Genomic DNA, 144,179 nt, shown 5'->3' on the forward strand with positions numbered 1-144,179 from the left:
CTCTTCCCTCCCTAGTCTCTAATAACTACAATTCTGCTTTCCTTGCAAGCAACCTTGATTGGCTAATTTCGCTGTGAACTCTTCTTCCAATATTTTGTGCCATTCTTATTATATTTAGTCTTAAATTATATTGCTTTGTACTCTTTTCTTATCTCCTGTATCTCATAGAGATGTATGTTGTTATTATGGTAAGCCCTTAGAGGGCAATGGCTCCTTTATACCCATGGTGACATCATTTGATCAGTCTAATATAGCCCTCTTCCTAAGTAGATGCTCAATAATTATTGTAAAATTAAAGATTACAATTTCTTCGAGTTTGATGTTTTTAAGATTATTTGAATCTTGACAGACTGCCGGGTCCAGTAAAGAATATAGAGTTGAACAAAGGGTTAGAGTAGCAACTTTTTTTGAATTCTGAGGGCTTTGATATTCAAAGAGTTTCATTGAATGAATGAATTCTGTTCTGTCTTTGTAGGTCAGAGTTTTCTATATCTAACTCACTTGAAGCAAAACATGCCTAAGCAAGTGACAAACAGCCTACAAACGTATTGCAAGAGAAAAATAATCTAGAGTAAAAGTGGTGGCCATTCGCTAAAATGGCAATTCAAAACCTTGACTGGTCATAAGAATCACCTGAAGAGTATTGTAAATATATTTAGAGAGAGGAAGATGCCTGAGCTTCATCCCAGACATACTAATTATAACCTCTGGAAGTAGAACCCATCATCTGCATAATTTAATATTTCAGATGAAGCAATTTTAGAAACCCCTCTTGTAGGAGACATGGTTGAGAACTGGTTCCATTTCTTACTGGTAGATAAAATCTCTATACTCCATCTTCAGTGAGAGCTATACTTCTATATCTGATTGTTTGTGATCTTCTCACTGAATGAGCATTTAGAAAATATGCTTCAGGCAGTACAATCTGATAAGTCTGAAAATCAGTAACAATTATAGATGAATATTTTTAAAATATATCATTTGATGTGGAATTATTTTACTTAAAATAAGTATATGTAGCACAGAATACAATTTTGGTATATGAAAGATTTTCCAATCTATTATTTTTGCCAAGATTGTTGAATACAAAAAGACTAGGAAATGTTAGTATGCATTTGATATTGTTTGTTCTTGGCTTGTCGTGTATAATTGTGTCATATGAATAGGTCCAAGCCAAGTAGAGATAACTTAGCAGTGTAAAAGTAGCATGACAGCTAAGAAAGATTATTTAAGGTCACATAAGATGGCCAATTAAAATTTTTTGTTTGTCAATCTTGGGGTTAATCATGGTGGAATAATACTGATTTTACTCAGCTAATCCACATCTCTTCTATTTTCAGAGAAAACTAAGCAGCCACACCTTGTTCTCATAAAATATTTAATAACTGAGAACTAATGTGAAATTGAAATGTCAAATAACATTTCTTATAATAAAAATAAAGCATTGGGGCCAGTTCATGCCTGTAATCCCATCACTTAGGGAGGCAGAGGTGGGTGAATCACTTGAGGCCAGGAGTATGAGACCAGTGTAGCCAGCATGGTGAAACCCCGCCTCTACTAAAAATACAAAAATGAGTCAGGCTTGTCAGTGCATGTCTGTAATTCCCACTATTTGGGAGGCTGAGACATGAGAATTGCATGAACCTGGGAGGTGGAGTTCGTAAGGTTTCAGTGAGCGGAGATCACACCACTGAACTCCAGCCTGAGTGACAGAGTAATAAGACTCTGTCTCAAAAAAACCTAAAATCAAAAAAGCACTGGACAAAAGGCCAAAACAACACTTGATAATTTTTAGTCAACTTATTTAAGTTATTATATGAATTCTACCATTAAAATGCTGTAAGAAAAGTAAAAGCTGTCCTTTTAAATTTGACTGTTTTGAATTCTAATGATATTTTAAATCTAAATAGTAATTTAAAATAATAATAACTGAAGATAAGAATAAATCTTTTATTTGAATATGTTAGGCGTAGGAAACTCTGACCTATATAGACAAAACAGAATTCACTCATTCAACCAAAATAATTTGAGTATCAAAACACCACAGTAAGCACTCAGAACTACTCCATCCCTGCCTACGCCAAAATGACACCCTAGTTCTTTAGATTCATGGTCAGAATATTAAGACATAGAAGTGAATGTATTTATTAAAAATCTATTGTGTAGCTATCTAATGTTAGATGAGATCTCTGTGGGCTTTTGGAGCCATAAGACCATTTAAGGAAGAGAAATAATTTAATTAATAAATAGAAAGCTAATGAGGCCTGGAGAAGTATTCTAAGAAGTCTTCTGCTGTGGTAAATACAGTTTTTTCAAAATCATTGGGTGCACTGAGGTCATATGATTTTTGCAAGCCTGTTAACCTTTCTGAACTTTCTCATGTGACTAATAGGGAAAAATAATCCTGCCTATCTCTTAAGATTACAAGGAGGATCAAACAAAGTAGTGCCTGCAGAAGTGCTTTGGGAACTACAAAGTGCCACGAATGTGCTCCAGCTGTTTTTGGTGGGAGAAATGATGTGAATCAAGACCAAGAGGCCCTCATGAGCCTGCTATAGGGAAGGGGATAAGGCGGACAGTAAGAAAGCTAACTGCGTTGGAATTGAAGTCTTTTTGGGAGTGATGTAAAATCCAGTTAGATAGATTTAATTAGGGTCAAATTATTTCGTTTTCAATCTTAAAAAGATGTTCAAAGTACCTTTAGTAAGCAACATAGAAGCACCCCCAAGCTCATGCAGTTGGGAAAAGGGGTCATATCAAGCCACAGTATTGTTCAGACCAAACCATGTAGATGAATTGAAGAGGAAAAACAGATCAAATAGTAAATACCTATGACATTTCAGAAATTATTTGATAACAGTCTATGCTAGAATATTGTCTAAACGTTAGGTCTGAAAAGCCTTGGGAAGACTGAATAAAGTTGGCAAGTAGCTGAATTGCTAAAGTTCGATATTCCTACAGTTCCATCCATGTTACTGCAAACGACAGGATTTCCTTTTTGTGGCCAAATAGTATTTCATTGTGTATATATGCAATATTTATTATCCATTCATTCACTGATGGGCCCTTATATTGATTCTACATCATGGCTATTGTGAATAGTGCTGCCATATACATGAGAGTGCAGCTATCTCTTCAATATACTGATTTTTTCTTTGAATGTCTACCCAGCAGTGTAATTTCTGGATTTTCAGGTTTTTAAGGATGAAGAGGGATTGGTAAATGAGTACAAAAATACAATTAGCTAGAAGGTATAAGTTCCAATGTTAGATACCACAATAGGGTGACTATAGTTAAAAATAATTTATTGTATTTTTCAAAATAGCTAGAAGATTTGAAATGTTTCCAACACAGAGAAATAATAAATGTTTGAGTTGATAAATATACCAGTAGATTGTTTCACACTGTATGCTTGCATGAAAATATCACATGCACCCTATATATATATACGGAGCCGATGGCTAACCTATTTCATGGAGGTCAAGTCCAATGGCAGTGTCTTCCTCCAGGACTCCTCTCAGGTGCACCCGCTAGCTGTGCTGCTCCTGACCAACGAGGACCGGCACATCCGTGATGACGGGCGCCGGGCCACCATCTCACTGAGTGATAGTGGCCTGCTGCTGCTGAAGGGTGACTCACGCACTGTGAGGCGGCTGAGGGAGCTGCAGCGGGCCCTGGGCTGCATGGCGGAGCGGAGCCTGCGCAGCGAGCTGGCTGCACTTCCCCCGTGCAGGAGGAGCACTGGCAGCTGCTTGCGCTACTGGCAGAGCTGCTGCGAGGACCCTGTGGCAGCTTTGACGTACGCAAGACAGCTGAGCCCTCCTTCTGCTGGGGCTGTGTACAGAGTGCAAATGTTTATTTAAAATAAAGTTGTATTTATGTATCTATTATGTATCAATGCATAAATAAAGTCAGATGTTCCAAGAGAATACTTAAGATGACATATTGTTTTTATGCAGATGAACAGCAATGGACTACAAGAAAATAAAATTATTTGAAGTGCTTAAGAAACTGGAGAATCCAAGAGATAGGGAACAAGAACTGGTGAGATAGTAAGATTTGTTTTATCACATTGAGATATTTGGAGGAATAAATATAAAGTTTAGATAAAATAGAAATATTGACTTCATGAGTATAGAGTTGATAATGGGAATGTTAAGAAAGTTTGACTCATTTGTATGAGACAGAGAGACATAGGATATGCCTATGCATGTTTTAGGGAGTTTCTTAATGCTTAAGAAATAAATGTAAGGTGTGAAAGAGAAGACAGTAAGTAAAATTACTACCACTATTTTTTCAGTTATTTTAGTAAGTTTGAATATTATAAAGTATTAAAATAGCTTAAATATTTTATGGTATTAAAATATTTAATAATAATTACTAATTAAATAAAGGCTTTGAATGATTCTTTAAAGATATCGAAACAAATTATAATATCATTGTATCGTGTGATATTACAAGTTGTAATATCATTACATTACATTTAATATCACTGTTTAGTGTGTTTGTAGGCAAACAGAAGGAATCGGAGAAACCAACAAATTGAAGAAAAAAGTTCCCAAGAGGAGCTGACTGAAAGAATAAGATCAAAGAATTTTTTTTTAGAATACAATTTTTTAGATTAAAAGTTTTCTATTTCTTTCTCTTTTTCCTACTAAATAATGCTAATGCCTTTTTTTTTTTTCCACGACAGCAGCTTGAGGTGGAAGGAAAAGCAAGCACTGCAATCCTTAGCAGAGTGATACGAATCACCATCAGGACCACTGCTGATGGTGGGTACCTTGGTGAGGTTGACTTTGGGACTCTTTCACAAAGGATAAGATATTTAAGTGAAAGGAGGACTAATTTGTGTTGAATGTTTATTAGACACCCAGAATTATCCTAGCTGCTTTACATACATACATTTGAGCGAGACAGTTAGCACTATTATTCTTCGAAGAGCCTCACAGAAATCAACAATTGGCCAAAGGTAGAATAGCAACCAGCAATACAGGAATTTAAATGTGGCTGTGGGTAAATTCAAAGTCTGTGATCTTTCCCTACTACACTCTTTTGCTATCTGTAAAATGAACACCCAGGACTAAACGTTCCCTAAGATTCCTTCCAACTCTCATGTTCTCTCCATCTCCACTGTGTTAGTACCCGATCAGGCAAGACATCCTACTCTTTCATTGCCAATGAAGCAGGTTTCTAAAATGAGCCCTTTGACTAATACTAACAATGCCGGCTCTTCCCCAACTTTCTCTCTTCTTGAACTCCTAAATTCACCCATTCTTATGCTTCTCTAATTTAAAAAGCATTCTTAATTTAGTAAATATGTCATATTTAGTTTTGGGGAAAAAAAATCTGTGTCTGAATCTCTGCCTATTCTCTGAAAAGTATTAGCAGAGTTTAGATGTTAAACAAGAAATAAATCAGACAGCAGTGAAAATGTGTTGGGAAATTCAGGTGATACTATTTCCTCTTCTACTTCAGAGGTATAGAACACCTAAAGAACAGCTTTAGAAATGCTGTATTGCTCAACAGAGTTTTTTAAATGATTCATACCTACAAAATGATAGCAGGTTTGAAAAGCCCTATATGAGAATCTATGCTAACCTTTGCATTTTACAGATGAAATAACCGAGGCACAGAAACAATAAGGCAATCAAGTATTTAGTAAATGCTTGGGTTTGGAAATGAGATTGTTGGAACTAAATCTTGGATCTTAGTAGCAATGATTTCTAGGTCTAATTCTCAATCACCTCATCTGTAACATGTGGATAATTATGGCACAGAGTTGTTGAGAGGATTCAATAATTTAATATCTATAAAGCATTTGGCATAGTGCCTAGCTCAAAGTATTACTCAATAAAAGTTGCTGTTATTATGATTATAACTGCTTTATCTTCTTTATCATCAGCATTATTCACATCATCATTTGCTTCCTTGTTATTCAGTGCTAGTCAAAGGCAACACTGGAACTCAGGCCTCATGAGTCCTATCCCATTATTCTTTCACTTTAGTTTCAAGGCACGCTGCAGAATTTCAAATTAATTATTCTGAACAGGATCACAGCTTGAAAAATGCTTTCTTCTTGGGGACCTCTTTCAACACCAGAATTCCATTTCAGCAAACACTGCCATGTACGTACTTTCCACAACCCCACCCTTAGCACAGTCGATTAGGATAAATGCCCTGATAAAAATGCACTCATAACCCTTCATCACAGATAGTGATTTTACAAAGCTGAGACAATTAAATACACAATCATTTGGAGGCAGATTGAAGTTGATATTTTTCATCTTAGGAAACGTTTAGTCCTGTGTGTTAATTTTACAGTTAGGAAAAGAGTGTAGTAGGGAAAGATCACAGACTTTGGATTTACCCACAGCCACATTTAAATTCCTGTATTGCTGGTTGCTATTCCTTTCACATTTCTCAGATAGTAATAATGATAACCTCCATTTGCACAACACTCTGTCGTTTATAGAAAAGCCTTCACTTGTATTTTTCCATTTGATTCCCACACATTACTATCCAGTAGGCAGAGTAGGTGTTATTACTCTCATTTTATAGGTGAGCACATTGAAGGTAAGATGTGATTTTCTTAGAGCCACTAGGCCACTAGTAAGTAGCTGGGCCTGCTCTCAAACCCCTAAATTCTGATTCTCAGTATGTATGCGCTCTTTGTACTACAGAAAGCACATTCCCTTGAGCTTGATGTCTGACATATATAAACAATTATTTTCAAGGTAGTCAAAAAGTGATTCTTATTTTTATCAAGTTCATTTAGGAAAGAATTGCTAAGTGCATCCTAAGGTGATTGAAATGCACTAGCATCTTGTGAAACAAGTAACAAACCTAGAGAAATAATCAGTCTGGCCTTCAGGAGGGTCAGTAGTTGCTCTGTGGCCAGGGAGAATTTGAGATCTGTGAAGATAGAGCTAAAAAAATCTTCCTTTCAATTTTGGAAGTACCCATTATAAACTTTCTAGTAAAAAAAGAAAAAAGAAAGAAAACCTGACAGAACAAGCAAGCAAGGAACGATCATCTTTCTAAGTTGTTATCAAGACTTCTGTGCAACATCTGATTCTGCAATATGTCATTACCCAAAGCCAAGAAATGAAGAGACAGTGGGAGTCAAATCCCTTGAAGAAAGCAACGGAGTTGTTGGGGGCTTTGTTCCCTTCTTTGTGCCAAATGGGATGGGACTCTGGCAGCAACACTGAATTAATCGTGAAAACAGTTCTAAGGGCCAAGAAATTACTTCATAAGGGAAAGGGAGGGAGAAAGAAAAGGAGGTGCTGGGTCCTTGGGGCAATCAATTTCTGTGCTGTGGTTTGAGATTTGATTATCTTTATCTGATTTGTATAACTTCAAATGCTCTTAGTCACAAAATTCTCTGAGTTTTTAAGATCTTCGACTCACATTCTAACCTGGGGACCTGTCTCTACATACTGGTTGTGGGTTCAATTTCCTCAAGTAATTCACTATGAATTAGCTACACATTCCCTAAGAGTATTATCTTGTCTTTTAAGTAGCATTCATTTTCATTTTTGAATTGTGCAATTCTAATTCATTTCTCAATATCAAGCTAAAATAATAACGCAGGTTATAGTAAGAACAAATGTTGAATTTGATATAGTGAGATTTGCACTGAGGCCCTGGTTTTGCCATTAACTAATTGTATGACATTGATCATGTTATTTTCACTCCCAAGGAGCTCAGTTTTCTCCTTTGTTCAGAAAAAAAAAAAAGCTATTTTTTTTCTTTCTAAGGCTTTAATACATTCTAAAATTTTATGAATTTCTGACTTCCAAACAATCTGCAGGAATTCCTGTGGTGCCAAACATTGAGGTAGTATTTCTATGTAGAGCACATTCTCCTTGCACTCTGATAGGATGTGAAAAAGTCAAGAATCTACAGGAAATTTAGCTAAAGTCATGTTTATTCTGACCTTTTCCAAGAATTAAACAAAACAAAACCAGTGAAGATTTTATGTATTTGTTCAAACCTTGCTTTAATTTGTGACATATAAGACTATATAAAATATAAAAAATTAAAATAAGGAAACGTTGAGTAGAAAGCATCATTAAGATCATAAAGGAAGACAGAACAAAGACATTGTATAGGTTAAAAGGTCTTATGCAATTGTTAACATCATTTTCATATGAGTACTCAGACTATCTTTTCTACATGCTTAAATATCACAAACTGTTGTATGGAGTAGTGAAGTTACTATTTTCAAGGTCATCTGTTTTCAAATATTTGTGACCTTTTCCTGCAAAATATCTATTTCATCTAGAAAAGTCCTGTCACACATCTTCAAGTTTCCTAGGACTCAGATAACATTTGAAGCATTGAAACTTCTTTTTTAACTGTTTACATTTTAATGGGTAATTTTCAATCTGTTTTCACGTTATATATTGCTTCATAAGAAACAACCCAGAAACCAGTGGTTTAAAGTAATAACCATTTTAGTGATATCTAACAAGTTTATGAGAACTGGGAGTTCTACACATATGAAAAGAATATATCCCATATACTTTTAAATGCATATGTCTGACTCATACTGAAATAGGTTCCAAATCCAAGGTCTGAATCTTTATTGAAATAGTTTTCAAAATGTACCTCCCAAGTGTATATTACTTTTTGATTGTTGCGACTCTACTGCCAACCCAAAAGATACAAATCAGGTAAAAGCTTGATGGTTATCTGGTGGGGATTTTAAAGAGCACATTCATGCTTTGGGTAGTCTTGCCTCTTTCATAAAAGTTAGAGAAAACTGGGTGGGACCTCAACTCTGTGGACCAGCTTTTAGACAAGAAATAGAATCCAGCAGCCTGGATGGATCAGATTTGTATTGCAGAGCGCTGAACAGCAAATGTAAGCCAAAGAGCCTGCATTATTATAATCCCAGGGATTACCAGTGACTATCAGAGGAATATTATTGAACAGAAGATGTAAGAAGCAAATGTTAAGATATAGACAGGAAATGAGGCAAAAGGTCAGGAGCTAAAGAGATTATGACACAACTGGATCTGAAATCAGAGTGAGAGGTGGCATGCAGTGAAATGTTTACGATAGTGCTGTACTGGCTGTGAATGAATGAAGTAAGGCTGCCAGAATCTTTATCTTTTTGAATGGTGGGTAGACTGGTCAGATTATAGGAATATTAGGCTGGATATTTCCCACCATAGCTACCCAGTAGAGGAGGAATGTAGATAGAATCTTGCACCAAGAGAAAAATGCCAAACCCTCTTCAAATGTCCCAGGCCTTTTTGAGGCCATCTTAGCCCCATTCCTCTGGAGGAATATGTAATAGCCTTCTGAGATCACTCACTAAATCAAGGGTAAGCTATCTAAAGGAGAAGAATTTTTGTACATGTTATTTTAATTTTTTTCTCATATTAAACTCATGGACTCAGTGGTGTGCTAGAGCCGGGTTACACTGGCTCATGACAATCCATTGTGTACACCTCTTCCAACTTCACCGTCAATGATACCACATTATCTGCTTGAAAGTGACTATGTTGAGAGTATTAGCAAAAAAAATTACCAAATGCTAAAAATCAGGGCTTTTTATTTTTGGACTCAGAGGGTTTTTTTTTTTAATGTTTCAGATTTGGTGAAGCAATTGTTAAATACTTCTTAGAAAAACACTACTGAAAGTTAAGTCATTTCTTTATGGCCTTTTATTGGTATTTTAGACCATTAATATGGTCTAAAAATGGAAGAAATATGGCTTCCAGCTATATATGGTGGAAATACATGAATTTATCTTTCCTCCTTTCTGAAGTCTCTCTCTGTGTCTCTCTCTCTCTCTCTCGTTCTCTCTCTCTCTCTCTCACACACACACACACACACACACACACACGCACACACACATTTTCTAAAAACACACAGCAAATAAATGGTAGCAACTTCCCTAACTGAGTAGAGATGGCAAACCCAGCCATACTCAACCTACAGATTGGCCTCATTCTGCTGCCTGGAATCCTACTGATAATACATTTAATTAAATACTTTATGAGTCAAATAAACAGATTTGATCCTAGATTCTGTTGGTCATATTAATCAGAGTGGCTGGTCAAATTGTCTACTCATGGGAAAATTCAACAGAAACTAAAATGGTGCAGAAAAGGTGGATATTACTGGAGACAGTTCTCCATGGGTCTCTTCAATTTTTCCATCATCTCTCAGCAGTGACACTTTCTGTCACTTTTCCAGACTATCTTTTGAAGGATGCCTGTAACACAAAAAGCCTTGGAAGATAGAGATGATGTTTCCAACCAAAGGAAAGGGAAGGTTTGCTTACTGTCTTATATGATAGAAATTATGTCTATCTTTAGAGTAAAGGACATAAATGGTTATTTCCTGTGATAAAAGTTTCAGGTTCTCTAATTTCAGGACCCATTGCCTTTAGTAGGTATGTGCAGGCATTACCTAAATCTTGGTACTGCTTTTGGAAACTGGGGCATAGGAAACCAGCACAAAAAGTGCAGAGATTTTGCCTATTGCTATTGCTAATAATAAGGTCCTTTTTCTCTGAAACAGGAGGCTTATGCTTTTCACCAGCATCCATGAAACTCAGCAAACTAACTTGTTAGCTTGCAAGCACTGTAAAATATCAAATGAGATTTTAAAAATAATTAAGAATATCTTGCTTGTATAAACTATCTTAACAGACTCATCTCTGTTAGTTGTCTTCAAATGATAAATGATACTTAGATTTATCATAGGCTTGGAACTTAAAAGGATGGACTAATCAATATATGCCCTTCATGTGTTAGTTTTCTATTATATTTTAGATACCAAAAATATTAACTTCATATAACTTCACTTTAAAAACCCTATACATACTTACTAAAAGTAAACTCATTTACACCTAAAAATATATAGAATGCATTATTTCTCCTAAACCAGATATCCTCTTAGTTGATAAAATTTAGGTTTAGAAATCCTATGATTTTGACTCTAAGTTTCACTTAAGTTATCCTTGATTTCTGCTTCAATGCATATCTAAGTTTTATTTACATCTTCAGGATGCTGCAAACCTCAAATACTACGAAAATTTTAAAATTAAATTATATTGGTGTATTGTTTTTTAGTTACCTCGTCTACAACATTTAATTTATTTGTCCAGGTCAGTACTGCAAGTCTTTCATTAAAAGTGCCAGGGAACATGAATTATGTCTACATGATATTCTTTATAGAAATTCCTTGTAATTTTTAGAGAAATCTTCTTTTAAAACACTATCCGAATTATGTGTAAATTGGGGTAGTCATGCTGGAATATGGTTTTGGAGGCAGAGGCAATGAAGGATCAAAATACATAAGTATTAGAGAAGAAACAAAATGTAGAAACTCAAATATCAGGCAAAGAGGAAAAGAGGTCAGTAAATTCCAGAGAAGTCCATGATAGGAAGAGACAAAAGTGGCAAAGGTAGAGGTGACACTGCAGGTGAGGGCCTGAGGGAAACATGCTTGCACACACCAGGCTTAGATTGTTCTGTCTTATTGCTTTAACATTCTGAACAACTCAGTCAATGCAAATACAGCATCCTAGTTCCTTCAGCAAATCTTTGCAAATGCTCAGTAAGTTTCCATTTAAATATATCACATAGATGTTTACATTCAGTAGAGAAATTTGAGAATTTTCATCCGGATATACAAAAATTGAGTTTGGAAGTCTGCGGTCTAACAAGTCCTCCTACTCAAAAGCAAAGGCTTCATCATGAGAAATGCTGTTCAAGAAGGGACAAAGGGACAGAGAGGTTTCAGAGACAATGGGAAATAGCGGGCCCACCCAAACTTATCTATGCTAGTTTTCTGGCCACACCTAATTGAACAAGACCAGAGTTATGTGCTTATTCAACTTGGTATCACACAAAAGAGGAATTGTTTATTTCAATAACAACACATTAGAATTCATGGTTTTGCTGTTTTTCAGGACTTTGAGATAGGCCCCTGGGTAAGCAGGGTTCTTATTTCTGTCAATGGAATTTTTCCTTAGAGTTTATGATGTTTTAAACCATAATTTTCCTTTCAGTTTATAGTTTTTCACTCTCTGCTATTTATGCAATAAAAGTCATTGATCATATACTATATTTAAAGCATTGTGCTCAGCATGGGTAGAAAGGGATGAATAAAATAAAATCCCTGCCCTAAAGGAACTTAAAGTGGGCAGTTATCTTGGGAAACAGACCATCACAGAAGCAAACACATATTGCCACTCCAACAAAAATATTTAGGCTGTTAGCTGTTTCAGCTTGCCACATTTATTAAGTGATTTGCCCTATCAGAATAAATTTTAAAGACATTTTATAAATATCATATAGAGAAATATACATGAACAGTATATACAATAGTTACTATACTTTTGCAAAGTTAAAATTGAAGCAAAATTACAAGTGGCTAGGCTCATTCTTGTCATTCATTTTTATTAAATTTTAAGGTACTAGAAATATAAAAACCAGCCTGGGATTAAAAATTAACAATAATAATAACTTGTGGTTTTTCTATAACCACTATAACTCCCATTCTCCAGTCATGCATCAAGGAGCTGCTAAGTCTATCTAATTTCCTTGTGAAATTCACTACCATCATGACGTTTATATATATATATATTCATTCATTTTTACTCAAGTTCTGGGATACATGTGCAGAATGTGCACATTTGTTATATCGGTATACACGTGCCATAGTGGTTTGCTACACCTATCAATCCATCATCTAGGTTTTAAGCCCTGCATGCACTAGGTATTTGTCCTAATGCTCTCCCTCTCCTGTACCCCAACCCCCGGCAGGCCCCAGTGTGTGATGTTCCCCTCCCTGTGTCCATGTGTTCTCATTGTTCAACTCCCACTTATGAGTGAGAATATGCTGTGTTGTTTTTTTTAAGTGAATCCAAAGAAATCTTCAAACAGCATGGCCAGGATAAAAGATACAATAGATGTTAAAGATTCATCCTGCTATCTTCAAACAATATCTGACAGTCATCTTATCTATGTATTTTTGGGGTCCCTCCCAATGGTATCCACTTCCATTGTCACACACAGGATAATTATTACATTGAGATATCAGGCCATAGACAAGTGGCAACTAACAAATCTGCCTCAGATCTATGTAGGTAATCTTAGACCATATAGACAAAAATGGAAAGCTCATGTTCTAGAGTGTATTGTCTTCTGCTTCAGATAGTAAAGCCAATTTATATTCATTCCTGTGTGATATGTGCTTAATACCTAGAGCAGCCTGAGATGGGAAGAGGATAAGTAAATGAAAGCTAAATACAAGCACCTAATTTTAACCATTTGCTGCCATTCAAACCTCTTCCAAACTTATTTTACAAAAGCTAAGATACCCAATCTTCAACCAAATTAAAGTGTCTGGTCCCTTTACCCAGCTTTTCTCTCCTAGAATATTAACTATCCCACATCACATGCATTGTTTTAGTTGCTTCTGTGCACAGCCTATACCCCCATAACACTTTTATTATGTTTTTACCAGTTCGCAGTCCATGGTCCTTTTGCAGTGCCCATTTGGAAAGCCTCCAAATTTGTTTCAGTGCAAGAAATCTAGCTTTTTGCTTTGTACACTCAGGAAATAAGGAAAAGAGCATTCATTGTGAAAACTGTTGCTTCTACAAATTTATGGTTTCTGGCCTCAGCTGGACCTGTGATGTTTCACTTCACCCTGGTGTCTTCCCATCATTCTTTGCTCATGTTAACGCTTCCAAATTTTCACAACTTTTCTCAGGCTCTATGTTCTATTCCACTTGCCACAGCCCAGCAGATGATTTCTTCCTACCTCCCTACCTTTTTCTTTTCTTGACTGTGGATTTACAGTAAGCTTTCTGAAACGTGACCGATCTTTCCCTCCATTTGCTTTGTTACTGTTTTGGAAGAGTCAGTTATCATTTCTTTCCTGGATTGCCGCAATTTTCTAATTGACCTCCCTCCCTACAGTCTTGCCTTTTCCTGGCATCTCTTCCTTCCTCTGCAGCATATTCATTCACTCTAATCCTCCTTCCATATGCTGGTAACCCTCAAAACCATATCTCCTGCCCTGACTGATCTCCCGAAGTACAGATCCATAGTTACAACCACCTCCTGAATATCTCCAAATGGACATTCTGCAGACTTCAAGTGCCCAATTTATCAAAAACTAAATTTTAAAAATTCCTGCCCTGTAGCCTACTCCCCCTTTGCACTAAGCTATTGAATTAATAGTGCAAGTTAGAATCTGTTAGTCACCGTGAGCTCATTCCTATTACTCAACAGTCTCCCCCAGACATCACGTATAATTACTAAGCATTGCTACTGCACTTCCCGAATCTCTCTTGAACATCATATTCTCTTCTCTGTAATCTTCTCTTACCAATGTTCAAGACTTCATCATTTTTGGTTAGGAGCATGAATATAGCCAACGAACAATTTATGCTTCAAAGTCACTCCCCGTTGGTGCATCTTCCCTAGGGACATAATAACAAAATTGTTTTAAATGCAGAAATAATTCATTATGAAATGGCTGGAAGTCTCTGATAAATCTTCCTACTATTTACCATCTATAAAAATATGAAAAGATGATTTAAAAAAACTGATAATTAAGACAGACAGTAAACTATGCTGGAATTCAGAAAGCATTTAGAAATAATAAGTCAAGGGCACTGCCAGAGTCTAAGTATGCCTGCCCACCAGAAAGGAGAAAGGAATATACATTTATTGAGTAACTACTGTGTGTCAAGGAATCTAGTAGATACTTTAGATAGGAAATTAATTCATCACAACTCATTAGATTAAAAATATACTCTAGAGGGGAGCACACGATATCCCTAGTGGTAGGTATAGGTTTGGGAAGTCAGTAGAGGCTCTTTCCCACCTCCATCTCCTAACCTCACCATTAAGACTTCCCTGTTCACCTCTGGTCTAAGCCTCCAAGCTTAGGACTGTGTAGGCAATATAGTGTGGGTGTAATATTAATGGCACATTTAATTATAGAAGGTGTAAATTTCTTCTTTAATTCTAAAAAGCATGCAAGTAAATCTTTACAGGTATAGGTAGAGAGAAGGTTCAAGTGATTCTCCTGCCTCAGCCTCCCCAGTGGCTGGGACAGGCACATGCCACCATGCCCAGCTAATTTTTGTATTTTTAGTGCAGATGGGGTTTCACCATGTCGACCAGGCTGATCTCAAACTCCTAACCTCAAGTGATCCGCCCACCTGGGTCTACCAAAATGCAGGGATTACCAGGCATGAGCTGGCCTTAAACTGTATATATTTGATATCTTAATTAGAACACCAGAAGTCACAACATTTATGAAATGGAAAAGAGAGCCATAAGGGTGAGATTAAAAACCAGCAGAAACATATAAGATAATGAAATGGGGAATGATTGCCTTCTTAAGTTAAAATGCAGTAACTTATAAAATCCACATTGGAAGGCAAAAATGACACTCACCACTGTGGGAACTCAAACTGGTGATGAAGTAAACATGTTAAAATATTCTCCTGAAATATTGTAGAAAAAGACGAAACCTAAAAGATAGGTACGTAGAAGCAGATGAATATCTAAATAAGCAACAACGGTTCACATCTTTCATAGCATCAGAACATCTTTCAAAGTATTTCACACACACAATACATGTGGCACATTTAATTTGCCAACAACTCATTCCTGTATTTATAGATATAAAAACTGACTTAAAAAGGGGTAAAATGACTACCCAAGGTCACAAAGTTTGTATGAAGAGGATTTATAACCAAGGTCATTTGACCCCAAAGTCTGCTGTTGGTTACTATGATATAATGACCCTCAATAAGAAAATCTAGGGGGAAAAAGTCAAAGGAAAAAAGAGATTTTAGCACATAGACAACTTGAAAAATTACATCGAACATCAGAATAAATCCATAAAAATAAATACAAATGACACAAAAAATTTACATGATGAAAATAAAAACACAAAACAGCCTACATAGCTTTTTTTCTGCAATAAAAATTGGCAAAAGCAGTTGAGAGATAACTTTTTGAGTCTATAATTTAATACTCAGCCAAGTTATTATTCATCTATGAAGGCAACTGAAGAACGTTCTTAGATATTCAAAGGTTCAGAAATATACCACCCTTATAACATTTATTTTTTAAAAACGCATACTCAAAAAATGTTTGCATTACATGTGTAAGTAGAAAAAAGGTTATAAAACAATAGCTATTAAAATATTATATTGTACCCCATAAATACATGTAATTATTATTTGTCAATTAGAAATTTTATTAAAAAATAAAATAATACATATAATTTAAGCAGTTTAAAATAAATTTACATATCTTTACAAATATGTAATATGCACAAAAAAATCTTAAAAGTTACACAGCCAAAGGTCAATATATTTTTTAAGTTTCAGGTTTTGTTTATTTGTTTTGGGTTGATTTTGTTTTCTTGGCGTTTTGGTTTGGGTTTTTTGGGTAATCAATGAATTAATTAAAATTAGAAACTTAAGAATAAATAATTATGATATTTAAAATGATGGTAAGTGCTGAGCTGTATTAAACATAGAATCAAGTTGAAATATTCACTTGATGGTAAAACTAAATAGGAAAACACAAGAAAAAATAATTATGTGCTAATAACAAAGTATAAAATCCATATTTTTAAAAAAGTACCCCAGTATCAAAAGGCCAAAGAGAATAAAATAATCCCATATATTTTATCATATGTGTGGCATACATGCTACCAAAAGAAAATAATAAAAATAGAATCTTTTAGAAGAAGAAATGCTAGTGTTCAGTAAAAAAACAGAAAGTGATTGTTCTCCTGAATTAAGAGCACACAAATTTAAAAAACAATGAAATGTTATTTTTCACATGTGAACTTGACATAAAGTATAAATTTATAACATCCAGTGCTGTTGGAAGTATAGGTAAAATGAATCACAGTAAAAATTTGTGCATGATGAGAGATGTAGGACTCAGGAATATCTAATACAATTTGCAATGTGCATAACATTCACCCCCAGTTATCTCACTCATTGTACTTCATTATCCCAAAGAAATATTTGAACATGAGCATACAGAAGCACTTGTAAAAATATATGGGGGGAGCATTATTTGTAACAGCAAAAAAGGTAAAGCTTGGTTCTTACTGTTTCACTGGGGAGAATGGGCAGGCTGGGCAGAGGGTATACAATCTCAGGGCAGCAAGAGTGAAAGAAATAGGAAACTGAGGCAGGGAAGCCAGAAAGGCGAAGAGTGTGCGTCAATATGAAGCTGACATAGCCTCACGGGATACATAGCAGGCCATATGGAGCACCTCCATTTTGGAACAGTGGGGAGCTGGATGGGAAGTGGATGGAAGAACCAGCCCTCACATCAGCTATTCTTCATTGGTTAACTCTTCCTCACAAGTCCCTGAACTTCTGGCTTGTATTAGTCACTCTCTTTGACTAGTCGGATCTCATGCCCAATGCTCAGTGCTCATGTGAATGCAGAACCAGTGGACAGAGACAGAATTGTCAGGCATTTAGTGAAGCTGAGCCCAGTTTAGATGCTGCTGCAGGTCCCCCTTCTTCAGGTGGAACAAAGCTTGACTTCTTACCAGGGCAACCTGAGACAGCAAATGATATTTGGAGTGAGGTGACTCCTCAGTGACATAGCCAAAGATCTCTACTGAGAAAGTGGCTAAGATGCTGGGAAGCAAGTGGGGCCAAGTGAATCTGGGAAGGTACATAAATATTTAATTCTCTTATGTGCTTATTAAATTATGTAAATACACTAAGTTTAGAATTAAAACTGAATAACAAACCAAAGTTACTAATTAATTTTCACCTGCAATAGTAAGGGAAACAATAAAACTAAAATGTTTTTTAAATTAATGTTTATCATTACTAGAATTTAAAAATGGGATACTTACTTTCCAAATTTCTAAACAAGTGAAAACTAAAATATAGTTTATAACAGAAATAAAAAGGGACTGCAAGGAAGCATAAAATTAGGAAGCATTAAACAAATACCTATAGTTTATAACAGAAATAAAAAGAGACTGCAAGAAAGCATAAAATTAAGAAGCATTAAACAAACATCAAAAAGAAAGATCACACAGTTCAATTACACTAAATGATTAACACCCCATTAGGAGACAAGGTGACATATAATAATATTAAAGCAAACAAACAAACAATATCCAAGTATTTATTGGCAAAACACTCCTCAACAGTTCTTAGACCTTTCAATGCACAAACTAATATATTGCTTTCATCTAATAATGCAAAGCATTGCTAGCTGTCAATGGAAAGAGAGCCCAAAATGCATAGATAAATATAAGTAAACATTATTAGAGTTTACGCAGAAAATCTGATGGCCAGGGCTAAGCAATCTGGAAACCTGACTCTAAATGCGTCATTAAATTATTTGTCACAGCATCCAAGCTATCGATAGCAGTAAAAATACTAGTCTACTTCATTGGGTTTTAGTATTGGGGAAAACAAAAGTATCACTTTCTAAATCACAGAAACCAGGTAACATCGGGATTTTTCAGTGGTGTGGAGAAAGGAAGAATGGAAGAAGAGTGTGACTCCTTGTGCTGATGAAGAAGATCCATTGGGAGCTTTGCTTTTCTGTATTTTTTATTTTTAAATGTCTTGACACAGCACTCAACACTAGTATAAAGACAACAGGAGATATTCACCAGTAATAATTCAAATAAGACTTAGAAGAGAGTTTACTATAATTAAGTTTTTTATTTAGTTTTTTAATGTTTGTGGGTACACAGTAGTTGTATATATAAGTTCCTTATTTCTCTGTCTCTGCATCTGCAGCAGCGTAGCCTTTTTCTCCAAATCTTTTTTTATTTGCCCTAGATTATTGTAAATAAAACTTACCTTGTTCTTCCCTATTTCAAGAATCTTTAGTAAATTTTCCAAAGTCACTATCTACATGTTTGAGATAATTATTGCGGTTTGGAAATGTACATCCTCCTTCAAAGTTCATATGATTCATCTTTAGAAAAATGTTCACTTACAATGAAAGATACTTATTTAATATTTTTCTGTTTCTTTATTTCTCTCTTTGGTATGAACTTCACCCAGAAACATATAAAATATGAGGAACAAAAACATACACCCAGAATAAAAGCAGCAAAGACTACCAGAAACATTTTCATGGCTGTAAGTATTCCACAGATTATATGGAGAATATTCTTATGGCACTATTTTTTTTTCCCCAGAGAATGATCTTGACCCCAGCCTTATATGTCTTTGTTGATAAACATAATAGCTATGGTATGTTCAGTTTTAGGTTGTGAAAATAACCTTAGGCATTAGTGTCTCTTTATTTTAGGATACCAATCATGAAATACCAACTAGTCAGTTCCAGCCTTTAAAAGGAAAAGAAAAGGAGGGAAGAAAAGGAAGGAAAAAAAGGATGTGATGATGCACAAGGCCCTCCTTTCCAAAAGTTTCCACCACACCACTTGACATTTATCATCAGAGATTTAAGCTTTTGCAATTACCAAGCAAGGGGATTCCACAGTATAAGCTAATACTCAAAAGAAATGAAATGGTAGCTGCTTGAAGAAAGAAATACAGAAAAGCTAAAATAGAAGATGAAGAGGATAAACTCCACACATTACTCTTTTCCCTGGATAAAATTCCATGTGTTGATTAAGGAAAAAGAGCAGTGAGGCTTAAACCAAATAAATTATGCATTGTGCATCTACTATATAATCCCTTGTATGACTGTGGGCTGAAAAAAAGAAAAAGTAGAAATGAAAGTAGAAAGATAGGAAGAAGGCATAATAAAAATAAAAGATACACAATAATTAAGAGACTATTAAGGAAAATCTTATACATACTTGTACTAAATGTGAAAAATTCTGATTGCATTTCCAACTCTATTTGGAGATTTGGTTCTTTTGTAATAAAGAAAGAAATTGGTACCTGATGAGAAAAATGCTGGCTGCTTCTCATCATGAAAGGCTATGGAAGATTGACTGTGTAAAAATTGCATGCAAATATTTAAAAAGCATTCATTCAAGCTCTGTTTTGGATAGATACCAATGTTATCGCCAGAGGAATATAACTGAAGCTGCATGAGTTCTTAAAATTACTATGTACGTACAAGTTAGAAAGAAATATTATTTTTCCTCCCTCCCTTCCTAAAAAGAAAATTTCCTGAAAGTGTCTCCTCACAAACCTAAGAGCTATAAAGTCTGAGGGACTGCAATTGACGATCTCACTAAAACAGACTCCATGTCTATTTAAATAATTTTTCAAAAACTAGATGGTTATTTTAAGCAGCATTCTTTTGTTGATTTTGTCAGCAGATTTGGGTTGAATATTTACTATTAGCAAATCCCGTTGCTTAAAATGAAGAATGTAAAGTTTAGATCCCTTGATCTACACCTACTTAAGTTGTTTGAAGTTTCATTGACGAGTAAGACATGTTCCAAAAACAACTATAAGGCAAGGCAGAAAGTGATAGTGCCAAAAGAAAAGTAACAGCAAAATTTCTGTGAAGTTCAGAGAAAGTAGAAACCATTCCTATAGCGTTAAGAAGGGACAAGGGGTTTTTCACGGAGTTCATATCAGCTGAGATGGGTCTAAAGAACATGTAAGATTTCTATAACTGAATAAATTGTTATAAATAATTTATAAGATGAATAAATTTCAAGTGAAAGAAAGTGCAATAAAAGAAACAAATGTTTTAAAAAACACAGGAGATATATGGCAGAAGTACATGTAATCCAGCTGTGCATGATACAAGGCTATGTAGAACAAAAGTATATTAAGAGCAAAATACTAGACTTCCAAGATTTTTCTTTGTTTTTCTTTTTCTTTCTTTCTTTTTTTTTTTTTTTTTTTTTTGAGACAGAGTTTTGCTCTTGTTGCCCAGGCTGGAGTGCAATGGCGCCATTTCGGCTCACTGCAACTTCTGCCTCCTGGATTAAAGCAATTCTCCGGCCTGAGCCTCCCGAGTAGCTGGGATTATAGGCATGCGCCACCACGCCCGGCTAATTTTGTATTTTTAGTTAGAGATGGGGTTTCTTCATGTTGATCAGGCTGCTCTTGAACTCCCAACCTCGGGTGATCCGCCTGCCTCGGCCTCCCAAAGTGCTGGGATGTAAGTCACTCCACCTGGCCCTGACTTCCAAGCTTTTTCTAAGGCACTACTGGCTCATACCCAGATCTTCAAGATACACTTTTATACAAACCATAAACTTCCTTCTATAGAAATAATATCATAAAACTTAGACCTGGGACCTTCTAGCTCAAACTTCCCTTTTAGCAGTATTGAAAAACTAAATTTCAAAGAGGTTAAGAGGTGTTTCCAAGTTCACAAAGCTAATTAATGGCATCCTTGAGACCCATATTTGTAGTTTATTATTCCAGTCTGGAAGGAGTAATTTTTCCTGGCCCATAAATAGTCTTTACTCCACACCCTACCTTTCACTCTCTCCCTATTCCTGCCTAAGTGTGCATTGGTTCACATGCTGACCCAAGCAGTCTGTGATGAAGGGAAGGAGTATTTTCTCTGTAAGATGCTACGTGGTTCACATGTGGAGTCAGTCTCTATCTTGGCCTCATTAGATCCCAGTTCTAACCAATTCCTGGATTGTGTCTTTATTAACTGAAAGGGCCAAAACAGACAGATTGTCACCAAGAAAAGGAATTTATTTAAAAAAAAAAAAAAAAACCAACAGCACTTGAAATGTTTTAAACATAACTTTCTTAGATTTGACTCCCTCTAGAGTATGTTGAAGGGAAAGACTTGATCCAATAAATTCTTTCTCAATACACATTTTAAAATATGGAACATTCATGCTACAAAACTATCTATCCCAACCTCCAAAAGAAAAAAAGAAAAAAAAATCTACAAGTTTTCTTAAAAAGAAAAACAATGTTCAGTCTTTTTTAATGGACACAGCCAAAATGTTTCTGTTGAGTAAACCTACTGATTTGTAACTCCAGCTCATTCATCTACTGGTGCTAGGACCAGAGACCTCTAAAAAAAAGTAATTAAATACTGGTTCTGTGACGTAAAGTATAAAAATTCCAAATTTGCAGTAAGAGTTTTCATAGAATAAGTCAGATGATGTTTCTAATAAGTTAGACTTTAATACATGTCATCAAATCAAATAAACATGCCATGAAACATTTATGTCTATAATTTAAAGTTTAGCAACCAAATTCAATGAGATTTGGCTTCTCATGTCTCTGATGAACACATATTCACTTGTAAATGTGCAAGTTACTATTTTTATGGCAAGACATACATGCATTAATTTCATATTGCAAAAAAAAAGTGCAAAATCAGAGGTTGCTTAATTCTTCTAAACTCTTAAAACTTGAATACATTTAAGAGTTGTTTTATGTGGTTTGCATTTTCAACCTCCGGCAGACTTACTCAGCATAACATAAGTGTTCTCAATGTCACACTGAAGCATTCTGTACCATATATCAATTATAATAAAAGTGTTTACGAAATCCCTCATAGGAATAATATGCTAGGATAATCAAGTTACATCACATCTTTTTTGTTCTTTCCCATTCTTGCAGGGAACCTACATTTTTAAAAAGCACACACATACACAAACACACACACATAACATTTACCTATAGATCTATTTGTGAGCTCTGATGATTTTCCACTATCTTATATTGATAGACCCTATTACGGCGCCTAGTACCTACCACTCCAAAATTTAAATAGTTACATAACGAAACTTGGAAATGATATAGGAAAGAAACAATAAAATATTAAGTTGAATAATATGTTAACACTTATCTGTATTTATGCAGGAATTCTTCTACTCCATAGGAAAAACACATTTCATTCACATTTCATTTTAGACAAAATGACCATTTATACCATTTCTGTCTGTAATGCTCCTCTCAGTAAAGAAAGCTCTTTCTTGGCCTTGGGTTCCCAGCTATTAGTTGATTAGTAAAGTACTTTGGCTTTGTCTACTAATATTAATAATTAACTTGATTGATTAATATACATTAAAGGGGTAGAGGAAAGTCATGCTGATGGGAACCTGTGACGGATGGGTTATTTATTTGAACACTATGGTGCATTAAGAGTTCATTTTGATTTTCATGAATTCTGCAAGGCAGATAATTGTTCACCTTCTACAGAACTGAGAAAAAAACTTCTAGTCATTCAAAGTTGCAAAATATGGTGACTAATCCTTATAATATTGTATTACACAGTTGTGTGGTGACTCCTGATGTCAGTTGACCATTTCCCATTCCACAGACTGGACTCACTTGACTTTCTGTTTATTTAAGTGACACTTGTTTGAAATGGTGGGTGCTCCTTATCCCTTTGAGTCACACACTACGTCTGGGAGCCTCTGGCACTTTTATCACCTAATTAATTACTAACTCTAGCAAAGTCCTGCTGTTTTGCAACTCCCTGCCTTTGTTGGGAAATCACAACGCCTTGCTAGAATGAGAAGGCAAGAAAATAGTTATCAACCAAATATCCACATTGGGTGTATATTACAATCTTAGGATCTCATAATTCCTCTATATATTCAAACTAGATAAGATAACTCATTGTGTTGCTAAATCTCCTTTAAGTTAAGCACCAAGGAAATCCAGAAAATGTTTTTAATTGCATTTGCATTCAGCTATTTCTCAGAGAAGTTAAATAATCATTAAAGTTTTACAGTAAGAATTAGTAGTAAAATTAAAAAATCGTCTTAGTTCACATTGGCAAATTTTCTAGGGAGAGCACAAAACACAATGCCTATAGGCATGACAGAGCTCTTAGCGCCTTTAACGTTTACCGTCCAAATCTCCCATTTGTCTGTCAACATATACACAGCTCCATTATTACTTAGTTTTTGTGCCTAGAAGTTCTGACACCTCTGACTCCAAATAAATTTCAAGCCCTTCAGAAGCAGAGGCTCTATCCTCTAATATTTTCTATCTGCAGCACCTAGTGGAGTACTGCACATATTTTTGTAAGTAGATGTTTAAAATACATAGTATTTTTCCTACTGCCAAATAGAAATACAACTATAAATAATTCTATAAATCAATGCATGGTCTCAAAAAATTCTTGAAAGACAATTTCCATAATTTTATGAAAAGTAATTTCTCAAACCAACCTCGTACTCTATGTCGAGACAGCAGATACACTGAACAGAAGCAACGAATATGTATTATAACATAATATAATATAATCAATATCAGTATTAGAAATGTGTTATTGCCCTTTGTATTACATTTACAAGTAGAGAGATTACACATTCTCGAAATTGATATTCCTCAAACTGAGAATCACATAAGCAAAAAAAGAATCCGAAGGACAGCTTCCCACAGTCCTACAAAATATTGACTCCTTCCCTTTGTAATGAACCAGAAGACTCAGTCAAGTTAACCATTCTGATTTGATCTCTCTTTTCCCCCAAACCGTGGTTACCTTCTCTGAAACATGCCCTTTCAACACCAGTCCTTTCACAAACAAAGAGATTTAGAGTTGTTGAGAATCATTCACTGATCTAAGTGCAGCAGTGGCTTTGATTGTGACAAAGGGAGTAGAATCAGGCTGATTTGAGTCCTACCTCTTCCCCCACCCTATTGGATATTTTGGAATCTCTTTCTCTTCCCACATTCTTTCCTTCCCATGTTTGTCTCTCTACTTTGTGAGTTCACTGCCTTGTCCCTTGGCGAAGGATGTAAGGACACAGAAAAAAGAAATGAGTTCCCACAAGGTCACCAGATGAAAGAAATAGAGCCTGAGTTGCTTTTTAAATATACAGATGAACAGCTTTCTCTTCTGGAAATTATGATTTCTGATTCTGTAGGTCCTGAATCTAAACTCTGAAATCTACTTTGTTTACACGGGATTTGTGGAATTTTTATCTATAGGTCATTTTGGGAAAGAGCAGAGCAGTGTGTCCCAACCTTGGGTACAGACTATAATCTCCCGGAGAGTGTTTAAACCACACACCTACCCCAGTCACCAGAGTTTCTGACTTACCTGGGTTGAAATTGAGCCTATTTAGTAGTCCTGTTAAAAGCTCCTTCAGATAATTATATCATGAAGGGTTCTCAAACTTTAATGTGCATTCAGTCACCTGGAAACATGGTTAAAATGATCGAGTAGATTGTGATTAGCAGGTCTGAGGTGGGGTCTGATGTTCTGCATTTCTAACAAGCTCCCAGTTGATCTCTGTGTTCCTGCTCTCTGGGCTACCTATAGGCATCAAGGCCTATTAAGCTGAATATTTTGGGGGAATTGAGACAGAGCTGAAGCTACTGATCACTCACCCTCTCTCCCCACCACCACCACCACACACACACACACACACACACACACACACACACACACACATTATTTACATATTTTAGATTCCGGGGTGAATAAGGTGCACATGGAAGAAAAGGCTGAGAATAACCTGCCAACCTATCTAGAGGAACGAACTACTAGTTAAATGTAATGACACACCACAGTGCCTTGCACAGGGCCTAGAACATGAGGTCTCAGGAAATGTGGCTGAATGTGAAGCTGAACCTTATGAAGGAACCCATACAGAGAGTGGGTCATTCAATTGAGAGAGGTCACTCAAAAGAGAAAGGAAGACTTCTTATCCAAGCCTTCTCTTAAATAGTAATGTCTTTATATATTAATTGCCCTTTCCCTATATCTCCATCAGATTTAGACTTGCTTCAAAACCTGGCTTACCACTCAAGTCTTCAAAGACCGGTATTTTAACTAAACTGACCTAGTTCTTCTCTTTTCTCGGTAGTGTAAGAGTGATTCTTTTTTGGTAAGAAAGGCATAAATAAAAGAGCATTTTTATTAACATATTTCTTTAGGTTTTCTTCATGACTTAGTTATGCACTCCTGGAAACCTGTGTCCTTCATTTCTTTAGTGTCATTCTCACTACATTTAACATATTTATGTTTATTGCCCACATAGTAGGTACTCAGCCTGCTCACTGATGGCAGTGTTGGAGTAGAATCTAAGGGATTTTTATGCATTGCATCAATCTGGAAATAAATAAATAAATTTCATCAGTGCCAATATAGGATAATATATAAATGCATTGCCTTATTACTTTACGAAGACTATTTTTTCCTTAAGTACAACTGAAAAAAAAAAAACTAACTAAGGTCAGTTTGTATAACAAATCCAAAAAAGGTTCTCTAATTATAATAACAAATATTGGTGTTTTAATCAAAATAAATGCAGAAATATTAGGTCTTCTTTCTATTATATTCAGAACTTACTTGGCCCTAAACTTTGCAATAAGAAGTACATGGAAGTCAATGAAGAATTATTAAAAGAACTAGAATTAAATTATTTAATTCTAGGAAATGATTAAATTCATAATTGTTTTAAACTTTATAAAGTGGTCTTAGTCTGAAATGATAATGAGGATTGAAGATAATGCTCAAAGAAAGTAGACACTAAGAAAATGTTAAATTAATGTGAGTAAATGAATGAAATGAATGAACTGGTGAATAAATGAGTTGTTCTTAGATTCCATCGATATGAAACATGATGTGGATTTCTAAAGTAGAAGAAGTGATTAAACACTGAATGCTGAATGAAACAGCGTTCAGAATCACAGTGCAACAAAATGTATTCTAGTAATGAGGAAGAGTGCATTTTAGTCTCAGCACTGCCAATAGGGCCTTGGGCATGTCATTTAATCTTTCAGGTCTCAGTCAAAATAAAATAATGTGTAGCAATGATTTCTGAGAGTAATTCCAGTTCTAGAATTCTATGAATTTCATAAGTCAAATTCAACTAGATTTTTTTCCTAAGAATCTGAAGTCCTTCCAGTTCCTAGGCAAAGATTCCAGTTTGCTTTTGAAATTTTACTTCAGTACAGAAAACTTATGCTGGCATAACCTGCCAACAGAAGGAAATCAAATATTTTTTTAAATAAAATTTTTTCCTCATTTTTGAAAGCTTCTAAAAAAAAAAAGAGGGGAAATTCCTTCCCTAAAAAGTTTTTATAAACAGTATACATCTTTGTCTCTCAAAGTTGCCTTAAATGTTCTCCTACCTCAGGTTCAGATGGCAAACAGGTTTCTCTTCTGTATTCCAACTCCCATCCATTGCCAATGACTGCATGCTGCCCTTTACATAAAAAATTCTGAAACCCCTTAAAGCCAGTGGTGCAGAGTGCCAAGATCACATCAATAAATTGCAATTCGGAGAGAAGGATTTGAGACCTCAGACTGAAATATTTGCCAAGTGTGAAAGATTAGATTAACCGATCTGTCAAGGACCCTTCCAGTTCTATAAAATACGTGTTTCTCAACTTGGTATTAAAGATTATAATTCTTCAACAATGGGCATAAAAATAATTCATTTTGTATTTAAGTTTTAAATATCTATGAATTCAGCAACAGAAAATATATCTTATTCCAGTGGACTCAGCTGCTCCATTTTTCAGTTGTTCTTGCCCACCATCAATAAAGATCTGTTGAATTTACTCTGTAAATTATCCATTATTTCCTGCTTTGGTATTTTGGTGGAAATTGTTTATTTGTCTCTTCTTTATTCCCCATCTGCACACATGTCCTGATTTATACAGACAAGGAACTATTCTGACTGAATATATGGAAGCTGACTTAAGGGAAATCTCAGTGGCCCGATATAACTACAAAGTTGTGTTTCTCATTCATGCTGTGTCCAACATAGGTCAGCAATGGGCAGTGAGCGAGGGGGCTGTTCATAGTCACTCAAGGTCCTTGTCTGACAGAGGGTTCACTCTGTCTTATGCTTCCATGATCACGATAGCACTAGAAAGAGAATGTGGCAAGCTCAACCCTGGCTCTTCAAACCTTTATCTTGAAGTGACTAATGCCATTTCTGTCTCATTTCTTTCCATTTATACATCCCATGCCTAACATTAAAAGTGACAGGGAGAGGCAAGGAAATGCAACCTCTATAAGTGTCCTAAAAACAGAGTGAGGAGAGATAGAACTATTTGCTGAACAGTCCCATTGCTACCACACAATTCCATGCCAGGGCCAGCACTGCAGGGAAAACATTTTGCGTATTTTTCACCTGTGTTTCAGGGTAGCACAAGGCATCTCTGGCCCCAAGATCTGCCTTTGAACAATTATATTAGCTTCTGCCAGTACGGGGATGATTTCAGTTCATCTTCTACCTTTGATTATTAGTTCTCTATGAACATTTTACACAAGGTCCCAAAGGTGCATAGTAATTCTATTCCTATATAAAAAGACATTTGAATGATCAACTGCAAAGAGGAGACTAGAGTCTGATTTCTTTGCCCGATGCGCCCACTCTTTCCTCCAGTTCCAGAAAGGTTCTTCACTTCCTCTCCCTTCTGACAAGAACACTTTTCAAAGTCCTGATTCCTCACTATACTGTGGCTTTCAGTAAAACTTCATATTTGGAACCAAAACTTTGCTGGTATCTATAAAAGAAACTTGGAGTTTAGAAATCTCTTCTTCTCAACAAATCCATGGCAAGACTAACTACTAGGGATTCAGGGAGAGCAGCTCTGAGACACAAAGTGCACTAATGAAATTGTGGTCTAGGGGTTATCTCCCCTTACCCCCAACCAATGAATGACCTTGATTTAATGGATAGAGAATAACTGTAAGGCAAAATGATTTTCAGTGAATGAAAAATATGCCCCCTTAACATTTTAAAAACTAATGCCTGTGAGTTAATCTTGAATATTAAACTTCAGGGCTATATATTAAACAGAACATTTTTATTAGGTGTGGCATTCTTCTAAAAAGATACAAGTACTAGTATCCAAACATGTCTATGTTGTCACTGAAGTTTTTCTCAAAGAAGCATTTATAAGTGGGTCATGCAGAGAAAATACTTTCATACAGTCCTCAATCACAGGTATGAATAATAGCAGCAGTTTTGAAAACAGTTGATTTTAAAAAGAAAGGGAGTAAAAATAAACTATATGCATTTTGCCCCACGTCCTTGCTTTCAATAATCTATACTCACCCACCTTCCATCTTTAGTGCATGTTCTGGGTAATTTTCTTCTTTCCTATCTCATGCCAAACATCAGGTGAATTTATGTCACTGTTTTGAGAGCAATTTATGTATAATATTTTATGTGATCTCCTCTTATGTTTAGGAGATTGCCATAAGGTGTCAAATTTAGATTTTTCTTAATGCTTCATAAAACTATCTCTAGAAAACTAAGTTCATCCTTTTACTAAGTTCATTCTTAGCACACTCACACGACTCCTTTTGCTGCTGCTTTTTCTTGCAGCTTCTGCTTCTGCGCTCACTTTTCTACCTCCCTTAGTTACTCAGTGTCCTCATCAGACCCAGGTCTCCCTCATATTCACATTTCGTAATACCCCTAAACAGGTCAGACCCTCTCTCCTTGCCAAATTTCAGAGATATGTTCAGAAGGAAACAATCTAATAAAAGTAATTCACCCATTCTTAACTTTCTTGGGAATGTTTGCATTTAAAATAAATTTCTAATTGTGATTATTTCAAGTAGTATACATAAAGATGTGAATAATTTTTACAATGCTAACAAATAAATAGAGGGAAAATACAAATATACAAGAACAGTGAGAATGCAAGCTATACATACAAATACAATTACTTGGAGAAGAAATCCTCAAGGTATTAGTTGTCTATTAGAAACCAGGCTGTTCTTGAATATCTATTATACCATGTGCCTTAGTTCATTTGGGTGCCACAACAAAATACTTTAGTCTGAGTACTTTATAGAACTACATAAATGTAACTGTTACAGTTCTGGAACTGGGAAGTCCAAGATCAAGGTATCAGTAGGGCCATTGTCTACTGAGAGCTTGCTCTCTCTTCGAAGATGGCACCTTCTTGCTGTGTTTTCAGATGGGGTAATGGGCAAAGGGAGATCCCTGGAGCCACTTTAATAAGGATATGAATCCAATTTATAAGAGTAGAGCCTTCATGACTTCCCCAAATACCCTACCTCTGAATACAGTTACATTAGAGATTAAGTTTCAATATACAAATTTGGGGGAGTGCACATTCAAACCATAGTAACACATTATCTTAAAAAAAGACAAAAGATGCCATATTGTCTATAATTTACAATGTTACTTTAATAAAGTATTGATTCTTATGGTCACAAATGGTGAAAATTCACCAAAAACTCATGAAAACCCAATAGATCCTTCCTAACTAAATCAGAGAATCGAGTCACAGTGAGGAAGTAAATCCATTAGTTAAATTGCCTCCTTTCCTAAGCACTTGAGGTAAATCTATGTTGTAGGGCAAAATGATTGTACCTCATGTCATTAAATCTTAGAATTGTGGAATTTAATGAGATAGTGCTTCATGATTTTGTGCACTAAAATGATAAGTTCTGCTGCCAATTTTAATAGACAAAAGGAAGGCCTCTTGGCAAGGAGGCATTTTCACAGGGAATTCTTTTCAACGAGAAGCTGTCTATATTATATTCATAAACCTTAAGTAATACTATCCTAGCTCTTAAGACAAGAGAAAAAGGAAAGAAATAGCAGGCTGAAGAAAAACACTTGTGACTTTTCCCAAGATGAGAACATTGCAAAGATTTTTCTCTATGAGTTCCAAACCATAATTGCTTCTTATTTATGTACCCAAAGCTGAAAATTTGTCCCAGCAATGGCCTGGAACTTTGTACTGCTTTGATATTGTGAGGCTTCAAGTCTAGAATTAAAACTCAATCCAGAGAAAGAACTAATCTAGAACCGGACACTCTGTATAGGTGGTCAGATAGGGTGTATGGTAAACCTCAATTTTGCTTTCTTATTTTAATTAGGTATCAACTTTCCGACTGGTCAAAGAGTGCCAGACTTGGCTTTATACAGAGGTTAATAACCTGCTCATTAGCTCTGGGGTGTATTTAAAATAGCCTACAATTCTTTGCAGTTCCTTCTATCAAAATATAAAATCTATTGGGTAAATTCTGGAATCTAGACTGGTCTTTTGACTTGCTTTGGCCAAGAAAATGCAATAGAAGTGACACTTATAGGACTTCCAAGGGGCCTTCCTCTATCACACTTTGGGAACCCAGAGAACCCCATGCTCTGGGGATGAAATACCTGGGAAGATAGACCTGCTATCTCTACCATGTCAGCTGACCTGACAGCTGGCTGTGGTCCATGAGAGAGGGGAGACCAGCAGGAGAACCAGTCAACCTACAAAATTGTGAGCAGCCACAAATAGTTATAGTTTAAGCCACTAAGTTTAGAAGTGGTTTGTTATACAACAATACAGAACTGATACAGGTTCCCTGGGAAAAAAGTCCTTTGTTCTCCTCTATCTTCTTGCAGAATACTTCTCAGTGAGTCAATCTTATCTACAAATATAGAATACCACCTGACAAATTGGAAAAATGTCAGGATCACCAGTCACCAGAGGTTTTTCATAGTGGCTTGAAATCCCCCACACCTGTGACATACCCTACAGGCCAAAGTGAAATCGAAATATGTTTCTGGGAAGAAAAGATTATATGGAGAGAAGAGAAGGAGAGAAGGGTGGAGCTAAACCAGCCCTTTATCACTAGTAAGCAAGGATTAGATTTTAGAATAAGGAACTTCTAGGGTGGGGAGAGCTGGAAAGCAGAAGAGATGAGCCTCAGCAGGGAACTTTTGATAAGGGTGGGTGCACAAAAACACTGTCTAGGGAGAACATGTTCCAAAGGAATACTAGAAAGTATGGAGAGTGCTTGGACTTGGAGCTGGGGCAAGAGAATGGGAACAGCCAGACATTTACAAAGGCCAACCCTCATTTCTTTCATAGTTACTCTAAACATTCTCAAACATTTGTGGAAATAGGAGAAATGAAATGTCATCTTTCTCACACGAGAGGAATCTGCCCACATTCTCACTACAGTAAACTGGTCAAATCATTAACCCACACAAACCCCCACACAAGTGTCAGCCATGAACAACACTCCCACAGGATCAGCACTGAGCCACAAGGAATTACTGGAGGAGGAGAAGGTCTGATGCCGCCCTTGGAGTCTGGCTGCCTCCCTAGCAAGCATGTAGCCAACCATGACCACTGACCTCCTCAAAGCAATGCAGAAAAGGAGCTTTCTCCACCCAGAATCAGGGCCAGTCTAATGCAAAAGAAGGAATCCTTCCTATCCCCGTTAAGATTCACCATCCGCCTGGAGCGGTGGCTCACACCTGTATTCTCAGCACTTTGGGAGGCCAAGGTGGGCGGATCACAAGGTCAGGAGATCGCAACCGTCCTGGCCAACGTGGTAAAACCCCGTCTCTACTAAAATACAAAAAAATTAGCCAGGTGTGGTGGCACACACCTGTAGTCCCAGCTACTCGGGAGGCTGAGGCAGGGGAATCGCTTAAACCTGGGAGGTGGAGGTCGCAGTGAGCCAAGATTAAGCCACTGTACTCCAGCCTGGTGACAGAGTAAGACCCTGTCTCAAAAAAAAAAAAAAGATTCGCCATCAGTCCTTTAAAAGTTGCATATAGGCCGGGCGCAGTGGCTCAAGCCTGTAATCCCAGCACTTTGAAAGACCGAGGCGGGTGGATCACAAGGTCAAGATATCGAGACCATCCTGGTCAACATGGTGAAACCCCATCTCTACTAGATATACAAAAAAATTAGCTGGGCATGGTGGCGCGTGCCTGTAATCCCAGCTACTCAGGAGGCTGAGGCAGGAAAATTGTCTGAACCCAGAAGGCAGAGGTTGCGGTGAGCCGAGATCACGCCATTGCACTCCAGCCTGGGTAACCTGAGCGAAACTCAGTCTCAAAAAAAAAAAGTTGCATATCTTAGACAGGGAATGTGTCTCTTTCCTCACCACCATCACCCCCCACTCCAAGTATTGTTCCTCTTCCCATCCCCACAACACCACAACACGTGCAGAGCCCTTAAGGCATAGCACTTACCACATGGACGGAGGCCTTAGTGGTTTATGCGCCTGCCTCCCTCACTGAGGGTATTCACCTTAAGGGCAGGGCACTAGTGTCCCTGGTTTTGTATCTCTTGGGCCTAGCATGGTGCTTGCCACATGCTCAGTGAGTGCTGAAATAAAAGTAGCCAGATGGCCAAAAGTAGCAGCAGCACCAGCAGTAACAAATATAAACTATAAATGATAGTATGTATACAAGTGGAGAGAGATTTTCCTTCTGCTTTGTTTATGAAGATGGCAGCTTTGAAGATGTGTTTTCTCAAGCTTGCTGCTGGGTATGTCCTTAGGTGACATTATATGCCAGTTTATTTCTGTCATAAACCATAGCATTGCTTTTCAACTGAGCACCAATACAACACCTAATGTAATTCCTTCACTATTCTTGCCTTAAAGGCCATGCACAAAACCCTGCTTCAGTGTCTAGAGTTACCCATGGTAGGCACCATCAACAGATATTCATGGGATGAGTGGATGGCACATTGACGTTAGCTGCCATCTTCCACTGTGCTTTCCAATAAAGTACCCCTACTCACTGTGGATTGTGCAAGACTCATTTTGGACCTAGCAGGAAAAAATAAGTAAAAAGCGATTTCGTCAAACCATCCTTTAAAATCAGTGTCAGTTTTTGCTGCTGCTGTTTCTTGACTGTCTTGCTCTTTCTTTTCCTGTGACTTCTTGTTTCTGATTGCCCGGGTATAATTTTGAACATGAACTCTTGTCTTGCTCTTTGCCATCCTGATTCTAGTTAATCCTGCTGATTTAGCCCATGACCTTGCTCTGATGTTTGTTGTGTGCCCACTTCCTTACTTTATAAGCGTTCCTGGCTTATAACATACCTTGATCCTCTCCCTTCATCCAACTTAGTTTTAATCAGAGTACATTCCTCTGGAAAGCCAGGACGACATAGTAAGAAGGGCACTAGCATTAAATCAGACAACCTGGTTACAAGTCCAAGCGCTGACACTTCTGTGTCACTTAGGGACCCAACAAGAATTTTTGAAAGACACTTTTAAAAAATGGCTATTTTCTATACTGCAAGACAGGGTTGAAGAAACCAAGAAGAGATGTTGAGGCACCAAGGAACTAAGAAGAGAAGGGAGCCATTTTACCCCTAAGCCTGAGGAGTCAGGGAGGGTAAGTGGTGATACTGAAACCTACCTGAGTGCCAGAGCCATGGAAGAAGGACTGCATGACAGGGCTGTAGGCTCCTGAAGGATGTGGCAAATGAGGCCAAAGCAGGGAAAGAGTAGCATCACTTTTCCTCCCCACGATCTGATCACCCACAGGTCCCCCCACCGAGGCCTGAACTCAACCAGAAAACAGGGCAAATGAGCTCTGGTGATTTAGTTTATGGAAGTCAACTTCTTGAGGAACAGGGAGGGCAGAGAAAATAGATTTTAGGGTAATATGAAATATCCAGAATATGATCTTATAAGCTTAAGCAAATGACCTTATCTTTCTGGATTCAGTTGTCTCATCTATGAGACAATGTTTTGAGGCACTTTTGAGATAATACATGTAAAAGTAACTGCAAAAATTACTCATTGGTATTATTCCTCATCTAGCACTCTACATATTATACTTTTATGTCTGTGATAGTCACCCTTCAGCCTAAATCTGTGACCACAACCACTCAACCTTCACTGTTGACCTTCAGAAGGGGTTCCTGGGATGAAGGGTACATGGATATAAATCCTCATCCAAAGATGTGAATAGGAAAAATAAAATGTGACTTTTATTTCCAACATTTTATTCCAAAAAAGAAAGTAATAACACAAAATTTTAAAATGGCATTTAGTGAGATCCACATTCCTCACTCATCTGTGATTCCAGCAAACAGGTCTAAATGAGCGCTATCTCTATGAGACGCAGAATCCTTTTCCCTACTCTCTGTAGGACTTTGCCCAGAATCTCAGGTTTGTAATTTGTTCTTTCTTGTTGTCCCAAAGTCTACAGACATCTAGACAGATTGAACTCGGCCTGAATTTATCTTTGCTGGGCCAGAGTCATCTAGGATTCTTGTAATGGGTTAGGCATTTCCAGAAAATCAACAAGTTTGAAAGCAGATTTCTAAATCTGGGCCTATTCAATTAAACACAATTCTGTAAGTAAATGCTGTGATGTCACACAACTAGAAATAGCTTTGACATTTGCAATTACAAGTCTGTCTTTCTTTCTTAGAAATAGTTCCATTATTATCAGAGCTGAAAGGGACTTTGGAAATGGTTTAATTTCTTCATTTTTCAGATGAAGAAACCTGATACACAACAATATAAGTACACAACAAGAACTCACCTTGATCCCCAAACTCCCAATCTAGTGCCGTCTTACTACAACATACAGCCTCTTTGCATTAAAGCTCCATGATCATGCAAAATTTTTTAAGTTGTTAACTTCTTTATATTGAGTTCTATTGGATATTCACATTTTAAGTGAGCCCAGCAATCAACTGATTTGTGAAAGAAGTTTTAAGCATAGGCATACCAGATCATGCCTGCCACAATTACATAAATGTCCCATAACTTCATCTGGGAGGAAGAACATTCTTTCTTGTTGACAGAAAGTAATCCATCGTGGGTCTTGATTTTCTCATTTTCTTAATGCTGTATAACCATAAACCGCTTTTTAAATTGCTACAATAATTCTGTCTCCTTTCTTTCTCTCTCTAAAAATAGTAGTTTTCCTTCATCTACTAATTTCAATGGTGCTTAAATGCTGCTACCCGCTCTGTATTTCAGGGATGACTTCTAGCTGCATCAGTTACACACACCCCGCCAGCAGTACCCTGTTTGACTTACTGACTCAGATGCCTCCAGATCTGAGCAACTGGAGAGTTGCGCATTTTCAGAATCTGCATATTCGCTCTGTGGTATAATGACTGATGTCAGCCCCAACTTTGCCAAACATCTCTCATCACTACTAGTTATATCCCTTTCCAAACTATTGGGCTTGCTCTCTCTTTCTGGAGCACACCCCCTTTCACATATTTGCAGTATGGATTCAACAATATGACAATCATTTTCTTTCCTTAAAGTGCCACTGCTGCAATGGATAAAAATAACTTGTTACTGTTGTCACTGCCTGGTTGGAATAAGTGGAAGGAGAGATGAGAAGCTGCAGTAACTAGTCTGGATATGGTTAGCCTCCTATCTTTGTTTAGAACTATTCTGTTCTTCAGGACCAAGTCTCCCAGTTTCCTGGTTATCCAAAACTCCCTAGAACTGATGTGTTTTGGAGAAAAATAAGCAAATGTTGACCTCTATGCTGAGCCTATGCTTTTTAACTTTCTTTAGGCTTGAGCTCTGAAATTCACTGGCAGCCACAGGCTTCTGTGAGCGTTGTTTTCTTGCCTGAAGGGAAAAAAAAGGTACTATGTTGCAGAAAATGTGCCATGGCATGCTTTCCATAAGCTAAGACAGTTGAGGGAATGTAAAACTCAGCCAGGCAAGTAAACACACATTTAATACTACGGTAATATGGATCAGGAAAAAGTTATTCTAAAGCACAGCATCAAGAGAGAAAGAATACTCTCCCCATATATTTAATGTTTTCCTTATGTTTCCTCTGGGCAGAGCTTATTCCTTAACAAGCTTTTCCTTCCCACTGCATCTAGCACTTCTTTCCTGGGATGACTCAAGAACTGTAGCTTCTCATTGGGTTTGTTTATTTACTTACATCGCCATTCCTGTTCTCATCCAAACTAACATATGTCTGCACAACGCACAGTGAAAAGTAAATGTCTTTCTTCATGTTTATTTCCCCGAAGTTGTTCATCAAATTGCTTTTTCATATCCCTTTTGCAATCTCATCTCATCCAGCTCAAGTATCCCGGATTAGAAAGGCTGTCTCTGGAGTCCTTTTCAAAGGGAGCCTCCCATAGTCTTTAAATCCCCCATGTTTTATGGTGCAGATATTCAGGATTTGAGGTATTAAGCAAGAAGGAAAGCAAAGCAGATGGGGACAGGCACAGTAAAATAGAGTGGCTTCTTCTGTGGATAATCATTATTGGAATTGTCCTGTTATCCGTAACTCTGCTGGTTCAAAGTGATAAACTCAGTCATTTATAACTAGAGATTTTGCAACATATAAAGAGTGGAAAGGCTGTGTGGGAGGGGCCGTGGGGGCGGGCGCACACATGTGCATACAATGTACAGAAAAAGTTCCACCACTGAAAGAGAGATGTTGTAAGTGAACTCCTAAAAAGAAGACAAAAATTGTCATCTTGTTGGGGGTGTTGCCTTCCTCATAATATCAAACCTGAAGAAAACTGCCTACTTTCAAAATTCCAACACGAGACTGCAAAATAATAAAAGGTATTTAATTAAAGAATTAGCATCAAAAGGCCATCTCTCAGATTCTAATTTTTAGCATCTTGAAAATAATGCATATTTCAAGTTCCCTTCCTTTTGCATCCAAGCCACTTTACCTCCTCTATCCTACTTTTGGGATGTATAACAAATACACCACTGAAGTACTCCAGAGACACAATTCGTAGCATTGCAAACTTAGAAAATTCTGTACATTTTTCGGCAATCCAATACTAGGGATTACAAATGGAGGAGAGAGAAGTACAAGTGTCACTTGTTTCCCTGCAAGGCTTTAGCAATTTACTTAGACTGAATTATTTGAGCACAAAAACTAGCAAGGCACCTATGAATCAAGGACTCTTTCAAAGTGACCTCCCAGAAGAAGTTTGCTGCTGTGTTAACCTGTAGTGCTAGTGTAGTTCTTCAGATATTTTGTTAAATATAATACATAGGGCAGGCTTATGTTAAAATCACTTGAGGCTTGTGACTTTCAACTAAATCCTTCTTCAGTTAACTACTGAAAGTTCGTCAGCTACTGCTACCAGAGAGAAGAGGTGTAAAGCTCACCGTTTACTAACAACAGCCAGGGTGTACACCACTCAGGGATGCCAGAATTGTTCTCCCACCCCTGAGTGGGCCAGGGAATCTTACTCTCTGCCGCCTTGGGCCTCCACTTGCTCTGGGAAGATAAGAAAGAGGTGGACCTTCCTCCTCCTTCCCCAAGACTGGGAAAAATCTTTCCACATCTTATTCTCACTCTTCCAGATGAGAGCTCAAAATGTACAACAGATCCTTTCAAGAACACTGGGAGACCAAGGGTGTGAGAGAAAGCTCCAAGCGAGGTCGAGCTGACTACCGAGGGAATTGCCTGAGGGGGAAAGGAATCTTCCAGAGCCACAGAAAGGCTTGGTTTGGAAGAAAGCCGTAGCACAACTGCATTTCCAATGGGAAGGTCCTAAGCGCACACACTTCTGGGTCCTCCCCGCTCAGAGCAGGTAAACCTCAGAGTAGCAGATCGTCAGCACCCACAGGGTTTCCTCCCGACCACCCGCCTGGCGACCAACTGCAACCACTTTTATTAAAAGAAAGAAAGGGAGAAAGGCAACAGAGGAGAAGATCAGGAAAGCCGGGAAGAAGTCAGCAGCCAGAAACTCTCCGGCGAGCTGCCGGGGAGGAGAGGGGAGAGCTGCCCTGGGACCAGTAGTTGCGAGCCGGAGCTGGGGATGGGGTGGGGGCACAGGGGCGCACGGCCACCGACAGCCGGGTGCACCTAGCTTGAGGCCGCGGAGAGGAGCCAAACTTGGATGGGTGGGGGTCTTCGCTCTCAACACTGCCTGCCAGCCCCAGGGCTCCCAAGTCTCCCCGCCGGAGCTGCCCTTCTGAGGGGCTCTTCGCACGCACTGCCTTCCCCATTCTCCCGGCTCGGGTTCTCCCGCAGTCACTGCAGTGTCCAGAGATGCTCCGCAGTAGACCCGGGACCCCTTAGGCGCCTCTTCCCGTCCCTCTGCCAAATAGCAACGCCTGTACTTTTCCAGCTCCCTCTTTCCCTCTTGAAATTGAAAGTTATTGAGGTCGCTCAGGGTTGTTGCTCCAGCAGTTTCCTTCCCCGCCCCCGAACTCCCCCCGCCCCCCACAGCCATTCCCCCTCCCCCTCTCTGCCCTCCTCCCCCTCCCCCCTCCCTGCCCTCCTCCTCCTCCCCTATGGGGTGCTCCCGGGAGCCCAGCCCGACACTGGAGCGTCTCCTGCTCGCGCACGCCAGAAGCAGCTCGGGGTCTCTCAGCCGCCCCTTGGCCATGGCCGCAGTGCCGACGGCGCCCGCTCCCTTGCTCTCCCGGGGCCCCCGCCGCTGCAGCCGCAGCCGCCGCAGTTTCTGAGCCCAAGGGGCCGCCGCTGCCGCCGCCGCCGCTCGCCCGCCCGGATCCCGCCTGCGGCAGCTGCCGCACAACATGCTACCTGCGGCCGCCCGGGCGGCTCCTGGAACTCCGGTTCGCGGCAATGCCAGCCACCCCAGCGAAGCCGCCGCAGTTCAGTGCTTGGATAATTTGAAAGTACAATAGTTGGTTTCCCTGTCCACCCTCCCCGCTTCGCTTGCCATCACAGCACGCCTATCGGATGTGAGAGGAGAAGTCCCGCTGCTCGGGCACTCTCCATATACGCCTAACACCTACATATACTTTTAAAAACATTAAATATAATTAACAATCAAAAGAAAAAGGAGAAAAGGAAGGGAAGCATTACTGGGTTACTATGCACTTGCGACTGATTTCTTGGTTTTTTATCATTTTGAACTTTATGGAATACATCGGCAGCCAAAACGCCTCCCGAGGAAGGCGCCAGCGAAGAAGTAAGTGCAGGGTTTTTTATGCGTTTGCTCCCTCCCGCCGCGTTCACCTGTCGGGTCTCTCTGCCTGTCCGGAACCGGCTTCCAACGGCGGCTGTCCTCCCGCCCTGCGCCCTGCGCCTCGCAGAGGAGGTGCCGGTTCGGGCTCTAGGGGTTTGGACGGCGTCTTTCACGCCTGCCGGTCCGCGCCCCTGCCTTCCGCAGCATCCCAGCCGGTGCGGGGGACCGGCGGACGCGGCGCTAAGGTGGCTCCGGCCCCCTGGTAAGTTCAGGTTCGCTGGAAAGTTCGGTCCTGGGTTAGACTTGCACCCGGGATTTGTGCTTTCCTTTTGAAGATGGGACGGAGCACCCAGCCATAGGCAGTTGGGACACCCAGACGCAGGATGCCCCTGAAACTGAGTAAATGCCGGGGGAGGCGCGGCCGCGGCACCCTCTCACCTCGCGCCTCCGCCTCGCGCTAGGAGACCTCGGCTGGGCACTTAGGCTGCACTCCTATAGCCGCGCGCCCGCTACCCGGCCGGGACGCCAGGGAGCCAGCGCCTGCGCGGCCGCATCCCCGACACGCACCAGCGGAGCCAAAGCGCGAGCGAGGCGCTGGGGATTCGCGTGTCTGCGCGTTTGCAGAGCTGCCCGACGTCCCACTCCCGAGGGGTGAAGACGGCAGCACCCCAACTGTGGGAGCTGTAGGTGCAGAGTTTCCAGGTTTTCTCTTGGCTGTCACACGTGAGTGTCTGAACCATCTCGGGCCCTTTCAAGTGTGTCCCCTGAGACACACAGGTACGGAAGGTGGGGTTTCCCCTAAAGATTCGCCTCCTCGCTGCCCTTAATGCTGTTATTTGGAAGGTTGGATTGCGATGGCTTCTTAAGGCAGTGCCCTAGCAGGGGGTTAAGCGGACACTACCAGGGCAGCCTCAACCCGGGCTTCTCTGTCTGAAAGGTGGAATCTTCCCGAGATGAAGGGACAGCTGCGAAGGTGTCACCTCTCCTCGGTCCAGGATAGCCTGGCGCGCTCGCTGCTCTAGTGTCTGTTTTTCCCCTCGGGAGTCCCTTCGCACACAGCAGAGAAGGGGCGACCCTGGCTCTCGTTGGGGGCGCTTGTGGGGAGAGGGAGGAGGAAACCTCTCCTGGAGCTCGCGAGGGCGGGGAGCGATGCTGCTACTCTGGCCCCTCGCACTTCCGCGGCGTGCAGCCCGCGGCCAGCGGCCCCACCTAGTTCTCCTAGCGGATCCGTCTCCCAGCGTCCCGCCCGGGAAGCCTTTCGGGGCAGTCGTCGGAGCAGCGAGGAGGACACAACACGGGCTTGTGTGAGATGGAAATTTAATAATCGCTTCTCGGCTGCTGTTTGTCCCTGCCCTGCCCCTGGGCATGAGGGTCCCCTGAAAGCTCCCTTTGTGTTGCTGGCCTCCACCAGACAAGGTTTGATTCACCTGAAAATTGCCTTTAAAAAAGGTGGCAGGGCCAGAGCTACAGGGGCCCTGGCCGCGTTTCACCGCCTTTAGGATCGCCTAGCAGGGGGCAGGAGAACCCAAACTAAATATCTCAGGGCATCCGATTTATTATTCTTGGCCTCCGAATGGTGTGTACTCTGGTAACTCCCCACCCACTCTTTCGTTCAGGCCTGGACGCGGAAGGGGCGGCCTGGGGTTCAGCGGTGTCCCCGCGCCTGGAGGTCCCCGCCTTCTCTTCTCCCAGGGTCTGGCCTGGCGAATTGATTCTCGGGCTCTGTGGGCACAGGGAGGCCGGGTTGAAGCGAACCCCACTCTGCTTTCCATCCGCTCTTCCAGCCGGTGCCCAGAGCCCGCTCCTTCCTTTACCCCCACCGAGGACCCCCGGGCTGGGAGCCACACACTTGTCAAGGCGGGACAGGGTACCGAGTGTCAGAGGCGTCTCGCTTTGTAGCGTTGGGACCCCTGGTTATGAAGGAAGACACAGAAAAGAAAGCTCGCGGTCCATTTGCTCCCACCTCCCCCAGCGAGGACCACGGCACAGGAAGCCGTCCCCGGGCGCTGCCTCAAGGCTTGGGGGAGCTGTGGGTTGGTGCACCTCTAGGTTAGGCCAGAGAGGAGTCAAAACGCAAACTGCTTTTCCACTTGCCTTAATCGTCTCAAGGCCAAGTCAAAGGCGACCTCTGTTTGGGTTCCTGGGATGAAAGGGGATGGGTGGAATTGGGTTGCAATTCCAATTATTTTGTGGAAGTAGGACTGGGAGGCAGCTCCCGCAGCGATGCTCTTGCTCCGCACTTTTGAGTCTGCGTTTGCAGCTTGATTCGCTGGTGCAATCCTGGGAGAGGGGCGACCCCTTGCGTTCTCGGAGGAGACAGACTAGACTTTTGGCAGGTGCAGTATGGCTTAATGAGGAAGGCGTGGAGGGTAGAGAGGTCCTCTTTCAATGCCCAGAAACTCAAGGTCAAACTGCATGTGCACAAACTCATATATAGCATTTGTTTGGAAATCTCTGGGGGGAAAAAGGAATAAAAAGACTCAATTTCACAGTTCCTGTTTCTCTAGTAAGGATTAGGAAAAGTTTTTAAAATGAAAACATGTAGGCCGGGCGCGGTGGCTCAAGCCTGTAATCCCAGCACTTTGGGAGGCCGAGGCGGGTTGATCACGAGGTCAGCAGATCGAGACCATCCTGGTCAACATGGTGAAACCCCGTCTCTACTAAAAATTACAAAAAATTAGCTGGGCACGGTGGCGCGTGCCTGTAGTCCCAGCTACTCGGGAGGCTGAGGCAGGAGAATTGCCTGAACCCAGGGGGCGGAGGTTGCGGTGAGCCGAGATTGCGCCATTGCACTCCAGCCTGGGTAACAAGAGCGAAACTCCGTCTCAAAAAAAAAAAAAAAAAAAAAAATGAAAACATGTAGTGGTCAAACGTGTTTTCAAAAAAAGCCTGTCTTTCCTAATTTTTTTCTTCGAGAGACAATTAAGTGAATATTTAAGGAATTTTCTAGCCTGTAGGTAAATAGTTTCAATTTCCTAAACTTAAAATCATCAGTGAAGACACGACAGGTAGAACATTAAGGCGTTAAAAATTGTTTTAGAAAAATTTTAATGGTCTCTCTTGGATTGTTTTGATAGGAAAGTTTTTTGTAAACAAGAACATTCACTTGCAGTGTTAAATATTGTCATGTCTAAAGAAACATGCCTTATCCTCAGAAATAGCAAATAAATCCACAACAGTATTATCCTGTTTCCCTAAAACAACTGTAATCCCATTTGTCTCTACTCTGATGTAAACTAGTGCTCCTAGTTATTACACACTACTCTTTCTTCTCATAAAAGAAACAATGTTTTAAAACAAGAGTCTTGCACTTTAAAATATCTATTTAGTTATGAGTGAATAAATACACGATACATTTTTATCTATTTGAATTGCTATACAGCTCCTAAAAATGACTCAACCTGTGAATTCCAGATTGTGTGCTGATAACATTAAGAAGCAATTTTTCCATAATGGTAGCCACAATATCTTAGTGGGGCTTCACATTTTTGCTTCCATTAGTCACTTGGGCCCTGAAATAACCACTGAAATGTAGAGGCAGGTACTTTCCATCTTAGAAAGAAAAGACCTGAGAAAAAGAGGCTTAGTAACCTACATAATGCCATACATCTAGAAAGTGGAACTTGTCTCCTGCCATGAATCTCACAGTTTTGTACACATTTATTCTATATTCTGGTCATAGAGAACATATCAGGTTTATTAAGTAATAAATTAAATGGTATCCAGACCATCATTTATTCAATAGGTTTAGGGAATAAACCGTTCTCCTTGACTGGAAATGTTTGAACTGATATTATTACTTACTATACAATGGTGATCGATGTCAAAGAATGAAATACCTAATAATAAAGCTTCCTAAATCGAATATAATATTATTTGATTATCTAGAAAATGCTGTAGGATTATATTATGCCAGAAGGTTATTGTTAGAAACATCAGATGGCATTTAGTATCCTTTTTATTAGATGCCATCTAGTAACTGAGTTTTACTTGTTCAGATTCAAGATAAATACAAGTTTTTAAAAGTCATTATATGCATAATAATTTAAAAGCACCCATTGTACAATCTATAAAACCTTGCAAGTCTTTCACAAAGAAGTCTAAAGAAAGAGAGAAAAGATACAAAGGAAATAATGTTAACAGTAGTAAAATATAAACAGACTATTGGAATGTACTGGTCATTGCTCATGATATTGTTTCAGATGTTGAACCATGCTTTGAAATTATGATACACTCTTTGTGATTATATTGTGTATCCTTGAAAATAACAAGTTAACTGATAAAATAGAAAAAAATCTTTAATTCTATTATACATTTTGTAGTATTAATTTCATACGAAAGTTTTGTTTGGATATTGACTACAATACATCTTCCTCGCTTGCCTACCTTTGTCACCAATCTTACCTTATTTTGAGAGTAACAGTGTTTTAAAGATAGAGACATGAATAGAATTTGCTGAAGAAAGTATATTCTTTGACATGTCATGTAATAGCTGTATAAATCAAGGCAAATGCAAATTTATATCCAGTGGTGGTAACATGTAAATGCAAGGAAAAACATCTTTGTGAATTCAAATTTAATTATTACATTATCAGGGTTGTTTCTCAAAATATCCCATGGTGGTACTATTTTAATTCTCTATTTATTCCTTTAATAGAAGGATTTAACAAGAACATTAGAAATGGTAATTTAAAAATACTGTCTTTTTAGTCTGAAGTTACTCAAGTAATGAGAATATAAGAATGAGTATGAAACTGATTTAATGTTGTTATTTCAATATTCCTTTAAGCATGAAATATGAAGAGTGTTTGAACTTGTAAGTAGATAAGCTTTACTAAATCATTTCTCCATTAAATAATTCCCTGGTATTTAATATTGTACAAATTATGTCCCCAGAAAGCAATGAATGGAAATTACAATGTGCAGTAAAATTTTATTTTCAAGTTATGGGAAAACCCTTGCTACATTGCTACAAAATGAATTTATTAGTCATCTGATAATTTTAGATGATTTGAATCTGGACAGAGATATCCAGATTGCTATTATATGTCTAAAATATTTTCTAGTTAAATGGTTAATCTTTTTTTAGTTGCAATAATTCCTTTGAATCCTGTGCAATGTTGACAAACTACTATGTAGAGTTGTCAGAGCCCTACGTAGAGTTAAGACCAAAAAACACCTCTGCAACTATAAAAATGAACTAACAAAAAATAAAACTATTCTTGATATACTGATTTACCAAACTGTATTTCCCCATTATCTCCATCCAAATGTTTTATATTGAACATTGTCTTGATCTCTCTCTTCCTACTTCTTCACTATTCATCCACACATCCCATCCCCACCCCAAAAAATTCTTTTCCAAGTAATGAATTCTTGAAATGCCATCAGAGTGGATATTGTGTTTCGTGAAATGTAAGAAAGAACTTTGGTTACCATTAGGAAAACATCATTAAGTTTTGAGAGCACGGTAAGGACCATGCAAGACAGTGTGTTGAAATTATGTGTTTGACTTGGTTAGGACTATTTCTTGTAACAGTGCATTCTGTGATGGGATTTTTTTTTGGGGGGGGAATGAGAATTTGAAAAAATGTTGCATCGTAAATTGCATAGATTTTTTTGGCTTGGCCTTTGATCTTAAGAGAAAATGTAAACTGCTTTCTTAATTAGATATTTTTCTCAGGGCTTCACATGATTGAGTTATCTTAAATTTATATCTGTCTGGATCTAGCAAATTTGAAATGCTTTGCAACTATACCTTAACAAAATACATGAGGGATAGTATATGCATCTGTAAAAGGTGCTAGCCATCTTTTCTGTTTATCCCATTCTGCCCATCAGGTCTTTCCATTTAGGAATATTATTGGCATTCTGATTAAAGTAGTCATCCACCAATACTGAAAAGAATGGAGTGTTCCATTCTCAAAGATTGTGGGGGTGCTGAGAATGCTAAATATCTAAATGTGATCGATTGCTATGAATCCCATTTTCTGCTCTAAAGAATCAACAACATGGCACTTTTAAGCAAAATACCTGAATTCTTTTCACATTTAAACCGTTAGAATAATTTTTAGATTTTATTTTTAAAAAACAGGGGCCAGGCGCAGTGGCTTATGCCTGTAATCCCAGCACTTGGGGAGGCCGAGGCAGGTGGATCAGGAGGTCAAGAGATCAAGACCATCCTGGTCAACATGGTGAAACCCCGTCTCTACTAAAAATACAAAAAATTAGCTGGGCACGGTGGCACGTGCCTGTAGTCCCAGCTACTCAAGAGGCTGAGGCAGGAGAATTGCCTGAACCCAGGCGGCGGGGGTTGTGGTGAGCCAAGATCGCGCCATTGCACTCCAGCCTGGGTAACAAGAGCGAAACTCCGTCTCAAAAAAAAAAAAAGAAAAGAAAAGAAAACAGGGTTGCAGGTGCCTCTTATCTGATAAGAGCATTTCTGCTTTATTTGCAATCTCGTCAAGGGACCTAGTTGCTATGTGCTGTAGCTAAAATGTTTTTTAAAATTTTTTAGAGAAAATGTATTGGTACTAAAGAATATGATTGTTCAATTAAATAAATATTTAATGACTTTTAACTGTCCTTACGTTTTATGCAAGCATCTAATCTATTCTTTAAAACACCACCTTATTAATGTTTCATCTGACCCTTAGAATTTAATGAATTGCAAGTATCATAAGCTTGTGGTAGAGTCTGAGACCTGAGAAGGAAGGCTCCTCAGTGTATAAGGAGAAAAGGTAGACTGAGAAGTTGAAGACCTGGGTTCTAGATCCAGCGTTGCTGCTAATGCCTGAGTAACCCAAGAAAGTCCTTTTTCTACACCAGGCTGAAGTTCTTCATCTGCAAAATGAGGAGGTTGATCAAAAACTTAGATCTCAGTGACCCCTATAGTCTCTTCAACATTTAATCTCTTGGTACACAAATATAAGTCAGAGCTAGGGAGTTAAATAATAACTTACTTGTCTTCTTTCAACTAAATTTAGCAGCTAAAGCTTAAGAGTACACACAAACATAAACATTCATTTATTATAAGCAAATTCATCACATACAGGTTAATTGATTAGTAGTAACTGATCAAAGTGGAGAATGAATTAATTATTATATATCCCATCATTCACATCTTTTATTGTTTAAAAACCATAGTCACAGCAACAATCGGCATACTCAGTCTATAGCAGGGTCCAAGGTCTTGTCCTTAGGCTCAGGTTTAAGGAGCTGGATCGGAATACTGACTCAAGGGTCACTTCAGAGCTTCCCTAGCATGGCGGGTTTTCAGAGGTGGCCGGTAACGATGAGGAAGAGATGATTTACAGTAGTCCAGGTTTAAGAAGATAAGGCCCTATGCTACAACAGTGAATGATTGCACAAGAGAGTATCTACAGCAGATAATTTCTTTTGATCAAATCAGTAGTTCTTGGCAGTTAATTGGATATGAAAGGGAAAGAGATGGGGACGCATATTTGGCAATGAGCTTTGGAGTATAAGGACTCGGGTCTGGGTGAATGGAAAAATGATGGAGACAAAAAGAAAAAAAAAGAAAAGTAAGAGAAGCAGTTCTTATTGGAAATCTGTTTCTCTTTTGGGAGGCAGTAGGAAATTTAGAAACTCAAAACTTGAAACACCTGGGATTAGAGTATCAGGGCTGAACACAAGTACTTTAGAGTCACATAAAATGATGTTTATTATTATAAAAGTGTGTGCTCTCCTACTGATATGGGGGTGTAAAAAGATGTGTGCTGTGCTGACATTGAGACTCACTCTTCTTGGTAATATCAACATAAGATTAATTACATTAAGGTACCTTGTCTGTTTTAAGTAGTTTAATATATCATTTTCAACTGTGTTTTTTTATGGTTTTTATAATACTCTCTGTGTTACATAAGAGGATGGTCACTGGTATCATGAGCTATAGTTGTTGGCTGCCAAATCTTGCAGCTGAAAATCATACTTAGAAGTCTTATTACCTGTGGAACTTTGCCACAGAGCATAAGGAGACCTGAAAAACTATGATAAGGAAAGGCAAGTTTCCATAAGGTGTAAAAATAAAATTTTGAACCATTGAATTTGGGTCCGGTATCTGTTCATAACAGTAAAGTGTTCTACTTTGAAGTAGATTTCTCTACAAAGTGTGCTCTCTTCATATAAGAGAATCTCAGGAAGGGATACAACTTGAAAGAATCCAGTCCTTGAAAGACACACAGTGTGGGGATCACTTCTACAACATCCTCACTGAGTAACTGTGGAGCCTCAGTAACAGCCAGCCTCCTAAGCTCTCTCCCTTTTTTCTCCTATTTTTAGGACTTCTGCATCAGAAGCAGTTTATTCTCCTAGTCCTCTTCTGAGCACTTGGCATGGGCATGGGATCAGCTCTAGTTACCTTTAAACACCTTTCTAAAATGAACACACAGTAATGCAATGTGCTATATTCACTCGCAAAAATTGTCCTTAGAAAACTAGCTGGTAAGCATATTTATAATTATACCCCAATACAAAGCACATTCCTGAGAGTAAGTGGTAAAGCAGCCCCCATTTTATAACCACATAATACAAACCACTACCGCACAATATAAAATAACAGAATTTGTGAGCTGCTTATTTTAGAACACTGTTTTCTTAACATATGCTCAATAAGTTGGTAAGAAAATGAGCAGTCCTTTCTCATTGTTTTGTTTCTCTGTTCTACAAAGAGACTTTAAAGGTAGGAACACTGTCATCTCAACAAAGGCTGTCATATAAGCAAAGGAAATATCAATCACATTTTGCCAACAAGAAACAATATGCCAAAGTATGTGTAAATGCCACATGGCAAACAACAGCTTTTTAGCTCTCAAAGCCAATATATATATATATATATATATATATATATATATATATATATATATATCTTATATATATATATATCTTAATATGCACACGTACTTATTGACGTATTATGATAATAATTATTACTCAATAGATCCCATGTTGTAATCACTAGTGAATGCCAGATTCCTTGCTTGATGCTTTTGCAAAAATCATCTCACTTGATTTTCATACATACCTATAAGGAATGTGCCAATAGTTTCGTTTTGGTTGATCACTCAAGGAAGTGGGGTGAACCTCAGATTCCAGTCTAGGCTTGACTCCAAAGTCATGATTCTTCTTTGATTCATCACCCCACCTTAACTATTAGGATTGGAGGCAATCATGGGTGCATTTTCTAAATTCTGCCTCACTTTTTCTTTCTCTTACTCTCTCTTCTTTCTTCCTTCTCTCCTCCTCCTCATTTAACAAACCATAAGTCTTTTTTTCAAACATTTACTCTAAACTTTGCTTCTGGTATTCAAATACCCTCCTCTACAATGCTTTCTTTTCTTTATCCTTTGTCCTCTCTTTTCTTAAACCTGTCTTATTGATGGCTTTTAAACATCAAAATTTGCTGATTTTTCTTCATTAAAAGCAATAGGATTGCACGGTTTATATGAAAGACTCTATGATTATTATTTGCATCTACAGTTTGCATAACCAAGAAAAGATTAATGTATGCATGAGGATGTGGACAAAGTCTATACTTTTGCAGTTAAAAATCAGAATCCGGCTGGGTGCAGTGGCTCATGCCTGTAATCCCAGGACTTTGGGAGGCTGAGGGGGTAGATCACAAGGTCAAGAGATCAAGATCAGCCTGGTCAACATGGTGAAACCCTGTCTCTACTAAAAATACAATATTTAGCTAGGCGTGGTCACCCGTGCCTTTATCCTAGCTGCTGGGGGTGCTGAGGCAGGAGAATCGCTTGAACCTGCGAGTCTGAGGTTGCCGTGAACCAAGATGGCACCACTGCACTCCACCCAGGCAACAGATTAAGATTCTGTCTCAAAAAAAAAATCGGAATCCTTCTATGTAATTTACGACCACAATAGATATTTTACTGGCTAGTTTTCGTTATCCAGAAAAAGTTATCTTTATGGCACTTCATAAAGTCTGTTATTTATATTACTTTTACCATGAGCATTAACAATAACCTCCACTCTGAATTCTTGCTTTATGGGTTTTGGTACACTGATTTTCATCCCTGAGTTCACATTAGAATCTCCTGGGGATCTTTTAAAAAGATACTAATGCCCAGACTTCACCCTAGAACAAATGGAACAATCTTTGGGGATGGGACCTGAATATCCGTATTTTTTAAGTAGTTCTGGTGATTCTAATATGCAGCCAAGACTAAGAAATATTGTAAGACCCTGAATGCAAGAATGACTATTGCAGCTAAGCAACCACTAAAAACCATGCCAATTTCGGGAAGGCTAGATGTGCGTGAAGTGTGATTAGAAATGAGATGGATGTCATTTGAACAAACAGTAGTGTAAAACATAAAGGAATCTGACATTATTGATCAACACCCTATTGATCTGTGTTGTTGATCAGTAGCGTATTGTTAAACCTGTAGCACTGGCTGGTACAGGCAAGACTGTCTGATAGAAAATTATCTCAGTCAAAAGAACAGAGAGCAAAATGCACACAGTAGGACACACTAGTGAATGTAACAAATTCTGGCTTCATAGAATAAGAACACAGCTACTAGGAGAGGTACCTACCATGGGCGAGTGTGTTTGCTGCTGAGCTATACTGTGTAGAGGAGGGAATAAGTTGGACAGTTGTAGAAGATGGGCATTAGCCATACTCAACTTTTTTTCAAAGCTACTTAATAATAAACAACTGTTTTAAATTTCTTACTAGATGATTGGTAATGTGCCCTAGATTCCTTGTTTTTAGGGAAAACTTAATGGTTAGGAAATGCCTAACGAGAAATAAATGTCCTTTTCTTTTACAGTTTCTACAATTCCTGACTCACTTTAGATTGACTACTGGTGATCAGTAAAACTACTATAAATAGCGCAGTTTTAACTATACCCCAATGGACTCAGTTTTGCAGTAGGTCATTTATTTATGAACTTATCATTTCTACTTCACTCGTAATGTGCTCTTCTTTGGGTAGTTATCGCTATTAAATCTTGTTTATGAGTCTTTTTTAGTCCATGAAGGATTTTCAAATCTTGCCATAAACTGGAGAAAGCACCATGTAAAAGTGAGGTGGAAGTCTGGGCTTCCTGACAGACTTAATTCTGCTAGTTAAGGGGGCTCTTTGGGATAATACGGGTTTCAATGAGTCACTAGGCCAAATCCCAATAACTGAAATTGCCAAAAGTAATTAGACTGAAGAAAGCCAGGCTCTTTGGGAGGAAGGTCATCACAGTGAGCTTTAGCCATTGCTCCATCGTCAGACCTAGTTACTTGTCCCTAAGGATGGGGAGCAATCATAAGTTCCAGAGAGTAGGAAATATACCAGAAAACAATGCTTTTCCACTAATTTGTTTTCTCAATAGGTTATTTACCCTAAGTATGCAAGAGATGGGAATATGTTATCAGTATGTGCACAGCTTATGTCATTATCCTCATAAACCACCTTGTCTGCCTGTGTTAATGTACATGCCCATATAGAGAATTCTTGCTTGATCACTGCAAGTTCTCCTCCCTTCCTGAGTAGATGAAAAGAACTCAAGGAATTTAATCTAAGTTCATTTTAAAACGGTGTCTGACTAGCATGGAAATGGAAGAAAGGAATTCTTATAAACATCTTAGGTCAACTTAAATATTATATTATTGAAGTAACATCTGGCAACAAGAAAATGGTAGTACATTATATCAGGCTAGCAGTTCTAAAATCTCTGGAGCTAGAACAAACTTATGATTTCTTGTATTGAAAACAATTCACTTTAGAAACATGGTGCTGTAAGTATCTAATCAGAAATTATCAACAAGTAGGTGGTCCTATAATTTTAAGCTTTTAATACTTGATAAATTAAAAGATTGTTAAACCTTTCTCTAAAAAAATATGCAAGTAGCACAAATGTATTGTTGCTCAATAGCCAAAGTAAAAGTTTGCCTTTGAAACCATTGGCTGGGATACCCAGAGAAGATACTCTATCACTTCATATGATGGATCTTTAATTGAACAACGATACTGTCCTTATAATGGTAAGTTACAAATTCAAAGACACTGTCCTTATAATGGTACGTCTTTATGGTCCAGAATGACTTCAGTATATTTCAGTACTCATTTCAACTTAGACTACCAGTTCTCTGTTTAAATATGTGGATGAGTGATATTGATTATTTTAAATCTGCAGACAGGAAGTCAAACTCTTTTTCTGGCTAGCTTTCTCTGGCAACTGGAAATCTCCAGGTATCATTTGGCAGGCAAATAAACCCTGTCCTTGCACACATTATAACCTAATAGTCATAATGACCTGATTGTCACTATGGCCAATATAGTGGAACAATATGTTTGGTTTTCTTTAGTCTTATATTGACAACAAGATAACCAAAGAATAGAAGAATCCTGATTTTTGAAACACTTAGCAGCAAAACTTTTCTGTTGTGTCACTTGTACCACTTGTCATGTAGTTTCTGCCATAAAATACAAGAGGTATAAACAAATACTTCTTGGTCACAAACTGAGGACATACTGAGAAGCTACATATTTGTTTCTTATAGATTTTAATTTTGTGCTTCAATTTTTGATGAGCTTTTTTGATCTAGAGTCCAAAAAGTCCCTTATCACATGTTTGGTAACAAGGAACAAGGTCCAAACATGGTATACTTAGCCCCTCTGACTTGAATTCACACACTCTCATTTCATGCCATCCTCAATATGGTAACTCTCAGCCCCCTCCATAAAGACTGAATATAATTTAAAAGGGCCAGCCTCTCTTTTGGATAGCACATTTCTAAGACATCCAGCCAACTTTCCAATTCTGTCCAGAGCTTGATGTAGATCCGAGCTTTTAACAGATCAGTGGGATTTCCTTGGAGGCCAATTCAGCTTGCAGCATCACATAGATGCATACTTGGCCCTAGTATAATCAATAACATTTGCTATCATAGCCAGCCTGTGTTTTTAAACCTGTGGGCATTATGTGACCATACTCCAAAGTTTAGTTTCTAATAGAATAAGGAAGAGTTGCAGTAAGAGAAGCTCCAAACCATTTCATGCTATAACTACCATCTCCAGTATCCATGTGGACTTTCCATTGACATTCCAGAAATTCATTTTAAACTGTTTGCCTCTGAACTTAGTATGTACTCTAAGGAGAGCTTACAATCCCAGAAACCTTTATGTAATAGTTTTTAGCCAAACTGTTTAATTCACAAGCTGTTGGGCTGAAGTGCTATAGTTCATCAGATAAGAACACATTCAAATGAAAATTGCCAAGATTTTCCAGTGTAGGATATTTTCATCACCCTTCCTAAGTCAAACACTTCCTCATCCACTCTCCAAATTCTAAACCACTACTAAGATGAGTTGAACAGTCTTAATTTTAGAATCTTCCAAAGAAAAAATAAAGACACAGCCGAGTTAATTTATAAAACAGTGCTACATTTATCTTGGCAGATTTCAGTTCTCCCCAACTAACTCTTATGCTGACTACTTAGCAACTCAGGGGAGGAACAAGTCATTTCTATGTATTAAGCACCTTGAGAACCATTGCACAGATTAAGTTTGGTGTGTTTCTTCATACTTATTGTACAAATTTCTTTCCTCATAGACAATTTATTTACTGGATCTCTGAAACCTAAATAATCCCTTTACTTTAAACCTGAAGCAAATGGAGAGTCATTTTTACAACAGCAATAAACTAAAGTGGCTATTCAAATACTTTACTTGAATTGCTCTGTGCACTGAAGTACCTTTTTGTTAATACAAACCCTTCATATTCTAGCTGGAAGACCCCTGAAATTCTAGGATTGCTTAAAATTATATAAACAGGAATCTCCCTTCTCCCCCAACACCAGCCCCCAATCCTGGGAGTGTGCCAGCAAGTTTGCAGGATTCATTCAGACAACTGTTCTGATATAAATATTTATAAAACTCCTTTCCATTAGAGATTAAACGAAGTTTAAGTAACTGTTCCTAAATGATAGATCTTAGTAGTGTTTGCAACAGCAGGTCTGATGCTATCTGATGCATAAATTCTGATACTGTATACTACAGAAAAGGCTAAAGGAAAAAGAATCAAGAGAGGAATTAGTATGAACTGTATGTAATTTGAACTGCAAAATATTATTTTAAGTTATCAATATACAGATGACTTTTTTAAATGTGCACAGGATACAAGGGAAATGAGTACATTTAAATTGAAAAATAGTAAAAACTGGCTGCTGGTGCTTTAATGGCATTAAACAGGGTGGGGGTAATTACAAATCATATCATCATGCCGGTTCAAATGCAATTCTTGGATAGTTCTCCAAATTCTCATCAAAATGAAGTAACATGTCTGAGATCTGATCTGATGTAAGCTTTGGTATCCATATTATTATTCAAGAACTACTAAAAAGGATAATGGCTGAGCTCTAAGCCTTATATCAAATATCATTTATTGAAACAGGGCAGCACCCTAGGCCTCAAGAGGTGAAAACAAACCAGTGTTCCCTTTCTGAGCTTTCCTGTTTGTACAGCATTTTCACGTGTTTATTCTATACTAGGGGATTACACACCTAAGCAATTAAAAACCTCAGAAACTTCATTGACTATATTTCAAATTAATGCCACAGCGTTAATTTAATACTTGACTAGGAAAGGCATATGTCTTTTAGACTAGTTAATGTTTCCTACTTCCCTTGATGATTTAAGGCCTACATTAAGATATAGAAACCCATGAATCTTAATTTCATTTCTTTGTTGATAAGTCACAATATGAGATTTCTTCTTAATATCTAGAGTTTTTTCTTCATTACAGACATAGGACTTTTTAAATTTTAAGATTTTTGTGAAAAATCATTTTAGAAAAAGTTCAGTGTAAATAATGTTAAAACATATGCAATGGAATTTTACTCCTTTTTGTTTTGCTTCAAACATAATGGCAGTCATTCACTGCTAAGTTTCCAATTGACTGCTACTCAAATACTGTATTTGCTATGAATGAGCAAGAAATAATAAAAAGGGATCTATAGACTATGAAACAGATACTTTATAAACTTAATTGTAAGAGAATCATGTCTTTCTAATTACCTTCTTAGAATCTAGATGTTCTCGATTTGACTGTAGTGAAAGAAATCCACCTTAGGAAGCAGGGACATTGATTTTAATCTGTATGCTGCTCTATAACTTAGACAAATCATTTAGTCTGTGATTTGACTGCATTCACTATACCAGTGAATTCATAATCTTTCATTTCTGTGAAAGCAGAAAAATGATCTTAAAGTCCATCCCTCCAACACTAAGATCAATGAGCTTTCCCTTTTCATTTTTGTAGTATGCTCTAACCTTAGATAGCTGTCCATCAAAATGTCTAGAATGCTGAGTTAGGGCCTGAATTCAAAACATGAAGTTTATTTTTGCATGTTCATGAAATTTTTAGATCATATTTTTTAAAAGCTAACAAGGTAAAAAAGAAATCTTGTGGGAAAATATGGAAAAATCAAAATTGAACTTAGCACTAACTACAATATCAAACATTCATTTATTTATTTAATAGCTCTTTATTAAACATTTATTATGTGCTAAAATTACAAAAATAAGCAAAACACACCTGAAACTTGCCCTTGTAGTATTTTGCAGTGGTTAGGGAAAGAAAATATGAATTCAGAATCAAAAAACAGTATTTCGCTAAAGATGAATTAGAGCACTTTAGATATCATTTCTAAGCTGTATAGTATTTCTTTTTTAGATTTGTTTAAATAGCATTGGAAATTAGTTTACAATAAACCTAATAAATACCCAGATTTTTCTCTGGGAAATAGAGACAAAGCTGAACTAGACAGCATATAAGGACGAAGCAGGAAGGTAGAAGGAAGATTAACTGAAAACATGGGAATTTATTAGGCCTTCTGGTATTTTCTTGTCCTAAAACATATGAGCAATGAACAGGAGTCATTACTTAGCATGCCATTTGTGACAATCATAGGAAGTATGCTATCGTCCACTTTAAATGTAGTTAGCATTGTTAAGTAAGCCTTGGAATGGAGTGGCATAGCTTGGCTGAGTGAATTTCCGTTTCTGGCACATTGACTAATTTCTATAGCTGAACTTTCACACTAGTTCATTAACTAGAATTACTTTTACCAAACACTAACATATTGTACATTTAAAAATAGTGCATTTTTGTCCATATCACTGAAGCATTTTCAAAACTTTCATGGTGACCCCATAACCACCACATAAAACATAGAAGTCAGTCTACTTAAAGTACCAGTTTGGCAAACACATGTCAACAAGTTATTTGGATTCTTATGTAACTCTGTTGATGACCTTTTCTAACATTAGTTGATAACTTTAAAGATATCAGTTAGCAAAATTCAGAGTCTTGAAAATAACTTGATTCAATTCTTTTCTGTATGTGATCGCTAACTCATTAAGGGCTTTGAGTAAAGAAAGACAACTACCAGCTACTTCCACATGTTTATCTGATACCACCTTCCCAACAATTTTATGATATATTATTCTACTTTTATAAGCAAAGAAGCTGAAAATAACAAAGGAACAGATCAAAATGACGGAGCCAGAGATGGTAAACCTAAAATGTACATCTAGATCTTCTGACCTAATGAATAGCCTTCCCCATTACACTCTGCTTTTCATTAAGCCTATAAGAGAGAATGCCAGAGCTGGTTTAAATGAGAAATAGCTCTCTTTGCAACTGAGATGGAACTACTAATTCCTCATTAGATAAAACGTAAGGGTGTGAGAAAATAAACCAGACTAGTTGACAGAGTGGTTGCTTGGGAAGTGCCAGGCCATGCATTTAAACTGATTTTAAATCGGAGGCCCAAAAAGATCACAACTATTGTTCTTAAAAGATCCCTCTGATTGGTAATGGTAGCAGTGCTGGTAGTAGGAAATGGAATGATGTGAACTCCATTAACTAGGGAAGTAGAATCTGCAGGAAAGGTGACTGGAGATGAGGATGAGAAGGATCCCTGGATTCCTGATTGTAGCATCTTCACGGTGCCATTTACTGCCATAGAAAAAGCACATGTCTACTAATCATGGTGGCTCTCACTGGTAATCCCAGCATTTTGAGAGGCCAAGGAGGGCAAATCTCTTGGGTCCAGGAGTTGGAGACCAACCTGGGCAACATGGTGAAACCATATCTGTACAAAAAGTACAAAAATTAGCTGGGCATGGTGGCTCACACCTGTAGTCTCAGCTACTGTGGGTCTGAAATGAGAGATTCACTTGAACCCTGGATTTCGTGGTTGGAGTGAACTGTATCATGCCTCTGCACTACAGCCTGAGCAACAGACTGGGACCTTGTCCCCCACCCCACCCCCCACCAAAAGAAAGCACATGTAAATAAGTGCACAATAGCTTTAACAGCTAGGAAGATTTTTGTGAATTACGTATGCATCATAAACCACTCATGTTCCTGAAGAAGATAGAGACCAGAGAAGTAAGCGACTTCGTTGAAGTCACTTTGCATTGGAGCCAAGAGTAGAAATAACTCCTGTGGCCATTCTGTAACACCAAATGTTACACAGCAGATGGTTCCAAGAGTTGGCATTCCACAGAAGGACTCTGTAGATCTGCTGCCAATCTGATTTCTTATTTGTTTAGTAATGGTCTTTTTGGAGATAAATATCTGTTCATTGACTGAGAAGTTGCTTCACAATCTCTTTATTTCCTTAATTCAAGAAATGCCAAACTTTAAAAAGTTACAATAACCTGTTGCCCTAAACTAAGATGGCTCATGATAAGGCACAATTTTAAAAACCAAACCAATTACACATACCATACTCTTATCAAACACAGTTTTCTCATCGAACATATTCTTATTCTATTCCTAGGAATGAGGAAGGTTCAAATCTGATCCTAGGCTGGAAAAATATCATTTTGCCCATGTTTAGCAATAACTTATATTATACAGCACATAGACACTTTCTCATCATCTTATTTGATTTTTTTGACACCCTTTTGGAATACGCAGAGCAGGTTTTATCATACTCTTTACAGTTAAAGTTCAAAGATGGAAAGTTATTTGCATGGTCTCACAAGGCTAGTAAGATGCAGAACTTAGCCTCAAGGTTCTAGTAGGGGGATGGTTGTTTTGTTTTTCTACAATCTCTGACCTTTCCTGCGCTACCACAGTTCTCATATATCTACCCTGAAGTTCCTACTATTAGTATAATTCCTTTGGGTTTGAGAAGAAAGGCATGTAGATTAGAGGAAATCATTATTATAGACATGATTCTTACTAACTGACAATGTGAACTGGCAGATCTTTCACGTCCTGTGCCATTTGAGTACCCATGAATGAGCTTATTGTGGGGAGAAGGAGATACAGAAGCAAGAGCATCAAGCATTGTTTGACAAACTATCTTCAGGAAAAAGCAGAAAAATTACTGGGTGTTCTCTATGGTAGTAGAACTTTCTGAGAGAAATGGTTGAGTTTTGATATGATGGGATGTTTATTAATAAATGTTGTTATAGGCCGGTCATGGTGACTCATGCCTGTAATCCCAGCACTTTGGGAGGCTGAGGTGGGAGGATCACTTGAGGTCAGGAGTTCAAGACCCGACTGGCCAAATGGTGAAACCCTGTCTCTGTCTCTACAAAAATATAAAAATTGGACAAGGGTGCTGGTGCAAACTTGTAGTCCCAGCTATTTGGGAGGCTGAGGTAGGAGAATTGCTTGAACTGGGAGGCAGAGGTTGCAGTGAGCAGAGTTGGTGCCAGAGAGAGACTCTGTCTCAATCAATCAATCAATATTATTATAAAACAATTGTATGGGCTTTCCCCAAATATCATATTTGCTTTACTAGACATAATCAAATAGACTGTTGTGGGGAAGCAGTTTGAACTAGATATTTGTAAAGTTCCCAAAGTTTATGATTCTATCCACTAGAAGTTGACTATATGGATCTCAGCACTCTCATCTGCAAATTTAAGGGAAAAGGAAGAGCTTCAAGAGCCTTTTAAATTCCACAGGTAAATTCATCATCCTCTCAAATGTTGAGTATGTATTTCTACATAGAGCGTTTTTGTTCAGAACATTTTCCCTCTTTCCCCCTTTCCATTTGTCTCAATTTTTCTGTTCCTTCAAGTTCCGTAACCATTCCTAAATGCTCTCTGTAGTGTTTAGATATCTTCATTATCAATAATTGCTCCTGTCTTTTAATTTCTTGTATTCTAGTCTATACATTTATGGTTTTCAGAATACAAAAATACTATTTTATTAATTCTATTCTAGGCTTCTTGAGTCACAGATTGCGTTTTGTGTCTCAGTATAAGCAGTACCTAGAAGACTGCTTCCAGTAATCATTGCGTAAACAATTATTTGTGAAGATAATAATAATGGATACTGAAAGTGTGGTATTTATATCACCTTTGTCAGATTCACCTGGGATGCTTCTTATCAATGCAGCTAGCTAAATCCACTGGATATATTTCCAAATCAAAATCTATAGGAGTGGCATCTGTACCTCTTCATTGTAAACAAGTAATCCAGGCCATTTTTACACACAGCAAAGTTTAGAATCTTTAGAACTTGGGTTTCTCTGTGCCACATAGACCTTTGATTTCTCGGTACCATACCACTATCATTTCTATGCCATTTCTTACCTTTTTCAGTCTGTTTAAGTAGGTGCATCTCTTCATTGAGCTGCTAGTGCCCCAGAGGTTTTCTTGTCCAGAATGTTCGGGACTCCTATTAAAATCTGTGTCTGCCATCCTTAAAAAGTAGTCACTCTTTATGACTGTTGGTGAGTTTCTGGCTGTATTAGAAGCCTGTATTAGAACCTTCTAATACTGCCTGTATTAGAAGCCTCAGTATGTGCCCTCTTTTCAGCCTCCTTGTTTAGAGGTTTCTAAGAGTTATTAGCGGATAAAGCTACCAGCTGCTTCAAATATGGATGATGATAACACCGGATGGGTTTAGTGCCTCTTGAGTTAAACAAAGTGTCTTATACCTATGATTTTGATGATTGCCTATGAGATTGCTAGGTGCTTTACACAGCTTCTCACTTAATCCTTTCAAATATAGGTCAAGAAAATATTCCCACGTTACAGATGATGAAGCCTAGGCTCAAAGAGATTAAACAACTTTTGTCTAAATAAATAATCAGAATGGAAATTTGTTGACAGAGATAATTGGTTATATTCATCTTTCTATGCTTACTAATTAGATCAGTGTGTGGATGTTGAATAATTTAATTTTTTAAATGAATAACTGGATAAAAAAATAAATATTGGTAATTCAGCTAGAAAACATGAGATCTGGGGCTCAAAACCAGACTCTAGATGAGTGCAGAGCCAGTACCTCTTCACCCTGTCCCTGTGCTCTTCTAGGAAGTGGGCGGGACCCATTTCTGAATGAGGTTGTAATGCAGGGAACCATGCACATAAATATAAAGATGCATTATATTTACAAAGGTGCATGTATATTCCTCTTCAATTATGTTAGCAATTTTGTGAATCTAGGAAAAATGCACTTATTTTCTTTGCTCAGGATTTTATATGAGATACATAAATCTGGATTTTTTTTAAAATGGTATACTCACTATTTGTACATCTTCTAGTGCCTGTTAAAATACCACAAGTCTCTCACTTGCTGTTTGCTTATGCTAAGGCTTCAGCCATCAGATATGCTACTTTAGCATGCTATGTAGCAAGAATATCCAAGTTTATTCATAATATAACAAAGTGGAGTTTGTTTTTAGCAGAAACTGAAGTTTGTTTCATTCAAGAATATGAAGTTAGTAGTTATGGACTCACACTCATGCAGATTCATTACCATTAAACTATCACATTTTCTGTTTATGTTGATTTCTAATTATTTCTTCCCTTAAAAAAAAAAAAAAGGAATGCCTCTCTCAGCCAGACCACAGCACATAATGATTCCCACTGTTGGATGAACACTGTTGGATCTGTCTCACGAAAAACGCTGTTATTACCACCCACTAACTCATCAACAGGTCCTGGCTCTCTACAGAATCTGGGTCTCGTCACCCCCATCCACCCCCTCTTGTCCTCTATTCACCTCCACTTGGGAACATGGCCACTTGGAGAAGGGGAAGCTTTCCCTCTCTTAGCAACAGCTGGGGATGTTGATTCAGTACCTTACATTTTACACTCGTCGCAGAGTGCATTCACTTTACCATGGATTTTTCTACTTGTGGTTAAGGAAAAAATACCTCTTTATTTTTAGTACTGTGAGTAGTTTGTAACAGTTTCAATAGCAGTATCAACTGTAGCTGGTCAGTTTGTCACAGGAAAGCTCATATGGCTTTTACTAATTTTGAAGTATCAAATTAGATATTAGCCTACAGATTTTTAATTCATTTAATGACTAAAAGAACATAATATTAAGATACTAAAAGAAAAATTAAATTAGAAGTAAAAAGCACAGTGTTGTTACTCTAAATTATTTAGACTGTTTCGATATGCATTACTAATGGTAAGAATTTAGAAAAATACAAGAAAAGAGTATATGCAAAACTGTAAATTTTTGGCTTTTTATTCTTTCTTTGTTCTTATGACCTTTTATGTATTTGATAACTTTTTTTACTTCTCCCCACTTATTCCCACACATACACATACACACTTTCGTAAAAGAGAATGAAAATTAAAACACCAAAGTAAACTAAAATTACTGTTGGAGAAAGATGGGGAGGAACAGAGGAGAAACGAGATAGTCCCAAGAGCAAAACACATGTAGATTGATGCACAGCCTCTTCAAAGATTGGATTCTGCATGTAAATTTCCAAGTTTGTTGCCAGTTAGAATATTCTCCTCTAATATAAAAGTTAATAAGAACATATTTTCATGGAATACAAGATGCTCGTTCTGTTCCAAGGTCCATAAAATTAACACAAATTAAAGTAACCATATCAGGCAAAATGTGTTCTTTCCTTTCCTTCTGATATTTACTTAGAAATGCAGAGGCTACATGTACGTAGGCTGTTTACTTTGGCCCTCAAGGGATGGGAGGAACTGGCTCCAACCGCCCTTTGTAACCCATTTCATAGCACTCACAGCACTGTAGCCTCATTGGTTCCTGTCGTGTTGATCCTGGTGCCCAGCTTCTCTCATTGCATTGTACTGTTTGCATTGCTGATGCTCTACCTTAAATATTCTTCCTGGGTTTACGTGACAGCTCCTCCTTATTCTCCAGGCCTCAGCTAAGGAGTAGCCTTAAAGGGTCTCCCCTGACCTGTATTTAACGTAGCTTCCCAGAGTTATTCTCTGCCTTATCCACCTGTTTGGTGCCTTAACAACACTCATTGCAATCTTTAATCATTTGATTCCTTGTTTACTTGCTTACTAACAGATGAACATCATGTCTTCAGGAACTGGATTTCTCTTTCCCTCCTGCCTTTCCTGCATCACATGAAATGTTCAGCACACTGAGTGAAATTTTTGTTGAAAACCTTAATCATAGTTTTCCCAATGTATCCATATACAGTGAAGCCTACTTGCATCTATCTTTCATTTCTAGTCTGATTCTGGACTAGATGTGGTTAGGCAAAGCACAGCCCTCGGTTACCAGGTTGGCATCGAGCTCCCAAATATTCATCATATCTTAGATTTCATGAATTCTACAGCTACCGTCATTTGCTAGTCATTTTCTTAATATTTTGGGCTGACTTGATTTTAGTGGAAAGCCTAGCTATTTTCTGTTTAATGTTAGGTTTGTCTTATTGCTGTGGTTTTATTTTAAAGTATTTATAGAATATAAATATTAGACTCCCTTCAGGAAATTATTATTCAGTAAAAGAAAAAGAAAGATTTTCCAAGTTCTCAAAGAAATCGTTTCCATTAAAAACAGTATGTTTCCCCACATAATAATAATGGTGGTGCACCAACTGGGCTGCATTCAGCAGCTGGTGAGTACATTCCTCTCTGAGACTCTCAGGAATTCTGTCAACCTTTGGTGTAGGCACAAACTTTCAGATTAGATGTTGGCTTAGTAGGGCAAAAGATAGAGCAGACTGTTATCCTGACTGTTACAGTTCAGTTAATGTCTATACTTTAGAATTTGATGAAAGACCAATAGAATTTGTATGTAGGTGTGTGCGTGCGTATATGGATATACAAACACATATATGTGTGTATACGTGTATACATACATGCATACATACATATGAACACATATGTGCACATATTGAAGTATGTATATTTAAATAGAATAGGTGATTTTTAATTTACTTAATGGTTACAACATTGGTATATTAAAACACTGAAACCATCAGATGATAAACAGTATTTCAAAAATGGCAAGGTCTGTATATATTTGGACATATGGACCTGTGGTTCTTTCAATAAGCTATTAATAAAAAATAATGATTAAACCTGTATTCACCCAAATATCATACTTTGATACTCCAAAAGAGTGTTATATCCCAACAAGTAATTATACTTATTCAAAATATCCTTTGTACATATTTTGCTATCTATGCCTAACTCTCTCAAGTTGCCTAAATTGTTGTAGAGACCTAGCCATTGTCAGCTCTATTTTGGAAGCATTAACATATGAACAAATAAGAAACATTCACTCTGAATATTTTCTTGGGTTGACTGAGCAGAATTTGACAGAGAAAGCCAAATAATTCAAATTTTTAACATTAGACTTCTGTTAAAGTGAACATTGCCAGATATTCTAGAGGAATCCTGAACATATTGTAATTTTCAACAAGCGTATTATTACTCTGAACTTCAGTATGGCTCAAGAATAATCAAGTCCCAAGATATGGTAGAAATGTGTTGTCCTAACTTAGGCAAGAAAAAAAAAAACACATTTTCTCTAAGGGAATGAATTACTGAAGTAAATAACCCATTATTGCTTCACTTTGAATGATGTATTTTATAATTAATCATTTAAAGTTTATGTAATTTGGAACTTGATTTCTTTACCAGATATTCATAGGCATAGGCCACTTAAATTATTATAGATACTTTCTGTTAAATAATGACTTTAACATATTTATTATTTTTATTAATCTTTCTGTTGTTTGTTTTGTTTTGTTTTGTTTCAGACAAGATCTCGCTCTGTCATCCAGGCTGGAGTGCAGTGGTGCAATCTTGGCTCACTGGAGCCTGGACCTTCTGGGCTCAAGGGATCCTCTTATCTCAGCCTCCTGAGTAGCTGGGACCACAGGCTTGTGTCACCATGCCCAGCTAATTTTTTTTTCTTTTTTTTTTTTGATAGAAAACAGGTGTTTGCTATGGTGCCCAGGCTGGTCTCAAACTCCTGGGCTCAAGGAAAGTGCTGGGATTACAGGTGTGAGCCATGCACCTAGCAACACATTTATTATTTTTTTTAATAGCTTTTTAATATGTATTGCTTTCATTTGTTCAATAATGAAAAACACTTTATTGAGAACCTTTTCAATAAGTAGCTGCTTTATATAGAAGGTGGTAATTATCCCAAGTTCCCGAGTCTATAGAGGAAAAAAAGAAGAAATTATCAAACCATGAGACCTCTTCCCTTAGAAAGTGTACAGTCAATGTGAACACACTTCTAAAAAGAGAAGGCATGGAGGAAAAGACAGATGCAAAAATAACTTTGATTATGGAATTCAGTTAGTCTCTTCTCTCTACCCTGTTTCTTAAGGCCACTGCATACAGAATATCAGGAAGTGAATGTTGTACAGACAAGTATGCTTTGGGGAGACTTTGTATATGATTTTTATTGTTGTTAAAAATAACTTATCAAATTTGTGAATTTGTAAATTTTTAATTAGATTACAAAATTAGTGTTACTTTTGTGTATCTGGCACTTCTTTTCAATTCAGTCAAACCTATTTTATTAGTCTAAAGTCTACTAAAATTTGCATTTCTGGAAGTTAGCCACAAATAAATGATCATTAGTGGTAATTGGCAGCAAGTAATAATGGATTTTTTTCATACAACTTACAATAGATGTTAGTACATTTGCAATTGAGCTTTCGAAGTGGATTAAACTGAAGCAAATGCTTGAAGCTTGCACTTAAATTGTCACGGGAACAGAATTTAATTATTGAAAACAAGTAGCTGAGGGTTGTATATTTACCAAATGTTCTGGTTCCATTTAAATTCTGTATTCTGGATGTTTCAAAGTTGAATTAGCTCTTATAACAATAGCAAGTCTCTTAGGAATGGTTGCATCAGTTATGTATCACAAGTTAAAGGTTATCAAATAGCACGAAGCCTCGTCTAACAGATAGTGAAATTGAAGTTTCTTACTCAGGGAGTGTTCACAGTTCAGGCACTGAATGTAGGTTTAAGTTATGCCTCAATTTACACCCTTTTTTACAACTAACCTTCATAAACAAGTTAAGAAATAACACTTCCCTCTTTCTTAATTTTAAGGATAGACATATTAATTTCACTGTGTATGTGACACATCTTTAGTAGAAGGTCCCAATTTAAAGTTTCCACGAATTCTGCTCATTTTCTCACTCATCTGTACCCCTATTACACATCTGAAGTTTACTTATATATAAAGAGAGAGTTACCAGATAAAAAAATCTAGATCTTAACCTTTGATCTAAACTCATTATTTTTTCAGAGGGTTACAGCATTCCTTTGAGTCCAGGTTTGAAGGTTCAAAATAAATGATTATGATAGCTTCTACTTACTTACACCGTAAGGCAATTACCACAGCTAATTTAGCTTTTGAGCATGTTTGTAAGCAACAATGGCCTGGAAATTCAAAGTATTGTTTAAAGCTGCTAATAACACATTTTGTTCTCTTGCCAAATGTTCCCTATTTTGAACAATGTCTCCTCTTTCTAAAATTGCCTAAAAAATTGTCTCCTAATTTTTCAGTAGCTTCCTCTTTCTTTCTTTTTTTTTTTTTTTTGAGACAGGGTCTCTCACTCTGTCGCCAGGCTAGATTGCAATGGTGCGATCTGCGCTCACTGCAACCTCCAGCTCCCATGCTCAAGCAATTATAGTAGCTGAGATTACAGACATGCACCTCCACACTGAGCTAATTTTTGTATTTTTAGTAGAGACGGGATTTCGCTGTGTTAGCCAGGCTGGTCTCAAACTCCTGGCCTCATGTGATCTGCCCGCCTCAGCCTCCCAAAGTGCTGGGATTACAGGCATGAGCCACCGTGCCAGGCCCAGTAGCTCCCCCTTTCAAGATGCCTTTTCTAATTAAGTAGCCACCATCAGAGACTCATGTACATCTCCAACAGTCACTCCAAACTAAGCTCCATCTAGTAAGCATCACTCTCTGGACATTTCATAAAATCTGCAAAATTAGTGATTCCAAGCCAGGTTTATGTGTTTAAACATCTGTATTCTATGCACCATTCCCTACTCTCCAACTGCAGGTACTCCTCTGGTAGCTCCTCCCCTCTCTATTCACTGGTTGAACCTAGAAACCCACCTTTTCAAATCCTCTTTATTGTTCAGCCTGCATTTCATTGGCCACTATATTTGGCTGATACCACCTCCTAAATATCCTTGAAACTACATTATATTGCCTGTGCCATATTTTAAGTTATATTTTAAGATCAGCCTCCTATCTTGACCACTACATTCTTCTTCTTCCAGTTTCCATGCCTGCCACATTGCCAGGGAAATTTCCTTCCCAATTCAAATCTGATCATATCACTCACCAGTGTGATTAAGACCCACCGCCCCCCTACCGTGTTTACAGAAGAATCTCATTGGCCTGTCCCCCAAAAGTTTCTGTAATCTAGGTCTATTTTATGCCTCCAATCTTCTTGATATTCCTCATATCTTCATTTTGCTACTTATGCTCTAGCTGCATCAAACTCATGCCAGTCTTCTTCCCAGCTGGGATAATTGTAGTGTTTCCTTCTATAGCCACACATGACCACTTACGACTGATAAACTCCAACTCGTTTTCTAAGAGTAAGTTCAAACACTGAGATTCCGTGAAACTTTCCCTACCTCTCCACCAACAACTTCAAATAACAGTAGGAAAATAGTGTTTGAAAAAGGTGATTTAGAAATGCAAAATGAAGTTAATATTGAATGGGAAAAAAAAGAATGACACAGGAGAAAGTAAAATTCTATTTTCTGTTTCAGAATCACGGGATTTTATGGCTCAAAGTGTTGTTACAGTCAATCTAGACCAAAGTTTTTTGTGGTTTCCATATAAAAAGTTAAAGTTCTTGCCTTAAAATGAAGTTTGGGAAATTTGTATCTAGTTGTGTAATACTGACTGTGTAATTTGTGCGATCCTTATGTGGCATTCAAGAAAGCTGTCACTACACTATATAACCATAAAAAAATCTAGACTCATTGAATCTGAGCTTCATAGTTGCCATTTCTCTCACTTTCCACAGCCAGCATTTAAACCTTCCTGAAAAAATAAAGTTTGCCATCATTTGATATTCAAAATTCATTGCCCATATTCAAAATTCACTGATTAAAACAAACATAAAATTTTCTTGCAAGTTGGGACAACTAGGTTTTTTTTTTGCTTTTTCAAAAATCAAATTTTTAAAAAATGTTTGCCTATGAAGTCAAACTATTTTTTTTTAAAGCAAAAAGAATTATTGTAACACAATGTTGACTGTGCTGCATTTCATCTGTAAAAGTTTTAGAAATGGGGAATCAATCAAGGTATTTCGGCACATCTCATAATTTCAGTGGATACTGTCACGTCATAAGACGTATTCAGGCTCTCTCCTGGAGAACATTCCAAACATTCAAAACCGAATTTTTTAAATAAAGTTTATCTTAAGGAATGTCAGTTTTTGAAGTTCTGAATATGTAAATCATGTTTATATTAATAATTGATATATTTAAAATTATGTCATAATTGGCAAAAGTTTCAGAAGTCATAAAATTAGAATTGCGGGTTTTCTTTCAGAGCCACATTTCAGAAATAGGGATGGATTGGCATGGACCAATATGATCCATCTTCCTTAAACCCAGAGGCTCTTAGTGCCCTTAACTTGAAGCACTTTTCTTTCAAGCTGAAGTCCACTCTTCCATAGAAAATTCTATGAAAAGGTCTTACAAGTTTTTATCTACAACTCTCACTTCTTGAAATGGATAATGCTAGATTCTGAACACATGGAAATCTCTTGCCTCTTTTCTCTTTTAGGGTCTTTGCAAGCTTACAATATGTACACATTTTCTGTAAGTCACCAATGCTGAGTTACTGGCCTGAAAAATGACCCTGTTACTTGGAAAGTAGTTTCACTTACAAGTCCCCCAGGCCCTGTAATGTCTAAACCTCCTGTGCCACTTTATGTGACTGCCCCACCCCCACAGAGGAGCATGTACAGGAAAAGCAGACTTCCCTTCCCCCACACATTTCCTTAGTTTATTTACAAAACGTCTTGGAATGAGAATGAGCTGTTTGTGGTTCCTGTGGCTGATTTGGGGATGGTTTCCTACAGGCAGAGGATGCTGGTCAACTGAATGACCTCTCTGTAGCTAACCCGTGCACCCCTGTGGTAAGGCTGTTTGGTATTATGGGTACCTCTTCTAACTAAGCCTGGAGGGATTTGTTTTTGTGGTAAAGAACTTAGTAATAACCAAACATCACTGGAAAGACAGATTTAATAGTGCTAAGGCCCACCAGAGCCTACCCCTTCTAGTACCAGCAAAAGAAGTCAGAAATACACTGAGATGCCTTTAGATTCCTGTGCATCAATCTTTCTTTCTCAAAGGATCATGTTTTTTTTCCTCTGGCATCTTCAAAGGACAATAAAGCTATTTGCAATATATTTGAGTAGAAGGGACATTAGAAAAAGAAATCATCCTAAACACCAGCTATATGAGAAACATCCCTTAGTCAGCAGTTTTTACCAGCTCATATAGAGATGATGTTGACTAGTTAATAGTCAAAAGAAGATTTAAAGTTGTGATGATCTTAAATAAAGGTGAATCTCCCAAATATTTGTTTCTGTTTGTTCAGACTTGCTAATGAACACTCTTACCTCACACATTGGTAACTCTTGGAAACCCTGGAATATGCATGCCAGTGATTCTTAAGGTAGACTGGTCCATCCTCACCAAATAGACATTTCACTTGAGTAAGTAGAAGATGAGGGCACAGAAACTGTAAGACTCCAGTCCCAAAAGAGAAAATATTAAACATAAATTACCATAGCAGTCACATACAATCCATATGGAAACAGTGATGAGATAAGTATCACATTTTCACCATTATATCTGTTTTAACAGGCAGTCACTAAGCTCATGTGAGAAGAAATATTTCATGAAGGCATTGAGGAGTGCCCAACAGCTAACATAGCTTCAGCATCAGTTTGCATTGGATCAAAAAGTAAAATTGTGTTCTTTAGTACACCATAGTTCAAAACAGATACTATAAAACCCAGTGTCCTTACTCAAGTTAAGCCCTAGTGTCCATTAGTTTACTTACTGAAAAAATTAGAAACATATGCTTAGTCTCCGTTACACAAATGAAAAGCAAAACAAATGTGTATTAATTTCATTGTGTAAATGAGCACAAAATTACCAGTGCCCATTCTCCCAGGGTGCTAGTCCAGTGAGGATATTATATCTATAAAGAGAATATATAATTATAATTAGTTATACATAATTATACTATATTTAAAGAGAATACATGTAAGTTTTTTGAGGCAGTATATTCTTACTTTTCAAATGCTCAATTTTAAGCACTTTGAAATTAAAAACAATATATGTGCTAAAGGGAAATAAAAGATCACAAAAAAAAGATAGGAAATATGCAACTACCTTGCATGTTCTTCACATGTACCCCAAAATTTAAATGCAATTAAAAAAAAGATAGGAAAAAAAATCCCACCTCATTTGCCCATTACCAACAAATTGAAAGCTAATGAAAGAAAATGTATATCCTGCCCAGAAAATGTCATTTAATTTCCATATCTGTGATTTAACCTTTGTAATGTCTTTCTAAATTTGTCTCTGCAGCGCATCCTAACGTCAGTCAAGGCTGCCAAGGAGGCTGTGCAACGTGTTCAGATTACAATGGATGTTTGTCATGTAAGCCCAGACTATTTTTTGTTCTGGAAAGAATTGGCATGAAGCAGATTGGAGTGTGTCTCTCTTCGTGTCCAAGTGGATATTACGGAACTCGATATCCAGATATAAATAAGTGTACAAGTAAGTGCCTACATGAAATTGTATTTTTATCTCATCCTTGGTGACATTTCCAGTTTGAAATGATCTCTAATATATTTGTGATATTCAATGTTAAGTAAATGATGTGTATCTCTTAATTAGGCTAAACCATACTTGAACTTAGCTCTCAGAACCAGAAAATTTTTATCACTAACTTACAAGAAACACTCATGTTTTGGTTTTCTTTTTAATAATGAAACCAAAGGCTGTGAATATGATTATTGCTCATTGAACCTGTAGAAAAGTACTGCAAGCCTCAATTCCATCTGAATTCCTGTTATCAACACAAAATCCAAGTATTGACTAACTTCCTAAATCATTTCAGCTATTTTGACTTCAAGAGTGATTCCAGAGCAACTGAAACATTTATTTATCAATTAGAAATAAATATTGGGAGCACTGTCATCTGGACCCTGAATGTCTGATTTCCACACTGCAGATCAAGGGACCTTTCTCAAAACCGTAAATTAGGAAATACCACTCTACTCAAATGTCATGTGTAGTTCTGTCAATCTCTCCAAACTCATCTCCTACAACTCCTCCTCAACCATTTTGGATCAGCCTCACTTGCCTTCTCGTAAGGTCTTCCCACCTCAAGTCTTTGCAGTTCTTGTTCTACACTGGCTGTTCTAGCAGTTGGAAAGCTTTTTGCCTACATCTTTGCATGGCTGGCTGTCTTACTTCATTGCCAATTGTGTTCATATGTCATCTCAGAGAGACATTCCATGACCATCTTATCCAAAATAATCAGCCTGTTCCCCTTGTCAACCATTCTCCGTCTCTTTTTCCCACCTATTGCTGTTTCTTTTTTTTCCGCCCCCCAGACCACTTATCACTCTGGAACTAGACTGCCTGGTTTCAAAAAGCAGTCTGATCTGTCCTGGGTTAGTTTCATAACTTTGTGAGCCTCAGTTTCCTCATGTGTAAAATGAAATTATACCAATGACCAATGACTACCTTATTGGGTTGCTGTAAACCTTAAATGACTTAATACTATTATAAAACATTATAGCAATCCTGGCTTACAGTAATCACCTTATAAGGGTCAACTATTGTTATTGTTTACCGTATCTCATCTCCTAGGATGTAAAATTTCTGAAGCCTGACTCTTACTCCTCTTGGACACTGCTGTTAACCAATATGAAGAACAATGCCTAGCACATAGTAGGCAATCAAATATTTGTTGTAAGAATGAATAGCCAGCTGGGTGCGGTGGCTCAAGCCTATAATCCAGCACTTTTGGAGGCCAAGGCTGATAGATCACCTGAGGTCAGGAGTTCAAGACCAGCCTGGCCAACATGGTAAAACCCAATCTCTACTAAAAATATAAAACTTATCCTGGCGCTGTGGCGGGTGCCTGTAAAATCCCAACTACTAGGAAAACTGAGGCAGGAGAATCGCTTGAACCCAGGAGGTGGAGATTGCAGTGAGCCGAGATCGTGCACTTTAGCCTGGGAGACAGAGTAAGACTTTGTCTCAAAGAAAAAAAAAAAAAAGAATGAATAGCTCTCAGGAACTAAACAAAGGTGATGTCCTTCATGTATTTTCTTAAGGTTCTGATGGAACATTTTCACTATCACTTAATATAAACAGATACTCGATCTTATAAATATTCTTGGCTATGTATATATATTCCAAATTTTTTTTTCATAGGGCAATCAGTATAATGTTTTTAAAATCAGTAACTGATATACATCAACTAAATCACTGTGGAGGAATCCTGTATTCAATCTGGAAGAATAATTTTGGACCTCGAGTGTTTGTCTGACACTAAAGTTGCATGTGCCTGTGCTGGACACAGGCAGAACTAGACCAATAGTTATGAGGACACAATGCAAGCATATTTCTCTTTCTCTTTTCTCTTCCAGAATGCAAAGCTGACTGTGATACCTGTTTCAACAAAAATTTCTGCACAAAATGTAAAAGTGGATTTTACTTACACCTTGGAAAGTGCCTTGACAATTGCCCAGAAGGGCTGGAAGCCAAAAACCATACCATGGAGTGTGTCAATATTGGTAAGGAGAACCTCTACTAATGGAATAAATGATAATGTCAGTCTCCACGGAGGTGCTTTTCAAAGTCCTTTGTCAAAAGAACCTGAAGCTTCTTGGGCTAAGATCTCTTAAAGGCTGTATCCGTCCTTCTTTACAAAGATACTTTCTAAAGGTCTTTTTCATAACCTTATCTAGCATGTATTACAGTACAGTTTAATAAAGTAGGTGCTTCCTTATTTCTTTTTTTTTTTTTTCTTTTCTTTTCTTTTTTTTTTTTTTTTTTTTGAGGCGGAGTTTTGCTCTTGTTACCCAGGCTGGAGTGCAAGGGCGCGATCTCGGCTCACCGCAACCTCCGCCTCCTGGGTTCAGGCAATTCTCCTGCCTCAGCCTCTTGAGTAGCTGGGATTACAGGCACGTGCCACCGTGCCCAGCTAATTTTTTGTATTTTTAGTAGAGACGGGATTTCACCATATTGACCAGAATGGTCTTGATCTGTTGACCTCGTGATCCACCCGCCTCGGCCTCCCAAAGTGCTGGGATTATAGGCGTGAGCCAGCGCGCCCGGCCTGCTTCCTTATTTCTTAGGGACTGTCGATAATTGTTTCAACTGTCTCTTCATGATAGATTCATTTTTTATTATTATTTGATGAATTTTTGCTTAAATAAAAATTCAGTCTAAACATATATATATCAAGACATATATGTGTGTGTGTGTGTGTGTGTGTGTATATATATGTCTTGACAGTGATCTGTTATGTGACATACATTTATGTCTTAAATTGAATTTTTACCTTAGAGCAATAGTTTCATAAAACACCTAGGTCTAATCTCAACTAATGACCAAAGTTATTTTCTAAGGGGGGAACATTTATTCTCTTGACACAGCCCATTAATGCTCAGTAAATGGATCAAAGACCTAGAGAACTGGAATTGATTTAGTTAAAATCTCACTTTTTTCTCTCACACTGCTATGCTGAAATGTTCTGCTTTTACAGGTATTGATACATAAGAAAGAGGATAGTGGACTTACTCAAACTGACAGAATAAGACAGTCCCTGGGTCTGATTAATTGCAGGCCAAATTTCCTGAAGGGGAGGGAGGCCCCTCAGACAAGCTGTTTGTCTAAATAACAGATCACTGTCAGGATGTATTTTCCCTCTTTTAAACGTTGTACAGCTACTACAGCTACAACTTTGATGAACACTTGGGAAGCAGATGCTAAACCAAATGGGAAAATAGCCTAGGAAATCTCAAAATCCCCTGGGCAAGAACTACAAGAACCTTTGATGCTGCACCGATGGCATATCCACACAATTGCCGTCCTGATTCAGTACAAGATAGTCTCCGGGACTCCTCTGGGGTCCCCGTCTTAGGGAACCCTTAGAATCTAAAGTGCTGGAGTAATAAATCTAAAGTCGTGGTTTAACCATTTCAGGTCCACCGCAGCACTTTTATTTCAAAACAATGTTTTTGATAGAATAAAATAAATAGATATTTTAAAGATAATTTTAGAAGCATCTGGAAAACAATGGTCTTGAAATAGTTTGTGGCTCACAATGGTTAAGTTTTTTCTTCTCTAGTTGTAGAAACACAGGGAAAAAGAGCAACAATTAGGAATAGGGTAAAAAGAACAATTGAAAGCACTTCACGTTCTTTTTCTCATTGGTCCTGATGGCTGATGATTAGAGGTAATAAGTTCCAAACAGTGGAAAAAATAGAAAACACGTCTGTGCGATATTCAAGAGCAGAAATTCAGGACGAGTTGCAGAATGTTTGTGACATTTCTCTACCTGGAAATAAAAAAACACATATTTAATTTTTTTTTTTCAGTTGTTGAAGGTGTAGCATTCAGTCCAGGAAAGACTATTAACCTTAAATTTATTAATGTTTTTCTATCAGGGAGATCGTTTCACACTTGGCACTATTGGATTTGTCTTTAAAGCTTACTGGTAATTAATATTACTAGTAAGACTAAGACTGCTTCTTTCTTAACACAATTACATTTAAATTTATACATTTTGGAAGAGAGGTTAGCAGTCCAAAAGCCAGTTACTGAATTTGGCTCATTTAATGGGTGCAAATGACCTAGGACACTGTAGTATCACAAATCAACAGCTTCAGTTCAAGGCTGGCTCCTATTGTTTGCTCGATAAGAGATATCTGGTATTATATGGTGCCTAGCCTACAGGTACTACACCTGGCATGCCTTTAGGCTAGCCCAGGATGACCTGCTTCCACATCACAAAGGAATATTACAGCCTATTCCTTTAACAAATATGAAAACTAGGATCTGGAGAGGCAAAATGATGACCCCAAAGAAACATTAGTTATTTTCAGTGCTGTAATTAGTAGCTTGACTTTAGCTTCCTACTGCTCACCCAACAGAAATAATGCGTCTTTCCCATTGCTAAAATCTACACCACAATTCTAGTTTTCTATCTAGATTTTAAATTGAGAGGAAAGGTCACAAACAGAGGAAATGCTAGCCTGATATAGAGCTGGAATGAAAGAGATATGTCACAACATATCCACTCTCCATGGTTTGCAGGTCAAATGAAAGAGAAACATCCACTGAACCAAATTTTATTAAAAGACACATTCTTTTCACTTTGTGCTCCAGATATTTGCTTCCTTTCTGCCCTGTCATTTTGTCACCCCCATTGCTTCTCTTAGAGAGTTGGACTTGTTCAAGTAATCACAGAGAGAGTATATCTCACTCCAAGCACTGAGTAGCAAGTAGAGTATATCTCACTCCAAGCACTGACATACCCTTGCTATGTTCTCTATGTAATCATGCAACTAGTCAACAAGAATTAGAGCAAAATGACCAGTGAAGTCATTACTGGTAGGACATCCTATTCAACTTTCTTTCCAATTCAGGAATCCCTTTTACAGCATTTCACACTGATGATCAACCACAGCACAATGATTCCCAGGGACTGGAGCTCATTACCTTTTATGAGACATGTGCTTCATTAGCTTCATTAGTGAATAAAGATTTCCAGTGTTAAGATTGTTTTTAATACTGGAAGCTAGAAGCTAGAAGCTAGAAGGAACACAGAAGGTGAATAGTGTTTTTTCTTAACTACCTCTTCACCAAGGAGTGCCTGAATTCTACATTCTTCATTAAATGATCCGAATGGAACTTAAATCACCTTTTGTGTTGTCTTTAGCAATTTTTTTCAGTTTTCATTTTTTTTCTGGAAATAATATTTGGATGCTTACATTATAGGTTTAGTCTACAATATTTCTTTAAGGTAAATGCACCTTGTCTCAAGGTGTTTTGGCTATCTGGTCTCATTACAGCTTTTAACTACCTAAACTCATTTGTTTTGAATATTTTCTCTACTCCAATAAAATTATCTAAGCTTGTCCTTAGAATTTAATTTTTAAAACCATTCATCTTCTGACTATAATAATTATCTAAGCTGTAATTTTTTTAATCCACTTTTTGAAGTTCAAATATGCATTTGCCTAGACCACTTTTGCTATTATGAAAGAGGACCAAAGATTTGGTTACTTGCACATCAGATAATTTTTTCTAATTTAGTCCTCTTAATTCTGGAATTAAATGAATACTGGACAAAGTGACAGCTCAAAAACATTGATTTTCCTCTTTTCTTTTGCTTTTTTGGAAGTGCTTTTATTTGTAATGCTAAGGTTCCACTACTTTGTAATGATTAATATCAGAATAGGAGGCTGGAAGATAATATCCATAACCAGAAAGATATTATAATATTATCAATTGAATTAGTTACTCTATTATTGAACAAAAATTGTAATGGTGTAACTGAGCATAAAGACTATTTTAAAGTGGTTCAATCAAGTTCATTTTATTTCACAGAACCTAAAGTCATGTATTTAATCAATTCCATTTAATTCCATTTGTACTTGGGGACCTAAATGTGTCTGAAAAGGCCTGTGAAAAATGTATAAGTGGGTTTAAATTTCTAAAACATTTAGGTTATCTTTCTTGAGACTGTTATGAGAGATCGCATTCTGCTGTCAAGTAAGGAATCATTAAATCAGAAGACAGTAAGAGAGATTACTGGAAGCTTGTTTTTGTGGAAAGACAGTCTTAAGTCATCTAAAAGCGTTACTGTTGCTAGTCGTTGTTATACATTAGAAAGTTTTAGGGACATATATATAATAGCACCTTGTAGATGCTTCTTTTCTTTAGAAGTGCAAAAATCTATTAATAACCTGAGAAAGCCATTATTGAAAAATAGAAACTAATACAGAAAAAGGAAACAAATCTCCAAAAGAAGCTTCAGAAAAAGTATATCAGGTCATCTTAGGAATCATTTGGTCAGGTTTATTTTAGAAGCAGGTTATTAGCTGAAATTGACCCAGAATTCACATATAATAGACGCTTCTCTGGCTGAAACATACTCAATAACAGATATCAATATTTAAACATTCAACAGCACATGAAGTAGAAAAGGCGGTAAATTGTAGGCCAAAGACCTGGATTCATTTTCTGCTCAAGCATTCTCTAACGCGAGGTTCTCAAAGGGCATTCCCTGTACCTGCAAATCAGCATTACCTGTATTGTTAGGCATATTCACAGCCCTACCCCAGATAACTGAATCAGAAACTCTGGTGGGGGATGGGGTGGGGGAAGGTCCAGCATTTTTGTTTTAGCAAGCCCTTCAAGTGATTCTGCTTGGATACATGCTAAAATTTGAGAATCAATTCTCTAGTACTTAGTATAACAACTGTTCTTCAAACTCTGGTCAGGATCAATCAACAATTACGGCAGTGCTCTGGAAATTACCAAGAACTGATAGATTTTAGTGATTACGTTAATATGAGTGCCTGGGCTAATCAATCTGGAGAAAAAGGAAATCCAATGCAAAAATTGGTTTACCTTATAATGAGTACTAAACTGAAAACATTTAAATATCCATTTTTGCCTTTCCCTTTCTCTTGTTTTATATGTAAGTCATCTTGCCCAACTTTGGTCTGCAATTTCTGCTCAAATTTGGGCAAATTCTGATGGAAGCAAATCTTTCTTTAACTCAACAATAATGAAAGTGGTTGTGAGCCAACTGAGGCTGTTTCTTCTGTTTTGTTTCAGTGCACTGTGAGGTCAGTGAATGGAATCCTTGGAGTCCTTGCACGAAGAAGGGAAAAACATGTGGCTTCAAGAGAGGGACTGAAATACGGGTCCGAGAAATAATACAGCATCCTTCAGCAAAGGGTAATCTGTGTCCCCCCACAAATGAGACAAGAAAGTGTACAGTGCAAAGGAAGAAGTGTCAGAAGGGAGAACGAGGTACAATCATAATAACAAAATGTGCTGGTTTGAATCCTCATAAGTTCTTGCATTTTTCATTTTATTTCTTACAAAATGTTTGGCATTATCCTTCATGCCTAATATCCTGAAATGTGTACCAAACAAAAATATGTTGCATGTAAATTACAGAATATAGATGTGGTAATTCCAAAATATGGAGCCTGATGTCAGAACTTTAAACTACTATAGAAGTGTGCTAATTGAATTATGATGAACTAGGCTATATTGTAAGCATTTGGGGCATTATCTTTAATATAATCCACCTTCCTAGTACTTAGAAAACTTTTGGGAAGTCTCATAAATACAAAGTCTAATGATATTGGATACAAGAACAAGACAAAGAGACACTGCCATCAAACATTCCTTTCCCTTATTGCCTGCAAACAAAAGCAGTGAAATTGGGTGGTAAGCTTTTATAGCTAAACATTTATATTTTCAAAGACAGATTATCACTCTGCCATCCAGGCTGTAGCGCAGTCATGCCATCATAGTTCACTGCAATCTCAACCTTCCAGGCTAAAGCAATTATCCCACCTCAGTCTCCCAAAATGCTGGGATTATAAGCGTAGCCGCCATACCTGGCCAGTATATTTAGTACTGATTTTAATTTGAATTAAATGACCAAGGCCACATTTTATGAACATAGCAAAATCATTAATGACATTTGCCTCCAGATTTCTTTTCATATTGCACTAACTTTATAGACTAGATTACAGTTATTCGATCAATATTAACTATTAGAGTTTGCTGTGAAATCGGCAAGGAGAAAGATACCATTTAATATGATGCTTTGGGGTGAATAAACTTCCAGCTAGAAGACCCTCGGTTGTTGACTTTTAAAATATCATTTTTCCATCTTTCTCACTAATGTCTTCAACACCACTCTGTACAAATATGTTGTGCAGTTTTATGTAACTATTGGTAGTTATCTGGTGAGTCTATAAATGATCTTCTCAATTAATTCCAAAGGAGTTTGATTGCGTCTGTAGTTGACTTTTCTTAGCTTATTTCTCCAAAGCTGAACTTTATTCGGTAATTTCATTCATTTACCAGCTTATTTTGTTCATATATTCATTCAACATAGCTTTGTTATATTCTTACTTTATGGCCATGCACAGTACTAGGGCCTAAGGATTCACAACCGAATGGGGCACTATCTCTCTATTGTGAAGGTACACCTGAGTCCAGTGAAAGGTTGAGATGTTTAAACAGAAAATCACAACATTATAGAGTAAGGGAAATTATAGATGTGTAAACTAGTTTGAAGGAAACACAGAAGAAGACGCTGCAAACTTGAACATTGCTTATACAAAAGAGAATTTGGGTTGCCTGTACTTTGCAAAGAAAGTTCCATTATGCCGAAAGAATGGGCCATCATCAAAAGCTATAAAACCTGTTTCTGCAATTCTAATCAAGTAGTTAATGTGATAAAATTCTTGAAGATGTGGGTTATTTTAAAGAGAACTTCAAACTTTTGTAAATTTGTAAGAGGTTTTGATTAAAATTTAGTTTAAGGAATGAAAGCTGGCTAGTGAAAAAGGCTTTTTTGGCATTTGTTACCAATTAATTTAAAACATCTTAGATTTTAAAAGTTGGATTTGGAAGTCAAATATTTCATCACTCCACTTGTTGGTGTGTTCCCATTGCCGTGCATTTACTTATGTTTATTAAATTTCTTTAAAATTTAATAACTTACAAGTGGTCTTTGCTCATATCGTTCTTTTCACAAAGATTGTACATTATTAATTGGTATTCAGTATATGTTCCTTTTAAAATATAAGTGAAGGAGGTTATCCAATAGCAAAACTAAATCATGATTCTAATTACATTTTATTCCTTTTACTTGAGAATGTGATCTTTCAGTAGAGTATATTTTGGTAGCACTTGACTTAAGCATTAACATTGAAAATGTCAGCATTTAAAACTGGCATTTATCTTATCTAGAAACAGATTAATTGAATAATACCACAAAAAGTTTGAAATAGTAAACTGTGACATAAGATTTGGCTTAAAAGTGTCTTTCTGATCTGTTTTCTTCCCCTCTGAGGATACAGTGACAGTTTACATTTACAAAGAGAAGTTTATATAACTAGAAAAATGTGGTTGCTTTTTCAGATTTCATAAAATAGAGTCTAGTGAGTGGCAAATATGAATAACATTTACAATTAATTTCCAGATTTAGTCCTATTTATACTTTTCTTCATTTATCTTTCAATGTGTTTGTCAAAACCTTTTCTTAAGTAGCCTGGAAACTTAAGGTAGGAAGAAAAACACTTCTCTCTTCATTGTTTCTCTAGTCCTCCAGTTTTCTTACCTTCTCTTAAGGTTTAGTTATCAAATATCCTATTTGAACACAAAGAAATCAAATAGAAAAGTAATAATCACCTCTGGACGTCCCACCATATCCTCTCTATCAAGCATTATATCAAAATATCCAGAGTCTTCATTTAGGCTCTACTATATATTTATATAATATGTATAATATATAATAAAATATCTTGAAAATTACTCATTGTCTTGAATTTATAAACTAAATGATAAGAATCCCACATATACATAGAGAGAAGCATATCAACAGAGCAAATTTAGTAGAGGACTATAATTTATGTTTATATTTTTCGATATAAGTTGTCATTTCTTATTTTAAATAGGGTAAGCATTTAAGCAACTTTAAAGATTAAACACAATAAAGTGGTACAGACATGACTTCCCCTAACACTTAGGATAGATATTATTTGAGTTACTTTCAGACACTTATAGATTAATAAAATAAAATTCTTTTAGGTTCACAACTTGAGCATTTCTAGATGAGTGTACTAAAAGAATAAGGCTTTTCTTACAAAATTAAAGCTTGAAGTTAAAGTTAGGTCTATTATCCCTGCCTAAGAGGTTAACAATAGACAGAGGTAGATAACTCATATTTGGAAAAGGTAGGTAGCACATGTTGAGGATTTTTTTCTGCTCTGTTGAAATTGCCAAAGGAAAGATCTCCAGGGAAGAATGATAAGATCCAGAAATGACTTTTCAAAATGTACACAAAGAAGCTGAATAAAAGAAAATAGTTTGTAGGAACAGAGTGAATTCCTCTAGTCAGGAGATGCTTTTTAATATGCATGTGTTGCAAAATCTTACACACACACATTTTCCTTCATGACCATTTTCTCGTGCTTTGAGTAGGTTAACCCAAGGAGATAAATTTAATTATTGTATCCTTACATTTAAATTGTTATCAGATATATTTGTTTATACTATTTCAGATTATTTCCCTTTGCTTTACATGATACCTTTTTGTCAGCCTTATCTTCTCCATCAATTACTAACTTTAATAAGAGGTTATTACCAACACAATTCTTTCTGGCTTGAACTTAACTAAATTATATATTTGAAATGTCAGAGATATAGATTTTAAGAGATTATACAGACTAATATACAGACCATTATCACACATGTATTGAAACATCATATTTAAGTAAACAAGAAGAAAATGCACTTCCAGCAGTTGCCAGTTTTTATTTATTGACTTTTTTGACATACAATGTGTAACCATCTCAGATAAGGAAAACTAAAACAGTTCAGGAAGATGTGTGTGCACCTGCATTTAATGCAAAAGGGTACTTCTGTATATGTAGTAGTGGAAGCAGAATCAACAAACACATCTTTCATTCATTTGTACCTTCCTCTAATTAACTAAAGAGAATTTCCTATAGATGGTTTTTAAGGCAACTCACCAAGAATAAAGACATTTTGTTATTTGGTTAATTTTATGAAAAATATTCTTATTAATTACAGATAGTGTATGATCTTGGGATAGACAGGAGAGAGAAGAGCTGTTGCTGGAAGAAATGAGGTTCAGGTCTACCTTCCTAGTATAAAGATAAGCTAGCATTTATTGCAGAGAAATAGACAAGGCACACTTTAAAATAGAAAGAAATAAAAAAATAGAAGAAGTAAAATGTTCAGGGACACTCCATAGAATACACAAATGTGGGAACACCTGTATTATTATACTATTTGAATATACTGTAGATTGCCTTATGTACTTTCTCAAAATTAAGTATAGTAAAAGTCTACCAGGCATTACGTAAAGGAAAAGTCTTATATGTTAACTTATAAATTGCCATGAATCATGCCCTCTAATAGCAATAATATAAATACACATTATGTTTATTGTGAGTACTATGTTTAAATTACAATAAGGTCAGTTTTTAAAAATCTAAGCCAAATGGCAGTGAGTCTGCTGTGTGCTCCTCTGTTCTTTAGTTTACTCCTTAAAATCTTTGTAGCTACTCCACTGCAGTATCATTGAGTTCCATAGAAAGAATTTATCAAATATTAATTCAGATTTAAAACAAGATATTTAGCCAAGATTCCCAGTACGATTCATCAAAATCCAAATAGATGGATTTATTAGCTCAAAATTATGGATGCCAACTGGCTTTGGTTATTTGTGTTGTGTCTTCTCCCCACTTTCACCTCATGAAGACAAGCTGACCTTAAGACAGTCATCCTGGTTAGTGGGAGCTTTCTACTCTTTCCCTATACCTGTTAGTGCACTAGCGTCTTGACAGAGTACAGAGAAAACATTAACAAAGTACAGAGCTAATAATGGCACTAGAGAATGTAGTTCTCAAATATTGGCAACTTTGCTCCCCAAGACACATTATTATTTGCTAATTGGACCAAGGATGAGAAACCTTGGTATAAACTCAACAATCTCTCTTTGTTTTCCTTCTTGGGGCCTAGCCACTGCCTACCCAAATGGGTTGCTTGTTCAGATTCTGGGGAGGATACACTGCTACCAGTGAAAACTGTTGGTATATTTTGCTCCCCAATATAAAGCAACAATCAGTTTTACTAAAAGTTAATCTTCTTTTAATTTAAAATATTCCAGAGCCACACGAAAATATTCTGCTGTGTTTAAAACCTCCAAGAAAGATAGTCTATTATAGTAAATAACAACCTTTATTTACAGAGAGATTATTTCTTAATGTAAATGAATGTATTCTTTCTTTCTTTCTTTCTTTCTTTCTTTCTTTCTTTCTTTCTTTCTTTCTTTCTTTCTTTCTTTTTCTTTTTCTTTCTTTCTTTTTGAGACAGAATCTTGCTCTGTCACCCAGGCTGGAGTGCAGTGGCATGATCTTGGCTCACTGCAACCTCCACCTCCTGAGTTCAAGCGATTCTCCTGTCTCAGCCTCCTGAGTAGCTGGAATTACAGGTGCACGCCACCACGCCCAGCTAATTTCTTGTATTTTCATAGACACAGGGTTTCACTGTGTTGGCCAGGATGGTCTCAAACTCTTGAGCTCAGGCAACCCACCAGCCTTGGCCTCCCAAAGTGCTGGGATTGCAGACATGAGCCACTGCACCTAGCCGAATGTATTCTCTCTTAAAGGCTAAGCCACATTTTCAATTTAATGTCTTCAGTGGACAGGTCTTCCAGTTGCTGAATTACTCTTTAGCTTTTCCTTCACTAATATTAATTATATGACTATAATCATTTCTTGTTTCATGATACTCTCTTATCTATTCAGTTGAACTGTATGCAACTGCCTTTTTTGTAGGTCGTAAATAGTCAAATGTTAGCATTTTCATATGGTTCAACCTGATACCTTAAAATTTCATCTCTCTAAATTGGTTAAGCATTAGAACCAGACCTAGAGCATGGTTGTTGAGGACTGACAGTTTACAGTTTGTATACACTCACAACCTGTTTTAAATATTAAACTTTTAATAATAGTGAACTGTACAATTGTCCTTGAAAGAATATAGGCACTACTGATGAGGGCAAAGGAGACTGAAAAGTGGGGCTTAGCCTGGGAGGCTTCTTGGCTTAGCACAGAACAGAATTCAAGAAGAAGAATGAAGCAGAAGAATCACAGCCAACACCTGGAGACATATAGAAAAAAAAATAAAGTGGTAGTTATTAAGTTTCTTGTCTCTAACATATCTTACATCCTATTGTATGTTCTTAAACTTCTCAACATTAAAGAATAAGCTCTGCAGAAAATAAGAAGCCTTTATTTCATGCCTTGCAATCCTTGGTATGATATCATTTTTTAGAACTCAATCAGCAGTTTCTACCTCTTTGTAATTCAGACCAAGTTTGCTCCATATCTTTTTTATAGGCTCTCTAAGATGCTCCATATCCTTTTTGTAGGCTCTCTAAGAATTGGGGAATTTTATTAACAGTGGTCAAAAATCATGGTAGACAGTATTCACAGTGGAAAATACTTATTACTATTATCCATGTAATCCCTTCATTCCTATGGTAGTATAAAAATTATTTGTAGGCTTCTCTGCTAATTGGTGTGTACCTCAGCATCCCTATTCTAAAATAAATTTTATAATAAATGATCCCTGAAAATGCCTATATTCTCTGAGATTTCATTTAGTGATATGTATAAATATCTAGTGCTTTGTGACCCATTGGTGAGTGTGACATAACACACAGTGGTCAGATTATTGAACAGAGTGGTAGCATTCTTCAGCTCCTAAGCAAACAATGGTCTTGCCATTGTTTAGATGTGGGGCATGAGGATTGTTTCTGCTAGCTTTTGCTGAATAACAAATATCCTCAAAACATAGAGGCTTAAAACAACAATCATTTGCTTAACAATTTGTGGCTGGGCAATTGACACTGAGACCTACTGGGCAATTTTGATCTTGGCTAAGCTCTGTCACATTGTAGGATGGCTGGAGAATGAGAAAAATGCCATGTTTTATTATTATCAAGATGGCAGGAGATTCTACAGCCTTCCAAAGTGGAAACGGTGAAGACAATCCTCTTGAGGCTAGGCTCAGAATCTAGCATAGATTTTACTTTCACCATGTTCTGTCAGCCTATACTAGTCACAAGCCTAGTCCTGATTCAAGAGTTGAAAAAAACAGATCTTATCTCTTGGCAGGAGAAGGTGCAAACTTACTTTGCAAGGTGGCATGCATATACAGGGTGAGAGAAGAGAATTATAACAATTTTTGCAATCTACCCTAGAGGTGTTTCTCTTGTTTGTAGTTAGATTAGTGCGATTGCTCATTCATTTAACAATCTCTTAGAGTATGAAATACTGTCCCTTCCTTTGTAAAAACACAGTCAACTACTGATACAGGAGACATTGTGTTGTTTATTATTTCTATTGTACTTTCCAATTTGTAAAGGGCAGAACAGGAAGAATAAACAAAATATGAGGCCAAGATACCTTCATACGCTCAACTAATATATATATTTTTTTGGGGGGAGGAAGGGAGGAAGGCAGGAAGGGAGGGAAGGAGGAAGGGAGAGAGGAAGGAAGGGATGAAGGAAGGAAGAAAGGGAGGAAGCGGGGAGGGAGGGAAGGGAAGGAAGGAAATCAAGCAATGAGAGAGACATTGCCGACCTGGATCTAGAGGTTTACAAATTGATTTCTTTTTTATTTTATTTTTATTTTTTTTATTTTTTTTTTTTGAGAGAAGGAAAGAAAAAAATGAGTAAAGGAGAGGGAGAGAGAGGAAGAGAAAGAGGGAGGGTGAATGGAAATATTGCTTTATTCTGAAAAAAAAATGGGTATTAATAATGGCCAATCAATGTTTCATTTAAACCTATGAGTAGGTGTGATGTGCTATTGACAAGAATGTATATTTTGTGTATTTGAAGTGGAGAGCTCTATAAATATTTATTAAGTTTACTTGTTCCGGATCTGAGTTTGAGTCCTTGATATCCTTATTAATTTTCTGTCTCATTGAATCTAAGTCTCTATGTATCTGGGTGTTAGGATCGTTGGCTCTTGTTGCATTGATCCTTTTACCACTATATCTTTGTTGCTTTAAAATCTATTTTATCTGATACGAGAATTGCAACTCCTGCTTTTTATTTATTAATTTATTTATTTTTGCTCTCCATTTGGTTGGTAAATCTTTCTCCATTCCTTTGTTTTGAGTCTTTGTGTATCCTTGCATGTGAAACAGGTCTGGATGTAACATGCCGTTGGGTTTTGGCTGTGTCTTTTGATTGGGGAATTTAGTCAATTTAAATTTAGCGTTACTGCCATTTGATGTTAACTGGCTGTTTTATCCATTTGTTGATGTAAATTCTTCTTTATGTTGGTGCTCTTTACTTTTTCGTATATTTTTAGAAAGGCTAATATTGGTTGCTTCTTCCTGTGTGTAATGCTTCTTTCAGAAGCTCTTGTAAAGCAGGCCTGGTGGTAATAAAATCTCTGAGTACTTGCTGGTTCGTAAAAGATTTTATTTTTCCTTCAGTTGTGAAGCTTATTTTGTCTGGATATGAAATTCTGGGCTGAAGGTTCTGTTCTTTGAGGATGTTGAATATTGGCCCCCACTCTCTTCTGGCTTGTAGAGTTTCTGCTGAGAGATCTGCTGTAAGTCTGATAGGCTTGCCTTTGTGGGTAACCTGACCTTTCTCTCTGGCTGCCCTTAGTATTTTCTCCTTTGTTTCAACCCTGGTGAATCTAACGATTATGTACCTTGGGGTTGCTCTTCTTGAGGAATATCTTTGTGGTGTTCTCTGTATTACCTGGGGTTGAATATTGTCCTGCTTTGCTAGTTTAAGAAAATTTTCCTGAATAATATCCTGAAGGGTATTTTCCAGCTTGGATTCATTCTCTCCATCGCATTCAGGTACACCTATCAAACGTAAATTTGGTCTTTTCACATAGTCCCACATTTCTTATAGACTTTGCTCATTCCTTTTTATCCTTTGTTCTCTAATCTTGTCTTCTTGTTTTATTTCATTAAGTTGGACTTTGACCTCTGATATCCTTTCTTCTGCTTGAACAATTCTAGTGTTTAAACCTGTGCATACTTCTCAGAGTTTCTGTATTGTATTCTTCAGTTCCATTAATTCACTTATATTCCTCTCTAAGTTGTCTATTCTCAATAGGATTTCATCAAACCTTTTTTCAAAGTTCTTAGTTTCTGTACGTTGGGCTACAATATGTTCTTTTAACTCACAGAAGTTTCTTATTATCCATTCCTTGAAGCGTGATTCTGTCATTGGGATGTGCTCATTCTCCATCAAGCCTTGTTCTATTGTTGATGTGGAACTGTGATCATTTTTAGAGGGAGAGGCGTTCTGATTTTGAGTATTCTCAGCCTTTTTATGCTGGTTTCTTCCCATCATTGTAAATTTATCCTCCTGTCATCTTTGAAATTACCAACTTTCAGATTAGGTCTGTTGAGTGGACGTCCAAGTTGTTAGTTCCCAGGGCCAGAACAGCGGCGTTAAGACTGATGGTGCTTTTCTGCCCAGGATTCTCCTGTCTGGCTTCCTTCTTGTGTCTGAAATAGGCGACTCTGCCTCCCGGGGCTCCAAACCTCAGTCAGAAGGGGAACCAGTCTCGTTTACTCTGCGCCGAGAGCTGCCGTGCCGAGGTGCCGTCACAGCCGCTGCGCCGGCCTCAGGAGTCGTGCTGGGGGCCTGTGTGGGTCCTCCAAACCTCAGTCTGAAGGGAAGCCAGCCCTGTTTGCTCTGCTCCGAGAGCTGCCCCGCCTAGGTGCCTGCGAAACCGTTGCGCTAGCCACAAGAGTCGTGCTGGCGACCCGTGTGACTCCTCCACTGGGGATCTTCTGCTCCGTGAGCGACCTGAATTTGTCTGAAAGTGTGGCGTCCTCTAGTTCTCTGCACTTTAACTGAGAGCTGCAATCCCGAGATATTAGCGATTGGCCATCTTGGATCCTCCCTTTCAAAAAATATTTATTAAACTTCCACCGTGTGCTTTATTCTTAGGGGTGCTAAGAATAAAGCAGTATACAAAAAAGCCAAATTCTTTTCATCATAGATCCTATATTCTGAAAGGTTTATATCAGTCCACAAGGTAATGACCATAGAGGATCAGCCCTTTTGTAAACATATACCTTTGTTAAAAGTTTTCACCTTCATAATTTGCACCACAAGTAGCTGCTGTCTTCATCAGAGTTTGCTAACACATTACAAAGACATGTGTTTATTCTGGCAAAAACGAAATTTCTCTGCTTACATTTCATTTTGGTCTCAATGTGAATACATGTATTTTTTCTGTGACCACCATGTTGATGTGCTAATATTTGTTTCTAAGATGGCTAACTAGGGTTAAAGGTACAGCCTGTGGTTGTGGAACAGTGCTGAGTTAACCCACCCTTTGGAGAAATGACCCCAAGTTCTTGGCTTCCTTTACAGCCTGTTCTAGCCAACTGAGATCCCTGCCAGTTAGGAGGGTTCCCTAGAGAGAGAGAGACTCAAAGAGCATCAGCATAAGTTTAAATTCTGGACCCCCAAATATAGTTTCCAAAACAGGCTTCTTGTCCTTTGCTAATTGCAAAGTAAACATTTCTCCAGCAAAAAGACACTCCCTCCTTTCATGCTCCTGTTCTCCTTCCAATCTCCCCAATACAGTCACTCTTAAAACTGCTGGTGTTGCTGAAACCTCTTTGGTATAGGACAAACCCGGCATTTGAAGGCACCAAAGAATGATTCTTTCCACAGATCATTATCTTGCTCTCGTTTTATCTCCTCCAGCAACTTCTTCATAGAAGCTTTACAGACTAACTTTGTAGATGCCATGGTCTTCAGAAAGGAGTAGATGCCTTGTCCTTGGGCCTCTCAAGAGATGTGACTAAGTAGGCTATTATAAGCATGACAAAATGGATCAAAATGGAAAATTCTTCAAAACATCTTAATCCACTTTGTTCTCACTCTCTTCCACATGCCCTACTCTTTCTATTTAATTTCCTACTCAGTTCCAATTACTTTCATTTAAAGCATCCCATTTCTCGGGTTCCAAATTAGAAGTACTTTTCTAAAATGTTTCTGTTTTTCAGTTTCTCTAAAAACGTATTTACATGACACACTTAATTATTACTTAAATAGCAAAACAATATATTAGCAAGTATCTCTCAATGATAGTCCTTTTTCACCAAGCTCACCATTCCGCCCTCTGTATTGTGCAGGACATTTTAGTTGAAAATGAAAGATCTCAAATTATCTTAGGCAAAAAGAAAATCATTGGCTAAAGCACAGACTGCTGAAAATGCTCAAACAATATCACTGGGTTCATCTCCTTCCACTCTCTCCCTTTCTCACCATTTCAGCTCGCACTGCCTTCATTCCTCAATGTTTATTGGCCTTATTCTCCTCTGCTGCAGACTCTTTCTCCAGTTAGGAGGAAAACTGGCTCTGGCCAGCTCCAAGCCTATATATCTGCATTGCTCCAAATAAAAAAGGATAGCGCTCTCCCTCTCTTTCAGTATCTTTGCATCCAGTCTTATGAAAGGATTCCAGTGGACCCTGCTTTGAATCACTGTTGCAGAGGAATCAGGGTCTTGAGATTGGTCTGTCTGCCTAAGTAAAATGCCTGCAGTTGAAGCCAGGGTCAAGTGAGCCATTTTGATTGGTGGCTCTATGTAGAAATAAGGGTACTGACAAAAAACAACAGACGTAAATGATCCCCTTCTCTCCCCACCAAACAGGAAGCAAATTTACCGAATCTAAAAACGTATCTTCTTCTCCAAGATAATCCCTTTTTGATACTGTTTTTGAAAATAATTTTAAGTGAGGAAGAATAATCAAAGTTTTTTCTATTTCAGAATAAACACACGTTCAGGATAATGTTAAGAATATTTTAACTATTTTTTTCTAGTTTCTCTGCATTTGCTGGAAACATTTTTATGGAAGTAAACTGGCTTTAAATGAATAGAAAAAAAAATCTAAGCGTATGAATGGATTCTGGAATTGAATTGTGCAGGCTTAACTAAAGACATGTCCATGTCCATCTCTAGCTGCTGAGCATTCTGTGTGAAATGTACCAGTGTGGGCAATGACCTTTTGCTTGATTATGCACAAGGCCACTGAAACTTTAAAATTAACTCAAACCTAATTACTGAACTCTGGTGTTTATATTGTGTATACACCACCAGGTCATAACTCTAGCCTCTGTGAGCCCCAGCTGCCATAATTGAGAAATATGCCTTGCAAATGGTTGTTTTGTTTATTCGTTGTTTTGGCTGGAAAAGCCTGCTTTTCCTATTAAAGCAAAGAATCAGATGTAGGGAAGAGTTTCTGAATAAAGTTTAATTACGTTTTATATCTCAGTGCAAAACATGTACATCTTTAAGTGAGATATTCCTTTTATTTTTGCATTACATAAAATGTATTATCTGAAAGCACAATGTCACTTACTATTTACTTTTTTGAGTAATAGCACATTTTAGGTAAGGAAATATCAGTATACTAAACTCACATGCAGAAAATACGAGTAGTTGCTAATTCCAAAAATACAAGATATAGAAAATACGTGCATACTCAGGATCATCAGTTAATATCGAATTAATGATCACTCATGAACAAAAAGTATTATCCTAATTAAGAGAAATAAGAACCTAGGTTTTCATAATGTAATTAGTAGGATACTAATTAGATGTCTAAATATTTTTGATGGAACGTGTACATATGATAGTAAAATATTCCTCAGAATAATAAGTACACATTGTAAACATCTGCTATGCTGCTTATCTGTTTTCCAGCCAACAGCTAAATCATGAAGGGATTTTGTTTTATTTCAAATTTGGTTTGTTTTAACAGCTAAGATACAGTTACTAAAGTATTTCATTGGCAAACCTTTAGTGACTTCACATTTGTCTAGTTTGTCAAGGTCTTGAAATGTATCAGACAAGGGAGTTCTTAAATTTAATTTCTCCCCATCAGCCCGTTGGCTTTCTACTATATTATATGCCCTTTATGCCCTTCCTCCTACCTTGTCACCCTTTCCTCCCATCCCAGCAGGTTTCTTCAATTTTGAATTAGAAATTATCTGCTCATAGAATAACTTTCTTCTCATGTTCATAATCTTCAAAAACTAATCTTTAATATTTGCAATGTCAGCCTAGTGAACTAAAAAAGTACTGGAATCGTTTTAAAACCAGAACCATCTCAGTTAAGCTACAGGTTTGTTATTTGTTTTATTCATTTCTTTGTTTGGTTCACACAAAAGCTGTATTTTTAATATCAATAATGATGTGCATGCTCTTGTAAAAACACAAAAGCCTAAGAGATACATAAATAAAGAATTAATAATCTCACTCTCCCTCAGTCCAGTCCTTCCTGTGAGAAAAACCACGTGGAAGTAGGCTGTATATTCTTCCATATTATTCTTCCACTTATAGAAATATACATATAAAAAACATTCCATAGAGAATGTGCATATTATTTTCTTTATAAAAAGCACTTCACTTTTCTTTCTGTGTCAACAGAAAAAGAGTAAATTGTGCACCTTGGTAGCTCAATGGGGTGTGTGTTTATTTGTGTCATTTTAAAATTTGCATATCAAGGACGTCTTTCGAATTCATCTTTTTAATAGCTGCAAAATGTTACATTCTATGAATATCACATAATGTATACAACCATTTTGCTATTGATGGACAGTAAAATTGTTTCCCTTTGTTTTTGCTTTTCTTACTATAACAAAAACCTCTATCATGTTAATGACCTGATACATCACTTTCTATCAGAGGAAGGGAGGCGATGCAACATGGTGTTTAGAACAGGCTTTGGAACCACGTGGTTTCAAACTTCAGTTGTGCTTTTAACTAGCTCCATGACTTTAAACAAATTCTTTACCCTTTATATATCCCAATTTCCTCATCTGTACAATGGGGATGATAACAGTAACTACATTAAAAAGTTGTAGTGAGGAGTTATAAGTATGTATAAAACTCTCAGACTTGTGCTTGGCACAGAATAAGCACTCAATAATTGTGAGATCTAATATTAAATGGAATCCCAAATATTGGATGGATAAACCAAAGGAAGTGAACATTTTAAATATTAATATATTCTGCCAGATTATTATTCAGAAAGATGTTGCAGTTCACACATGGAATATATCAAAAATACCTGTTTCCTCATATCCTGACTCTAACTGCATGTTATTAGTCCTTCAAACTCTTGCCAATCTGATAGACTGACAAACAGTATTCTTTTGTTTTATTGACATTGTCCTTTTTTTTTTTTCTTTTTTTTTTTTAATGGATTGGAGGTTTCAGTGGGACGGGAGAATCACAAGGAATCAGGTGTTCAGAGGAATGTTTTGAGTAGAGGTGAGGAACTAGGATGTTGAAAAGTAAAAAAAGGAGAGAAGGAGAGGAAGAAAGAGGAAGAAAAAGAGGGAGAGAGAACAGGAATATTGCTTCATTCTAAAAATGGGTATTAATAATGGACATTTTCCTATTAGTAAGGCTAATCTCAGGTTTAGAGGCTATTTGAATTTCCACAGGATGCCTATTTATATGTTTTGTCCAATTTTCTAATTTTTCTGTTGGGTATTAGAAATGAACTTTTTGTCATGTGCATAGCAAATATTTTTCTTATTCTACTATTTATTTGACTATAATGAGTTTTTCTTGTCTTTTTTTACATTTCTGATATACTTGAATTAATTTATTTTTTCCCTCAACTTTTATTTTAAGTTCAGGGGTACATGTGTAGGATGTGCAGGTTTGTTACATAGGTAAATATGTCCCATCGTGGTTGTTGCAGAGATCATCCTATTGCTTTGGTATTAAGCCCAGCATCCATTAGCTATTCTTCCTGATGCTCTCCCTCCCTCTAGCCCAAACAGGTCTCACTGTGTGTTGTTTCCCCCATGTGTCCATGCATTCTCATCATTCAGCTCCCATCTGTAAGTGAGAGCATGCAGTGTTTGGTTTTCTGCTCCTGTATTAGTTTGCTGAGGATAATGGCTTCCAGCACCATTCATATCCCTGTAAAGAACATGATCTGATTCCTTTTTATGGCTGGCTGCATAGTACTCCATGGTGCATATGTGCCACATTTTCTTTATCCAGTCTATCATTGATGGGCATTTGGCTTGATTCCATGTCATTACTATTGTGAATAATGCCTCAGTGAACATATGAATGCATGTATCTTTATAATAGAATAATTAATATTCCTTTGGTATACCATATAATCCAGCAATTTCATGTCTGAGTATACACGCAAAAGAATTGAAAATAGAATCTCAAAGAGATAGTTTTACACCCATGTTTATAGCAGCATTATTTGCAATAGCTAAAAGTTGGGATGACAGCAGCTAAAGTGTTCACTGATGGATGAATAGATTAAACAAAATGTGATATATACATACAATGAGATATTATTGTCTTTAAGAAGGAAGAAAATTCTATCTCATGCCACCACATAAAGACATTATACTAAGTAATTTAAGACAGTTACAAAAGGACAAATACTATATTATATTACCTATATGAAGTACCTAAAGTAGCAAGTTAATAGAATAAAAAATAGAATGTTAGTTGTCAGAAGGTAGGGAAGATTAAATGGTGAGTGATTGTTTAATGGATACAGACTTCATATTTTGCAAGATGAAAAGAGTTCTGAAGATGTATGATGGTGATAGTTATACAACAGTGTGAATGTACTTAATGCCACTGAACTGTACACTTAAAAATAGTTAAGATAGGCCAGGCATGAGGCTCACACCTGTAATCCCAGAACTTTGGGAGGCCAAGGCAGGCAGATCACCAGAGGTCGGGAGTTTGAGACCAGCCTGACCAACATGGAGAAACCCTATTTCTACTAAATGCACAAAATTAGCCAGGTGTGGCGGTGCATGCCTGTAATCCTAGCTACATGCGAGGCTGAGGCAGAAGAATGGCTTGAACCCAAGAGGTAGAGGTTGCAGTGAGCCTAGATCGAGCCATTACACTCCAGCCTGGGCAACAAGAGCAAAACTCTTGTCTCAAAAAAAAAATGGTTAAGATAGTTATGTGTTTTCTACCCCAATTTAAAGTAAAATAAAAATAAACTAAGTGATTCTATTGAAGTAAGATCTAGCCAACGGCCAGCTCTGTACTAAAGTACAGTATTTTTAAACTGTTGAACAAGATGTTTTCTAAAACCTCTTTTATATTTTTCAGTTGTAATCAAGGTAAAATCTGCATTTGACATTCCTGTGGACCTTTTGCTACAGAAAAGCACAATATTTTTTTCTTAGGAAAATTGCTTGACTCTCAGAAGAAAAAATATATCAGTGTGCTCCCCAAGGCATTGTGCAAAGGTTATGTCAGATGTCTTGGAGTCCATTATGCTGTAGTTGTAGGATGTTGTGGGGTAGCAAGAAATAAGTAGCTGTTAGAAGTGGATCTCTCAAGATATACTAACATGCTGGCCTTTGTATTTCTTTCTTTCTAGGTTTTCTCCTCAAGTTTGCATTCATTTATACTAACTTACAGAAACGTCCCTTCCATCTTTGTCCTTATGACTACAGTAAAACTATGGAAAACAAAGATGAAACTGTAACATTCCTAACACATATACTGTACACATAACCTCTAACTTGTAGTAATGTTTAACACATGATACTATATCACTTTAAACAACATCTCTTCGTCTTATTTGTCCCAGCTAATCCCTTGGCATTATGTTTTTTTTCAGGATTTCTGTCATTTATCCTTCCTCTTTTTGATTGCTTAATACATAATCTAAAACATTAGGTTGCAAACTAGCCTCAAATTGGCTAGGAGCTTGGGAGAACTAGTCTGAACACTTTTTATATAAACTCCAAGGAGGTCAAATTTAGAAAAATCTCAGCAGCTGGACTTGGATCCCATTAACCACTGATCACTTCTAATTAATATTAATAAATGACAGATGACACACGTATATTGCTTAACTAAAAATGCATATGTAATATTAAATTTTTTTAAGTTACTTTAAGGCCCAAAGGACTTGAATATATGTGTTGGAATAATGAAAAGAATAAAATTACCAACCTGTGATCTAGTGCCTTCTGACTACAAGCCCCTAAAGTTTCAGAGGAAACAGAAGTATTTTTAATTCATCATATTAAACATTGATTGCCATGAAACTCTATACTTTTACACTAAAATGCCTATTTCACAAGCCTATATTAATCTGGACAATAGACTTATGAATCATTGTAGATATGCAGATATAAATAGATATATATACATACATCAAATGTTAATCTCCTAATCTAAAACCAAATTGTTAAATATATATAGTTTTTATAATCAGAAATTTAAAAAAATAATATCCAAATGCTGAGTTGCTTTAAATCCTAATGTTCCATAGAGTCCCACTAAATAATATAACAGCTGGCAGGGATTTATTCATCTCTAGACACTAAGAATTAGGGCACAGTAGTTCAGTTACCTGGTTATATAATTCTGGGAAACTATATGATGATTAAAATGGAAATGAGACCTCCAGTTATTGCAAGGGAAGTAAAATGGTTTTCCAGGGGAATTACACTTGCACTCAAAATCACCTTACAAAAAGCCAAAAGACAGAAAACTTTATTTCTTGGGGTTGTATGTCCTTATTCAACCATATTCATTACCATAACCATATTAACATAGATTCTTTCCAATTGGACTGTGATTTAATAATATTATTTGTTTAAATGTTGGCAATTTTACATAATTATCTCATTTAATTCTTTATTCCAGGCATATATGCATTATTGTTATCAACTGGATTTTAAAGATGAGGAAATTGAGTCTTTAAGTGTGAGTAGTGGATTTCACACTCAAAGACCAGGACTCACACCCAGACCTAATTCTGAATCCAGTGATATTTCAAGTATTTGAGGCTGGAAAGAGCGTGTAACTACCTTAAGAATGCCAGTTAATAAGTAAGTTAGTCAGTGCTAGAACCTAAATCTTTTGTCAACCTGATCTTTCCATTCTGTCTTTTCAACACTTTTGCCCCATGTTCAAAATGATCATTTATTTCTAATCATCTGCTCTTAGCCTCAACCATTATTTTATTACAGACATTGTCGTTGATGAAAAAATTGAAAACCTCTTTTTACCACCAAATCTGCTTAGTCTTTCCGTTTGCAATCATTTTGTTATTCAAAGAGCAAACTTAACTGTAATAAGCAAACTGGCCAGTGATTCCCCCTTTTGCCTCAAATCATGCTAATGTTTTAAAGCCAAATAGTTTTCACAAATTGCCAACATTGTACTCAAATGCAGTAAATGGTTATGTTAGTGCTATCATGTTATCTAAACAAAGATGCTGTCAGTCAATAGAGTCAGTGACCTTCAGACTGTTAAGCGGTTTATGCAATTTTCACAGGGTTATGTTAAATATAAACCCCAGTAAAGAATATCATTTGGCTTTTTAAAAGATTGTGAAAATTAATACCTAATCCAATTACTATAAAATAACATTGAAAACACAAAGTAAAATATACTAAAAAATGTATTTCAAAGTTTTGGATTTTCTACTCAATTTGTGAAACATACATGGTCTCCTAAATGCTCTGTGAATCATTGGACATGCCAGACATGAAGCAAACTTCCCACCCCAGGAGGCTTCTCAGCCCGAAGCAAGCTGTAAATGGGTAGAGTTCCAAGAGGGAAAACAGTGTGCATGTGCGAGTAAAGCAGATGCAGCATGACTTTTGGTTTGTTCTTTGGGAGCACACAACTATATGGAAAAATACATGCTGCTCTCAATTGCTGTAGACATCTGCTGAAGGCACGTGAGATTTAAACTAGGGAATGGTGCAGAATTTCTCCTAGAATATTGCAGTTTAACTTCAGAAGCAAGGGGAACTGGCTGTTAACAGAATAAGAGTTTCATTCTAACATGAAAATTGCACAGCACACTCATTTATGTAGGCACACAGAGGGTGTTAAGCTATTTCTTTATAAAATATGGGAGCACTGATTTCCTTTAGCAGTATTATTTGATATCTATTTACAGTTTAGTTGAGTTGTCAAACATCAGTCCATTTCTAATAGCAAGTATATTTGTGATACCTTGCTCTTGGCAAAGGCTTAAAAATTTAAAGAGGCTTTTAAATACTTTTTAGGCCTGAACTTGAGCTCGCAAAATAAGCTTGATGGCAAATTAGTCTGGAACACATGGATATGTTTCCTTTAAATCATATACAGATTTTCAGAATTAAGATGTAGTAAAACCTACTAGCAGTCTATTAAGCCTTCTAAGGCACTTGCAACATAATTAGAGATTTGCAAATTCAAGATTGGCCTAACAGAAAAAGGAACAAATTTGTGTTGGCATTTTAGCATTGCCTGAGTATTTTTACAAATACCTCATTTAGCATCATTTGGAAATGGTGCATATGTTCATATCAGAAGACTAAGAATTATGAAGTGAGCAATAGAAACATGTTCAAAAAATCAGGGTAGTAGAAATACTAAGAAACTGCTTCTATGCTAACTTTTGTTTTGTTACCATTGTCCTATGGGATGATGAGGACTGTAACTTTTCATATTGACCTCCCTGCCACCATATTCTCTAAAGCCACTAGAATGGGACTAGTCTTACACTGTTTTCCTCAAAGATTTCATTCAGTATGTGTGTGCTACACAATTATTTATCAAGTCAACAATAAAATAATTGAAAGTAATTGTATAGAGTCATAGAACTGAAAATAGTCACCAACACATTTTTTTGAAAGTATTTTGTGGTCTATTTGTTTCTTCTCAGTGATATAAGGGATTTTCATTTGAAGTACCCAGGAAAGTTTTCTTAGGGCAGTTCAAAGGGATGTCTGACAGAAACAGTGTTTAGGTTAATGGAGAAGCTTTCTACACTTGGGCCACTTTAAACTAAAACTAACCATGGAATCATATGAGTAAGGAACTCTTAGACTTCTTTTATTTATATCCCTGACTTTAAGCATAGATGCAAGAAAATTTATTTGATTTTAAGACTTCTTAGTGAATAGATTTTCAATCTTACTTCAATGCAAAAAGGGGATTTTCCCCAGCTTATCAAAAGCTTTCAATGCTCATTCTCTTTACATTCAATAATTCATTTGTCTCCTAATTATATACATTTTCCCAAGTTAAAAAGTAATTTATTCATTATATTTTTTCCTATATTTGCCTTTTGTCTGTCATAAGTTTACCCATTTGTTTTATTTTGGTTATTTGTCTAACTTAGATAACAGAATTCCTTTATTGGATATAAAGTCCCAAAGCATATTATTTAGTTTGTGCTTGGGGGGAAAAATTATGCATCTTTCTGAATAATTGAAAACCAGTAAGAGTAATGTTGAAAACCAGTAAGTAAGAGCTTTGCTAGTTTCACTAGTTTCAATTACAGAATATGTTTGAAAAACATGCAGTTGTGTTACCTTAAGACTGGTTCACCAAATTTTCTAATACCAGTAAATGTAGACACATTATATTGAATAAGGGTATTGTTAGCCAAATTCTAAGATTCATCTTAAATTGTTTTTTTACAAGAATTATGTATTTATCATTTTAAAAATCACTATTATTTTAAAACATTTAGAAAGTGACCATCTGAAAATGATATGCCTTTGGATGCTCTGTAATATTAAACAGATCCAGACATAAAGACAAAAGTAAATTCCAGAGTATTTTTGTAGCCATGAAATCACCATAAAAAGGGGTTTTTGACCCCAGTGTTACCTTAACATTGTCTTCAGAATTTCATATTTAATTGCAGTAAATTACCAATATAATAAATATAGATTTATGAGATACTTTAATGTTCTTAAAACAAATGAAAACCACCCAAGAGGAGCCTCACCAAACCTGAGGTTGTCCAGATTGCATTGACTAAGATTAAGTAAAAGATCATTCATCTCCAAAGGTCATGCAATTAATCTCAGAGTGGGAGTTAAAGCAATGACTAAGCAGAAAAGGAAGCCAAATCCAAGCCTGTAACAAAAGGAGCTGGGGCTTCAACATCAAGAAACTTGTTATTTCCTTTTTATTTTTTGAATAGACCTAAGACACTCATTTTTTACTACTAGTTTCTTTGGGTCCTAAAATTCCATTTGGTTAGGTTAGCTATTTTCCATGACTATTTTTAAGATGGTCAAACAAATACAAAGAATAAGCTTTTTAAAAAACTACAACAGGTTTTAATGCCTAGGAAAAAAACATGTCACTTCATTTTATGTGTCAACAGAAAGTAATTTAGGATGAATTTAAATAATCCAGGATTTGAACAATGAAAAAGCTCAAGATACACTCTAAGGAAGACATATTCTGCTCCAGGGTTTTTATAACTATTTTAATTCAAATAAAAGTCAAAGTTCATCTTCATTTAACTCGGGTGACACCTGTTGCAAAATATTGAGGAAAATGTTTGGGTTATCATTCCTTGAAGCTGAATCTTTATACCTTTGCTTGATCATCTCTGCAATTCCCTGTGGCAGCAAATTTTTATTTCTAGTAAACTCTACCTGTTTTTTCCTTCACCTTATTGAGATTCCTAAACCTTATATTTTAAACCAAGAATAATTTTGAACTTGGTCTGTCCTTACTGCAACACCTTCCTCTAAGTAGGGTGAATTTGACCCAAGATTAGCCTGCCTTTGGGGTTTATGATGTGACGTGCCACGGCTGATGGCCCATGAAAGGGACTGCTAAATCTATTGCTCACATCAATATTCCCACTGGATATTTTGCTCATTCCTTGGGAATTTCAAAGAATAACAAATAACCAACAAATCATCAAAAACTATAACATGTTACCCAATTCTTGGGAATAAGCCAATGAGACCAAAATCTGCTTAAGTATCACAAATGTGAATTCCCAGCATTTCAGGCTTGTAAACTGTATCCAAAGCTCACCAGTGTCTACTTCATATCTCAGCTGTACAGAAGGGGCACATTTATCTGGTAACTGTCAACAATGAGGTTCCTTCCTTCTTGAACCCAGATGGCCATACAAGCAGGCAGGAGTTGCATGTTTGACCCTGAGACAGCAGAGGATATTTTGCCCTGCTGGAAAGACAACAGGGATGCAATGTAATCTGGAATCGATTTGAGGTTAGCAACAGATGCTCCATGCCAGTAATAAGTGCTGATCATAAGAGCTTACTTTTGTGTGGTATGAGAATTCATCATAAGGTATGAGCATAGTATGTCACAAACTATAGGAATAAATAAGAGCAGAGTGAAATACTAAAATGGTAAAACAAGAATAGAAGTTTTTAAAAAAAGGTAAATTGGAGATATTTGTTTACTTTCTTTTTATAGCTTGAGCAAAAGAGTTGGAAGACAAAGGAGAAAATGACTTGCAAGAAGCCAATTTTTTTTTTTTATGAATGTGTTTGTTTTTCCTCAAAAGTCAATTGTAAATGCTCTTCAGGGAAGGGAGTCAGAGAGAGCCAAATAGTGGTCTTGAAGTTTTGTTTGTGTTATTATAGTTTTGTTGTCATTTTTTAAAAAAAGAATGATGAAATAACTTTGTAACATTAGTATTAGTCTCATAATCAATGAAACACAGTCCTTTTTTGAATCATTCCTGAAATAGAAATGAGCATGAAATGAGCCTGATATTCATTGAATAGGTTCACTTAGTTGCATGTCTAAGACTGTGTAGTCTATGAGGGATCCTTTACTAGTTATCTTGAATTTAAATATTGAAATGCTTGCTAATTATATTTCACCATGTAGATATTTAAATAGTAGATTATACAGTCGGCAAGGGGAACCATAATGTACTATTTGGCTGGACAAAAGCTAACAGTATTACAGACGACTCCTCAAGATTCTCTAAGTTCTACACATAAGCTTCTTAATTACTAAAGTTATAGCAGAATATGTGTCTTGAAGCAGCTTTAACATGAATCCTATTTTTTTATATAATTATAAAAATAAAAGACAGGTAAAAATGATTAATTTTGGTGCAAAATGGTTTTAGGTGTCCCTTCAAAGGTTTTTCTAAAATGATTGGGAATCTGGCAAATAAAATATTCCCCATGCTATAAATATGCTCAGTAATAAGTCAAAAGTAGAATATCAATTTCTGTGAATTTTCAAAGAAAAGTATGCTAGGTTAAGGGCCAACATGACATAACATTTATTGTTTTGTATTACATTACATACACACACACACACACACACACGTTTTGTGAACTTTTATAAATGGAATCGATATAAATATCTGCATAGATAAAATATTATTCCAGATCCCAACTACATTTTTTATATTATACTTCAAAAATATGAAAATAGTGCTGAGAAAGGACCATCTGTGTCTTCTCACATATAACTTTTCCTGATTATTTCTAGGAAAGCAGACTAAACATACAGTTCTGACATAATACAGCATCCCATTTTGATTTCTGGTTAGCTCAGAAGGCTTTACCAGCCGAAAAAAAGTCTCTGAAAAGGGCAAACTTTCTGACCTCAGGAGGTTCTGATAGGAAGAACTCAAGCAGTGAACACCCAGAGGAGAGAAAACGTGGGAATAAATTCCCCAAAGGTCTGTAACCACAGTGATATGGGTGCATGGAGAAAAGCGTAATTTCATTCTTAAAGAATTTCCCTGTTTTCACATTCTTTCATTTGTCTTAAAGCTGATCTTGCAGATGATATAGTCCAGATGAATTTCTGCTTAATAGGAATTCTTGTTCACAAATTGACAGAAAAATATACCAACTATGTACATAAAAATAAAGTGGAGACTATCCAAGCATACTATAATGCCTTTCCCATAATTCAGCTAATAATTTATCAGATCATTTTTAGAAAAAGGAAATGTTTGCTTCTTACAAGAATTAGATTGAGAGTAGAAGTTTATTACAAGTTTATTGTAATAAAAAATTAGAATGTTGTTTCTTTCTGATGCTCCACTTCCTTTGATTTATTAGTTTGCATCTTATCAGTAAATTCGATTTCTCCAAATTTGCTGGAACAAAGTTTTCAGAAAGGAAATTAAGGCTCTTATATACTAATATTCTGTGTAGACAAATTAGATGCTGGTCATAACCAAAGTGATCTCATTCGGTTTACCCTAGAACATTTGAGTAGTGGGATGAGGGTCTTTAAAACTGTTTTGGGCCTAGGTGAACTGAAATATAAGAAAACCATTACAAAGTTGGGTTTATATTAGGTTTCTGTTGCTGTTGTCATTCCGTTGCTGTCATCAAAAAGTTAGTGTCCTAAACAACACAAATTTATTATCTTACAAGTCTGTAGGTGAGAAAGCTGACACAAGTTGCACCACGCTAAAATCAAGGCATCAGCAAGGCTGTCTTCCTTTCTGGCGACTCTAGGGGAGAATCCACTTGTCTTTTCCAGGTTTTAGAGGCTGCTCACAATCCTCAGTTCATGGACCCTTTCTGTAGCTTCAAAGCCTCAAATGGTAGGTTAAGACCTTTTCACATAGCATCTCCCGGACACACAATTATGCCTCTTCTTCCACTTTCCACTTTTAAGGAATTATGCAATTAAATGGACCAATCTGGATAATTCCAGATAATCTCTGCATCTCAAGGTCAGCTCATCAGCTAGAAGCTAGAAGTGAAAATAACAAAGATAGCAAATATGCATGAGACTCCTTTGGAAGTTCATAATTTCATGGGAGAGTTGGTTGTAAACAAATAAATGCAAAATTGACAGATGTGTCCTTTGGAAATAGAGGTGGTAAATTATTATTGGCTCTTAAAGGCCAAGTAGAATTTTCCAGCTAAAGAGAGGGAGAGGAAGCTTCCACTGAGAAGTAGCATCAACAGTATCACAAAAGCAAGAAAGAGCATGATGTGATAAAATTGAAGTGAGCTATGTAGTTTGATCGAAGCAAAGGCAAATTAGGGAAGGAGGTGCTGCTCAATAACATAACCAAGAGTGAGATTTGAAAGGGACTTCTAAGCCATGCTGAGAACTTTGGGAGTACAGGCACCAGGTAGATTTAAAAACAAACCAAACACCAATAGGAATAAAAGACAAGCCTTCTGCACTATAAGAAGGTAACCTAACAGCAAAGTAGAAAATACCTGAAAGAAAGAAAGAAAAAAAAAACAGAACAAAACAAAACAAAACCCTGATATTTGCCAAAATACATTCCAGAGGTAACAGGCTTGAACTGAATGAGGATAAAGAAGGAATGACACATTTAAGGGATATGCAAGAAGTAAGGCAGATGGACTTGAGTGGGTTAAGGACTCTCACCAAACATCTTAAAGGAATTAAGTGCTCCTGAGATTTTACCCAAACCAGATTAAGGCTGTTCTATTTTTAAAGGTGGCCTGATTCACTCAGCTGTTTTACAGTTTCATAGAGACCATTTATTATCACTACTAATTATTCTTCTTTTAGGGATTAAAATTTTAGAATTATTTTCAATTTCAGTTACTTACATATCATTTGCTTCTCATACCTACCTCGAATAGTGAGAATAAGGGAGTTATTGATTCTATTTTATAAATGAGGCAAATGAAATACAGAAAGTGCTTTACTTAAGGTCACATTCCTGATGAGTAATTTGGTCAAGTTTAAAATGCACATTTCCTGATACCAATTTCAGATTTTTAAAATTTAATGCCCCACTTTTTTTAAGCACACATTTTAAAAGATGAGGTCTTGAGAGTTTAAGTAACATCCCCAACGGATAGACAATGACTAAATAGCTTGGCAGAAAATCAAACTCAGATCTTTCTGACTTCAAAGCCCAAGGTCATAGCAGCTATACATTACTGCATCCCTCCTCACCTGCTGGAGAAGATCAGGGAAGAATTCATAGAGAAGTAGCCTTTAAAATGTATCTTGAAGGACATATATAGGTAAGGGGTGATCCTCAAGATACTTAACAACTAGTACAGTAAAATATATAAATATGGTAGCCCATATATAAATGTGTTAAATATATTAATATACGTAGATAATACCACTGCTTACCAGGTGTTGTTAGAAGTGCAAATCATCTATGAGGTTATTCAGTGATGCCTGAAAATAGCTGCTAATTTTTAGAAATCATCTGGTATTGTTTTCTGTTTGTTAGGGTAGATTCACACACCCACACCTAGACCCATTCATACTCAAAGAAGGCTTCCCCGGAGACATTTTGTGCTTAACTCCTAGAATCCTCTCTAGTTTAAAAGTTCCAACAGAGTTTTCAGGGTCCAAAAGTGTTCTTGACTAAGGGGGCCAAGATGTTAAGGACAAAAAAAAAGGTTCACCTTCCTCGCCTCCCAAATTCTGGCATAACAGATAACTTTTGCTTTCCTTTAGTATTTTTACTCCCCAATATATGTAGTTACTTCCTGACTACTACTCTTTCTCCTAAATATTCCCTGGAGATAAGGGAATGGCTTATATAAGTCACTGATCACATATGCACTTTTTTTGTTGTTTGTTTGTTTGAGACAGAATCTTGCATTGTCGCCAAGTGCCAGGCTGGAGTGCAGTGGCACAATCTCGGCTCACTGCAACCTCCGCCTCCCGGGTTCAAGCAATTCTCCTGCCTCAGCCTCCCAAGTAGGTGGGACTACAGGGGCGTGCTACCACGCCCAGCTAATTTTTGTATTTTTTAGTAGAGACAGGGTTTCACCATGTTGGCCAGGATGATCTCAATCTCTTGACCTCGTGATCTGCCTGCCTCGGCCTCCCAAAGTACTGGAATTACAGGCATGAGCCACGGCACCCTGCCACATATCCGCTTTTCTATCTTAGTCCGTTTTGGTGTTGATGTAACAGAATACCTAAGGCTGTGTAATTCACTCAAAAAAAAAGAGGTATATTTGGCTAACAGTTCTGCAGGCTGTACAAGAAGCATAGCATCAGCATCTGATTCTGGTGAGGGCCTCAGGGGAACTCGCATGTGCAGATCATATGACTAGAGAAGAAAAGAGAGAGTGTGTGTGAGAGAGCAGAGAGAGAGAGAGAGAGAGAGAGAGAGAGAGAGAGAGAGAGAGGGAGAGAGAGAGAGAAGGTGCCAGGCTCTTTTTAACAAGCAGCTCTCTGGGGAACTCTGTAGGAACTAATACAGAGAATCACTTATTTGCTGTGAGAATAGCACCAAGTCATTCATGATGGACCCACTTCCATGATTCCCAAGCACCTCCCATTTGGCCCCGCCCCAAACATTTGGACTCAAATTTCAACATTAAGTCTGCCGGGTCAAATATCTAAACTTTAGCATTACCCTAACTAGGTCTTAAGGTACATGAGAAGTTTACTTTCCTCAGAAAATAAAAACCAAAAAGGATATTTCAAGCTCTTTACCCCTTTAAAACTTTTTTTTTCTATGTATTTCATCTAGCCTTCTTATTTCCAGGGTCATTTTATTTGACTCTTAAATACTTCAATTAAATGAGAAATATCTGTTTTCTTAGAGTTTGAGTAAGACAGTGTTCATTCTTTCAGGAATTGTCACATTTCCCTTAATTTTCAGCTCATTTGCTTAAGCCTTTCCTAAGACTTTCTCTTCCCATTAATTGCATTGCACATAACATCTGCTGCCCTTGCTACACCCTCTTAAATTGAAAGTTTCATCATACTACCCATTGGTCCTTCATTTTGGTGGCTTTCCACTAAAAGCAAAATTCAATGGATTACAACAAAAGCCACAGTTATTCAACACTCAAGGGGAAGTCAGGCTTCTGAGACTGTGTAGTGCCACTTCAGGAGAGGATACAAAAGCCCAAGATCAGGCAAGATGGGCTAGCGTATTTCATGACTTTAAAGTAAGACTACATTCTCAGCTCCACCAAATAAGGGCATCATTTATGCCTGATCTAGAAGCTACTTTAAGGAAGAAAATGTTGTTTTGTCATCTTTCAACTTTTGACAATCATTCCAAGTCCCTTCTTCTCCTCCTCCTTTTTTTTGCGGCGGGCGGGGGCAGGGTGTAGGGGGGCCCTCTTCCTGACCACCTCTTTTTCTCTTTTTATTAGGCAACTGTTTTCCAGCTTTGGGCTAAGAGATGGACTCTGGTCCACACTTCCAAGCCCAGGGAAACTTGGAAGACTTCAAATCACTAAAACTGTTCTAGAATTCAAATGCTTTCTGGAATAAAGAGAAGAAAGTGGAATTTGTGCTAACTTCTCTGTTGCAACCTGGACTTCCTAATGCCATTTCTTCAAACAATCTTAGGCATACTTTAGCTATTGATCACTGACTTGGTCCCAAAGGACCAAGCATGGCAACTCAAAATGATATTTCTGAGAACATGATATAGCTCTCTGGAGTTCACTGTAATCTCCTGAAGCTGATATTGGAACAGAAGTATCTAACTGGCTGCGTACTCCATAATAAGTGGGACATGTTAAGACAGGTTGTTTGGGATATTGGGTAATCACAGCATGCCTGCGCATGAGAGAGCAACACCAAAAGCATCTCTGTCTATGCCTGTACTTCTCCAACTCTAACTCAAATTAAGTCCTGGCCATGAAATCACGAAAAGGGAGCATTATTTGTCTTTTTCACTTAAATCATTCAACGAATACTTACAGACTCACTACAGTTCTCAGGCTCTTGCCAAAGAGAAAGGAGGCACTACCACAGTCATCAGAGCAATAGTAGCAGTGCTTATTAATGTACGAGGAACATGGGCCTCATATGTCTCCCCTTGTGCACAAAATTACGCAAATAGATCAGAGAATCACTGCTAAAATCTCCCACTAGTATCCATCCCACCTGTATTTATGCATTCTCACCCTGCTAATAAAGACATAACTGAGAGTGAGTAATTTATAAAAGAAACAGGTTTGATTGAAGCACAGTTCAGCATGGCCTCAAGAAACCTACCATCATGGCAGAGGGGGAAGCAAATGTATCCTTCTTTATATGGTGGCAAGAAGAAAAATGCTGAGCAAAAGGGAGGAAATCCCCTTATAAAACCATCAGATCTTGTGAGAACTCACTCACTACCAGAACAGCATGACGGTAACCAACTCCAGGATTCAATTATCTCCCACTGGGTCTATACCACCACACATGGGGATTGTAGGAACTATAATTCAAGGTGAATTTGGGTAGGGAAGCAGCCAAACCATATAACCAGCCTACTCCAAAATAACCAGTCCTATGAATTGCATTTCCTTTTCCATACTTTAGTAGGTAAATCAAAATTGAGGTTGAATTTTTATAAAGAGTAAGTTCTTCATATTTGCAATTGTTACTACATTAATTGTTCTTCCTAATATTTTGAAAACTGGAAATGAAGTTCAATATCACCTTGACAAATTGCAAAAGGGCCTAGAAATATCACTCAAAATTAGTAGATAATAGAGTAGGATGCACATAGGGACCCATTCAAACAATAGAAGGAAACACACTAGTTAGTAGCAAAGAAAGAGGAGTGAAATCTACTAATGATAATGTGAATGTTGGGAGGGAAAGTCTTTGCACAGGAGATTGACTGTTCAAAGAAGGAAAGTCATTCTTCTGCATTAATCAGATGCTTATTAGAAAGCAATATTCTGTTTTCCTTGGGACATTCTGAAAGTTCGTGAAGAGAAAAAGTAGATAGGGTACAAGTCTTAATATGATATATGGAAAATATGGTTGATAAGAAAAACTTAAAAGTTATATAACTTACTGAAATCCCTAAATTTAAAGATTCAAATTAATTTTTTATCTGCTGTAGGTAAAATATGCCCCTTATCATATATTATGAGTAAAATTTATCACAAATTTTAATGTAGTAGAGGCTGAGTGGTATTATCCATATTTACCAAACTAGTTAAGAAACCAGTAGTTTGAAGCAAGATCTGCAGCAAAAGAAGAATGAGTAAAATCCTAAAGCATAGTCAAACCATTTAAGAATGCATTTGAAGATGCATGAAAATCATCTTTACATATGTAGTTAATAAATAGCTGAAAACATTAAACTATCACTATAAACGTGTGTATTATCTGTAGCTAAAATTTCATAAAGTGTGACACATGACACATGGAGTAGCACAAATAAGAAACTGGGTAGTCATTTTCCCCCATGTGATGCAATTCCAGATTAAAGGTACATTCTTCCCCATAGACCAATAAAAAACTTCAGAGAAAGACAGAGTGGGCTGTGTTAGAATGAGACTTAGACATCACAGTCAACTAGCGCATAAAATGATGAAAGAGTGGAATAACATCAAGATTTCTTGTATAATCAATCACTGGAAACATGTCAGCAAGTATGAGGCCGTCTGCTCCTGTCCATACAACCCAGTAGACAATTTGGGTAAGGGAGTGAGTATAGCAATGCCAAACGTGGCTATCAACACTTCTTTTTCTGTCTCAAAACAACAAAATTCTGAGACAAGTTCTTAGAACAAATGGAAATTTATCCAAATGAAAATCAAATGATAAATGCCCAGAGAATATTCTTTCTTTGGAATTCTTTCAATTCTTTAATTTAACCAGCTGGAATAAATTTTCAAGTAGCATTCTGCTCAGTCTTTTGAAATGAAGGACTTTGCTGTTAATTGGAAAGTTATATTTCATCAAAGATGAAGACAATGCTTTTGGCTTAGTGATTCTTAGAAAAAATAAAAGGCATTCGGTGAATATTTATCATAAACTGATTCCAGAACATGTATTTTAAGCATGAACAAATGAGCTGTGAGCCTATTTAACTAAAGAAAAACAGGGAAAATTCTAAGACAAGTTTTATTTTAAACTCTACATAAAAACTAACTTTCACTATGCTCAGTCATGAGTGCAATATGGTAAAGAGAAAAAAGAAATGGAAGCCATTAACTTTTAGAATGAAAGATTGATAATACAACTGTGGTTTCTGGTTTTCTGAAGCAAATGAATTAGATAAGCCAATACATTTAAATGTTCTTTACTGTGTTACTGGAATACGTGTTATTGGGGCTGGGGAAACAGGAGAGTCAACTCAAAAAGATCTACAGCAAGAAAATAAAAATTCACTAGGAAAAAATTCTTTCAAATATTCATATTTTTTAAGCTACCTGTACCATAGGCAGTACTTTAAACTTAGTCATTGATTATTGACATATTAAATAACCTTGTTACATTTAAATTTTAAATTGGCACACTAGGCAAACTAATATATCACAAAGAATGTGAAAAGTTGTTTGAAAATTAATTATAGTCAAGTACTAAAGAAATAATTTTTCCAGATTTCTTAAAGGAGTCACTGGATAGATGGTCTGAATTATAATTGTATATTCTGATCTAAAATAATTTTACAGGACAAGTTATACATAATACTATTTATAGTAGAAATTATTCAAAGAAGCTGTTTCACTTTTTTAATGTTTAAATTTCTGAGAAAACTTTTTAAAGGGTGATATGAGAGAAATATTTAACATTAATAAGTTCTGTAGACTCACACATGTTCTCTAGCTTGAGATGGAAGATGGCAGCCTGAAGCAGCAGGGGGCGCCCCCGGACGTAGGAGGTAAGGGAACAGGGTAGAGTATGACTGTCACACAAAAAAGATGAACACATCAATTCATTTCTGAGAGAGTCACTAATACTTTGAAAGGACTAGGTCCAAATTGAAAATTTGGGATAGGACACGACAATGTTGCTAGGCAGGCTTTAATGGTCTTTGAAATTTTAGCGCTAGGACACCCTACTGACTCAATTTCTGAAGATAGGCAATAAAATTCCCATATTATAAGTTTATAAACAGTATATTAAACAACCAAAATATCCTATTCTGGGTCATTTTTTTCTTAAGAGAACAATAATATTCATCTCACAAGCAAGTCATGAATTTCACAGCAAAAGGAATGAATAAAATTTGACCATATGGTGGAATGGAGTTAGCTTGAATGAAAGGGTCATGGATACTTCTGTCAGAACATTGAGTCAAAATTCAAAATTTTGGATTCTGAATCTTTAGTGGATAATAAAATTATTTAAACAACGGAGAAAAAAATCTGTAAAGACCTATTGGCAGTGGTCCATTTGTAAGGAAGAGATTTAATTTGGCAAAAGAGAGTCTATTATGCTTAAAGCAGACTATGAAAATACGTATTCTAAAAAATTGTGATTATTGATATTTATGATGTCTGCTTTAAGGTGAAATGATTTATAATAAGACTGCATTCAAACCTCAGTAGAATTTTAAATTTTTAAAGCTATATAATTATTCTTTCTCTTTTTCAGTATTAAGTATAACAAAATGTAAAAATATGTGATCATTTTATTAAAATTTCAAAAATGTAATGGTAATAGTCTAATGGAAAATTATTTCCAAATTAGATATAAATGATGTATAATTTTCAAGTTACATATATGTCTCATACCTCTATATGTTGAGGGGAGTAGAAATACTAAAATATAGGCTTGTAGCAAAAATAAAAAGAGAGAGAATAGAGAATGAAATGGTGCTGAATTATGCTGACTTAAATAATTTATTCTAAATGCTGTTAAGTTCTGAGTTAATTTCTGATAAGCAGCTTTTTGTTGCCCAGCAAATTCAAATTTCAAGTGATTAAGAAAGTACACTCCAAATCTTGATTTTGATAAAACTCCTTTGTTTTGAAAAGTTAGTCCACAGCTAGGCACTTTCCTTGCCTCAGTAGCTAAAGTGAAACAAACAAGGATGGCATGTCACATTGTACTCTATTGAGAAATAATATGGAGATAGAGGGGTGCTGTGGTTAAGAACCTTCATTGTCCTCATCTGTAGAACAGGGGTTGAATAGAGCTTCTACATACAGTACTCTTACGTAGAAGAAGTCTATCTGGTACATATTAAAAGTAATAGCACCAACCAAAATTATTTTACACCAACCTAATAGAAGTTTGTGTTGAATTTTAGTTATAATTATTCGTACTATTTTTAAAAACAAACTTTCCATGTTATCTTCACCTTGATTAATGCAGCAGGGTCATAATTGGGAGCTGAGAACACAGAGAGGAGAAATGTGAATAATCTAGCCTAGGAAGAGGTTAGGAGAGTGAGGAAGGTTAACCTAAAGAGCCAGAGAATTCAACAGTAAGTCTGGGTTAGGGCAAGGGATCTAGAAAGCACATTCTAGATAAGTGTATCCAATATATGGGCTCAGTAAACATTATGGTGGGACAAGTGCAGGGGAGACTAAAAAGGTAAGTGTGAGGCCAGCAAAGTAGGTAAGTACACAGGGGTCATATCACAGCGGACAAGGACCCTGAGGGCCATGTTAGGAAGCTTGGGTTTATCTGCTTTCACCTCCTAAAGTTTATAATTGATACCTTCCAATCATTACATTCTTGTTTCCGAATTCCCAAAACATCATGATACAAACAGATTGCATCTCTTAAATTAGTCCTTTGAAATTGATAAAATGTTATTTCAATCTCAATATATTTTAATGATCAGAGCTATCTTTGCAAAAATGGGCTCAATATAATATCCCAAATTAATAGCATATAGTAGAGTATCTAATGATGTATCAAAGTATTTTTCTTTGAATAATTCATCAGAAGCATCTTGACAATTAAATAGAAAGGCAATAGAATTCATGTGTAACCTACAGCACAGGTAAATCAGGTAGCTTTAAATTTCAATTTGGAACAATTAAATGTCTGCCTATTTATCAAAAAGCAAAAGATATTCATTCTTTGATATATTTACTGTGTTTGTTGTAAATTCCTAGGTTAAATTTATTGCAAGAAGAATAAGTTTTCTATTTTATTAAACAAACAAAAGACAAAAGGTGCATTTCTCAATTTACTTGGTAATAATAGTGGTCCTAAGTATGTATCTACACAATACATTATAATTGCCCCCAAAAAAGAAAAAAGTCATACTATAGCAATTTCCCTTCCATGCAGATTTTCCCAGTGATATCTTAACTTAAAACAACAGGCTGGCCACAGTGGCTCATGCCTGTAATCCCAGTACTTTGGGAGGCAGAGGCCAGTCGATCACCTGAGGTCAGGAGTTCAAGACCAGCCTGACGAACACGGTGAAACCAAACCCCATCTGTACTTAAAGTACAAAATTAACCAGGCGTTGTGGAACATGCCTCCAGCTACTCTAGAGGCTGAGGCAGGAGAATCACTTGAACCTGGGAGGTGGAGGTCGCAGTGAGCCAGGACTGCACCATTGCAGTCCAGCCTGGGCAAAAACTCCGTTCCCCGCCCCCCGGAAAAAAAAAAGAAGAACAAAAGCTAGAATTTTCATTCTCTATACATAAAAATCAGGTCCAACTTTAGATTCAAAAATGGTAAGATCAGCCCCCTATTCACACCATGCGCGCTTTTTAAAAGGTGTAACGCCATGGGCTTCCAGTTTCATTCCACACCAAATAAAATGAAAAGAAAAACATAGTACTTAGTTGGTTTGTGTCATAGAATTCGTGATATTTAGTCCTCAGTCTATACTGTGGAATATATTTTTAGCATTTAGGTAAAAATTATAACCTAGTTTGTCTTGGGAAGTGAACTACTTAACAGCTCAATGGCTCCCCTTAGTGACATTTTGCAAGAAATTCACCAAGAAGCAGCTCTTACGAAGACCTATGGGCAGATTTTATCTTAACATCAAGAAAATAGCTGATATTCATAATTTAGATGGTTCTCAATAAGTGACTTACAGTTGTGATTCTAGGGAGAGCAACTCTTTTATTCATAACCTCATTATATTTAAAGGAAATCGAACGTGTTCTATGGTTTGCATTTTCACTTGGAATATAAATATATACTATATAAATTAGGAAGAATAATTCAGGATCATTTTCGTCTCTTTATCATTTTTTACATGTTTATATTTTCTAGTTCATATATGTACTTGAATAGGTTTTAAAAAGACAGCCTGCAACTAATTTAATTTATATCTGGATAACCATTCCAAATGTATCTAATAAGAAAACTTGCCTTAAAATTAGTAGCTACAGTAAGTCAAAAACATACTTGATATTCATCAGGAAAAATAAAAGAAACAAATGAGCAACCATGCAATTTGACATAAGTTTTCAGAGGCTGTATTTAAAGAAACTGGGTCTTCTGTTGCTCTCTAGCTTTGGCTCTTAAATATGGTTGCACATCAGAATAAACTGGGCTGTAAGGGTGAACTCGTTATTGACTACAGATTCCTGGGCTCCTCATAAGAACCACTGAATCATAATCTCCAGGGGTGAGATCCAGGAATTTGAATTTTTTAAAATTTTGGGGGAACTTTGTCTGTAGAAGGCCATAGGAAGTGTTTACGTAAAAGACTGTATGTGTTTATACTCACAGAAAATAATTTCAGAATCTTAAAAATATCAATTATATATTCAATTATGTGATGCTAGGGTGCAACAAAATCTTAAATAAATATGGCTTTTTGGTCTACATGGAGATTTTAGCTACTCTTTCAAAAATTAAGACTCAAAAATAAGTACGAAACACTGACTGTATTCCCTCTATGTCTTCTTATTTCTTACAGCAATTTTCTGAAATAGGAAATAAGGTCACATGTCAGAATATCCTATTGGCTTTTTCTATACTCATCACAGAAACATCCAAACTCTGGCCTGCTATCCGAATCCGATACATGCCCTTCTCTAGTTTTCAGTACACTGATCTTCAGGACAAATTCCCAACATGGCAATTGAATCCCTCATATCGTTCCAGCTTCTCTTGGTAATAGTCTATAAATAGACTCTGATCAAACCAAGGAAGTCGACTTTCAATGCCCCAGATTCACCATGTCCTTGCATGCCTTTGGACAGTGAACATATTGTTCACTGCCTGTCAGGTCCTTCTTCCCTTATCAGCCTAGCAAACTCTGTCATTCTCTCAGGCTCACCTCAAACGTCATTACATCAGCGGAATCATTTTCAGTCTCTCTTCATGGAATTCAGTGCTTTCCCACTGTACCTCAACAGGACCTTGTACATGCCTCTCTATTTTAGTATTAGCATGTAACTATAATTATTGACAGTCTCTGTATCTCACTTGTATCCCTAGTTTTATCACACATCTTTGGCATGGTGTAGGGGCATTTTTCATGTTTGGGCAAGGGGTTAATACTATTAGCTTTCATTTGGCCCGTGAGTAACATATGCCAGGCACCATGCTAAGTACTCTACAATCATCTCATTTAACCCTTATAAAGTTTAGCAAGAAGTAAGGATTATTCACATTTTAAATATATCAGAGAGTTAATCCTGAGAAATATCAACGACTTGCCAAAGGTCACACAACTAGCTGGTAGCAGACATAAAATTTGAACACAGTGTTTTTCTGACCCTAAGGACAGTGGTGTTTTGTATTTTGGGGTTTTTGTTTGTTTGTTTTTTGTTTTCTGGTTTTTTGAGGCATCTTGCTCTGTCACCAGGCTGGAGTGCAGTGGTGGGATCTCGGCTCACTGCAACCTCTGCCTCCCAGGTTCAAGCAATTCTCCTCAGCCTCCCAAGTAGCTGGGACTACAGGTGTGCCCCACCATTCCCAGCTAATTTTTGTATTTTTAGTAGAGAGGGGGTTTCACCATGTTGGCCATGATGGTCTTGATCTCTTGGCCTCGTGATCCACCCGCCTCAGCCTCCCAAAGTGCTGGGATTGCAGGCATGAGCCACCACACCCGACAAGGACAGTGTTCTTAAATGTTACACCATAGTGCTTTCCTGCAAGGGCTCAGATTGTACTTGACTGATAATAGCAAATTCTCTTTGATGTTTTCTACCCAAACACCCTCCTCATAGCTAGAACATGAAGGGGAGATGAACACTATTTTAATCACGGGAATGTTCTAATACCCAGTTCAGGCACATATGTGCACGTGCACATGCACACATACATGAATATTCAATGAATGGCAAAGCACACATGTGTATTATATATAGAGATACACACACACACACACACACACACACATCAGATTGTCATAACTGGAATGCTTAGTTCGCAAACTTGCCAAAAAAATGGTTGAAAAAATATTAACCACATCAATGAAAAGTCACCAGAATAAAAAAGGAAGTCCCCTTTAATGAAAACCTTACAAAGTTATCCCAAATTACGCGTGATTTTTTAATGGACCACAGCCACTCTTCTGTATTTCTATTTTATTTCTTAGACAAGAGGAAAATATATTTATGCAAAGGGTAGTTAGCATTTCCAACCACTAACACATGACCTGTAAAAAAATAATAACCCCATTTTTCTATTGTGCAATAGCCCTCTGTTGAGTAGCAATAATGTACAATGTGTTAATGTCCTGTTACTTTACTAGAGCCTTCCCTTTCACTCAATGCCCAGACCAGTTATTCCTGGGATATAAAGTTATAATACTGAGTTTCAATCTACTTCCAAAAATGTTTAGGCCCGTCTTAAGAAATAATCATATCAGTTTGCTAATAAGCAGAAATGCACTGCCAGTTGAGTATGTTGTCACAAATGGCTAAAAAACATATAAATCAATCTGTGAGCAAGGAAGAAACAATACATTTCTTATGCGTCCAAAACATTATGGTTGGGATCACAGCTGTAAGATGTTGGACCATCATCAAGAGAACAATGTCAAACACTGAACTTCTGGATGATTTCCATAAAAATAACATTTTGCTTGGGGTCAGTAGTTTTTATGGAACTTTGGAATGATTTTCACTGACAATTTTTTACAGTTGAACTCAAACACCTCCAAAATGCTCCTCAATATGGAAATATTATGTAATCCAGCCTTTGCAGCCATCTCCTTCTGAAAACTAAACGCATAGCATGAAAACTTGTATTTTTCTCCTTTAGTTTTTCAGTTTTATAAAACTTAAATTATGCTACATATTCCAAAAGGTAAACTTACTCTTCGGTTTTCTTGTTTGATTATTATTATTATATGATTATATTTGAGTCAGCACATCAAACGTGTACTCATTAAATCCAGCATGGAAAGAAGGCCCTGATTCCTTCTGTAGAAATCTTATCAACCCAGCAAAATCATTTTAAGTGAAAAGAACAATGGAATCAAGTAATCAGTGTATAAGTAGTTCAGCTTAGGCATAATAATTGACTATAATATTGTTTGTTCCTCTCTGTACATCCCAAACAATTTGCTTCACCCTTGGCTGAATTCTGAGTTTTGTTAATTGCCCCTTTGGATTCCAGAATTTGAAGGTATGTTGTGCTGAGCCCATCAAGGAAAGCTTTTATGAAGTAACTGGAAGGTTTTAAAAATACAGTCTCATGACAAAGCTAGCTGTGGCATAAAATCATTAATCCAGGGAGACTGTATTGGCGTAGCATACCTATGCAGTATTAATACCACTCCCTAGGATTCTGTAACCAGAGCTCAAGAAAAGGAAAGCCAAACCACTGAATTCAATATTTGCAGCCTACTTCAGGACATGAAAATATTTTGGTTCTCCCATGCAAACAATTTCTCCAAAATATTTTTGTCAAAAGGGACTTAATTTAGACAGCCTAATTTCAAATTTTAAATGGCCCAGTATGTGGGATACACATTCAGAATTTGTCATACCTCAGGGAATAGTTGGCTCCTAGTTTTTGTTTACTATAATATTGATTTGAATCTAAGTAATCTCTCTTTGGGATATATGTGTTAATGGATGTTACTAAAACCACGCCCTCAGACATTGTAGACTGCATATATAAAATGTGTACATGATAATAAAACATCTGGTTAATTCACTATTTAGAAATAACTAAAAATAATTCATCCAATTTCGTGCCAGTTTTATCCACTTTCTTCAAATTATCCTCTTCTTCTAAAACTCTCAGTTCTCCAATGCTGACAAAATAAAATTCAGTTTCAAGTGGCTCCCTGTTGACTACAATTTACCTTCTCACATCCAAACCTTTAAAGTCATGTTGATTCCACTTTTAAAAATTCCTCCTCTCATAATCTGAGTCTGAGTTAAATCTATGCTCCAAACTCAGCTCCAGGTCAGGGGCCTGCATGAAATCCAGTATACATGTGATAAATATCTACTCATTTGCTGGATAGAGACTCAAAGTTCCTCCCCTGGTAGCTTATACCAGAGGGTTACTGATCAGTTATAGCCACCACGCTGCATGTAGAGAAATTACAATGCAAACTAATTTCAACATAGAAGTATTTGTGTTAAAATACAATTATCTTGTTATTCATCTTGAATTATTATTTCTGCATTTATTATGCAAATCAGTTCTCTTCTCTTAGATAACAGGCAAATATCTTGATGAATTTTAACTATCTAACTGCTACGTGGAAAAAATTGAATACAAAATAGTGCCTTAAAAATAGGAGCCAGATATCTCCCCCCTCCCTTTTTTGGGGTCAGATAGAATCTCCCTCTTTTGCTCAGGCTGGAGTGCAGTGGTGCTCTCAGGGCTCACTGCAGCCTTGATTTCCCAGGCTCAAGTGATCTTCCTACCTACCTCGGCCTTCTGTGTAGCTGGGACAGAGGCATGCACCACCATGCCCCATTGATCTTTTTTTTTTTAGTAGAGACAAAGTCTCACTATAATACCCCCGCTGGTCTTGAACTTTTGGGGTCAAGCAACTCCCCCACCTCAGCCTTCCAAAGAGCTGGGATTACAGGCGTGAACCACCATGCCCGGCCAAAATATGCATTTTAATAAATGTTTTCAACAGCAAGAAAGCTATCTAAAACTTTCCAAGAAACATGCATAAATAACTAACTATCATGTAAAATAAGTTTCAAACTTATGAGAACCAAACTATTTGGATTTCAAACTGTCATATATGAGTTGCTTTATTATATCATTTATGTGTTTCACATTTACATTGTTTGGAATATAACATGGACTTAATAATAGTTGAATGAATTATTAAATAGATTTTTAGCATCTATAACTATGATATATAAGAAAAATTTAAGTCATTTTTTAAAACTTAAAATAACCAAATGGAACATAATTGAAGGTAATTTTTAAAAGATTTTATCCTTTCATTTCAGGAAAAAAAGGAAGGGAGAGGAAAAGAAAAAAAGTTAATAAAGGAGAAAGTAAAGAAGCAATACCTGACAGCAAAGATCTGGAATCCAGCAAAGAAACTCCAGAGCAACGAGAAAACAAACAGCAGCAGAAGAAGAGAAAAGTTCAAGATAAACAACAGAAATCGGTATCAGTCAGCACTGTACACTAGAGGGTCCCATGAGATTATTGTAGACTCATGATGCTGCTATCTCAACCAGATGCCCAGGACAAGTGCTCTAGCCGTTAGGACCACAAATGGACATGTCAGTTATTGCTCTGTCTAAACAACATTCCCAGTAGTTGCTATATTCTTCATACAAGCGTAGTTAACAACAAAGAGCCAAAAGTTCAAAGAAGGGATACTTTCAGATGGTTGTCTTATGTGCTTCTCCGCATTTTTAAAAGACAAAGGACATTTTTGTATATGTTATCAATAGGTTATAAGAGGTAACAACATAATGATGACATCCGGAGAAGAAACATCTTTTCCTTATAAAAATGTGTTTTCAAGCTGTTGTTTTAAGAAGCAAAAGATAATTCTGCAAATTCAAAGATACAGTATTCCTTCAAAACAAACAGGAAATCAGGGAAGAGAAACATCCGTCAAAGGACAGTGTTGTTTTGACCAGGAGATCTAGAGAGTGCTCAGAATTAGGGCCTGGCATTTGGAATTATAGGATTTATCATCACAGAAAAAAACTGTTTGAAGATTAGTTCCATCACATTCATCCTGTATTTTTGTGAGAAACACAGGAGTGCATACCAGAGTTGAATATACCATATGGGATCACAGAAAGACAAAATGTGGAAGAAATCATGGAGCTGGAGGCTACTTTTGTGCTTTAGAAAACTGTGAAGGGTTGTGGTCACCTGGAACAGGTCTCTAATCTATGTTAGCACCATGTGGTTCAGCCTCTGTTACCCCTTGGATTATATAATATCAATCTGTAAACATGTGCCTGTAACTTACTTCCCCAAACAAAATCATACTTATTAGGAGAAAATTCTGATTTTATAGAAAACAAAAAATAGAGCAAGGAGAATATAACATGTTTGCAAAGTCATGTGTTTTCTTTCCCAGTGAGGGAAAAACAATTTTATTACCTGCTTAATGATCCACCTGGACCTAAAAGGGATACTACTTTCTAACAAGGTATATCTAGTAGGGGAGAAAGCCACCATAATAAATATATTTGTTAATAGTTTTTAAAGTTTTTGTTCACTTTGTTTTATTGTCTGTTTTATTGAGAATTTCTTACTTTTGAAATTTCTTGACTCATGAAGAGAATTCTGCTAACTTAGAGAACCCGTGTCTTATGTAATACAGAATATTACATTTCTTAGTAATATTTGCTTTTAGAATTCACCTTTACCTGAGCCAATGGAGATTTACTAATAGGGTATTAGGAGATATTTCTTCCATGTTCTTATTTTAATCAACATTCTAATTATAGACACATAAGCCTCCCTAACTGATTACACTGCTCCCCCTTCATTGCTTAGAAATGGGGGTCATTTCTTGTATGTCAGATCCTCCTGCATCTTCAACATTCGGTCTTTTCTTCTCTATATTTTCTCAGTCTGTGGATCTTTTTAGGGAACTGAAGTCACCCTAGCTTAAGGCCTCCCCAGTGTTTCACAGAGGACACAGGCCACCCCGTGCAGGAGGAGGTAATTTTGAGCGTGCAGCACAGAATCTCATGACCCACCTTAATCTTCCTGTTGTCACAGAAGGATGCACGGCTGCTCTGTCCACCATGATTCCTAGCCCTCTCAAGATCACTGCTTTCTGAAGTATTTGTAATGACTCTGGTTTCTGGCTGTCTATCTCTGGGCACCCTTCCCTCACCAACTGTACAGTTCCTGTAGTCTGCTTGGCTTAATTGATTTTCCACTTCTCTCTTCCTCTTCCAAGATATAAACATTTTAAATGATTTATTCCTGTTTCTTATTCTGGTGTTTCTTTCCTTGTCCCTATGAGATAAGTGTTCAACTCACTAGATCTATTCCCAACGCATAAACTAATTCTAATTCCATTTTCAGCTAGAACATATATTACCAAGGAGAAACAAACCTTACCCTACAGAATGATGTTAGGTAGAAGTATATCCCCAGCTTTGAGACCTTTCAGGTGATTTCATATACCATCTTTCTTCTGAGTGTTATCCAGTCAAGAAGTAGCCATATTATTTTTGCACATATTTCTTTGTTTCTCACGTCTTCATTTATTCAACAAGCACTTACTGGGAAGGTTTACACCTGCTGGGAAAAGGGTTAAGTAAACCAGGACACAACAATGGTGGCAAATGGCCATGAGGTCTTCCCATGTGTTTGACTCAAAGTTATTACCCTGTGGTCCTTCCAACAATGGCAAAGAGTCTAAATCCTTGATGCAAAACTTACATAAAGGTAGAATTATTACAAAAAAATGAAATATAAATTTAAAAAAACATTAATTTTAACTGCAATTCTTCACCCACCAGTAACAGATCCTTAAGACAATAAAATCATATAGCATTCAAACCAGCAGCCTTCTCAAATTTGAGCAAAAACTCTTCAATGTCTGGTAAAGTTCCTACACTTGTCACAGAAGGTGTTAACTTTTTACTCTGATTTTGTCTCCATAATGGGATAAACAGTTGCTGGTGAAAGATGGTCAGTAAACTCATGATTTGAAGAATCAAGAGAGTGCAGCAACATAAATCTGTTCATGTCTGATCCAAGCTCCTGCCCTGTCCTCCAAATTCTGCTTCATAATTAAGGGAAGGCTTCTTTCATATCCTCAGATTTAGGTTCTAGTACCAGCTGTGTAACCATTAGTGAGTCACTTTGCTCCCCTGGGTCTCCATTTCTCACATACAACAAGAAAGAGGGGAACTGGAGATGATCACTGTAGTTCCAGACAAGGGAACATTTCACAGTTTGTTTACTTTAGGGTGATGTCCCTGAGTCCTCATTAGTGACAGTGTCCTTTGGAAGTTATCCCAACCCTTCTTTTCTCAAAAGTGAAAATGTATAGACTCCTAGAGGAGATAGATTTAACTCTGATTCTCTAATGTTATTGGATTAAAAGCTGTTCACATTAGTGGTTATTAAAATATTGAAATAAATAACACTGGGAAGAAAAAGAATACATAAATACCACTAATAACAAGAATAGATACTCATCCTCACAAATGGAGACAGTAAGGAAAAGAGAAAGTGCACTGGTGCTAGAATTAGCTTGTGTTAATGTCTCAATTCTGCGGCTAACTGGTTGCAGCTTGTGTGACCTTGGACAAATTGTGTGATCTCACAGAGCCTCCATCCCACATCTGCAAAGTGGAAGTGGCAACATCTCTTTTGCAAGGTTGTTATGAGAATTAGAAGGTTCTTGACTCAATATAATAATGAATATTTTGTATATAAATGTCAATTAAAAGTTATGACTAATTCCACAAGTCAGACATATAAATAAATTTTATTTCTTGATTCATGTTATGTGATAATGTCCATAAAAATATACATGCATAATTTCAAGGAATAAGTATATATGTGAGAATCATGGAAGTGAAATGAATATTAACTAGTAACTAAAATATAATTTTGTCTTGAGTCTTCTTAAAGTTAAGAAACTACTTATTCTTAAAAGTACATATTTTATAAATGAGCATAAATAAAGAAAGTCTATCTTTTCCATGGATATATTTTCATAGAAGAAGAACTAACTAGATTCTTTCTCAATACAACTGCAACTATTTCTGGGAAAATTATGGGGGAAAGGCTTCTTTGTGGTTGATCTGTTACAAACAGGGTATAACTTCTTGTAATGCAAAGATAATTTGTCTGGAATTCATCCTCCACTGAAAAAATAAGATTAAACAAGGAAAGCGGTCAAATCAATTGAGATTTTTCCAAATTTAAGCAGTATCATTTCATCTTACTAACACAGTAGATTATTGTAATTTAATCTCAAATGTTCCTAGAAAAAGAAAGGCAAAACAAAACAAATGGCTGTTTCTCCTTTATACTAGCCACTTACCTTTGACTATATTACATTATGTAATTATCCCAAAAGCCCTGTGAGAGTCATTGATGTCCTTGTTTTACAAAAGAGGAAACTGAGGCACAGAGAAGTGTCCAAAGTCACACAAGTAGCAACATGTGAGTTTGGAAGTCACATTCAGCTCTAGTTGACTCTAAAACCCACTCTCTTTCTCTTTATCATAACCTCTAAAGTCGTATTTATTATTAGTTCCAAGATTGCCCATGACATACAATAGTGAAGTATTTCCCATGATCTAAAATAATTATTCCCCATGAAGAAGCCTGAGAAGTCAAGTTGTAGAGGCCTCAACCCAGGATAAGACTTAACTCTGAATCTGAACTCAAAATGTGACTGTATGTGGTGTGTGTGTGTGTGTGTGTGTGTGTGTGTGAGAGAGAGAGAGAGAGAGCACTGCAGGAAGCCTATGGGCTGACTGGTTGTGGGATTTGGGGATAGTGGATTGGGGGAGGCAAGTACATTGGTAGGCAAGAAGAATAGAAAGGAGAAATGGGAAATACGTGCTATTAGAAAAGGACCAACGTTTAGAAAGATAACAGCAAGTCTAGCTCCTTGGGAAGCCCTCGATTGCTATAGTCCTTTATGACTGTGGAATAGCCCTCGATTCAGTTATTTTCTGGTATAAGCAGGGTATTTACCAGCACTGTCATCTTTCTCCTGAGTCTTTGTTCAGAATTGCAATGATCCAGGAAGAAACATCAACAGATCTTCTTCACTTTTGGAACTACCAAAACAACTCTATTCAGAGGATACTTCATTTTCTCCCAGCTACTTTCTGACATTCAATATCAGGATTTTAATTGTCACATACCTTTTCTTCCCCATACTGACTCTCAAGTTCTGAGGCTAACATATCCATCACATACACAGGTGCAGAAAAAATGAAGGAAGAAAGAAAGGGAAGAAGAAAGATAGTAGAGTCAGAGGGAGGGGGAGACAAGAGAGCAAAATAGTAATCATTTTTATTTATAGTCCTCAAAATACCATGGTAACACAACTCCAACTAGTGGAAATATTTCATTAATTGGAAAATTGGCTACATAATAATTTCAGAAGACATAATTACATGACCACAAAATAATCTGACATATAAATAGTTTTTAAACTGTTACAATTACAATTGTATATCTAGAGCTGTGTGCAATGAAAATTGGTGCTCAATATGATGTTGAGACAATCCAATATACTGAATCACCTACTAAAGATTAAGTTTTATTTTAAAAACAGAGAACTGGCAGATACATATTAGAAAGTTTTTTAACAAGGTTAAATAATAACTTTACCAAAGTTTTCTGGCTAACTGAGGTTTAATTGAAGTATTAACTTTTGTACTATTAGCATCAGTTACTATTTTAGCTGCTCCGAATTTCTACCACAAATGAATTTCAAGCAAGAGCTAGATATTTTCAGCGAATTTAACAACTTCTTAAATGTTTTAAAAAGGCATCTACCTTTATAATAAAATCCAAAATAACCAAATGCATTTTAAGTGCTTTGAAATTGTAAAGCACAATAAATGTACAAGGTATTACTGTTGCTAACCACTCCCTAGCTACAGAAACAGCTTGACATTCCTTTCCCCCTTTCTCACACTGTTGCCCACACTGGAGATTTCGGTCTTAGAGGAAATTATCTGTTTTCTTCCCCAAAAGGAGCCCATAGTAGTACTTGATAAGACCACATATTTGAGAATGCAACAATGTAGCCCTTCCTTACTAGAAGGGAGTAAGGATATACTTCACTTTCTTCTAGTATATCTACATTGCCTTTTTCTGTAGCTGCTGGCAATGGAGCTATATCAAACATGGAACTAGAGACACAAATTGACTTTGTATACTGTGTGATACCCAAATACAATAAAATAAACTACCACTAAATGTTGAATCTTGAACTGCAGACATTTCTGAATCAGTTAATGCTATCACATATGGTCTCCCCACAACATGCACATTCCAGGTTGGTCCCAATCTTCCAAGAGGTAGAAAATTTAGTGACAACTCAGTCAACTATCTGGCTATGATGATCTCAAGGTTTGAAAAAAAGGTAAAAATAATTCTGATCCCAAAAGAAAGGGACCCTTATTTTCATCCTTATAGCTACCCAGTGACATGTACTGCCCTTCCACCAGAATGACATGCCAAGAATAAGTCCCATGCCCTGGGGCACTGTGCTGTCTGTCCCTAGCAGCATTCAGTCCATCCTTTTGACTTCCTTCCCTACTTCAATTCTACACTTTGCTTATATGGTTTTTGACTGACTAGCTTGGGAAGGAAAATAAACCCTACCTAACGACTTAAAAATTAACCTAGGAATAAACGGTAGAAGACATAATTAAATAAATTCCTCAATATAGAGCTATGAAAAGAATATTATTTACACTTCTTTTTTTTTTTTTTGAGACGAGTTTCTCTTTTGTTACCCAGGCTGGAGTGCAATGGTGTGGTCTCGGCTCACCGCAACTTCCACCTCCTGGGTTCAGGCAATTCTGCTGCCTCAACCTCCCGAGTAGCTGGGATTACAGGTGCGTGTCACCATGCCCAGCTAATTTTTTGTATTTTTAGTAGAGACGGGGTTTCACCATGTTGACCAGGATGGTCTTGATCTCTTGACCTCGTGATCCACCTGCCTCAGCCTCCCAAAGTGCTGGGATTACAGTATTTATATTTCTTAAAAGAAGTTTAATAAAAATAAACTAGAAAAACAAAAATAAAAACATTCTGTGTTTCACATACAAGGGATTTTCCTCATGTGGTAACTATTTAGAAGAAGATTCTATTTATCGCTAAGTCCACCCATACTGATCTTTTTCCCATAGTAAAAAATGATTATGACTCACTTTATGAACACACCAAATGCTACAGGAAAGTAGAATTTAGTTTTATCCAAACCAGAAGTGAGAATAATTTATGATTCAAAAAAAGACATAGACATGCAGAGTCATTTTAGGAAAGTGAGTCAGTTTCATGCAAATAAGTTCTAGCATTCTTGATTGCCAGGCTCCTTTTAATGTTGGACTTTTGCGAGGTGGGGGTGGGGGGGAATGAATTATTGTGGTAAACCAGTATTTCCACTTGTTGACTACGGAATATTTAAAGGATAGTTTAATATGCACATGTGAAAGGGTCAAGAGAATAGAGTTTTATTTGAATATCTAGATGATCCAATTAAATCCAAAATGGCATTATTTATAGAAGAGAAGAGATTATTAGCATGTGCCGTTCTAGTATCTGTAGATTTCTCAAATTTATTATGGAAATTATCCTTTTCACAACTGTCAGAATAGACATTTGGCCATAAACATCCTTGCAGGCCTAAGCAATTTGAAATTCAGGACCTATATCAGTTTTCTTGCCTCTACCCATGTCACCCCCAAAAGATACCAGTCAATTACATAATGGATAAATTAATACGATATTTACAAGCAAAAAATAATTACAAATTAATAAGCATCAAGAGAAATCACTGTGTACAAAAATCATTTGTTTCAGGTTTAATGTAGTCACTTCGGGACAGCAGTGTAAAGCATGGAACCTAAAAATAGTCAACAGGTGCTCTTCCCTTTCATTGATAAAGTATCATTAAATAAATAAATAATCAATCAACCTATAGGTTCTTACCGTTAGGGAATTAGCAACACTGCTTTGACGTACCAGTAGAGCTACCAGATTAGAGAATCTTCATATGCATAGATGACATAACATTCTCCTAAAATTTTCTGTCAAGTTTCTTGATGGAGGTTGAAAGCCTTGTGTTATTTTGTAATAATTGATACACCAAGCCTGGCATCCGCAATAAATATTGATGTTTTCCACTCTGTAAAAATGATACAAAAACATATTAATGCTTTTATAGTTACGTAACTTTGTATGTTTTGATACGAAAAAAGATCCAGAAAATGTGAAAATACAGATGGTTATCTTAAGTATAGTTTGACAGAGATTAAATGATTTAGCAATTTGAAAGAAAACTTTATCTGTAACAACAATCATAACAGAACTACTGAACTGGCTAGCAAATTTACTAAATACTGCCACTTAAGCAGTATTTAGTCATGATTTTAAAATGACTAAAATTAAATAAAATATACCTTTGAGGATCATTTCAACTGGAGAAGTAGCCAGTTATAAGAGCTAGCCACAGGCAGAGTGTTTACAAAAAGTCTCTTTAAGAGGTGTAAGATTATTTCAGATCCTCAAAGAAAAAGCAGCAGATGGTCCTGCTTTTCCTTCTTATCACTTGAAACATACAAAACTTAAATATTAAGTTAAAAGTGTATTAAGAATACTTAAGAAAACAAATCTATGCCCAAATCACTCCTTAAACTATGGAAAGAAAAATAATGCTAAAGTAGAGGAAAATAATTAAAAGTGGAATTCCCTATGCATTCTAATTTACAAGATGAAGCTTCACTGTTCCTGCAAAATACTACATTACAGATATGAAGATGCCACACCGGTCCTAACCAAAACATGTCCTCAGCTCTTCTCTAGCCTTCACTGGATATCACATGGCCAGCTTCTTTTTTGTCATGTCCCTGCACTTCCACAAATCGGATTTCCCAATAGAAAGGCTTAGTACACTCTGATGAACTCAACAAAGCAGAGGTAAGAAAAAACAACTTAAAAAATTCTTTATATTACAAAGCAATTTTTCAAATAAATATTAGTCACTATTACTGACGCGTTACCGAACTAGTCATAATGAAAAAAGTGAGAACTTGGTTGAATTTTCTTATACTGGTTTTACAGTTTAATTCTGTGTAAATTTGCAATACATAAAGAAAGGAACAACAGAATCTTTCAAAATCCTTGGTCCAGCCCTACTGCACAAATACAACCACCCACTGCCTTCCTTCTCTCCCGTTAGCCAATCATAAGCCTTGTTTGAGAAGTATCAGTGATTCTATCAAATACAACAGACTGCTCTCTATCTTGAGTGCCTTGAGAAGGTCTCTAGCTATTCTGGTGGCACCTTTGACAGGAAGTAGGTTGGTAAGCAAAGGTGCCAAGTCCCTGTCACTCATTCTGCCTTGTGTTTCTTTCATTTCCTGTTCAGGGTAACTGCTCAGAAATACTGAACTATTTCTCAGAGGGCAAACATATAAAACCTTACAGGATAAAAAAAGAAAAGAAAAGAAAGGAAAAGGAAAGGAAAGGAGAAAAGAAAAAAAAAGAGCTAGTGTAATGAAGAGAAATGAAAGAAATAGTAAGAGAATACATGGGAGGAAACCAGCCACACCCATTCTCTCCAGTGCTGTGTAACTTAACCCACACCCAAAGTAAACTGCCTTCACTTCAAGAAGCTATCTCTCTGTAAATAAACTGACCAATGTATCTTTAAGGCATAAACGTCTTGGACTGCCATAATAAACATTGCAAAATAAATACAAAATAACATCTGGAGGCAAAGCTTTGCTAGGAACGGGGTGAGAGGGAGTGCTAGCTTTTCTTAGCGCCCTTAATAAAGCATGAACTTCATTTTCTTTGAGCTTGAAAAATGCTTTCCATTGTTAACCAAAAACAAATCAAATACTTATTTTATTTTAAAATCCAAATAATGTAATACTGTCTCTCCATAATGTCTTTTTGCAAGTTGGACTAATCTTCTTAGTTATATTTTAATTCCCTTGTTTTCTACGATTTGAAACTAGCACTCAGTTACCAAGCAGTGAATTTAGATATAAAAATCGTTTCTATTTAGGTCTAATTATTATTGCCCTCTTAAGAGAAAAATATTTTTTTCTTTCTGTTTCGGAAAACCAAAATATCCAATGGATGTATCAGAAAAGCACAATGCTTCCATTGTAAGAGTATATCATAATGAATATGACATTCAACCACTGTTTCTCATTGCAATGGCAAGCAAGACCATGTTTCATGTGCTTCCTATCTGCATCCAACTTATGTGTAGTTATCCCATTCAATTAACATTAACCATAGGCCAACAGCAACTGGTCGAGCTCTCTACCTGTACAAAACAATTGCATCAAATGCTTGAGTGGCTCCTAGTAAATTTTACTATATTATTATGTAGATAATTTCCCTAGGAATTACTTCTCTTATTTTGTGTAATGCTCTGATAAGATTTTTGTAGATGACATAGCAAACATTGTATTCCAATACCAAGAAAAAAACCCATTAGAAATATATGTAATTTGGCCACTTATGGTGCCTTGAGCCTGTAATCCCAACACTTTGGGAGGCTGAGGTGGGCAGATCAGGAGGTCAGGAGCCCGAGACCAGCCTGATCAACATGGTGAAACCCTGTCTCTACCAAAAATACAAAAATTAGCCAGGCACGGTGGTGCATACCTGTAATCCCAGCTGCTTAGGAGGCTGAGGCAGAAGAATTGCTTGAATCTGGGAGGCGGAGGTTGCAGTGAGCCAAGATTTCACCAGTGCCCTCTAGCCTGGGTGACAGAGCGAGACTCCATCTAAAAAAAAAAAAAAAGAAATATATGTAATTTATGGCCATGTGCATTATCTCATTCCTATAATCCCAGCATGGGGAGGCCAAGGCCGTTGAATCACAAGGTCAGGAATTTGAGAACAGCCTGGCCAACATGGTGAAACCCTGCCTCTACCAAAAATACAAAAAATTAGCTAAGCATGGTGGTGGGCTCCTGTAATCCCAACTACTTGGGAGACTGAGGCAGGAGAATCACTTGAACCCAGGAGACAGAGATTGCAGTGATCCAAGATGTTGCCTTTGCACTCCAGCCTGGGCAACAAGAGCGAAACTCAGCCTCCAAAAAAAAAGAAAAGAAATATATGTAATTTGTGAGTAAATTATAATACCTCTTAAAACTCATTATACCTAAATTTATAATAACTACTACTAATAATAACAAAATTAATCATTCCAAATGTATATACTCTAACTTATTTCTTGTTCCCAATGCATTAATCTTGTTTTTTTAAAAATGAAATAAACCGGTTAACTATCTGTGGAATAGTAAATGCTTTCTATTTAGTCAAATAAATATATAAGGATATTTAATCTCATATAACTGTTTTTTAAATGTATAATTGTCTCTCTTTTCGCAGGAAGTAATGTTTGGCAGAGGAAAACTGCTGAGCTGTGTCTGAGGTAGTTTCATCTGCTCACATCTGCTCCTGATGGCACATATTTATTGTGTTTCTTACATGGCCTAAACTATACCAGCAAAATGAGGAATTCAGTTTTCCTTTTAAAAATTCCCTTTTGAAAATAACAGGCATTTTATTAAACATTCCTTTTTTTCTTATTTTGGTGAGCCAAAATGCAGTGTTGCAGGCAGGCTACATAAAGGATAATCTAAAATCCAGACTCTCTTTCATCAGATATTGCAAAGGTTGAAAATAAGATCAAATTTACCCAAGCTACAAATTGTAATAAATTTAAAAGAATCATCTTTAGCTTCCATGATTAGTCATTTCCTCTCTTTCAACAAACAATAAATCAACAAATAAAAATTTTTAAAGATCTGTCTATTTTGGGCTTTGCAGATAGAAAAACTTGCATTTAAATCTCTTTATTATTGACTGTGCACTCTTGAAAAAATAGTTTAAGTTCTTTGATTCTCCATATATTCATATGTAAAATAAATATAATATTTTTACAGACTGTATAGAGTCATGAACATTAAAGGAAACTGTGTGGCATGCCAAGTACATGGTGGGTTCCCAGTAAATTGCTACTAGTTAGAATGTATGTGCCGTGTTTAAAATAGAATTTCCAAGTCACTCTGAAACAGAAATATAAATATTTCTGTTATATATAAATATATAAATACACTCATGCCAACACACATATATACACATATTTCCTTCAACAATTGATCTTCCTATAACATTTAATTTAATCAATAGGTATTCACAGTACTTCTGTTTACTAGGCAACATACTTGATAATGCTAATACCTATCCACAAAACAAAATTCTTATTTTTGAATCTTCCTACTAGAAGAAACACACAAGATACCCAAATGCTATGAGTGTATTTTACCTAAGTATACGTCTCCTGGTGCAGAGGTCAAGAGGAATGAGCCCCAACTCAGGCTTGAATGCAGGAGCAGGAGAGGGTGAGTGTTTAGTAACATGAGCTAATTCCTCAATCGTGAGTACTTCTTTGGAGGTGAAACAAGGTAGGAAATGAACGCCAGGTTGTGTATCACAGGCTATGAGAAAAGCCTGGGATAAATGAGAATATGCAGTTTGGGGAATTATCAGTAGTAGTTTCTGTGTTCCCCAGCAAGAGATTTGGGAGGTGTGAGCAGGAAACAGATGACAAATGGTCTTATATGTTATGGGAAAGAGTCTACACTTAATCTTGAAAACAGTGATGTGTCTGTTAAGGGTTTTATGAGGAGCAATGAGATAATTCTATTTGTCTTAAAAGTGGCCTTTGGTGGCAATGAAAAGATGGATTTTTTAGAATGAAGAACACTCAGATGAGTAACAATTTTAAGTCTAGGAGTATAAAATTGTGTAGTCAATTTCAAAATAAAAAGAGCCTGAATTAATGCAGAAAAAGATGAGGGAGGGGACAGAAGAGACACTGGGATCATTTGAAGGTAGAAGCCATGAAACATGTAACAAATAGCAAGAAGCAGGAGAGCAAAGTGAGTCCCACGTTCCCCTCGGCAAGCAGTGTCATTAATCAGAGAATCACCCACAGCTGAGGGTGGGATTGCTTGTTTGCTTTGTTGAGATTGAGGTGTGAGAGAAATATTTAATGAAGATAATCTCCTAGGAGTCTGAAATATTATAGATCTGTCCATGGGCTAAACTTTATGAAAGGTAGAGATACTGATTTAGAAGTAATTATATAATAAATAAATTAGAGGGCATGTGTGGGTGATCCTAAGGGGAATTCAGTGAAAAAGAAGAAAAAAGATTGAACAAAATTAGCAATATTTAAAGAGTGAGTAGAGGAACAGGGCGTTATGTAGGAAACTGAGAAAGATGGACTCAGAGGTAAATGGGTCAAGAATAAAGAAAGCAATGCTACAGAAACATTAGGAGCATGATTATATCAAATACTGCAACAAAATCAATCAGTCTAAAGACTGGCAGGTGTCCCCAGGACTTGCCAATATGGTGTTCTTTTAGAACTTATTTCAACAAAGTTCTGAGGACAGAATCCAGGACTCAATGTGCCAAGAAAGAATGGGAGGTAAGGAGTTTGCAGATGCAGAATGAAGGCGACTCACTAGAGAAGTTCTTCTGTCGGAGGGAAAGAAGGAAACTCAAGGCAGAGCCTACAGAGAGTCAGGTATGTTTTATTTGGGTCTGCTTTATGAAGAAATTAGACTACAGCATATTAACCTACTCAGGCAAAGGAGAAAAAGGAGTAAATGTTTTAATTTAACAAAGAGTAGAATTATTCACACCTGTGATAAAAGTCCAACTATAAATATTAAGCATGAGGGACAAATGCCAATTTTAACAGCATTTCCATTCAAATGTGTTTTCCCCAATACATTTTTCCAACTTTCCCTTGACTCACAGTATCACTTCATAATTCCCAGTAAGATCATTTTTTTTTTTGCTTTCTCTTCATTTCTCTTTCTCCTTTTCTATATAAATGCATTTGAGAATGCTACTTCATCTTAACTGATTTTTTTTTTCGTGTAAAATCCATCTTGGTCGCTGCCCTCCTTAACACCTAAATCAAATTTCTCAACTTTCAGGCAATATTCCCAGAGTTGAATAGGCAATGTTGAATACAGAATACAATGGTGTGAATGTAGTATACTCATGTATACCAAATTGCTTTCTACTTTTTGTATGTTATTTTATAAATAAATTACAAATAAAATAAAAATTGATGTCAGAATCTTTTAAAAATGTAAAATATGAAGTATGATAATATTATTAATATCAATTTAAGGATGCCTTATCTTCCCCTTGATCAAGTTGTAAGCCAATATTTGAATCATTAATATAAATTATTGACAAAAAAAGTAATTGAGGCTGACATCACTGCCTAGTAGAAAAATTTCCCTAAAAAAATTTAAACCTGTTAATTATATTTTATATAATTCAAACACATATATTTTGTTCCATATTTGCATTTCTCTTTTCAAATACATGCAGCAGCAGTCTACTGTATGCAATCCTGTTTAATGCAACCAGTTATTTTTATAGCAGTTTATAACTCACATATTAGCATCATTTTAGCTATTCAATTAAAAATGAGATTTTTTATTAATGTATTCAGTTGCTGATATAAAGCATGTTGTGATTAGCATAGTCAGCAAAAATAGGGCTGGATTGCTTCCATTAACTTATTATTTAATCCTTAAAAATAGAAACCTAATGTAATGGTTATAGTATGGATCCAATACTAAATATAGAATTCTAGTTTTCTGCCCTATAGAAACTCAAATGGTCTGTAAAAAAAAATCACACATCTTTGCAGCTTCTCCTAAGCCAACAAAAGCAAAATGTTTGCTTTCAAGTTAGACTCTAAATCTTAAAATTTATTATATAAGGCCAGAAAATAAAGCAATTATCTTACCTCCATTGTAAATCTTTTTGAAAAAAAAAAATATGTTTCAGCACCCCTCCAAAACTGCTCATTTTTTAAAATTTGTTTATTTTCAAAACATATTTCCTTTTTGCCTAAATAACAGCGTTTGCACTGAGAAACAATTGTGGATTTTGAAGACTGCACTAAAGTTGTGTGTTTATATATGATAAAAATTCTAAAAAATAATATTAAACTATTGATTCGATGTTAGAATACCAGCCTTTGCCATCAGAGAAAACTATAGGACACGTGGAATCTCAACCCCTCTCAGACATCACTCTCTCTGCCTAACTAATCCTATTTTTCTGTTGTGGTTTAGCTTGTTTGCCTTTTAGAGTTTTTAAAGTAATAGATTAGGGAAGTTTTACTGAATGTGTATTGCATTAAATAAGAGATTTGGCAGAGCTTTTCTGTATAATTTATGTATAAGATTACCAAAGTGCTACAATTAGATGGCTCCATATCTGATTGAACAACCCTATGTAAGAAGTATTGATAAAATTATCTGTCAGTCTCTTTGTCCTTCATCTTGTCCTGTTAGCTTCATCTCGATAGCTTAGATGAAACTAAAGAAAGCATGCCTACCTGAATTTGGAAAAAAAAAAAATAGGACAATGCTGACAGAAATATGATACTTTGGAGGAGAAAGTCAAAACTGTAACATAGCAGATGCGATGATAGGCTGGGGCCAAAATGATACAATCAGTAAGAAAAGAAAGAATAGGCCTACATTAAAGTATGACAAATAACACAGTAAAAGGAAAGTAATGGCATTCTGCTTGGACAAAGTCAACCCTCAGAAGTTTTACTGGACCACAAGCTTGCTAGGAGCTAAGAAGCTGATATTGGTGCCCAAAGGAGATAAGGAAGCAATGGTGCTGTGGACAGCCCATCACGCCCAGGAGCTGCTGCTACTCCTGCTCCCAACCCCCACCCAAAGTCAGGTCCTGGGAACCAGCTAATCTGAGTGTCTGCATTCTTGGGCTAGAATTTCTTCAAAGGTACCATAAGAAAATCTCCATACCACCAAGTTGGAGCCTTGAAAAGTGGCGATTCATTCATGTCCTCAAACTACAGCCTGTTCAAATTCACCCATGAGCTCTATCAGGAAGCAGCATATGTAAGTCCAGGGAATTCCAGCACATGAGGTGGGATTCTTCAAGGCCATCCCTGTTTGTAGGAGATTATTCATATTTCCACTATATCAAGGAAATGGACAGCTTGATTTAGAAGAGTTATATATTGGATTCTAGGTATGGGTAGAGAGATGGATGTGAGAAGTGGCTAAATCAGACTTGAAGCAGCACAAAATAAATAGGAAAAGCATGGAATTATTATTATTATTATTATTATTATTATTATTATTTTTTGCCCGGGGTATGACCAAGAATGAGAGGGATGTACATGGAGGAAGAAGAGCCAGAAGAATGGGACTTCACATTACAGTTTCTAAACCTTAACTTCTCTTTAAAGTCAGAACATCTGGCAAAATCATGCTTTACACTTACTGTACCATTGCCACAACAGACTCATCAAAGATTTGAGCAGATCAATCCACTTTTATTCCTATTTCTGCTCATCTTGTACAACTGCCACTTCTGTGTGGACAGTATATAAGACACTTCAACCTTACTGTTTCTATGTCTCTGCCTGGACACTATAGTCCATATCATAACCTAATCCATCCAGCTCTGGATTTATAATTTCTTGATTACCATACTCTATTCACAATCTCATATGTGTCGTGCTTCCTCAACTTTTTGGTCCACTGATAATATTCTTCAGTCTCATTAAGGACTCTAGTCCTGTCTGGGTGCAGTGGCTCACGCCTGTAATCCCAGCACTTTGGAGGCTGAGGCAGGCAGATCACAAGGTCAAGAGATCGAGACCATCCTGGCCAACATGGTGAAACCCCGTCTCTACTAAAAATACAAAAAAATTAGCTGGGCGTGGTGGCACGTGCCTGTAGTCCCAGCTACTCGGGAGGCTGAGGCAGGAGAATTGCTTGAACCCAGGAGGCGGAGGTTGTAGTGAGCTGAGGTCGCACCACTGCACTCCAGCCTGGCACCTGGTGACAGAGGGACACTTTGTCTCAAAAAAAAAAAAAAAAAAGGACTCTAGTCCTTGGCCCTTCAGTTTTTGTAATCTCTCATCCTCCACCTGGCTTCATTAAATTATTCAGCTGGGCTTCATTTTCCTTACTTGTAAATGGGAGTAGGAATACTCACCTTACGTATTTTATGTGAGAATTAAATTATGTAAAACATAACTTTGTTCCTTGCTAAAAGTAGGCATGAAGTGATGGTTACCAACCTTAGTCCCCATAAAGCTCATGATATATTACTTAGAAATCTCTCTTGCCATTACCATCAGTTCCCTTGTCTTTTGTCCTTCTTCTGCACCTAATTAGCAAAACTCTAACCCTGGATCAACCAGTCACTCCCTTTCCAGTCACATATCTGGCTGCCAAGAACTGCTGAAAACAAATTCCACAACCACATGGATTGATGCCACTACAAATTTATGGTCTCCCACATCAGTTGAGCTATTAACACTACACAGTAAAATTTCTAACTATCCCTAATCCACTTCCTCTCTTATTCACCACAATAATATTTTCAAACTTTCGCTAACCTGATTTTCTCCATCATTCTCAGCAAATGAACTCTACTTTAGAGAGAAAATACAGATCATCTTGCAAGATCGTTCTCCACTTCCTTTCTCTCCCCACAATACAAACATGTGTAAATATAGTCAAAACCAGCCTTACCTCTTCCCTTTCTATTTTCGCTAAATTGTTGTCCTACATTTCAAATGTTAAACCTACCATCTGTTCCTTGAATCACATCTTCCCATTTCTTTGGGAACTTTACATTGCATGTATCTCTTCTCTTCTGTATTTCAACATCTCTTTTTCTTTCAGCATCTCCTATTTTGTCACTCTGTTTCCTTCTAGTGAACACCTTAGTTTTCCTTTCACCTTAGAACTGTGTTTCTGCAAAGAGCAGTATGTACTTACCTCCATGACTCCATTTCCTAGGATTGTGTCAACCACTGCTTCTGTGTTTTTCTATCTCTATTACAGTAAATTCAATCTTGCAAATGTCTTTGTGATTGCTAAAAACAACAAACATGTTTCAGTCCTTACCCTGCATGACCTTTCTTCTACTCGTGATATTGTTTGTCATCTTTCTTGAAATTCTTTCCTCTTATGACTGTTAAGCCACCATTTACTCTTGATTTTCCTCTTCTCTTTTTTTTTTTTTTGAGATGGAGTTTCAATCTTGTTACCCAGGCTGGAGTGCAATGGCGCAATCTTGGCTCACTACAGCCTCCGCCTCCCAGGTTCAAGCAATTCTCCTTCCTCAGCTTCCTGAGTAGCTGGCACCTGCCACCATGCCCAGATGACTTTTTCTATTTTTTGTAAAGACAGGGTTTCGCCATGTTGGCCAGGCTAGGTAATCTGCCTGCCTCAGCCTCCCAAAGTGCTGGGATTATAGGTGTGAGCCACCACATCTGGCCTCTTCTGTCTTTCATAAGGAAAATCTTTCATTTCCTGGATTTTAACTAACAGTAACCTTAATATTCCAATATCTAACTTCTTGACTTGAATGTCCTATTACATTTCAAACATATTAGAACCTAAATTGAATTTACCATCTCTTTCGTACCTTGAAATTTGCTCATCTCCTGTTTTCCTGTATTGACAAACAGAACTACCTCTCAGCCATTTTTCTCAAGCCAAAAATTGCATTAAATCTATTGACTAAGCCCTATTATGTTTTTCCCTCAATAATCCTTAAACCCACTCTTTTGTTGTTATTATTATTCTATGATTACTGTTTCATGCTTGGCTCTCTGTGTAGGTTTCTATAAAAGTCTCCTCCTTGTGTCTGCTAAAAGCCACTGGAGCAATACTCATCATCCACACTGCTGCCAGGCATCCACCCAATCAAAATTTTCCCCATTGTTTGCCATGACTTTAAACAAAATTAGCAACAGCTACCATTTATCCAGCACTTACCAGGTATAGTAACATTTTATATGCCATTTACATTAATCCTAAAAACAATTCTTAAAGTAAAAATAAATGTGGCCAGAATAATCAGATACCCAAGATTAAATAATAAATAGAAGTAGCAAAGCCAGAATTTGACCAAGAGACTTTCTGACTGGCAAAAGTATGCTCATAATGGCTGTTATATAACTGAGCCAAAGACGCCCTCTATATCTTGGTCTCTAGGTTGTTTATTTCATCACTGCAGGCTGAAACTCATTAAATCAAAAGTCCGCTAGCACCAAACTCAAATTTTTATACATCCAATTGTTTCTGAATCGCCCAAACACCCAGGTTTTTAGCCGCTTAGAGCCTGCTTACTTTGCACACCGTAAGAAACCTCATCCTACATCTTCTGGCTTATGGTTACCAGACCCCAAAATGTTGTGGCAATTTTGAATAGAGTGGACAAGAAGACTTCAGGGAAGTGCCACTTGAGTGAGTTTGAGATTTTGCTCTGGGGTAAATGGGGAACCATTAGAGAATTTGGGCAGAGGAATTCTATGATTTCACTAATATTTAACAGAATCACTCTAGCCTCCAGGTCGTAAATCAGCTTTAGGGGACAAAGAGCAAAGGAAGCGCTGAGGAAAGTTGGTATCGGAAAACAGAGTGATCACAGTAGAACTGGTAATAGAAGGTCAGATTCTGAAACTATTTTGAAAAGAAAGCCCCCAGATTTGCTCATAGGTTGTGAGTACAATGTGAACAAAAGAGAAGGATGAGGAATGACTTCAATATTTTTTGGTCTGAACAACTAAAAGGGTGGAGTGGCCATTAACTGTGATGGAAAGGCTTTTGGTGAGGTCTTAGAGTTTATTATTTCTTTTCAAGCTTAACCTTTCCCCTCAATGAACAGAAATTGTTAGTGCACATCAAAACTTAAAAAAAAATCATCATCCCTGGAGAAAAGAGTAATCTGAACCCAGCAATCAAATTGTACTATGAAATATAGTGATGACAAGTTGGATGGATCAGTGTATTCTGGATACTCTGATATTCCATCTGGTCTAAAGAATAGTACAATTCAGACTGCATCCATATAAATGAATCCCAAACAGAGACTGTTTAAGACTTGCAAAAACACAATAAAAATACCAGAGTGGATTTTAAGGCTTATTTTTGAAAAATCTATTTTTCCTTAGTTTTTGTTTTATAACCTTCCTTTTCCTCCTCCTTCTTTTTCTATTCCTTTCTGCTTGTTCTTTTTTTCTTCCTTCTAAAATTTCATTTTTTTCTTAGTTGCTCTGTGGCCCATTAAATTTTTAAGACATCAGTTTTATCCTGAAATTAAAGTGTGATTTCTGGAGCATGTGCGAATTAGAGCTTATCTAAATCTATCATGTTTTATTTCAATCAGCCTCTTCCCATTAGCATTGCAAAAAGACCCGAATCTACTATGTAGCCTAACTGGTAACACAAGGGCACTGGTGCATCTCTCATTGGGCGTAGGTGGAGTAGGTGCTTGCCTTGTGATTTGCCTGAATGAAATACACACATTGCTTTAAAAATAGAAAGCCTAGGGATAAAGATAATCAAATATTTATGTCAGCCTGAAAAGTTGCATAAATTTTAAGTCAGAACACTTGAAAACTAAGCTTTATAGCTTGGAAACTGAGCGATTTGGGGCAAGTCACATAACGTCTTTGAATCATAGCTCCTCACTTGTAAGGCATCTTTATGTAGTGTTTGTCTTTCTTTTCTTCCTGTTTATCTTGCTTTCCTTCCCTTCATCTTTACTTTCATTCTCTCCTACTTTCCCTCCCTCCACCTCTCCTTCCCTCTCTTTTTCTTTTTTCCCTCCTCCCTTCCTTCCATTGTACCTTATGCCACATAGGATTTGAGAGAGATTTCAATAAGAATACATTCAATAAAACAATGAGAACATGAAACATAGATGCAGAAAGCCAAGAGTAGAAATATACATGCTTAAAAGCACCTACAGATATTTCCAAGGAATTAAAAGTTGAAAACTGCAGCCTCGGTTATCATATTTTGGTTAGAATTAAAGTATTCAATCGCCACTTGTAGCTGGATAGAAAGCAATCGTACCACATTATAGAAGTGTTTGCAGCCTTGGTTCTTGATCTATTCCATCCTTTGAACACATGAGAATACAGGTATGCCACCTGTAATATGTTCTTTATAAAAGTCTCTCTATTCTTCTTTTTCTTTCATTCTTTTTTTTTTTTTTTTAGGAGAAAGATCTTGTTCTGTATCCCAGGCTGCTGCAGGGCAGTGGTGCAATCATAACTTATCACAGCCTCAAATTCTTGAGCTCAAGTGATTCCTCCTGTCTCAGCCTCCTGAGTAGCTGGGACTACAGGCACATGCCACTTTGGCTAATGTTTATATATTTTTTGAGATGAGAGTCTACTATGTTACCCAGGCTGGTCTTAAACTTCTGGGCTTGAGTGATCCTCCCACCTTGGCCTTCCAAATGGCTGGGACTACAGACATAAGTGACTATGCCTGGCCTCCCTGTTCTTCTATGTACTTACTAGGTAGATAAACTTTAGCAAGTTGTTTAACCTTCCTAATCTCAAATATAAATCTGTGTATTGTTATGAGAATAAATATGTATGTGAAAGTGTTCGTATTCATTTTCTGTTGCTACTTAACAATACTACCACAAACTTAGAGGCTTAATCATCTCTGCAGGTCAGCAGGCTGGGAATGGCTTAGCTGGATCCTCTCTTTAGAGTCTCACAAGCCTGCAATCAAGGTGTTGGCCATACTATCGTTCTTCTTCAAAACTCGATGTTCTCTTCCAACCTTATTCAGGTTGTGGGAAGAATTTGGTCCCTTGCAGTTGTAGGACTGGGGTCTCCATTTTCTTTCCAGTTATTGGCTGGTGACCATTCTGAGTTTCTAGAGACCACCTGCAATTCTGTGTGTACCTCCCACAGGCAGTGCATAACCTAGCTGTTTGCTTTTTCCAGGCCAGCAGGAATGTATCTGCTGGTACTTCTTATTTCTTTTAAGAGCTTATCTAATTAAGTCAAGCTCATTGAGGATAACTTCAATTTTGAGATTTATCAGTCAACAAATTAGTAACCTCATCATGCAAGTGATATCATATTCACAGTTTTACCCACGCTCAATGGGTGGCAGTAATACAAAGTCATAGGATATTGAGAGTCATCCTAGAGTTCTGCCTATTGCATGTAGCATACCATGCCACCCACTCCCTATAAATAGAACAATTTTAAAAAGATTTTATAAGAAGTGCTAGTTGATGTAATCCTTTTTGCACACCAGAATCTTAACTACAATGATCAATTCAGTCTAGGAACCATTATGAAATAGTGTTACCTCAAGGATTTCTCAAATTCCTGATTTTTTCCTGTATTCATTCATCTCCTTGTCATTCACTTAACAAATAAGTGTTGGCTATCTACCCTGTGCCAGGCAGAGTGGTAGACACTGATGACAAGATAGTCATGGTCTCAGCCTCTTCAGAGCATATAATTAAGTAGGAAGAATAAAATGATTAATCAAAAAACCCCAAACAATGAAAGAAACAAATAGGTACAATATTTGCTAATTGTGCTAAGAGTTAAGTCATTGTAGGGCTTTTCTAGTCACTGAAGACCCTTAAATTATTTTCTGGGTCTTCTTACTATTGGATGCAATCTCAACTGGAATTTTTTCCAACCAGAATAGTTTATCACTTATGGTTAGTTTAGCTATAAACGAAATCATAGTGACTTAAACTAGAATGAAGTTTCTTTCTTTTTCTTTTTCTTTTCTTTTCTTTTTTTTTTTTTTTTTTTTTTTTTTTGAGAAAAAGCCTGAAGATATATGGTAGAGGGCTTGTATGGGACTGAGCTATGCTTCAGGGCTGAGCCGGGGTAGAGGAATAGTATAATGAGGTCATAGAGGTAACAGTGGAGCCAACTCATGTCAGCCTCTCCCCTTGAGTACAATGGGCTACCATTGGAGGGTTTTGAGCAGAACCATGGTATACACTGATATGGATTTCAAAAGGCTACTGTGTAACTGAGGCAAGAGACATTGCAGCTAAGAATCAAATGGTGGCTGCAGTGTCAGTGAGACGTGGTTAGATTCAGATTTGTTTTGAAGGGTTGGGACAACAAGATTTCCTGATTGAATGAATGTGGAAATGTGACTCTAAGGTGTTTAGTCTAATAAACCAGAAAATAGAGTAGCCATCAACTGAGATGGAGAAAACTATGGGTACAGAAACATTCAGGGCAAGGATCAGGAGTTTAGTTTGAGACATTTAGACATTCAAGTGGAGTTGTTGATGGCATTTAGATATTAAAGTCTATCCATCAAGAGAAAGGTCTCGGCTAAAGATATATATTTAAAAGTTGATAGCATGTATATAGCATTTTAACTGATGAGTCAAAGAAGAGTAGACTCAGCTCCATCAACCATAGCACATTACTTCCACCTCATGGCCCAAGAAAATTGGTCAAGTTCCATCTGGACTGCATTACAGCCAGCTGAAAAAGCAAGGAAGTGAAGGCCATATGCCAGATGACCATTATGGAGGGTTTTACGAAGCTGTAAACAAAAATAAAAAAACTTATGCTTATGTCTTGTTGACCAGAACTTAATCACATGGCCATACCTAGCCGCAAGGAAGGTTAGACAATAAAGCCTTATTTCCAGGCAACCAAACGTCTAACTAAAATCCAGGTTTTTAATTACAAGAAAGAAAACAAGAATGGAAACTACAGTAAACCACTAGCAGTCTCTGCTGTGCCATAGAAACCATGAGGTAAATTTCAGTGGAGTAAGAAAAGTCCACAACTTTCGGTCAGTTTTGTAAATAGGTCACTCATTCTAACCCAAACTGAAGGCTTAGTCTCAACTAGAATTCCAGATATAGGGTTTACAGCTGAAGCCCCACTTAGAAATGGTGTAGCAATGTATTCATGGAATAAAATGAAACAAATTGAAGTCTTGGTATCTGACATATGTGACAGAAACTGACCTTGAACTAGGTTAAGAAAAAAGATTTTTTTTTTTTGCAAATATATTTGTCTCATTTTCAGAACTTAGACAATCACGAAACAACCAAAACTTTGGGAGAACAAGTGTTGAACTAGCCTCAGGAATAAACCAGACACTGAAGAGATTTTCTAAATATGGTAATATGCTTGGGATGTTCCTCCTACCTCTCATCTTTTCTATTACTTTGGGGGACTGGATGGTAACAGCTTTATTTTCATGGATTTTCCAATATGGTGAATAAGTGAAATGCCTTCTAATCAAGGGGCACATCCCATGGTTCCTGATTAGAGAAGAGACAGAAAGAGATTCACTTCATGGAAAGAAACTCTAGTTTGCTCAGTTTGGGGAATACTCCCAGCCACAGACAAATCACTGTCAGCTCCCATCCAAACCAGGTGAATGAAAATAGGAATGAATGGGAGCCGCACATAAAGAAGGGGGAAAGCTACTGAGCAAATAAACTCAGTGGAGCTCTGCTAAATCTGGAGTTGATGTACTAACACTTTGGAAGTCCTGAAGAGCAATTCCAACAGCAGGAAAAGAGGCAAAAAGAAAAATCTATGTTCCTGTACCATTATATAATTTTAATATTTAGTCAGGAATAATTTGAGGATAACATCTATTTAAGGTACTTCTTTTGTGGGAAGAAAGGATGCTCTTGACTAAGAGAAGGGGTTCATTTTGTTCAGTTTTAGAGAAAGACAACAACTTTCTGGTACTTTGTATTTCTGGCCTTATGTAACTGAGCTAGGCTTGTGTCTGGTGTATGTTGTATAACCCTGGCTAGTTTTTCAGCCCAGCTGCGTAACAAGAGCCAAGGAAGCTCCCTTGAGGTTCTCTCACAGCCAACCCAAAAAATACAGAGGATGGGAATCCAACCAGCTCGGCCCGACTCTGAGCCAAATACTATCTTGGTTTTCTGTGCTTTCTTCTACTGCTTGTTGTTAGAGGTGTGCTTTCCTTGACTCAAGGAGTGTTGACATTCAGACAGAATTCAGATTTAAACTTTGGAGTAGAAGCAAAGAAAGCAAGTAGGTCTTCTACTCAACTTCGGTCCTAGACTACATAGGTCCAATTCACCAAGCCAAAAGAATTAGTGAATGATTACACCAAGCTCAGCCCACCCGAGATCTCCATGGGAGTTTGGAGCCAACCCCAGGTAGTAATAAAATGTTCTTTTACTTGGTTTTGTTTTCTGTATATATATATTTTTTTCTGGATTTGTGGTTACGGTACCTGTTACGAATCAAATTAAGGTGTCCAGGCATGGTAGCTCATACCTGTCATTCCAGAACTTTGGGAGGCTGAGGCAGGTAGATCACGAGGTCAAGAGATCAAAACCATCCTGGAAACATGGTGAAACCCGTCTCTACTAAGAACACAAAAAATTAGCCAGGTGTGGTGGCGTGTGCCTGCAGTACCAGCTACTTGGGAGGCTGAGGTAGGACAACCGCTCAAACCTGGGAGGTAGAGTTTGCAGTGAGCTGAGATCGTACCACTGCACTCTAGCCTGCGACAGAACAAGGCTCTGTCTCAAAAAAAAAACAAACAAACAAAATAAGAATCAGGTTAAAGTAACTGAGATGCCCTATCCTGACTAGCAATAGCTGTATCTCTTTCCATAAAATCTCTTGCAGTTCACATGTACATATGTACACATACTCAGACATTCATCTATTTTATCACAACTAAATATACACATATACATATGAAATTCAGTAAACTAATATAGCAGGATTCTAAAATAGACTTTTTACTGTATTTCACTAAGGAGCTTATAACCACCCCCACCTCCCGCTTAGCCAGTTTGAATGAGGATATCTGGTATCTGTACTGCTCCAATCCTCTTAATTCACTTCTATTGCCCTGATAGTTTTTATCAGGCCACCTACCCTGGGATTTGTGTCTTTCTTATTTAAAAGCCCTCATTACTATTTTCAGACTAGTTTTCATTTTTGTATCTACAAATGCTTAAATTTCACTAATCATCTGATTTCTATAGAGAGTTGACTCTTCTAATTTGTGCCGCAACATAATTTCAGCCTGCTTTATTTCTCAACCTTGAAATGTTCGTGTGTGCTTGTGGGTGCACAATCTCTTACTCCTCTCTCTGTCTCTCTTTCTTTTACTCTCTCCCACCTACGTTCCACTGTTTGTTTCTTTCTTTCTAAGATGGATGCATGGGTGGAAGAAAGGAAGGGGAGGGAAGGGGGAAGGAAGAGAATAAACTTCTCAAGAGAGCATTGCTATTTTGTTCCACAAATTTGGGCAAGAACATCTGGATGGGGTAATAACAACTTTTACATTGACTAAAGTGTGAATGTCATGTATGACATGTCCTATGTCAACACTGACTACAGCAGTTGAATGTGTATCTATTTAACCATTTTACTCACAGCACCATAGAGTTTGTGGTGGATGTCATTAAAACTCCATATTCGTTTTCTTCTCTCTTAGTAGAGAAGAAGCACAGAGGTGAGGCAAACATTTACAGGACACCCAGAGAAGGCAAAAAAAAATAAAAAATAGACTCAGAAAAGAGAGACTGTGGCTGCCAAATACAAGCTTCCCTATTTTCGGGCTTCATGCCCTTGCCCTCAGCTGGCCTTTTCTGTGCTTTAGACACCCTTCAGGGATTGGCTTTCCAGGGTTTAGGAGTGGGCTTAAGGATCCACTTGGCACCCATGAAATCAGGGAATCAGTAAGAAATTGTCTCTTTCTTGATGTTTTCGGGATGGCCTGGGTCACCTCAAATAGCACAATAGGATCAGAAGAAGTCAGCCCTTCCACCTCATTTTGAAGTCATGCTGACCTGAAAAGATTAATTAACCTGTGATTGAATTCACCTTGAATGATTCTTGTTCTCTTACATCATTAGTACTTGTGCTAACTTGCAAATCATCACACACACAAAACATTTGTTTGAATTAAGGCACAAATGTGCTATGTTACTAATCTAAAAAGAAAAAGGAAAGAGAAATTAGGTTCTAGCTAGTTAGATAGAACCACATTGCGACACAAAATGTAGCCACCAGATATAGGGAGGATGCCACCTGCTAGATGTTAAAGTACCACCACTTGTGAGTGACTTGTTTTTGAAAAGTAAATTTGAACAGATTCAAATTATGTTCTTAAATTATTATTACTTCCATTCCTTGCATTTTGATATATGTAGGGCCAGGACAGCCTCAGTGTTCTGTCTAGACCTCTTTGGATTGCCTTTACTATTCCTGAGCAGCCATCATTCAGTTTCTGGTCTACACCTCAAACTCTTACAAAAACTGCCTGAAGACAACTGAAGCTATTTTGCCTACAGGCTAAGAGCAAAGGAATTGAAAGTTCCTGGGAGCTTATGTACCTCCCACATCCCAGTCCTTGGCTGATTACTTACCGACGCAAAAACATGAAAGCTTGGTCTTTTCCCTCTCCAATCAGGATAATGCTGTGGTGAATTTTACATTTCAGAGAATTTGACATTTCCACAAAATCAGGCTGAGGCTCTTACTCAGCTTCTCTTGTATTCCTGTCCTGCTGACCCTATTCCCTTCCTGGAATTCTCTGCAAGTACTTTCTTTATTAATCACTTGTACACACGTTCTTGTCTCAGGATTCATATGCTTCTGAGAAAATTTACCTTAGGCAATATATTGTCTTGAATAGAGAAAAATGATAAATTTAGAGATGTTCTATCAGAAATTGCAAAAGCCCCTGTTATGGTTTGGCTCTGTCCCCATCTATATTTCATCTTTTTTGTTTGTTTGTTTGTTTTGAGACGGAGTTTCGCTCTTGTTACTCAGGCTGGAGTGCAATGGCACGATCTCGGCTCACCGCAACCTCTGCCTCCTGAGTCCAGGCAATTCTCCTGCCTCAGCTTCCTGAGTAGCTGGGATTACAGGCACACGCCACCATGCCCAGCTAATTTTTTGTATTTTTAGTAGAGACGGGGTTTCATCATTTTGACCTGGATGGTCTCGATCTCTTGACCTCGTGATCCACCCGCCTCGGCCTCCCAAAGTGCTAGGATTACAGGCGTGAGCCACCACGCCTGGCCCCAAATTTCATCTTGAATTGCAATTCTCATAATCCCCACAAGTCATGGGAGGGACCT

The 144,179-nt window shown here is 37.0% G+C and overlaps 1 protein-coding gene and 1 pseudogene across 1 annotated transcript; both read left to right on the forward strand.

Moving 5' to 3' along the window:
• Window positions 1–3,416: 3,416 nt before the first annotated feature.
• LOC144582406 (ATP-dependent RNA helicase DHX30 pseudogene) lies at window positions 3,417–3,868 on the forward strand (annotated as a pseudogene).
• Window positions 3,869–38,908: 35,040 nt separating this feature from the next.
• Window positions 38,909–117,679, forward strand: RSPO3 (R-spondin 3). Its single transcript, XM_035296641.3, has 5 exons — window positions 38,909–39,531; window positions 69,396–69,587; window positions 71,474–71,620; window positions 76,680–76,877; window positions 116,450–117,679. Exons 1-5 carry the CDS (start codon window positions 39,435–39,437, stop codon window positions 116,635–116,637), a joined length of 822 nt encoding a protein of 273 aa, XP_035152532.1. The 5' UTR covers window positions 38,909–39,434; the 3' UTR covers window positions 116,638–117,679.
• Window positions 117,680–144,179: the final 26,500 nt, after the last annotated feature.

This window comes from Callithrix jacchus, chromosome 4, assembly GCF_049354715.1.
Source record: "Callithrix jacchus isolate 240 chromosome 4, calJac240_pri, whole genome shotgun sequence".
In the NCBI taxonomy this organism is placed as follows: domain Eukaryota; kingdom Metazoa; phylum Chordata; class Mammalia; order Primates; family Cebidae; genus Callithrix; species Callithrix jacchus.

What these genes read in the sequence shown, in the direction of transcription:
- RSPO3 (XM_035296641.3), top strand. Translation starts at nt 39,435, where the DNA reads ATGCACTTGCGACTGATTTCTTGGTTTTTTATCATTTTGAACTTTATG. An exon ending in AGGAAGGCGCCAGCGAAGAA is followed by an intron (nt 39,532 to 69,395) that starts GTAAGTGCAGGG and finishes TTGTCTCTGCAG; the next exon opens with CGCATCCTAACGTCAGTCAA. An exon ending in AGATATAAATAAGTGTACAA is followed by an intron (nt 69,588 to 71,473) that starts GTAAGTGCCTAC and finishes TTTCTCTTCCAG; the next exon opens with AATGCAAAGCTGACTGTGAT.